Source organism: Rhinoraja longicauda, chromosome 13 (assembly GCF_053455715.1).
Source record: "Rhinoraja longicauda isolate Sanriku21f chromosome 13, sRhiLon1.1, whole genome shotgun sequence".
In the NCBI taxonomy this organism is placed as follows: Eukaryota; Metazoa; Chordata; class Chondrichthyes; order Rajiformes; family Arhynchobatidae; genus Rhinoraja; species Rhinoraja longicauda.
Genome location: NC_135965.1, coordinates 7,674,449 through 7,794,191, shown reverse-complemented (window position 1 = coordinate 7,794,191; position 119,743 = coordinate 7,674,449). Strand labels below are relative to the sequence as shown.

General features: G+C 43.4%; 1 protein-coding gene across 5 annotated transcripts; it reads right to left on the bottom strand.

Moving 5' to 3' along the window:
* Positions 1 to 2,557: 2,557 nt before the first annotated feature.
* vwa5b2 (von Willebrand factor A domain containing 5B2) lies at positions 2,558 to 71,318 on the bottom strand. 5 transcript variants are annotated; one of them, XM_078410272.1, is made up of 22 exons: positions 71,204 to 71,318; positions 65,993 to 66,209; positions 64,655 to 64,812; positions 58,341 to 58,472; positions 57,124 to 57,248; positions 55,255 to 55,431; positions 48,620 to 48,730; positions 48,024 to 48,226; positions 41,806 to 41,920; positions 39,228 to 39,413; positions 37,852 to 38,065; positions 36,393 to 36,688; positions 34,446 to 34,701; positions 32,244 to 32,579; positions 30,987 to 31,124; positions 29,132 to 29,257; positions 23,101 to 23,181; positions 16,735 to 16,863; positions 16,449 to 16,604; positions 7,347 to 7,416; positions 4,843 to 4,966; positions 2,558 to 3,571 (listed from the first exon to the last, which is right to left on the bottom strand). In XM_078410272.1, the coding sequence occupies exons 2-22, from the start codon at positions 66,130 to 66,132 to the stop codon at positions 2,816 to 2,818; spliced, it is 4,029 nt and encodes a 1,342-aa protein (XP_078266398.1). In that variant the 5' UTR covers positions 66,133 to 66,209; positions 71,204 to 71,318; the 3' UTR covers positions 2,558 to 2,815. The 5 variants fall into 5 exon arrangements, with proteins under 5 accessions (XP_078266398.1, XP_078266400.1, XP_078266399.1 ...); XM_078410274.1 differs by having other exon boundaries at positions 16,750 to 16,863; XM_078410273.1 differs by having other exon boundaries at positions 16,735 to 16,860.
* Positions 71,319 to 119,743: the final 48,425 nt, after the last annotated feature.

Genomic DNA, 119,743 nt, shown 5'->3' with positions numbered 1-119,743 from the left:
TCAGGAGTGACTAGAATTATTTGCAATGTCCTAAAAGGTCCAGTGCCCCATGAAGGTGTTGCATAATAGAACTGCATTAGAATTCTGTGGGATGTGTCGCTTTGTGTTAAATCCCCTATAAGAATGAACATGTGAAGAGTAGTCCAAGCTGAGATACAAAATACTGGTGTAACTCAGTCGGTCAGACAGCATCTCCAGAGAACATGGGTAGGTGATGTTTCCTGACCTGAGTTACTCCAGCATTTTGTGCCTTAGCTTAGACTAAACACTCTTCACAAGTTCATTCTTACAGTGGTCTCGTGTTCGTGCGCTGCCACACGGAAGACTGGCAGGAGGCCTGACTCGCCCGCTGTGGAGCCGGGTAGCTGCCGACGCCAGCCCTGACTCATCCCTGAGGACAAGAGAACCAGAGAGGAGGGGAGAGAGTCAAGATGGCGGTGGCAGACACAAAGAACAAAGGACCGGGAAGAAAAACTGGTGTCTAACCTGCTTCCTCAGGGTTGGCTGCAGGTGGCGCCCCCCGGGGCACAAAGGCTGAACTGGTTGAGCAATAAGGACAATGGTTCCCTGGTCGATGTGAGGATCTGGATTGAGATGATGGCTGGTGGCCCTGCAGCAGCCTGGGGCTCGACTGGATCAGCTGCTGCTCCAAGAGTCCGAGTATGCAGCCTGCAGTGGCACAGAGCAGTGGAGCAGCAGTGGAGGATGCCTACAACGTTGCTTGGCCAGGTTGACCCTGCAACGCCACCAGGACAACGGCCCTTTAAGAAGAGCTGCACTTCAGGCAACTTGGGACTTTGAAAATGGTGCCCGAACCTGGTAACTCATGGACGTATATTGCCTCAGTGAATTATTTCTATACACTTTGTACTTGATCTAAGATTGTGCTAATGTATAGTAATACTTTACTGAACTGTATGCAAAAAAAGGATTTCACTGTGCCTTGGGGCATGTGGCAATAAAGAACCATTGAGTTTTTTAAGTCTTTCCTTGGTAAACCAGTATCTGCAGTTCCTTGTTTTTACATTTCGTCTAAGCTCACTGTTTTATGTTGTGTGCACATTACAAATGCAGGTTTGATGATCTTATGAGGAGGAGATCAAATTATTCAAGTTGCCATCTGAAGAAGGGTCCCAACCTGTAACGTCACCAATCCACGTTCTCCAGAGATGCTGCCTGACCTGCTGAGTTACTCCAGCACTTGGTGTCCTTTCTTGTAAACCAGCGTCTGCAGTTCCTTGTTTCTACTTCACTCAAGTGAAGCTACTAGCCTTGTGTAATTCATAAATTTAACCTTTATTTATACTCGGGGAGACTAATTACTACTGTAAAATCATTTAATTTCCTTTACCTTAATGGGTAGATTCACCAAGTAGTTAAAAAAAGTTTTCTGTTTTTTAATTTCGCTTATAGCTCTGTTAGCTCAGTCAAATTTGTTCAAAATTCGTTTTTAAGACAATCATCTTTTAACTCTTAAATATATCAACAAATTTCTTTAAAGTGCACATATTTTTATTTTAAAATTCCAAAACGTGGCCTTGAAGATTTTTTTGCTGCATCGAGAACTAGAGCAAACCTATAGTCGGGTTTTAAGCTATTTGCACAACAGTGGAAGCTAATGACCAAATATATATAAAATACTCATGACAATAAACCTAAGACTGATTCCACATGTGGCCAAACTATAATAAATATGTGAGTGTTAGAGCCATCAACAAAATTGTCTCAGATCCCTGTTTACATAGACAATAGACAATAGGTGCAGGAGTAGGCCATTTGGCCCTTCGAGCCAGCACCACCATTCAATGTGATCATGGCTGATCATTCTCAATCAGTACCCTGTTCCTGCCTTCTCCCCATACCCCTTGACTCCACTATAATTAAGAGCTCTATTTAGCTCTCTCTTGAATGCATTCAGAGAATTGGCCTCCACTGCCTTCTGAGGGAGAGCATTCCACAGATCTACAACTCTCTGACTGATAAAGTTTTTCCTCATCTCCATTCTAAATGGCCTACCTCTTAATCTTAAACTGCGACCCCTGGTTCTGGATTCCCCCAACATTGGGAACATGTTTCCTGCCTCTAACGTGTCCAACCCCTTAATAATCTTATATGTTTCGATCAGTATTCTCACTGGTCCAACTGTGGGAAGAGGACCTTAATAGTCATAAGGTCATAAGTGATTGGAGCAGAATTAGGCCATTTGGCCCATCACGTCTACTCTGCCATTCAACCATGGCTGATCTATCTCTCCCTCCTAACCCCATTCTCCTGCCTTCACCTCATAATCCCTGATACAAGGATACTAACCAAGAATGGGGGTTTTCCTCTTGGAATAGGGGTGCGCTTTTCTGTTTTCATGAACTGGCCAAGGTGAAAGATAATTGTTCGAAATCAACAGAGCCGGATAGACGGATTGCAAGTGCAGTGTTCAATTGAAGAAAAGGATGTGCAATTATTGTGAAACCTCTCTTCTGAAAATTGCAACAAATGTTCCCATGAAAAGCAGAGTAAAATCAATATTGACATTTATTTCAAGATTATAAATCCAGGCCAGTCCTTGTACAGTTAATCATCATTTAAATTTCCTTTGGGGTATTTCATAGAAAGGAGGTAAAACATTTGAAATCTGCACCATAATTAATAGAATGCTATTGTCACAATGGTCACGAAATGGCAGAACAGTTGCCTCATATCAAAAGATGCAGCAGGATTTGATGTATTTGGGTTTTTTAATCAGGCACTATAATTTCCTGCACACCAATTTAAAATTATTATCAAGTATTTATATATTATATTCATTAAATATTTGTATTTACATATTATTGGGGTTATAACACAAGATGTTGAGCTTGATATTCTCATTCCAATGACGTAGTAGCAGGAAAAGCTGCCTAGTTGCTGCCTTCAGTCCCTTGACATTCATCTGTTCAGGAAGATGTTGGGAATGGAGCCACGTGTCAGCCTTGGCAGCAATCAGCTCCCATTCTGGAAAGTAACCTGCACATTGATGCTCAAGCCAACCCAGCCCCACTGCAGTCGCCCAGCTCATCCCTTCCAAGTCATCATACAGGGAGTTCAAATCATTTATTAACCTGTAAGAAGCTCCACTGCTCTCTGAGGTGACTGGTGAGTTTTCACACAGGTCGGTCTCAGAGCCCCTGCCACTGTCCACTAGCTGAACCATGGTGCTCTGACCATCAGTGCTGGCACTGAATGAGTTGCACCTACTTGCTGGAGACCTGCTATGATCCACAACACCCTCGAGATGCGGCCACGTCATTTTCTTTGAACCTTTTATGATCTCTTCAGCATTTTCCTGATTGCTTTCAGCCAGGCACTGGTCATTCCTATCAACACAAGGTTGAACCCCCCCTTCTCCATGGACGGACATCTTCCCTCTGAGTGGAGACTCAGTCTTGCTGGTCATTGTGCAGCGAGAAGATGGACTGAGACTTGCTCGATGGCAGAAGAAGGGTGAGGCCCTTCTCAGTCGATCTAAAGGAATCTGAACTGCTTCAGAGAAGGCTTCATTTAGAAGAAAAGCTCCAGATGCCAATTGCAATCGCACCTGCAACAATAAAGTTCCAGTTAAATGCGCGCTTATGCAGAAGGTTATTTTTCAGATAGCTCTATTATGTTATGGTTGATTACGGTTGCAGCAAATGCATACAAAATTGCTCATTTAAAAAAATTTAATCTTTGAGTTGCAACATTAAAAATAAATTTAAAACTACTTCATGGGAAAGATGGCAGAGTTACAAAATGCTCCCATGTCCATTTGTGTTATTACTACACTGAGATTATTCACATATTAAACGTAGAATAGCGTTAACCAAATCTATTAATGTTACATTAATGAATGATTTGAACTGGATTAATTATGATCTTTAAAAATGTTTGAAGTCCATTGGTCTGCACAATTACACAGTAATTTTGATGCCATAAGAATACATTTTAAATATCTTATAGAAGACCATCAGATCAGTAAACTGAAAATTTCATTCAAATATCTCTCGATATTTCTAGACTCTCTCTCCCCTGACTCTCAGTCTGAAGAGGGGTCGCGACCCAAAATGTCACCCATACATTCTCTCCGGAGATGCTGCCTGTCCTGTTGAGTTACTCCAGCATTTTGTGTCTATCTCAGGATTCAGGATTCAGGATTCAGGATATCTTTATTTGTCATCCAAAAAACAAGTCTTTTGGACGAGATTTCGTCAACCACAGTCCAACAATAAGAGCAATAAAATAAGCAAATTACACAACCCCAACCAACACAAAACACACAAAAAAAAGAAACATCCATCACAGTGAGTCTCCTCCAGTCCCCTCCTCACTGTGAGGGAAGGCCAGAATGTCTTTTCTCTTCCCCTGCCGTCTTCTCCCGCGGTCAGGCTGTTTTCGTTGCCACGTTCCAGGCCGTGCCGGACGGTGAAAGGTCCGCAGCGGGCCGACCCCAGCCCCGCGATCCGGGGCGGGCGAAGACGCTGCCGCTGCTGCTGCTGCTGCTGCACGTCAGGGCAGTCGTGGCTTTGGTGTAAACCAGCATCTGCAGTTGCCTCCTACACATTTCATTCTAATGACTTAATTGGTCAAGCAGAGTGTAATTGTGGATTTTTCTGACATTTTCTGTCTGGCAAATAAGAGGCAGCAAAATGTATGTTCTAACAAATTGTGTATGGAAAATTGTGGGTGTCTTCCTGCTTGCTCTTTCACTAACCAAAAGATAATTCTTGGTACGTTGTGAGCAGTGGTAAGGTCAGCAGTAGCAGATGTCTTAAGGGTTCAGCATGTTCATTCATAAACACTACTCAAAATAAAACATTATATTTATCTTACCAGTGGCATATAATCATGAATCTCTTCTTCAGGCAATGTGTCTGGTTTAGCAGAAAGACAGTTGGGCTTTGTCGGTATGTATTTTCCAGTCTGACTCGAGCTTCTGTACCTTCCCAGGCTAAGCCTTTTTGGGTAAGAAAAGGAAAAGTTAGTAACTTGCTAGATTCACACCAGACACCTAGACTATTTCAAAAAGTGGAGACAGGTTATATCTGCCTCAATGTTTCCTGTCGATCTATTATATTGGTAGAGCAATATTAATACTGATACTCAAGAAAAGCAAATGACATGCCTTAATGACTATTAACTCATGTCTGTTGTAATGAAGTGCTTCAAGGTGTTGGCTTGGTTATGATGCATATCAACTCCTGCCTTAGTATGGACCAGGACCCATGGCACAATGGCACAGTGGTGGAGTTGCTACCTTACAGCGCCAGAGACTCGGGTTCGATCCTGACTGCGGGTGCTGTCTGTACGGAGTTTGTACGTTCTCCCTGTGGCCTTGTGGGTTTTCTGCGGTGCTCCGGCTTCCTTCCACACTTCAAAGACGTACAGGTTTGTAGGTTAATTGGCTTGGTAAAATTGTAACTTGTCCCTGGTGTGTGTAGAATAGTGTTAATGTGCGGGGATCTCTGGTCGGCGCGGACTCAGTGGGCCGAAGGGCCTGTTTCCGCACTGTTTCTCTAAACAATACTAAACACTACAATTCACCTGCTGCCACAACAGATCAGCAGCAGATGCAATCTCACTGGCTCTCCACTCTGCAGTGGACCACTTCAACAACAACAAGACATACATCAGGCTGCTGTTCATTGACTACAGCTTGGCATCAGCACAGAGGCATCTCAAGGCTGCTCAGTGCCTACCCTACTCTCTGTACTGGGACTATAGCTGGACACAGATCCAATGCCATCCTTTACATTCATTACCATTGTTGGACAAACAACAAGTAACAATGAGTCCGAATACAGGAGGGGGATCGATAATCTGATTGATTGGTGCCAGAACATCATTGTCCCTGTTAACAATAACAAGCCTAAGGAGCTGATGGTTGATTTCAGGAAAAGAAAGCTGAAGTTCTCTGAACCTGTCTTTATCAGCAATATGGTGGCAAATAGACCCAATAGCTTCAGGTTTCTGGGCGTGCATATCTCCGAAGATCTGTCCTGGACCCAGCACATTGATGCAATCAGAAAGAAAGCTTATCAACTCCTCTGCTTCCAAAGAAGTTTGATGAGATTCAACATTTCACTGAACACTTTATTGAATTTCTACAGGTGTACATATCAGAAGGCACACTGACTGGTTGCATCAAGGCCTGGTTCGGTAACTCCAACGCCCATGAATGAAGGAGGGTCCAGAGAGTGGGGGACATTGCCCAGTCAATCACGGGTATTGACCTCCCCACCCTAGAGGGGAACTAGAGGAAGTGCTGCCTCAAGAATACAGCTAACATCATGACCCACATCACATCTGTACCATTAATGTGCTTGTAAAGCTGCAGCAAGTAGGAATTTCAATGTTCCACCGAGTACATTTGGCAATCAACGTTGGCGCAGCGGTAGAGTTGCTGCTTTACAGCGAATGCAGCGCCGGAGACTCAGGTTCGATCCTGACTACGGGCGCCGTCTGTACGGAGTTTGTACGTTCTCCCCGTGACCTGCGTGGGTTTTCTCCGAGATCTTCGGTTTCCTCCCACACTCCAAAGACGTACAGGTATGTAGGTTAATTGACTGGGTAAATGTGTAAAAAAAAAAGATTGTCCCTAGTGTGTGTAGGATAGTGTTAATGTGCGGGGATCGCTGGGCGGCGCGGACTCGGTGGGCCGATGGGCCTGTTTCCGCGCTGTATCTCTAAATCAAAAAAAATCAAACACTCTTAACTCAAAGGATAATGTTGAACATCTATTTTTTTGGTCTATTTACGGATGATTAGAAATACACTGATTGCCACAAAATAGTTACTGTATTTTAGCTAGTATTTAATGTACATGTGAAGTGTGTCCATCTCACAGAGTGATACAGTGTGGAAACAGGCCCTTCGACCCAACTTGCCCACACCGGCCAACATGTCCCAGCTACACTAGTCCATATCCCTCCAAACCTGTCCTATCCATGTACCTGTCAAACTGCTTCTTAAACGTTGAGATAGTCCCTGCCTCAACTACCTCCTCTGGCAGCTTGTTCCATACACCCACCACCCTTTGTGTGAAAAGGTTACCCGTCAGTTTCCTATTAAATCGTTTCCCCTTCATGTTAAACCTATGTCCTCTGGTCCTCGATTCACCTACTCTAGGCAAGAGACTCTAGGCAGGAAACCCGATCTATTCCTCTAATGATCTTATACACCTTTATAAGATCACCCCTCATCCTCCTTCAATTCTGCTTCAGTTATTTCAGAATTATCAGTAAATGCCACTCTGTCATTTTGTGCAAATAGACGAAATTCTGTATTCTACTATCCATAAGATAAGAAGCTAATTTAGAATCGATTTACCAGGTTACCTGGATGCAAAGAAATTTTCAAATGATTTCTGTGTTCGGATTGAGATTGCAGATGGACTCGGTACGTTGCCTGGAAAACAAAGAATACTGTGATATCGAAGAAAAATTGCAAATCAATTAAATGCTAGTGGTTAGGATTTCAATGCTTTGCATGTTTATCAAATATAATGCATAGAGAAGATACAAATTTAACTGACAATATGTTAACAAAGATAAGTCAAATGGTGCTGTGGTTTTAGTGCAACTATAAACTTTCAAATTTATTGGAATAATCTGTGAGCCTTCATCATGCTGCCCCTGCTCGCAAGTATACCTGACTTCCAAAATGAATGTCATGATCTGTATGACCAAACAGTTCAAATGTTTCCCAACTTTACAATAGACAATAGACAATAGGTGCAGGAGGAGGCCATTCGGCCCTTCGAGCCAGCACCGCCATTTAATGTGATCATGGCTGATCATTCTCAATCAATACCCCGTTCCTGCCTTCTCCCCATACCCCCTGACTCCGCTATCCTTAAGAGCTTTATCTAGCTCTCTCTTGAATGCATTCAGAGAATTGGCCTCCACTGCCTTCTGAGGCAGAGAATTCCATAGTCTTTTACAACACATGAAATTAATTCAATCTAGCACTGGCCTTGAACAGTTAATATTATTTATTGTCTGTTTCCAAATTGCTATACTTAATAAAGCACTAACACTAACATTTAACACAAAATAAAAAGCTTGACTGAAGCAATTTCTACGATTGTGTAGGATTTTTGGTTGAGGAACAAAGAGCTTAGATTTGGATTACTTGCAAAAAGCACCCAACAAGACTGAGTATGTTGAATGATGGGCATGTCTCAAGGAGCCCAAAAAAGACATGTAGCCACTGATAGAGATTGACAGAAGTATACTCTAACATTTTGTGAAGACTGGTGAGGCTTTAAAATGGTCCTGGTACCTTCAGCCTCAATTGAAACCAGGCTTATTTCTTCTGTTCATCCAGCATTAAGGAAAATGGCTGAGAAGTCTTTTGGTACCTGGAAAGACACAATCCATTCTGACATACCAAAGAACGTCTGTTCCTGCACGAGTCCCTACATCATCTGATCTAGGCGGTGCACAATGCAACTGTCCGAGCACCTCATGTTCCACAGTGTCAGCTGCCTGTCAACCTGGAAGCTCTCAGACTTCACGAGTAAATCCTTCTTCTTCTTTGGGAACATCTTCCCATAGAGGTTAAAGAACATAGCACACACGTGACCAGCGTGAACATCACACGATACAACAGAACTTATCTGCCTGCGCCTTCATGGAGAATTCTGTAGTTCAGCTACCTATCAGTAGGTGGAGTTGTTGGGCAGAAGTTGACAATTTCATTTGCCAAGATTACAATTGATTGTTATGCTATATAAAATCTGTTCAATAAATTACTTTGACGCGTAGTATATAAGTCTTGAAAACATACTTTATCAAAGTGCAGAATGCCAATATACCAATTTACAACCAGTTTCTTTCAATGCCCACTTACACTGAGTTCTTCATCCACATGCCCCCCAATAAGTGTTTAATCTGCTGTATTAATCGTAATAAACCATAATTTTTTGACATCTTGAAACATATCTATGTAATGACAAAACCTCATAACATTCTCCTGATTCCCTTGTATATAGTACCAATCACAAAGCAATACATAGAAGGAATGGGTGACGTTTCAGGTCGAGCCCCGTCTTCAGACTGAGTCAGGGGACTCTCAGTCTGAAGAAGGGTCTTGCCCCAAAACGTCACCCATTCCTTCTATCCAGATATGCTGCCTGTCCCGCTGAGTTACTCCAGCATTTTGTGTCTATCTTTAGTGTAAACCAGTGTGATATCTTGAGCTCAGACACAGAATAACAAGTTAACTCACTGCTGACCGGAACATGACTGCACAGCTGTACTGTGGTTTATTCAATCATTTACAATCCTCCAACCAAAGGTGGCGCTATTACAACTCCTTCCACCCTAATAAAAAAATTATTGCCTTGTGGACATTTTGTATTGAATATAACCAACGGTATGAAATTATTACAATCATGTCTGATAGTTTACTTTTATATAACCCGAATAAAATGAGGGCATCATGCATATATGTTGCATATACAATGATATGTGCATTTCAGGAAATAACTTCACAAATGTAACCCAACCACTGGGTTTCTCCTTCTTTCTGGATATCTTCCCTAACCAAAAGTTTCTGACTGTTTAGAACCACTTGGACTCATTGTTAATCCAGTTAAGCCTTCCTTATAGATTCCAGTCCATCAGTCAATTTTGTTTGACTGTCAACCCCACTTGAACCTCCATTTTCAGGCTGATTCAAACTCTCACTAACTTGTGTACCTTCTTGTACCATTTCTGGTTCATCTGGTACCTGTACTTGAGTGGTAACCCAATTATCTGACTCGTCTAATTGGTCTGATTTCAACCCTGTCTGTGCTTGCATAGGCATGACATGGTCAATGTGTACTTTTCTCACCTTTCCACTTCCAAACATCTTGACCAAGTATATCCGTGGTCCACACTTTCTCACTACTCTTCCAGGTAACCACTTCACCCACTTGTGATGATGGTTTTTCACCTTTACTTTCTGATTCAACTCAACACTCCTTTCCTTTACTCTACTTCCGTCATGATATGCTTTTTGTTTCCCCTGTTTCTCTTCTACTGTTTGAGCTAAGTTTGGTTTCAACAGTGAAAACCTTGTTCTGGGCTTTCTTTTCAAGAACAGTTCAGCTGGTGTTTGACCAGTAGTGGTGTGAGGTGTGTTTCGATATGTAATCAGGAAGTTAGCCAGTTTGTGAAACAAAGACAACTGTCTTTTCTTTGGATTTGGATCCAGCAGTTGTTTGACTAATGTTCGCTTCACAATTTGCACTGTGCGTTCTGCTGCTCCATTGGAAGTGGGATGGTATGGAGCTACTCCAGTGTGTTTTACAGCATTCCCTTTCATGAATTGTGCTAACTGTTGTGAACAGAATAGTGGTCCGTTATCAGACACAATTTCCTCTGAAAATCCATAGGACGCAAACAACCCTCGCAAAATGTCTATCGTTTTGCTGGATGTCGTTTTATTAATCGAAAACACCTCAACCCACTTGGAGTGACTATCAATCACAATGAACAATTGTTGTCCATCTAACTCTGCAAAGTCAATGTGTAATCTTTGCCACACTCTAACCGGCCATTTCCATGGCTGTAGCGGTACTATGGGTGGATTCTTTCCAACTGCTTGACATGTGCTACACTCTTTCACCCTTTGTTCTATGTCCTTATCTAGACCAGGCCACCATAGATAGCTTCTAGCTAGACTCTTTGTTAGACACATTCCCAAATGCTGATCATGAAGATCTTTTAGCAATTTTACTCCATATTTTTCAGGTATTACAACTCTCGCTCCCCACATGACACAACCTTGGTCTACTGAGAGTTCGTTCCTACGTACAAAGAATGGTTTCAGTTCTGCCTCTGAATTCGGCAATTTGTTTGGCCATCCATTTGTAATATAATCCTGCACTCTTTACAAAAATCTGTCAGTGCGAGTAGCCTTCCGAATGTCCCCATATGTGAGAGGTAACTCATCTACATGAGAGAAGTAAAACAAGTCCTCTCTGTTTGGGGTAACCTCTGATTCCAAAGGTAATCTACACATGGCATCAGCATTGCTGTGCTCTGCTGCCTTACGATACTGAATATCATACTGGTATGCAGACAATATCAATGCCCATCTTTGCATTCTGGCTGCTGCCAGAATTGGTATGTGCGCTTTTGGATTTAGGATCATTGTCAATGGCTGGTGATCTGTCTTGATTACAAACCTTCTACCATACAAGTATTTGTGAAACCTCCTAACGGCAAAAATCAATGCAAGAGCCTCTCGCTCTATTTGTGCATAATTTCTCTCACTGACATTGAGTGTTCTAGACGCAAATGCTATTGGCCTTTCCTCTCTATTTTCTAACACACGAGAGATCACAGCACCAACACCGTATGGTGAAGCATCACATGCTAACTTCATTGGCTTATTGACATCATAATGAACAAGCATCGAACTCTCTGCCAACTGAGCTTTACATGACTTGAAAGCTTGATCACATTTACGTGTCCACTTCCATGGTACATCTTTTCTCATAAGCTCATTCAAGGGATGTAAACAGGTGGACAGATTTGGCACAAACTTTCCATAATAATGCACTAATCCTAAAAAGGATCGGATCTCAGATATGTTTCAGGGAGTGGACACATTTTTGATCGCATCAACTTTGGTCCACACCCTTGGTGGGGTGTAGACCATCCTTGTCTATCTTATGACCCAAGTACTCTACCGAGTTCTGAAAGAACTCACACTTCTGTGCCTTTACTCTTACACTGTGTGTTTCAAGTCGTTTGAGTACCACCTCCAACCTTTCATCATGTGTCTGCCTGTCACGGGCTGAGATGAGGATGTCATCCAAGTAACACACCACACCTTCAATTCCCTCTAAAATTTGTGTCATTACCCCTTGAAAAATCCCTGGGGCTGATGATATACCAAATGGAAGCCTATTGAACTGAAACAATCTCAAATGCGAGTTAATAGTTAGCTTGGATTTAGATTCATCATCTACACCCAACTACAAGTAGCATTTGTCAAGTCCATTTTTGTGAAAACTTGGCCACCTGTGAGGGTGCTAAACAAACCCTCTTGCGTTGGTAGGGTATCTGGTATGCTATCTTCAAGTACCTGGTTTACGGCCACCTTATAATCCCCACAAAGTCTAACACTACCATCAGGTTTAGGTACAACTACAATGGGTGTTGCCCATTCACTACTTTCTACCTTACTGATAATGTTCTCAGCTTCAAGTCTTTTCAGTTCTTTCTCAACCTTGTCCTTAAGAGCATACGGCACAACCCGTGGTTTGCAATGCACTGGTGTCACGTCCTGCTTCACACGTACTTTTGCCTTGTACCCCTTAATTGGCTCTCCCTGGTCGCTAAACACCTTCGGATGTTGCTTGATTAAGTCCTCCGGACACTTGAATTCTTCACAAACGAGGAATATCTCGTTCCAGTTGAGCTTCAAGATCTGCAGCCAATTCCGACCAAGCAATGTCGGTTTATCTCCCTTTACAACTACGAGGGGCAACTCCGCCTGTTGCTCCTTATACCTACCTGGTACATGTACGCATCCTAACACTGGAATCTTCTCTCCAGAGTAACCACGTAGCTCGATTTTCTTCGCTTCCAATGGAATTTGACTCAGCTTCTCCCGATACACAAATTCTGGAATCACGCTCACAGATGCTACTGTGTCGACTTCCATGCTGACATGAGCTCCATTCAACTGGACTTGCACGGACACATTCTTTGTCTTCCGGTTTACTAGCTCATTGCTGCAGATGGTGTATATCTAGAGTAGCTCTTCCTCTGCCTGCAGTTGATCCACAGAATGCAGCTTACTTGTTGTTGCTTAGCCTTTCGACAAGCCTTCGCTAGGTGTTCCATCTTGTGACACGAGTAACACTCTGCCTTGAAGAACGGACAAGACTGTGCTAGATGTGAGCCCAAACAGCGATAGCATGACTTTGCCGTCGTCTTGCTACCGTCCCATGGATAATGATTCTCTGGTCTTTGTCGACTTATCCGTCTTTAGTTTGCTGGACTGCAGCTTGTTCAACTCTTCCGCTGGCTGTCTAGAAGTTGTCCTGACTTCACTAGAACCCCTTTCTGCCATATCCATTGACAAAGTAGTTTTACAAACTGTTTCAAAGGTCAGGTCATACACCGGCATCAGCTTACTTCGGATCCGCTCACTTCTCAGTCCACACACGAAACGCCCGGTCTTGGAAATTTCCAAAATTACAATGAATTGATAACCTCTTGAGCGTCACGATAAAATTACTAATACCCTCTTCTGGAAGTTGGCATCTCGTTCCAAAACAATAGCTTTCAGCTATTTCTAAGGGCTTCGGCTCATAATGTTCTGTTAACTTCTTCAGAATATCCTTCAAAGGCATGTCCTTTGGTTTGGCTGGAGCTAATAAATTCTTTACTGTATCATAAACATCGGGACCCATTTCAGTGAGAAAAATTGCTCTTTTCCTAGTTTGAGTTGCTTCATTCAACCGTCTTGATTCTGCATCAGAAGCTTCAACTTCAGTGATGTTATTTGCAGCAAAAAACATCTCTAAACGTTCGATGTACGCACTGAACATTTCCCGGCTTTGCTGGAACTCACCCAATCTTCCGATATATCCACTGGGCACCGCCATTTTAGTTTTTTTTTTTAAACAGTCTCACAGAATTCAACTTTGTGACCCGATTTCCAGCTTTCCTTGACACCACAAGTCATACAACCTTCTCCGTGCCTCTGTAGAATTCCTTATCTACACAGACAAGTAAAGCTGGGGAATCGACGATCCCATTCTCATCGCCAATTTGTGATATCTTGAGCTCAGACACATGAATAACAAGTTAACTCACTGCTGACTCTGGGAACATGACTGCACAGCTGTACTGTGGTTTATTCAATCATTTACAATCCTCCAACCAAAGGTGGCGCTATTACAACTAGCATCTGTAGTTCCTTCCTACACATAAAGCAATGCATATTGCTTCATACACGGACACTTCTATTCCTGAGCATAACAGGAAATATTCAGTAATTTATTATGTATTATTACTATAAGTGACTGTGATTGATCTTACTTCACTTAAATAGAGAAATGATGCTACCACTCAAGTTTTGATCGTTTTCTGCTTGCTGTAATTTGTAGAGTTGTTTTTTAAATAGACTACAGTCTGTTTGAGGTAGCCTTGTCTAAACAGTCACTGTTTTCTTGGGTAGATTATCTTTGTGGCATTATGCTTTGTGACACCTGCTGTAAATTACCCTGTGCCTCCATCTCATCGAGTGTGGGTTAATGGCCTGAGGAATCAAGGATGGGTTGGTGGAGGTGTAAAGGGACTTGAGAATGCTGGTGCAGGATTCCCAAAAAGTTAATTTTCAAGTCGAACTGGTAGTAAGGAAGGCAAACACAATGCTAGCATTTATTTCTAGATGACTAGAATATAAAAACAGGGATGTAATGCTGGTTCTTTATAAGACTGTATTTGGAGTATTGGGACCAGTTTTGGGCCCCATATCTGAGGAAGGATGTGCTGGTGTTGGAGAGAGTCCAGAGGAGGTTTACAAGAACGTTCCCAGGAATGATTGGGTTGACATATGATGAGCCTTTGATGGCACTGGGCCTGTACTTACTGGAGTTTAGGATGAGGGGGGACCTCAGTGAAACCTACCAAATAGTGAAAAACCTGGATAGAGTGGATGTGAAGAGGATGTTTCCACTAGTGAGAGTCCAGAACCAGAGGCCATAGCCTTAGAATAAAAGGACGTACCTTTAGAAAGGAGGAGGAATTTCTTTACTCAGAGGGTGGTGAATCTGTGGAATTCATTGCCACAGAAGGCTGTGGAGGCCGTCAATAGATATTTTTAAGGTAGAGCATGACAGATTCTTGATTAGTATGTGTGTCAGAGGTTATGGGGAGAAGGCAGGAGAATGGAATTAAGAGGGAAAGATAGATCAACCACGATTGAATGGCGGAGTAGACTTGATGGTCCGAATGGCCTACTTCTACTACTATAACTTATGAACTTATGAACTTAATAGTTGCTCTGAATGCATGCCCAAAGATCCAAGTTTAAGGCCAGTTGCGTACAACGTCAAGCAGTTTACGGTCAAAGCACCTGCAATAATATCAGCCAGTAACCTCAATTTTGATGGCAATTTATCAATACTCATGAATCAAGTTTGTAAATGAAAACTGACCAATTTGCAAGTTCAAAATTGTATCGTCTTTAGGTTTATCATCTGTTAGGGGGAAAAACATGGGGGAAAGCATTATTTTATCAAGCGCAAACTTTACTACACTGTTCTCATTGCGTACAACCATTTTCTATCCTAGTTCTGTTTAAAATATTCCTTCAAATTATTGTTGTTTCAATATTTTAAACTAATCGTTCTGCTTTTACTTAGAAATATGTCAAAACTAGCGAGTTATTCTTATTAGAAAAATGCCAATTTAATTTTTGAAATAAGTACGGAGTCTTGATGAATGAAACTGCTCAATTGTCCTGTCAAAGAATTGGTGATTGAGTGATAGAGGCCTCCTCCTATGTTTCTGTACACCTGACACTTCAATGACAAGTTCTATCCTCACTATCCTTTGAGTAAAAACTGACACTTTGCTTCTGGTTTTCAGATTATCTTTGACGTTTCTACGTCTTTTCAAAAAGGTGATTAGATATTTGACTGTCATTGTCTTGGCATCATCAGAAAGACAGACAAACTGTGCTTGGCACCTTGCTGGTTAACAATAATATCACCTGCTTCTTAATCACAAAGCAGCAGCCACTGTTGGGTCTGGTCACTTCCTGCCATCCAGTCCATCTTCACAGTGGACCTGCATCAGCAAGGCTGGAGGCATTGTCCAGAATGCATTTCACCTGGCAACTCCCATTCTCTCTTCTATCTTCTGGGAGAAGATACAAGAGCTTGAAAGCTTGGTTGTCCAGACTTAAGAACGGCTTCTTCACCGCTGCGATCTGACTCTGAAGCACCACCTCTTTCATTCCCCATTTCCAGAGGTGCTGCCATGTACTCTTACTCTCAACTCTACTTCAGTGCTTATTCCGTTATTGTACTTTAATATTCTTTTCCAATACTCAGTTTCTGCACAACAACATTGCACCATTCTGTTGTTTTGCATTTGTTGTATTTATTGTTATATGTATCATTATGTATGTATACTGTTTACCCTATGAGCTTCATGTGAACAAGGAACTTGATTGCACTCAGATGTACACGACAATAAACTAATCCGTAATCTGTTTGCTGTGCGTTGGTGTTTTAATTGTGAGAGGTCAGGGGACTGCATCGCTCAGACCAGCTCACGTTGTTTCCAGCAGCGAGATGTCAATGTGCATCGTCAGTGCTGTCACCAGGTGCAAACGTCAGGCCAAACCTCAGCTCATCAGCTGGAATCTTCCTTCGGCCACTACCTCGGCCCCATCCTGCACCGTGATCAGTGACTCACTCTGTGTCTCCCTCTCAAACTCATGCACTTCCCCTAAAGTGTCTGTGCCTGGGCCGATGCGTGGCTGAGGGCGCATGGTCGAAGCAGAGGGTGGAGTTGAATCTGATCCCTCTCCCAGGGAGACATCTGATTCCTCTCCCAGGGCATCGCTTTTCTCTGTTTAAGGAACAAATGTGAAGGAAGACATGGATATTATTCACAGTGTAGCAATGAGAACGCAGAAACAAGTCTGAACTTTACAAAAATTATTAATCACCAGCACAAGAGAGTACGGATCTGCACAAACCAGTAGCAGTGTCACCTCCATAAGCTTCAGTCTCCCAGTCAATGATCTTCGTGATGGGCCCCTCACTTTGTGTTGTAGGTGAGTCCCACCACCAGTCCCTGTGTACTGGTTCCTGGTCAAGGCCATCTTCTTTTGCAAAGGAAGAACAGTATGGATTACATGAGGACCTTCAGCAGAGAGATGGGGCTGCAGCAGTTTGTAGCAACAAAATGAATTACCTTGCCAGCTGTATTGTTAGAAAAGCAGAGTGGAGGAAAGCCAAGGTGAGCAACGAGTTGGACTGTCACCTCTCCTCCCTTGTCAACCGTGGGACTAAATATTGTTGGCTTAAACAGTAATGTACTCATGCAAGGAGTTGCAAACATTGTTTGAATCTAGTTTTTGGAAAGGATACTATTAATATGTGTGCATCCGATCATGTGCTGAAAGCAGAGAAGATAAGAGATAACAAAAATAGTTCAGAAATAACCAAGCAAGCTAGGAAAGATAACCATTACCGTGAAGCTGCAGAAGACTTCTGGTGAACTATTCTAAAGCAGGTCCTTTATTTAATGGTTGCCTTCTTGAGCCCTTTCTGAAATGTAAGCTTCCTTCATAGTACCCAGGGTGAGAGGAATATTAGCCTCTTATCTGGGTGTCCTTGCTCCTCCCATTGACTCCCAACAATCCCATCGTTCACAGCTGAATCCATGGATGATCACACTGACCATCCGTTGCCTCAGATGCAGAAACTGCAGACATTGTTCCATTTGCTCTAAGCTAAACTCTCTCACACAGACCAAGGCAATATATCTTTATACATAATCTACCATTTCCTCATTTCCCATAATTGTGGTCCCAGCCTTATTAACCCACCTAGGGGCATTTGTTCATTTTGACCTCTCTTTTATATGTACTTAAAGCAGCTCTTACTTTTCCCAGCTAACTAGTGGGAAGGCTTGGCCAAAGATAATAGAGCGGAGCAAGATAGACCGCTGTCGAAATCACCTATACTGAAGTGTAGTGTGCAAAGGAGCCATTTTAGTAGGCAAAACCCACCATCGTTATGCCTCTCGCAGTGTAATCAGTGTTTTGGGGAACAGTATGTGTGATGATACCATTAAAATGCAGAATATATCTCATCTATCAATTCGCAGATTTTTGTTATTTTTTTGTTTTCAAATGTTTCTGCAAGTTTCTGCTTACTAAAATGGCGCCGACATACTACAGTTTTTAGGGTCGAGTGGTCTATCTTGCTCCTCTAGTATCTTTGGGCTTGGCTCCCCTCAGTTACAGTTACAGATACACACCCCAACCTCGAAGCTGGGTCTCATCTTTAGGGTCGAGTGGTCTATCTTGCTCCTCTAGTATCTTTGGGCTTGGCTCCCCTCAGTTACAGTTACAGATACACACCCCAACCTCCAAGCTGGGTCTCATCTTTAGGGTCGAGTGGTCTATCTTGCTCCTCTAGTATCTTTGGGCTTGGCTCCCCTCAGTTACAGTTACAGATACACACCCCAACCTCCAAGCTGGGTCTCATCAAGCCAGCCTCTCACTGGAGGTTGATGGCTGTGGATTAACACAAGAACAGAAAGATGCTTCCCACAAGCTCATCCCATTGTTCACATATTAAACCTGCCTGCGGCCTCAAGCTTTCAAATATCACTTTGATTACAGAGCGAAAATCATTATGTGGATGGAATAAATTTACACCACTTCCATTAGTTGCTCCTGAGAAGGACACTAAACGAATTAAAATATTAGCAACAAATTCACGTGTTCATAGTGCTGCAGATCTGTTTATTCTCATGTGTAGTTTCAGCAGCCTGCATAAGGTGCAGGCCATATTCACACCAATGGGATATTATTGCCACAACACCTCCTGAATATGTTGCTTGCAAAATATGAAATAATTGGTCATTGATTGCCAAAATGGCCAGTTGGACTATTTGGACAATTTTAAACTGTGTGAGTTTAAAAGTTACCCTCTTGTTCTGGTGTTACCAGATTCACAGAAGCACCGACAACAAATGGAAAATACTCCAAAGGTTGGAGTCATATTCACACGCAGGTAAAGGGTTGTGGTTGTTGAGAGTTGACCAGCTCAAACCCAGGGCATCATTGCAGTGGAGAAGTATCATCACGAGCTGCTTCATCAATGACCTTCCTTTCATTATGAAGTCAGAAGTGGGGATGATCGTGCAATCTTTACAAAATGTAGTAGAGCCGACCTGCTTCCAAGATGGCTGCCAGCCCAGGTGACTATTTGCATGCTTGCCACAGAAGCAGATCTACAAACCCATATTACAATCGTTCCACGCTCCTAAATCTCTATTCCTCGAGCAGCATTAACCCTCGGACAATCCTTGATCAGTCTTTGCTGGCTTTACCTCGCACGGAATGTTATTCCCTTGGGTTGGAAATTACACTGTAAATGGATCGATTGTAATTATGTATTGTCTCTCTGCAGACTGGATAGTGCGCGACAAAAGATTTTCACTGTACCTCGGTACACATGACAATAAACTAAACTAAACCAAACATGCTGACATACTGCATGCAACAAGATGTAAATGATGTTCATGTATAGGCTTCTAAGTGGCAAAAAATGCTTATGTCAAGAAATGTCAGGCAATGATGATCTCCAACAAGGTCCATCCACCTCCACCTTGATCTTAAATGACAATACTATCACTGAGTTCCCATTTACCTCCTAGAGTCATCGTTGAGCAGAAACTCAACCACACCAGCCAAATAACATTGATTCAAGAGCAGGTCAGAGGTCAGGTTTCCTGTGGCAAGTCATTCAGCCCCTGGCATTTCAATGCCTTCCCACCATCTACAATGAATTGTCAGGATTGTAATGCAAGCCCTCCACTTGCCGAGACCTGCTGCTCCAACAACTCAGAAGAAACTTAACGCCATCCAAGACCATAGAGCTCTCTTGGTTGTCACTCCATCCATCGCCCGAATCGTTCATCAAATCTACCACTGGTGCACTGTGGTTGTGGTATGTACCATCCACAAAATGCACTACAGTAACTCACCTGGGCTACTTTAACAGCACCTCCCAAACACATCACCTGTACTACCAAGATGGATAAAGGAATGACACCACATGCAGATTCCCCTCCAAGAAACATACCATCCCGATTTCGAACTTCCGTAGTGATGGGTCCAAAACGCTGGAACTCCCTACCCAATACATGTGGAAATGTGTTCACAGATGGAATGCTGCAGTTTAGGGGAATAACTCATTCTTACCTGCTCAAGGGAAATTCAAGGCAGACCATGTAAGCCAGCCTTGTCAGCAATGCCCAAGCAGAAAAAGAAACGAAAGAAAAACGGATATCGAGCCACCTTCTTGAATTGCTGCATACTGTATTACACTTGAGCAGTGAAGGTTCACTGGTGAGGGTTCTCCCATTGTTTATAAGGGATGGATGAATCCTGCACATACACATATTTTAGTGCTAATCAGGTTGTTCTTCCGTCATTTGGGTTTCACATAATTCCACAAGCAATCAAGGGAAAAAATAGGTTGTCACTCGGAAAAATATTGGTTATGCACCACTGAAGAATCAATATAATCCTCATGAACATATAACTGATATACTTGCATTCATAGCTGTGTATATCACTATGATTTGCCAACAGGAAAAACATATTATTCCCATTCATTGCACAAGACTAAGAGGTAATGTCACCTTGGGTGTAAAATAAAAACACAAACAATCTGGACACCACCAAAGTCCAAGTATTTCTTTTCATTATCAAATTGCCTGACCATACTGTGAAGATAACAATGGAAAATAACAAGGGTCAGGACCCTTCTTCAGATGGCTCCAAAAATCTGAAGAAGGGTCCAGTTCTGAAATGCCACCTATCCATTCCTTCCACAAGTGTTGCCTGGCCCTGCCTAATCCAGCACTTTGTGTTCATCTCAGACATCGGTTTAATCTGTTTGAGGATGAAACAGCAGACATAGATCAAGAACGTAGGACATAAGCAGTTACACTAAATAAATCATTCTGAACTAGAACTCTGAAATAGAACTCATCAAGAAGGCTGGCTCCATCTTGGGGGTGGAGTTGGATTCATGGGAGGTGGTCTTGGAGGGGAGGATGCTTCTCAAACTGCGGAGCATCCTGGACAATACAGCTCCACCCCCTCCATTACACACTGGTCAACCTGAGGAGCACCTTCAGCAACAGACTGGTTCCACCAAGATGCAGCACAGAACGCCACAGGAGATCCTTCTTCCCTGTGGCTATCAAACTGTACAACTCCTCCCCGTTCTGTCGTGGGGTAGACTGACTCTCCCCCCCCCCCTCCCCCTCTCCCCCCCCCCCCCCCCCAATCTTTGCACATCCCCAATCCTTTCCACCCATCCATTTTAATTCATGTTTCATGTATTTTGTGCTTTATGACTGTTGGCAGATCAATTTCCCTTCTGGGATAAATAAAGTTCTATCGTATTGTATCGTATCGTATTGTAGATAAAATATAAACCAGAGCTGCTACCTTCCAAACCAAACCATCACCATCCAAACCCAACGTTAATGAACCCCAACATTTCATTGCAATATACATCCAAACTGAACCAAGACCAAGTCAAGCGACTACAGCATTGGATGAGGTGGGCAGAGCCTACTTTGAGACTGGCAGACAAACTTTGATCAAACCGAACAATATAGGAACTGAAACATTTGAGAGGTAGAAGTCACAACACCTGGACAGATGATATACATTTGCTATAGTTTAGATTATTAAAATCCATTTTTGACAAGGTTTCCAGCAGAGGGCAAGATCGATAAATATTGTGTAATCTAAATTATGGAGGAAGGAATTTTTGATTCTGTTTTACCATCCTGCTTTAAGATGACTGATCTTTTAGTTACTATTGAAGTCATCCTGTTCTGAAACACCAGACTGCCGTGCTAGGCCTAGCCAACGGGACCATTGGTAGTATAAGAAAATAACTGCAGATGCTGGTACAAATCGATTTATTCACAAAATGCTGGAGTAACTCAGCAGGTCAGGCAGCATCTAGGGAGAGAAGGAATGGGTGACGTTTCGGGTCGAGACCCTTCTTCAGACCGATGTCAGGGGGGCGGGACATAGGAAGGATATAGGTGGAGACAGGAAGATAGAGGGAGCATTGGTAGGTTCAATGTTCAAAGGCCAGACATTTGCACCACAGCAGAGACCAACCAGGCCACTGCAGCAATGTTGCCTCTTCCTTCAAACAGCCTAGAACAAATTCCACGGCCCCTCTCTCCCAATAATACTGGATCTTCCTCGCAAAGATGTACACGTAACAGGATAATGGGAATAACACCGCTTTTCTTCAGAATATCGCGATCGTTTCCATACATCTAAGAGAAAAGACAAGTTGTCTCATCTGAAGGAGATCACGTTCAACGGTCAGCACTCCTCTCTGCCTTTGTTGGGATCCATCAAAACGTATCCATTTCAAAGACATTCAATGCTAGCAAAATACTATTCAAATGTTCCAGTGTTTGTGTGCAAATGCACTCCTGGTTGCTGCACTGTAGAAGTGTGCAATACACTGCAGCTCGTGTGGAGATATACGGGACCTTCCACTGGGGTCTTCAGTGAGACTAGAGCCAGTTCCAGTCGGCTTGGTGCTGAGCAGATGGAAACCCTTCATATCTAATCCCTTAGCTGCACCCCTGCGATATCTGGCCCATCTTGTGCAGCCCCAGTCATTTGAATAGGATGCCTGATCTCAGCTAAAAGGAAGGTGGCTTCATTCTTTAACTTTTTTTAAAATCAAAATGAATGCTTTTATTAATTTATATTAAATAGGACTGAAGATTTTTATTTATTATTAACTATTTGTCATTAGAGACATGTTTTTCAACTGCTTCTGAATGTTGCTGATCAGAGATATTGAGAGAGCGTGGAAAGGCTTTGGAGAGCACAAGGTGTTAGTGGCTCACCGAGCAGTTCAAAGGTCCACAGCTTCCATTGCCTGTCACCCAGTCACCACCTGTGCATTGCCCCAGTGCATTGAATGCAATGGCCGCAGCAGCAGAGCTAATAAAACAGCTGCAGAAGGTAAGTGTGAGCACATAAATGCCAAGCGAGGTAATTATAAGTTGTGCCTGGCCTATTATGTTTTACTATGATAACCAGATAGAAAATCACTCTTAAAAACAATTCGGTTAAATGTTAGACACCAATAACAACCAAATATAATAAATAATTTTCCAGTGCATTAATTCAATTTCACCATATTTATAACAGTGCCACATTATAAATTCTTAACATGTGGCTCAATCATTAATAACTATGGAATGATCAGGTGGGAAGGACGTGATTTGTGATAAGGCAGTCATTGGACAGAAGAGGATTAGTTACCATCTGGGACACTCTGTCTTTCCCAACCGAGGGATGATGATGATCCCACGCTGGTTGGCGTAGTTGGAAGTTCATCCTTGCCTGTAAAGAGCAGAAGTACATCTTAGCCCTCGGGTCAGGGAGTCATACAACACCGTGTCAAGCCCTTCCTTCCGTTCACCAAATCTGCATGAACCATCTAGCACCCATTTGCACTAATTCTGCATTTCATTCTCTCCATATTCTCATAAACTACCCCTGCCCCCTCACCCCCACACTTCTCCACTGATTTTACCACTACCACCCATCTACACGCCACTGGTAATTTACAATGGCTGATTAGCTTGTCAAACTTCACATCTTAGGGATGCAGGAGAGAATTGGAGCACCTAGGAAGAATCTATGAGGCCACACAGAGAACATGCAAACTCCACATGGAGAGCTCCAGATGGTGGGATTGAATCTGGGTCGCTGGAGTTGTGAGGCCCCAGCTCTGCCCCAAATTGATTGATCCATTGAGGTGCCTACCAACCTTGGCATTTGTCTGACTTCAAGCCACAGGAGAAGACTGAGTACATTGTACAAGCACTTGTAGAAAAATGGTGCAGACAATACATGTGCACACACACACACACACATGCACACACGCACATTGCACAGTGTACATGATTGCACACAGGCATGTACTTGTGCAGTGCCTGTATATACCATGTACTGAACACACACATGTACTTTCATGCAACAGATGCGCACACACATAGAGCACAGGCATAAACAATGGGTAGGCTAAAGAAGGAAAACAATAGATTATGAGATGAAAAGTCAGAAACATAAAAGCAGATAGTAAGAATTTCTGTAGGTGTTTAAAAAAGAAACTAAACACAGCAGATGTTGGTCTGATAGAAACCGTCTCTGGGGAAGTAACAGTGCAAGAAAAGAATGGTAAAAGGATGAAACAAATATTTTGCATCAGTCTTCACCGTAGTGTTTACAAGTAACATCCCAGAAATTGTTCTAAATCGGAATTGGGAGAGAGAGAGCCTCTGGAAAATTGCAATCACCGGGGCAATGGAACTGTGCAGATAGTTCGAGCCATGGACTTATTGGTCTCAAGAACCTGATGGACTTTACCCTTGGGTTTAAGAGATAACAGATTGGCATGGATGGGAGATTTGCTGGGGAACAAGAAACAGGGAGATGTTAGCTATTTGGACTTGTGTAAGTTTTTTAATAAGGTTCCGCATGGTAGGCTCATTTTGAGAAGCCAACCAAAGCTAAGCAGAGGCACATCCTCCATTTCCCCACTGGCTCTGCCTCACACATCCTCCAATCCCCACTGGCTCTGCCTCACACATCTCAGTATCAGAGTCAGATCTGTTTTTGTGAGGGTAAACTCTTGGACAGCGGCCCGCATGGACGGCGTCTCTCGACGGGTTCTAAAATTGTGAGCGAATCAACTGGGCCACGGTCTTTGTCGACCTTCAACCATTCCCTTTAACAGTCGGCTATCCCCATCTGTTTCATGGAAACCTCCGCGATTCCTGTTCCAGTGAAAAATAAAATGATCTGTCCCAATGACTACCATTCAGTAGCTCCAGCATCCACCATAATGAAGTGCTTTGAAAGAATGGTAATGGCTCACGTCTGCACCAGTCTTCAGGACAACCGAGACTCCTTACAATTTACGTACAAGAAAACAGGTTGGAGAGGACAACAGATTTCTTGCCCTGCGTTCAGCTCTTCACAATAAGAATGCCTTTGTCGGGAGATATTCATTGACTACAACTCAGCCTTCAAAACTACAATACTGAATAAGTTCATCCCTAATCCTCTGGGCCTTGCCTTGAGGCCTCTATCTGTAACTGGTCTAAACTTCCTGACCTGCAGACATCAGTCGGTTAGAATCGATCACAACATTTCCTCCACCCTGACTCTGTTTAATGGTGTCCCTCAGGGACGTGTGCCCAGTCCCTTGCTCTGCTCCCTGTACACCCATGACTGAGTGGCCAAGTTCAAAGACCACTCAATCTTCCAGTTCACCGATGATACCACTGTCCCGGGAGATGATGTACAGGACAGAGACTGAGAACCCTTGTGTCCTGGTGTCAGGACAACAGCCTGGCCTTTAATGCCTGCAAGGCAGAAAAGTTGGTTGTTTACCTCAGGAAATGGGAGGGCGTAGTGGGTCTGGACGTGACAGGAATCAGGCCAGACGCCAGGTAAGTAGTAACAACAACTTTAATCCGTAATGAACATACACTCACCCCATCATTCCCACGAGTCAAAACAATAAACCCTTCCAGCAAACCCCATAGCACCAGACCACTCTGTCCCCAGGGGAATGACCCAGGGAGTGACCTAATCTCCCCTGTCCACTCAGTGCCGAGGGGAATGACCAAGGGAGTGGCCTAGCCCTCGGGCACCGCCACAAGGGCGATCACTACCCTCTCCGCATCAACAGAGCTGCTGTCGAAATGGTCAACAGCTTCACGTTTGTGGTGTGGCATGGGGAGCACACCGTCCGGACAATGCCTAGTCCAACACATTCATGGTAACGGTGATTTCATGTGAAAAGGTTTATTTGCAGAGATTGACTATGCTGATGAGAAGGTTCGGGTTCCAGTCCGTCTTGTGGGCACGTGAGGAGGTGCTGGCAGTCTTGAGCTTGACCCAACAGCTCATTCTTGCTCCAAGGGGAGGTGCTGGCGGTCTCAGTGAGGTCCTGGCAGCTCAGTCCTACTCTCCGTGAGGGGACACAGTCCCTTGTCATCTGTGGGCAGGTGAGAAGGTGCTGGCGGTCTTCGGCTTGACCGAGTAGCTCAGTCTTGCTCCAGAGGAGGCACCAGCATTCTCACTATAAAAAATGTAGAATTGTCCCTCGTGTGTGTCGGACAGTGTTAATGTGAGGGGGATCGCTGGTCGGTGCGGACCTGGGGAGCTGAAGGACCTGTTTCCACCCTGTATCTCTGAACTAAACTAAACTAAACACACAGCATGTAAGCACAAATATTGAGTAGACACCAATACTGTGAACACAAGGAGCATGTTTGTATGAAGAAATAAAGACATGCAAGAACACATAAAGCACACAAACACAAAAGTGCACACACATGCAGGCACACAAAACACATGCAGGCACACAAAACACATGCAGGCACACAAAACACATGCAGGCACACACAACACATGCAGGCACACAAAACACACACACTAATGGATCAAAGACAAGCATAATTGCATGCACACAACTCACATTTATGATGCACGCATTCACAATGACTCGTGAGGCACATTTGTTTCCACATCAAAGGTTAAAGTACACTACTGTACAAATCATGAAAAGACCTTGCTTGCAAATAGCAGGATTAATCTACTTTAAACTGAGCTAATGGTTATAATTAAATAAGAGCAGAATGTTTTTTGCATAATGTTGTACCGTCCTTTAAGAGGAGAATTTATTGCGTTCATAGTAAAATCATCAATACACTGAACCATCTCAGAAAGGGATCTGCTGGTATGAACTACTTCAGCATAATTACAGGCACACTTTAATTTCATTCAAAACGGGTTGATTATTGACTGCTCTGTACAGCTGGAAGATATCCAGTTTGATTTTATAGGAAAAGAATCAATGTCATTAGCTAAAGATGCCTTTGCAATTTTCTGAAACCTAACAAAGTGCAAGAAAGTTCATGATGTTCTATGAAGCTGTCTCTAACGGAAACAACAACTGGAAACAACAACTTTACCAGCCTCTCTTCAGGCAGTTCCCAGCCTTCAAGTGAGAACCTGATTCAGCCGTGTTGCTGACCGGCTGTATTCCGGCCTCCCACCCCATGCTGGAGTAGATTGGGTGCCACCCCATGCTGGAATAGATTGGGTGCCACCCCATGCTGGAGTAGATTGGGTGCCACCCCATGCTGGAGTAGATTGGGTGCCACCCCACTCTGTAGATTGGGTGCCACCCAATGCTGGAGTAGATTGGGTGCCACCCCATGCTGGAGTAGAGTGGGTGCCACCCCACACTGGAGTAGATTGGGTGCCACCCCATGCCAAAGCACGTGGGCATCCCCCGACAAATAAATCCCCCAATCCAGGAGTGGATCTGGATCACCACTTTCTGCCAGCTTCCAGCTGTTAAGTTTTGCCCGCAACAATAACCACAATGGGGTAAGTAATTTAACAGTATTTTACTAATTAACTTTGCACTTTAAACATCATCGTCACTTTCAAAAGATGGCTGTCGGCTCTCACACTGTGTCCCGGCCAAGTCCCACGCAAGTCCCACGTCACCGTCCTCTGATTGGACGGTGTTTACAATCTTCCGCCCACGTGTGCACCCATGATGTTCCAGGCCGGCAGCAATGCTGGTGTGCATGCGTGTTATCTGCCGCCGCACATGCGTGTAAGATGCCGGCACACATTCATGTAAGCTGCCGCCGCACATGCGTGTAAGATGCTGGGACACATGCATGTAAGCTGCTAGTGCACATGTGTGTAAGATGCTGGCACGCATGTGGGTAAGATGCCAGCACACACGTGTGTAATATGCCAGCGCACATGTGTGTAAGATGTTTGCACACATGCTTGTAAGGTGCCACACACATGTGTGTAAGAGGCCAGCACAGGTGTGTGTAAGATGCCAGCACAGGTGCATGTGAGGTGCCGGCGCACATGTGCGCAAAGTGTCGATGCACATGCGCATAAGATCCTGGCACGCATGTGTGTAAAATACAGATGTGCATGTGTGTAAGATGCCGGTGCACATGTGTGCATGTACGTACGATGACAGCGCTCAAGCATGTAAGATGCTGGTGCACATGCATGTAAGATGCCATTCCACATTTGTGTAAGATGCTGGTGCACATGCAAGATGCCGGTGCACATGCATGTAAGATGCTGGTGCACATGCATGTAAGATGCCGGTGCACATGCATGATGCCGGTGCACATACATGTAAGATGCTGGTGCACATGCATATAAGATGCTGGTGCACATGCATGTAAGATGCCAGTGCACATGAATGTAAGATGCCGATGCACATGCATGCAAGATGCTGGTGCATATGCATGTAAGATGCCGGTGCACATGCATATAAAATGCCAGTGCACATGTATGTAAGATGCCAGTGCACATGCATGTACGATGCCGATGCACATGCATGTAAGATGCCGGTGCACACACATGTAAGATGCCCGTTCTCATGCATGTAAGATGCTGGTGCACATGCGTGTAAGATGCTGGCACACATGCATGTAAGATGCCGGCATACATGCGTGTAAGGTGTTGGCATGCATATGTGGGGGTTACCATTCGGAACGGTACACCAGCATTTGGAAATTATGACGGAAAATGGCTCAGACACTAAAATAATTGTAATGTTACATGTTTCCTTGGAGACCAGTAGATCTCCCCTGCCTTTTTATGAATGATGCGTGTCATAGAATCAAGTTGAAGCTCATGAACAGACTGATGGGACTTTGGATCAGTGTCGGTTTGGATGAGGAACTTCTACGAGTTGGTCGACATAGTGGTGCAGCTGGTAGAGCTGCTGCCTCGCAGCGCCAGAGACCCCGGTTCCATCCTGACCTCGACTGTGTGAAGTTTGCACATTCTCCCTGTGACCTTGTGGGTTTCCTCCGGGTGCCCTTGCTTCCTCCCCTATCCCAAAGACATGCAGGTTTGTAGGTTAATTGGACACTGTAAAACTGCTCCTGGTGTGTAGGGAGTGGATGGGAAAGTGATCTAACATCGAGCTAGTGTGACCGTGTGATCAATGGTCGGCGTGGACTCGGTGGGCTGAAGGGCAAAATCTTTCAAAATGAAGACAGCATGTCCACCTAAATAAACTGGGTGCTGAATTAAAATATGCCAGGACCAGCAGAGGAACTCTGAGCAAAATGATCTTGTATGGACTAGCACAACCAACGGGGAAGTGTTACAAAAGGAGAACAAATCATGTGTAGATTCTGCACGAGAGTTTTCTTGGATACAGAGCAGCAAGGAGGAAAAACTAGGAAAAGACTCATCAACAAGATAACTGAACCACTACCTGGGGAACCAAACAAGTCATCTAGTTCCTCATAATTGTGGCTCGAACGCCTTTGTCCCAAACCGGTAGAATAACATCTCTGTCTCTTGCTTCCTGGGCGCGAGCTTCCAGTCTGGTTTATGACTCCTAGAACAAACCAAAACAATTTCCATGAAACTCAAGCAGTTAGACCGGTGTTGTAATTAGTCACGTGTAATTATATAAACACTGTGAAAGCACAAAACATTAGGTTAATGAAGAGGGTAGGAGCAATATCTTCAGGGAACAAACATCCTTCTTTTATCAGCACACAAAGTACCAACACGGATTGCAAAGTGCACCATTTCACTTGTAATGGTGGTAGAAAACATGTATTTGTTTTCTTAAGTAAAGAGGTTTTGCCAAAAAATACTTTATTTGAAGACAAATCTGCACTTGTGCAAACATTCCCAGTCAGTGCAATGAGATGCCAGGAATTTCTGCTTATCTTTAGTGAGGGTGTAACTTAAACTGGGCAGAGATTCTGTTAACAAAAGGAAATTGACCACTTGATTGCTGCTTTACTTCCTGCCCCAGTCATTTGAATGTAAGAATAAAATCGGCAACTTTGGTAAACACTCAGCAGATCAGGATAGTGAAAGTTAACATTTCAGGTTGAGGACCCTTCTTTAAACGCCTGCAATCTCAACGGTTAACGCTGTTCCTCTTTTCACAGAAAGTCTCCTGTATTTTCAGTCTTTATTTCGTATTTTCTGCATCTGGAATTTTGTGATATTTACTTGAACGCAGGAAGGAAGCTTCGCAACCTCTGCTTGGGAGTCCGGTGGAAATGGGCACTGAGATTTGCTTCAGAGAACCTTCATTTCTGGAATCTTAGATCACAGAAATCATGCCACATAAATAAGACCAGAGACTATCTCCCCAAATTGTTGAATGATGAATGCCTGGCCATAATGTGTAGTGTTTGTATCTTGCATTTCATAAGTTCATAAGTGATTGGGGCAGAGTTAGGCCATTTGGCTCATCAAGTCTATTCCGCCATTCAATCATGGCTGATCTATCTCTCCCTCCTAACCCAATTCTTCTGCCTTCTCCCCATAACCCCTGACACCTGCACTAATCAAGAATCTATCCATCTCTGCCTTAAAAATATCCATTAACTTGGCCTCCACAGTCTTCTGTGGCATTTTGATTGATTTTGTGGTATTTCACTGATGCAAATGCTTAAAAGTACACTCAAGACTTTCATTTCTGGGTTAAGTTCTTTCCATTTACATGCTGATATGTGCCCTCAGGGATTGGCATTTCAGGCGATAGCTTAATGAAGTGAGTGCACAGCCGAGCTTGGCCCCGACCACCACGACAAAACTGTGGAGGAGATGAAATATTTAGAGATACAGCATAGAAACAGACCCTTTGAACTCCCGAGACCTTGACGACCACACTAATTCACACGAGTTCTACGTTATCCCACTTTCTCATCCGCTCCCTGTACTTTAGGTGCAATTTACAGAGGCCGATTAACCTACAAACCTACACGTCTTTTGGATGTGGGAAGAAACCAGTGCACCCTGAGGAAACCCACGCAGTCGCAAGGAGATTGTGCAAGCTCCACACAAACAGCCAGGATCAAACCTGGGCCTCCAGAGCTGTGAGGCAGCAGCACTGGGCAGCCCGTAATGACAAATGCATGTGAATTGAAGAGAGACAGAATGCTGGGTGTAACACAGCTACAAATAGTGGGGGAGGTCAGGCAGCATTCCTGGAGACCAGGCAGTACAATTTGAATCGTCGCATGGTAATGTAGTTAATTTAAAGTTATTTTCATGGAGGATGGGCCAAGAATTGAAAAAGAAAGCTCGGACATTTACATTACCTGTGGTTCGTACTTCCACGTAGGAGGGTAATGGCTCTTGTGTGGCGGCATTCACAGGCACAATGGTTGTGTAAATGGACATGCTGTTACTTGCTCTGCTGGTCTGAATAGCTTTCAAGCGATATCTTCCAGCAGGGGCTCCAGAAAATAGAACAGAATGTTAGTTCAATCTTGACTCAACTCCTTCTATACCGCGCAATTAATTAGTAAATTAGAGATTCTGGGAGTTTAAATTCACATGATCAAATTTCTTAATTCATCATGTTCGGTCATTATATGAATAACCACCCACTTTGAGTATGATTTAGTTAAGTTGAAATTGCTATTGCATTTGAATAGTTTAGAGCTATAAATAACCTGGAATGATCAAGACTTTAATCTTTTCTTCAACATGCTGTTAAGAAGATAAGCTAGGTGTGAATATCATATCGTGATGCGTCCGCATAATAGACCTGCCAATATTCCCCTACAATTGGATAACGACAGGCGATCTATGTGCCTGATAACCCATGGGAGGTTGTACATCAGAGGTAAATAATCAGTTGGTCAGTCTGAAGGAGGGTCTCGGCCAGAAACGTCACCTATTCCTTTTCTCCAGAGATGCTGTCTGACCCACTGAGTTAGTCCAGCTTTTGTGTCTATCAATGCTGTTGGTTGGTTTCCACCCCCCACAGCCCCCCCCCCCACAGCCCCCCCCCCCACCCCCACAGCCACATGCAACCCAGTTTAGTTGATTTCAAGCGTCACACCTCTATAAATATTCCAACATTTTACTTTTCCACTGGCAAGCTCCCTAATAACCGTAATGCATATGGTTGAGGCCTTTAATTCCACCTCCTGTAATTTCTTGGCCCTACATTCAGGTTTAGTTTAGTTTAGAGATACAGCACGGAAACAGGTCCTTCGGCCCACAGAGTCGGCACAGACCAGCGATCCCCGCACATTAACACTACCCTGCACACACTTGGGATGATTTTACATTTACACCAAGCCAATTAACCTATGTCTTTGGAGTGTGGGAGGAAACCGAAGATTTTCGGAGAAAACCCATGCAGGTCACGGGGAGAACGTACAAACTCCATACACACAAGCACCCGTGGTCAGGATCGAACCCGGGTCTCTGGCGCTGTAAGCGCTGTAAGGCAGCAACTCTACCGCTGCGCCACCGTGCCGTACTTACTACAACATTAAAAAATAATGATATTGCAATAGAATTTCTAGCCTGCATCAACCTACTTGTACAAGAAACCCATTTACCATATTCAATGTTGTTAGTTTTCTCAGCCATGTTCTCAAAGTCTCTGATGACTGAATGCACCGTCAGCTGATGGAGGATCCCATCCCATGGAGTTTTAGTGGTGCCTGGCGGCTCCTGTTGCACTGGCGCTAGGTAGAGGGAGGAGAGGTTGGCCGTTGTCTCCCATGTGACTGACTTCCCACTGATCAAGCCATGAATCACTGATTTGCACTGCATCATGGGAGCGCCATTCATTTCCGTCAAGCTCGACTCATCCAAGGTCATCGGCAGGAGGAGATTCTCGGGATCAAAAAATGTGTCCCACTCTGGAGTCGCTGCCTGGAACAGAAGAGTATCTGTGGGGGGGAAAATGGACAAGCTCACCAAACAAGAATCCCAGCTTATTTAAAACAAGTCACACATTAGCACGATAATCTAGGTTACAATCCAGCACAGGATTGGGGAAATGTCCCACCCTCCAAACACGGGCAGGTGGGACTAGTGTGGATGGGTCATTTTGGTCAGCAATGGGCAAGTTGGGCCAAAGGGCCTGTTCCCATGCTGTATCACTCTGTGACTCTCCGTGGCCCTATGTGGGCCAATGTAGGTGGTATTGTCTTTCAGCTTAGATCTCAAACTGAAACCCTGTTTGCTCTCTCCAATGGGCATAAAAGATCCAGTGGCACCATACAGAGGAATGTCAGGGGAGAAATCCAGTGCCCTGGTTCGTAATAATCGCATAGCAAATATCTAAATAAACACAAATTGATCGCTGACAGAACAGTTTGTTCTGTTCAAATTGGCTGACATAAGTGGCGGGGCGGCACAGCAATGCAGCAAAAGCATTGTTGCTCTACAGCCCCGGATAGCTGGATTCGGACCTGACTTTGGGAGCTATCTGTATGGAGTTTGCACATTCTCCCTGTCACCATGTGGATTTTCTCCGGGAGCTCCAGTTTCCTCCCACATTCCAAAGATATGCAGTCCGGAGTCGCCTTCCAGAGGGAAGTGCTTCAAGGAGTTTGTGGTCAGGGTGAGAGGGGTCAGAGATGATCTTGCCCGATCGCTTCCTGGCCCTTGCAGTGTGCAGTTCGTCAATGGGGGGAAGGTTGCAGCCAACAGGTATGTAGGTTAATTGGCTGGATAAATGTAAAAATTGTCCCTAGTGGGTGTAGGATAGTGTTAATGTACGGGGATCACTGGGCGGCACGGACTTGGAGGGCCGAAAAGGCCTGTTTCCGGCTGTATATATATGATATGATATGATAACAACCTTCTCGGCTGATCGAACGATGCGCTGCAGCCTCCGGAGGTCGTGCTTGGTGGCTGAGCCAAACCAGACCATGATGGAGAAGGTGAGGACGGACTCAATGATAGCAGTATAGAATTGGACCATCATTGTCTGTGGCAGATTGTGTTTCTTCAGCTGCCGCAGGAAGTGCATCCTCTGTTGGGCCTTTTTGACTGTGGAGTCGATGGTGGCCCCCCATTTAAGGTCCCTGGAGATGATGGTTCCAAGGAACTTAAATGACTCCACAGATGTGACTGTGGTGATGTTGATGGTGAGTGGGGGGAGGGGTGGGGGAGCTCTCCTAAAGTCAACAATCAATTCCACAATTGCTTTCAAATAATATAAGGTTCTATATGATTATGTAATTATTTTGCTACCAAAAACAAATCACTTGTCCTCAGATTGGGGAAATTCTATTGCAATCCTCCGTGCCAAAGATGTGCTTGAAATAAAGGTTACTGAATCCATTGACATGGTGCTTTGCAATCTGCCTTCATTCATGTGTGAACAGAAATTAGAGTGGTACAGGTTTTGTAAATGTAAATCATTCTTGTTGAGTTTAATATTTCCTCATATTCGCACCTGCAAAGGTTATTTAATATGAAAACAAAGAGCAGAAGCTCAATCCATTCCTAATTGTCTTTGAGAACTCCATTAGATCCTGCATTCAAGATCATTCAGGAACTTAATGCAGAACTACTTGGACAGAGGCCATATACAACACAAACCTCTCAATCAAAATAATATGGACAAATTTCTACATGTTAATATTTCCCCCAAACTGACTATCTCAGGAATAACTCTGGAAGTCACCACTGGGGTATTTTGCGATGATTATGAGGAGGATTTGCTAAAGTTTCAAGAACAGCTGAAAAACCACCAAGCAAGCCTCTGAACTTCATAGAATTACCGATTATCTTTGAAAACTTACTGGAATCATTGAGGCTCTTCCTTGAGCAACTGTCAGCTTGAAATTGTTGCGATTCGTGTCCAATGTCATTCATTCTTCCTCCAACTGACCAATTGTAAGACTTTGCCGTGGAAACGTTTGCCAATGCCTTGCGCAGGTAATGCATGTCCAATTGGCCGTTTGGTGAAGAGAAACTCCGACCTGACAGGGCTGCTTGAGCTATTAGTTTTCTCTTTCTTCTTGCTTCATCTGAGACAGGCTCAGCTCCAGGGAAGCCCTGGAAATGAATGAGAGTTATCATTTCCTCCACTGTGGCAGTTGACTTGGATAAATAAAATGTTAGTACAGTTTCTCAACCCAGCGTGAAATGTAAATAAACCAACAGCAATTTCCCATTGATTATTCCCCTGTATAAAGTCATGTGATAGGAGCAGAATTCAGCCATTCGGCCCATCAAGTCTACTCCACCATTCAATCATGGCTGATCTATCTCTTCCTTCTAACCCCATTTTCCTGCCTTCTCCCCAAAACCCCTGACACTGTACTAATCAAGTACCATTCCAATCAAGTATCATTTCCGTCCGACTTAGATACCCTAACGGTCAATCTCGCATATGTTTGAACCAATTGAGGTAAGCATTCATCCGTATACTAATGGGGTTGAGCAGCTGTCATGGTCGAGCAGTCTGTACATGATTAATAGAAGGTGTCTTCTCATCCCAATCTTCCTATACTCGTGTACGATTATCTGATGAAGGGTCTTGACCTGAAATTTCACCTATCCATTCCAACCTCAGATGCTGCCCAATTTGCTGAGTTCCTCCAGCACTGTGTTTTGCTCAAGATTCCAGCATCTGCAGTTTCTTGTGCCTCCATCTTCCTTATACTCTAATTTCTCAATGATAGCTGTACGTTTTGAGTATCTACGATATTTGAAAGTTTGGACATAGACACAAAGTGCTGGAGTAACTCATCGGGTCAGGCAGCATCTCAGGAGAGAGGAAATGAGTGACATTTTGGGTCAAGACCCTTCTTCAGACTCAGACTGAGTTATTCCAACATTTTGTGTCTACCTTCGATTTTAACCAGCATCTGCAGTTTTTTTCCTACATATTTGAAAGTTTGTTGATGGATGTAATACTTCAAGTCCCTTTCTCAATGGATTTCTTTAGGAAATGGTCTCAACTCCACAGTTACAGAAATAATCAAGAAATAAATCTTACTCGAAGTCTGCAAAGCGGAACTCAACCGATTATAAACTCGAATATACACAGTTTTACATGTCAGGTTGGTGGGACTTTAAATTTCTGCCTTTGGGGACCAGTAGATTGACTTGATTCAGTCAACAATAGAGAGGGAACCTTATATTTTGAGTCAATTAATTGTTAAGGGCTGACTCCCTGGACTGATGAGTCCATCTTCACCTTCTCCCTCAATCTTTGACTATTCAGACTACTTCCTTATGCTTCAGTGCAATGGAAATTCTAATGCTTCCTTGTACAGAATCAGCCTTAAAGTTCTTTTTATTTGTAACCTGGCCTAACTCCTACAGGAGTCCATTGAAAATGGAAGGGGTGATTGTATTGATTCGGTAAATTGAGCATTGGCTGAATTTCAAAGATTCAGCCTCCATCATACTTCTCATTTATAAACCTGTTTCTCGATTATCAAGACAGAATAAAAGAGACTGCCCTTATTCATACAATGTACTAAGCAGGTAGACACAAAATGCTGGAGTAACTTGGCAGGTCAGGCAGCACCTCGGGAGAGGAGGAGGGTGATGTTTCGTCGAGACCCTTCGTCGAGACCCCTGAAGAAGGGTCTCGACCTGAAGCGTCACCCATTTCTTCTCTCCCGAGGTGCTGCCTGACCTGCTGAGTTACTCCAGCATTTTGTGCTTACCTTCGATTTACACCAGCATCTGCAGTTTTTTTCCCTATGTGCTCGGCAGTATGGCAATGCACTTACTTTACCATTGGAGGCTTCAACGTTAGACAATGTTTTCTTCGATGATTCCCAATGCACCAAACCTTTCTGTCCCTGATGGGCAATATCCTCCAAACCCTGTGGGAAGGATGCAACTTCCCTGCCAATATCTGGAGGTTCTGTAGAGTCACTACTATTTGAACCACAGGTCGACATACTTCGATCCCTAGTTCCCTTAAGATTGCTGAGAGAACAATGTGTCAACGTATACTGCTCCTGGATATACGAAGTGAGGGAGATACGCTTTCGCAAGTCATTGAATGAATCATTCTCCGCATCTGGAAATCCAAAAGAAATCATTAAAAAAACAAATAAGCATGAAGCCTGTTTTCATTTGTAAAAATGTTCCACTTTTTAAAAGTTAATTTGACCATGCCACTATTACCGGGTGGCACCATCAGCAATGGCAGCCTCGCTAACGGTCTATCTGTCTTTTTATCTTTTATGTTATTTTTAGTGTGTTTTAAAAAGTTTGTGTTAATGTTCTCTGGTTTGTTTTATGTGGGGGGTGGGGGGGGGGGGGGGGGGGTGGGGGTTGGGGGAATCTTTTTTTTGCAATCTCTTCCCTTGCCGGAGATGCGATTGTTTTCCGGATTGTATCTCCGGTCGCTCTGCGGCCTAACATCATGGAGCTGGCGGCCTTGCTCGAGACTGACTTTGAGCCCCACCGCGGGGCTGTGGATGTACCATCGGAACCTGCGATCCTTTGCCTGGGATCGACGCTCCAAATACGGCCTGCGGATTTTACCATCGAGGAGCTCGCAGTCTCGGGTAGAGACTGATGTCGGGAAGCTCCAAAGTCGCAGAAGGTTCGACCAGCCCCAACCCAGGGTCCGATCGCTGAGATCCCCCCAATGTGGGAGCTTGATCGCCCCGAGGAAGAGGGCTCAGTCGCCTACGGGAGCCAAGATCATCCCGACCGCGAGGCCCCCTACAAAGAAGGGAAGAGATTGAACTTTTTTTTCGCCTTCCATCACAGTGATTATGATTATGATTATGTGATTATGATTATGATTATGTCCAGTTACATTTGGCAGCCATTTTAGTTTAGTTTAGTTTAGTTTAGAGATACAGTGTGGAAACAGACATTTCGGCTCCACACATTAACACTGCCCTACACACACTTGGGACAGTTTTACATTTAACTTAACTAAGCCAATTAACCTGCAAACCTGCACAGCTTTGGAATGTGGGTATCACTGGTCAGTGCGGACCCAGTGGGCCAAAGAGCCTGTTTCCGCGCTGTACCTCTAAACTAAACTAAACATTGGAGCTTCACCATCTTGGCAGGTCAAACATCAGTGATGGTTGAGAAAACGGCCCAGACTATCTATCCTTTAGAACAAGATCACGATCAGGAAGTTTCTGTTGAAAGATTGGACAAGCAAAATAAGATAGATTGAAGGCAGATTTAAAAAAGTCTGAATTTCACATAACTTACCCTTAGATTTTTCACTTTCCTCCACATTAACTGCTGAAAACTCTGAAGAAATCTCCTGGGAAATCTCTTTTAATGCATCCTTAATGTCATTTTTTTCAGCAGAGAAAGAGAGGTTGATCCCGTCAGACATGGCTGAGGTAGAAGATTCACCTTGAGCCTGGAATACAGAGTTGGCTGACTCTTTTAACATCGTTTTAGAAATATGGTGTTTTACCTACAGCAGAAGAAATTGTCCATGTTTTCAGTTGTAATTTTTCACAATTAATTAAATATTGAAAATTAACCTTCATAATTGCTAATAGACTTCCCATGAAAGGTATGACTGTATGTAGCTAATCATTCCACACATATCAGCTGGGCAAGTGTACTGAAGAATGGTTAATGGTGTTTAATGCAGATAAGTGTGAGGTGTTGCATTTTGGTATTAAACCAGGGCAGGACCTGCACAGTGAATGGCAGGGCCCTGGGGAATGCTTTAGAGCAGTGGAATCCAGAAGTACAAGTATATAGTTCCTTGAAAGTGGCGTCAGACATAGATAGGGTGGTCAAGAAGCTTTTCAGCACATCGGCGATCATTAGTCAGAGTATTTAGTATAGAGGTTATGATGTTAGCTTACAGTTGTACAAGAGGTTGGTGTGGCCACATTTGGAGTATTGTGTTCAGATTGGCCACCCTGCCAAACGAAAGACGTTGTTAAGCTGGAAAGAGTGCAGAGAAGATTTACAAAGATGTTGCCAGGACTTGAAGACCTGAGGTAGAGGGAAAGGTTGGGCAGGCTTGGACTTTAATCCTCAACAAATGTTTCAGAGCAAATATAACCCATGCAGCAGCTAGATGAGTGAATGTAAAGGTCACGAGAGGCTTCTCTGGGTGCATACTCCTTCCCACGCCTTTGATCGCTAAGCCTTCCATTCTAATACATCCACTGTGGGCAACACCCAACCACGATTCCAATTTCACATGCGCACAAAATTATCACTCACACCAAACACCCCACCTCTCCACTTGCTGAACATTCAGTCTGAAGAAGGGTCTCGACCCAAAACGTCACCCATTCCTTCTCTCCAGAGATACTGCCTGTCCAGCCGAGTTACTCCAGCATTTTGTGTCCATCTCCGCTTTCTACCGTATGTTTCCCTTTCACTGACCTTCCCAATGCCGGTGTCAATACCTGTCCCCACCTCCACAACCCCTGGCACCCCTCAGCCATCAGCTGGCTTCGCGTTGACTCAGGTTTCAATACCTTCATGAACTGAACTTGCCTTCGTCAACATTTGCCTTTCCTGCTTGCTCAATATCCCATACATTGGTGTTGTCACTCCCTGCTGGCCCGAACGTGATCAGAAGATTCAGACATGGAACAGACCTGACTTACCACATTCTTCTTCCTTTGGAATCCAGAAAGGTCATAAATGACACCATAGCTGTTAAGATGATCCCCTGGGTATAAAGGTCCAATTTCCATTGGAGAAAGAAGAACTTCTAAAGTATCTGGGAGATACCATTCAACGGTGATGTCACTCATAACTGGCTCAATTGCTTTCTTCAACGATTTAATTAACTGATTGAAAAATAATACATTCATATTCAGGTACATTATCTTTGCTGATGAGAAAATGGCTCACTGTGTCCACCAGAAGAGAACTCAGTTCATTAAGTTCATTGTCATTTCATTCCATGAGGAGCTTTAGTGTTGCTCCGCCCCTTGTTTAAAAGCAGACACATTTAAGAGTAACAAATATTTCCCTCCCTCATGGATATTAATGGAGGTTAATTTAATAGCAATGGCAAATGTAAAGCCTCCGCTTAAACTGAGAACAATTCAGCAAAAATCAATGTATAATATCTTTATTATAATTTACTTTAAGCTCAAATCAAAACTGCAGCAATTTTATTTAAGAGCCACAAATGGTCAAATATGAGAATAACTGAGTGAGCATCAATTTTATTTTTAACTAGTGCTCGGAAATTGCGTTTAAATTATTAACTGACTCCTGTTCTTTGAATAGAAATTGCACAAGCCGAATTAACTGTCCAAGGCATAAATGAACAGTAATCAGACCTTTGAGAGAAGAACAAGGCGTTGCATATCCTATGCATACACTAATTTTCTGAATTATCATCTTCAATTCGAGTCAATTTAATTCAATTCACCTTTAGGAAGAATTTAAGTAATTCAGCTAACAACAGGAATTCTCATTTTGGTGGCAACATTGAATCAGACTACTACATGGAGAGGTGTGTCCTGTTAAATCAGAACCAGCAAGAAAATTGAGCATTTATCTTAAAGAGCAGGTTAAATCCACCTTTAACCGGTGGGGTGACATCTGTGACACCACTAGCTTTGTAGATCTAAAGCAAAACAATCAGCTATTTGATAATTAATTTTCAAATTTACCATCAATTACATGGATCATTGTATAAGGCCCATTATTTAAGTAGCACAACCCTTGTTAATTACAGACCTCCCAACATTTGATTTTACAAATTCATAATTTTGATGTCCAAACTTCAGAATTTTACATCAAAATTCATAATATGGCACGTAACACAACTTTTCAGCAAAAAAAAAGTATGCATGCCAAATGCGCATACTTGTGTGAAAAACGACTATTATTTCCAAAAGTCTGTAGTTCTTGGACTACATGTAAAATGTCAGGCCAATCATGAGTATATTCTGCTATTTATAGAAAGGTTATTGAACATAAATACTTTTTACAACACAAAGAAAAAATTGTTTTGTTTTGTTTTTTCTATTTTGCTTTTTCCTTACACATCCCAATTCTCTTGGTATTGAATAAAAGAACAATGGTCATAAAATGTATGACTAAGTTATGAAGAGTTTCATTTAAAACTGCACATACCTAATTTCATCGAAGACAGACTTGCTCCAGTGGTCTTCAACAGCAAATCACAATGATCCATGTCCCGCCCACCACCCCCTCCCTACCCCTACTCCCCCCACTACCCCCCCCCCCACCACCACCCCCTCCCCCCATTCCCCCCCACCCCCCTCCCCACCCCCCTCCCCTCCCCACCCCCACTCCCCCTCCTGCCGCCCACCACCCCCACTCCCCTCTCCCCGACCTCCACTCCTCCCCTCCCCCTCTGCTGCCCCCTTCCCCCCACCCCAACTCCCACCCCCATTCATCCACCCCATCCCCTCTCAACATCAACGAGCCTCACGCTACGAGGCCAGGCCAGGCGAGCAGTGAGGCGAAGCCAGGCGAGCAGTGAGGCGAAGCCAGGCGAGCGGTGAGGCGAGGTCAGGCGAGTGGCGAGGCCAGGCCAGGCCAGGCGAGCGGCGAGGTGAGGCCAGGCCAGGCCAGGCAAGCGGCGAGGCCAGGCCAGGCAAGCGGCGAGGCGAGGCCAGGCAAGCGGCGAGGCCAGGCCAGGCCAGGCGAGTGGCGAGGCCAGGCCAGGCCAGGCGAGCGGCGAGGCAAGGCCAGGCCAGGCCAGGCGAGCGGCGAGGTGAGGCAAGCAGCGAGGTGAGGCAAGCGGCAAGGTGAGGCGAGCGGCAAGGCGAAGCCAGGTTAGTGGCAAGGCCAGGCCAGGCGAGCAGCGAGGCAAGGCCAGGCCAGGCGAGTGGCGGGGCGGGGCGGGCAGCAGGGCGAGGCGAGGGGCAGGGCGAGCGGCGAGGCGTGTGTTTTGCCGAATGACGGAAATTAAATAAGAAAGCGGAAACTTTCCGCCAAATTCGGAAGGGTTGGGAGGTCTGTAATTAGATTGCATTGATCTAGAGATGTTTAGAACAACTAATTTGTTTCTAAAAGGTTAGATGCAGAGATGTTTAGAACAACTGATTCGTTTCTAATTAAGTCCTATTCATATGATATAGATTATAAATCAAAACTGAAGAGAAAGAACCATGATTGTTAATCAGCTGGATACATTTTGCCAGTTTTACATTATTCCCCAAATTCAGTGCAAACTCAATTGTTTTGGCCACGTACCTTTCGTTGCAACTGTTCACCTTCACTGAAAGATTCAAACAGTCCACCTGTGATCTTTGCAACTCTGCGCAGTAAGCGCTTGCAGGCATTAGGACCCAGCCCGTAACTGAAACATCTATTGAAAGCTTATGTTAAAATTGTGGCAATAGAAATACATACTTATTCTGCAACTTGTCATTGAATCTAGACAACAAGATAACTAGATTCCAGTAGAATTGTTTTTACTTAATCCCTGCACAGGTAATGTTGGTGACCCGAAACACTGCTATCAATTTAAGATGTGTAGAGTAATTGTACCAATTTTGCTAATGGCATTTTCCTTGAAATCAGCAGCTAAGTGGATGACCGTTAGACACCAGCACAATAAATATCCTAATGGCATGTCTTTGGTTGCTTTGTTGTTATAGGCTTTTGGTGAGCTAGTTAGATCTTCTTGACATTTCCCTTCCTTGTAACCAAATAACGTAGGCGCCATATCAACCATTACATTATTACTAAAAACTAATTGTATTCAGAATTCATGAGCCAAACTGCCACAAAGAAAGAGAAGAAAAACTAAAGTTGTTTTGATTTTTGATGAATGTTTGGTCATTCTGAAGCTTTTGCATCTCTGTAAGTGTTTTTAAACGTGACTAGTTTTTCCTCTTACTGTGATGTTCTTTTGCGGTGTTACAATCATGTCAAGAACTTGTTTACTGCCACTTCCAGTCACGTTATAGAGCCAGGTGGCAGAGGGTGAATTATTTTGTGTGAACCTCCAATTTCTACGGCTTCACATTTTCTAACGAGAGAGCATTCAAGCAATACTGAGCGTATAAAAATTGAACAGATGTTATCAATGGACCAACATAAGAAATTATTGCGTAGGGCGGAACTGCAAATGTTGATATACACTGAAGATGGACACAAAATGCTGGAATAACTCAGCAGGACAGGCAGCATCTCTAGATAGAAGGAATGGGTAATGTTTCAGGTCGAGACCTTCTTCAAACTGAGAGTCGAGGAGAGAGAGAGACACAGATATGGAAGGGTAAGGTGTGAAAACGAGACATCAAAGGGGACGTAGTTCAAGAATAAATGTAGAATTGTTAGCTTGGGGAAGATGACAACGAAGCATACAAAGATAAAATTTATTCAAGAAGAAAGGCTGGCCAGAGAACTAGGATGGGGTAGGAATAGAGAGAGAGGGAAAGGCAGGGTGACTTGATGTTAGAGAGGTCGATATTCATACCGGTGGATTGTAAGCTGCCAAAGCAAAATGAGACATCAGCTAAGGATATTTTGATTCCGAGTTATTTTTGGAGAAAGGCTTTGTCAAAGGTGCAATAAAAGAGGAAACTGCCACAATACCAGATTAGTTTAAAAATAAGATGGAGCAGGTACAAAGGGTTACTATACTTAAAGTAGGCAAATCACCTGGTCCAATGAGATGCTGAAGGAAATGATATGCTAAGGTACAATTCACAGTTATACATGAGCAGCTCCAATAAACTGGAAGATTACATGCGTTCAAAAATGAGATAGATATGTGTAGGAAGGAACTGCAGATGCTGGTTTAAACTGAAGATAGATGCAAAAAGCTGATGTAATTCAACGGGTCAGGCAGCATCTCTGGAGAAAAGGAATAGGTGACATTTCAGGTTGAGACCCTTCTTCAGACTGCGAGTCAGGGCATAGGGACATGAGAGATATAGAGAGATATATATTTTGCTTGGGAAGCTTACAGCCCAGGGGTATGAATATTGGTTTCTCTAACTTGCATCCCCTCTCTCTCCCCCATCCTAGTCGTTGGACTAAATTCACTGTCGTCCTGGTGAGTTTCATTGTCTATATAACTCATTAACACCTAGACCACAGCTAACAATGGACCGTTTCCTTGATCATCGTTACTTTTTTGCTTATCTTTCATTCATTTGTTCTATATCTCTCTGTATCACTGTCTATATCTCTTGTTTGCCTCTCCCCTGACTCTCAGTCTCTTGCCCAGAGTGGGGGAAGTGAGAACCAGAGGGCATAGGTTTACGGTGAAAGGGGAAAGATTTTATAGAAATCTGAGGGGTAACTTTTTTGCCCAAAGGGTGGTGGGTGTCTGGAATGGGTGTGGGTGTATGGAGATTGTTGAGGCAAGGTTTAAGAAGCAATCAGACAGGTACCTGGAAAGGATAGGTGTAGAGGGATTTGGGCCAAACACAGGCAAGTGATCTTAGGTTAAGTGATCTTAGATGTTCACCCTCCCCTTTCAGCAAGTTCATGGATAACTCTTTGAAGGATGTTGATGAAGCAAATAATAAAGCATAAATAATCCTTGTATTTATTAATAAATGCATAGAGCGCATAAAGGCAGCAAGTTAAGAGGTCCATGTAAAGCATTAATGCAGCTCCAGCTAGACTCTTGGGCTAAATCTTAACTCCCAGAAATGGATGGCTGTGGTCACATCTTGGTATAAGGGAGATGAGATCATGCGAAGAGAATTTAGGGATTTGGATAGTTGGTTAAAAAACAGGACCGTAATGTCAGGATTACTACCCATACCTCATATCCAGAATCTGTCTGCCCATACCTTCCTGTACATCATTTACCCACCTCCCCAACCACCAACACCAAATGTCCACAGTCCCCTCCTCACCCCTTCAACCCATGTAACCGAAACACCAACCTCCACCACCCCCACCTCCCCCCCTCCAACCTCCACCTCCCCGCCCCCCCTCCAACCCCCACCCCCCACCCCCACCAGCTACAAGCCAGAATCTACTATTATCTGTCACTTCCCTTATCTGTTCTTGACCTTATGAAGCAAGCTTGCTGCCTGCCAGTATCTTAGACTATTGGTCATGCTGCATGCAATCAGGAAACCCATTTAAAGGGATGCCGCAGTTAGATTCTGTGTTTGGGAATCTAACTGCAGCATAATTTGGGAAAACCATATCTCTGAGCTTCCCAGGCTTTCAACAAAGTTCCCGCTGCACAAGCAGCTCTCCAGGGGTCAGGTTCAGGCCACTGCGTCCAGTTCTGCCAATTACTCTTTGGGAAAGATGAGAAGCTCCGCTGAGGTTGTGAAAGAGATTTACTGGAATGATTCCAGATCTGAATGATCGTAGTTAAAGTGGATTGGCTGGTAATGCTAGTGTTGTTCCCTTTGGAACTGAAAGCTAAGAAGACACTAAATAGAAATAATTAAAACCATGCCTGGCATGAATCTCCTCAGTGGACATTGGATAAGAAATTTGTTATTGTATTTCCAATGTTCAAGCCACCAATGACCTTTATTTGTATGAAGATTTGAACACAGTATAATATCTTAAGGCACTGCACAGCCAACATTGCCAAACAAAATTTGACATCAAACATCAAATGATATTAAGACAGGTAGAATAATAGAGCTAAACAACATGGAAACAAACCCTTCAGCCTAACTTCATCAAGTTGCCTAAGGATGAGAGGAGATCTTATCGAAACGTATAAGATTATTAAGGGGTTGGACACGTTAGAGGCAGGAAACATGTTCCCAATGTTGGGGGAGTCCAGAACAAGGGGCCACAGTTTAAGAATAAGGGGTAGGCCATTTAGAACTGAGATGAGGAAAAACTTTTTCAGTCAGACTTGTGAATCTGTGGAATTCTCTACCTCAGAAGGCAGTGGAGGCCAATTCTCTGAATGCATTCAAGAGAGAGCTAGATAGAGCTCTTCAGGATAGCGGAGTCAGTTGGTATGGGGAGAAGGCAGGAACGGGGTACTGATTGAGAATGATCAGCCATGATCACATTGAATGGCGGTGCTGGCTCGAAGGGCCGAATGGCCTCCTCCTGCACCTATTGTCTATTGTCTATTGTCTATTGTCAAGCTAATCCCACTTGTCTGTGCCTAGCTCATATCTTTCCAGAACTTTCCTCTGCAGATGGAAACATTTTAAGTGGACTTGAGAAGTTGACAAGAGGCCCATTGGAACGGCCAGACCAGGCCAAGCATGGGAAAGCCAATGTTAGTGACGGAGTGATCTGGTGACCATTAACATGTCATCTTTACATATCACACTGTAAGAGGTAATTAACTGGAAACCATTTTGTGCTAACTGTGGCATACATTTTAAAGCTGAAAATGCTTTTTCAGCTGAATATGTTCCCGTTGGAAGTCTGTCTTCACAGTACCAGACACCTACAAGATAAGAAGTTGTTCTCAGTCTTTAGAAGTTGTTCACTTATGGTTTATCAAGGACTGGATGTTCCGATGCTCCGGGCCAGAATCCAATAGTGTTTCCTTATCACACAATGGTGGTCTCTTTGATCATCTTAGCTATGCGACACCCCTGTACTCCTGTTTGACTCCCTAACACAATTAAAGCAACTGTATTATGGGAACTCTACTATGTATCTGCTGAGACTGCTTTATGCTAGTGTAACCATGGAAATTACTGCATGTGCTTTGTGCTGCTTTTAACTGTATAAATACTGACTGTAATCAGTATATTCTTTGAGAGGACAGAAGCAGGTGCTTGAGTGAACAACAGTGCACTCAGGTCTCTGTGTCTTCTACCACCGGTGTTAAAGTAAAAAGTTTTAACTGAGTCTTGTGTTTTGCGTACTTATTTCAGAGATAAGTCGAGTCGACTTTCACAACACTGGTGTTGTAACCAGGTTCACTGGTGTTGTAAACAGGCAAACTTTTCACAGTTGCCAAAAAGAGGAGTGGAGTTGGCAACTCTGGAAATAGGAATGGAGTTGGTAATATTGTAAAGAGGAACAAAGTTGGTAATTTTGCTAATTGTGTCAGACATTGGGCAAGAATATATTGATGGATTGCTGGTGGTTCCATAAATACACAAGCTACCTGCAGAGAGCAGCATCTGGCCTTACACATCAAATACACTGAGGTGAGGCACTGGAGATATTTCATATCTGGTCCCCTTCCTCTTTAGCTACCGGCGAGCATGGCCCCACTCATTCACTTGGAAAGGTAAGTGGTTTGTTTGCTTTTATTTTAAGGTAATAATCATATTTTTAAGTAATTTACACACTAAATGGGTTTTATGTGAATTTATCATTTAAAAAAGAATAACCATTACTTTCAACTCTTTAAATACTTTTCATCTGATTCTGGCTATTTGGAGACATTTAGCAACAGCAGGAAAGATCCTGGATAGGACAAGGCACCAGAGGGCCATTCAGGGAGTTCCATGGGCAAAGATCTCATAGTCTGCAGCCTGGTCACCACTTGTAGCTCACTGCACTTCCCAGAATGACCACAGCAGTGATGCCGGCACTGCTTTGGGAGCCATAAGGAACAATGAGGGGTGGAGCAGGTCCAGCAAGGTCTGGTCTATTGGCTTCAGCCTTTCCAATGTTTGGTCAGAGGAAGTTTCTGCACAAACAGTAATGGACAGCAGATGTATCAGGATGTGGCCTAGAATGGTGGGCTATAGTTAGAAGGACAATAATCTGTTTGGACAGGAGCTAGGTTAGGAATGACATTGAAGGATATGAGCCTCATGCAGGCAAATGGGATGGGGGTAGATAGGCATCATGGTCAACATGACAAGATGGCTTGAAAGGGTCTGATTCTCTGCATTACAGTTACATTTCTATTTGTCTCTGGGAGATTCTGACAACTCAGTGGATCAGTGAAGTTCATGTTCATAGGTGATAGGAGCAGAATTAGGCCATTCGGCCCATCAAGTCTACTCCGCCATTCATTCGTGGCTGATCTATCTTTCTCTCAACCCCTGCTTTCTACCCATAACCCCTAACACCTGTACTAATCAAGAATCTGTCTATCTCTGATTTAAAAATATCCATTGACTTTGCCTCCACAACTTTCTGTGGCAATAAATTCCACAGATTCACCACCCTCTGACTAAAGATATTCATCCTCATCTCCTTCTTAAAGGGACGTCCTTTTATTCTGAGGCTATGACCTTTGTCCTTGACTCTCCCACTAGTGGAAACATCCTCTCTACATCCACTCTATCCAGGCATTGAGGTCCTCCCTCATCCTTCTAAACTCAAATGAAAAGAAGTGCTGGCGAGGAAGAGTTAGACCTCATTAATGCTCGTGTGGGAAATGACCTTAGGTTTCAGATGGTGCCTGCAAGGGGTGGCCAACATGAAAACAAAAAGCAGTGAAATTGTAACGCAGAATAAAAGTAAACAGAAATGGTTTTTACAATTCTCTTTTGCGATAAATATTTCCATTGATCAGAATCACGTAAGCATAAGAGAAGTACCTTGCTGAGCTTGCGTTTTTTCGTACCAACTCTATGATTTTCCCGGCTTGGCTCATAGAAGCATCAGTCAATATAAAGAGCTGCCGAGGATACCCACAATGGACTGGTTGTTTATAAATCCAGGATAAAGCACCAAGTATATTACTGCTGCCCATGTCAGCTCCCATCCTCTGAATATATTCATATGCCAAGGATAGGGTCTCCTTGAAACAAACAAATAGCTTAACTGGAGACAGTACAGAATATAGGTAAACATAGCATGAAATAATAATACAATCATAATTTGAGATCATAGATATTGCTTGTTTAGTGATATTTGAAAGTGACGAAGATTCGGGCAGTTATCAAATGACGAACATTTTCTTTTAACAAGGAGAGAAATGGGAGGCATGTTTGACCGTCACATCAGCAATGGTGGCTGCCTTCCAATGGTGTGGAAATATGGGAAGGCCAGAATCCAGCTCAAGTTGCTGCATAGAGGATGACAAAATGGCCGTCAAAGAGAGAGTGTGCAAAATGAATTGTTGTGCTATCCCGACTTAAACTGTAAATGATAAAAGGAATCAAATTATATTTTTTGAACTGAGAGAACTTACATCACTGCACACTCGACTGGAAGAGAAGAGAGTCCTCACATTTGAGCCTAACCCAATGATGTTCAGTAGTGTTCCAGGTGGTAAACTTTTAATGGCAACTAACATGGCTTCCTAGAAAACAAAGCAGTAAGATTGAAACTACAATTTTTGTTATACATATTACATGATGCCAGAACCTTATCCTTCATTTTCTCTCTTTTTGAAGCTTCTCTGTTCTGGCAGGATAGCTAAGAATGACCCCATCTTCCCTCGCCAACAGTACTCTCCAGTAACTTCACATGGCAGGGGATCGTAAGTATTCCTTATGATCTAATACCTTGGCAGCAAGTTCATTTCATGCTCTCACCTACTCTCTCTTTACTAACACCCACTTGGTTTCAATCAACCCCTGTGAGTTTTCCGAACACAAACTATGATATTGAACAAATCTGCAATTTATTCATCTGTCAGAACAGTTGCAATTTTTAACCCAATGGAACTCAAATGGTAAAAATGAAAACAACTTTAACGTAATAAATAACATAAGTGAGAACATCTGATTTGCCTAGGAAAGAACTGCAGATGCTGGTTTAAACCGAACATACACACAAAAAACTGGAGTAACTCAACGGGTCAGACAGCACTTCTGGAGAAAAGGAATAGGTGACATTTCGGGTCGAAACCTTTCTTCAGCATCTGAAAAAGGGTCTCGACCCGAAATGTCACCTATCAGCATCAATGTCAGCATCTTCAGCATCTGAAGAAGGGTCTCGACCCGAAATATCACCTATTCCTTTTCTCCAGAGAGGCTGTCTGACCCACTGTGTTACTCCAGCTTTTTGTGTCTAACATCTGACTTGCACCCGACCTCATCATGACCTGGCCATTGACACACTGGTGATATCAGCATTAAAAGCATACGTTCACCAAACACCATCCAACCCAAAAAATCAAAGGGAAATTGAAAGTTCTGATCATGTCTACATTAATGGCCTCCTCCTGCACCTATTGTCCATTGTCTATAATATTCATTAAAATATCTCAGATAGCCAAAAATAAAATGCTCAATATTTAATTTAAATGCCTTTACCTACTGACAGTTCTTGCTGTTGATCAGTAAATAACTAAAGATTAATATTAAAACAAAACGCCAGTTATCTCTCATAAGATAGCCCTTTTAAAAACTGATTATGGCGATCACAATGCAGTAACACAAATCATTTGAACAGAATTTCATGCAGCATCCAATCAGACACATCAAATGAAAGTTTAAAAATGATGTACTTTGCAATGAAACAAAGAAACAAGGTGCTGGAGTAACTCAGGGGTCAAGCAGCATCTTTGGAGAACATGGATAGGTGATGTTTGGAGCCGGGACCCTTCTTCAGCCTGATTGTGATGGGTGGGGGGGGAGGGCAAAGAGAGCTGGAAGAGAGGTGAGTTAAGATGAAACCGGGCAAGTGATAGTTGGATACAGGTTGGGGATGGGGGGGGTTGGCAGTTTGCTTGGCAGATGGTTGGACAAAGGTCAGAGATTACAAGACAAAAAATGTGAGTTAAGGGACAAGGATAGAAGAGGTGCTAATTGTGAAGCCAGAGGAAGAAATAAAGGTGGAAGGGGACAGGATTAGGTGGAAGAGGAGGAATAAGTCCAAATCCAGGTCATGCACAAGACGGGGGAAAAGAGTGGCGGAAGACAGAGGGAGGGGGTTGTTTATAAGTTAGTTACTTAAAATTGGAGAATTCAAAATTGAACTTTAAGTGATTTGGGTGCCAGGGGTTATGGGGAGAAGGCAGGAGAATGGGGTTAGGAGGGAGAGATAGATAAGCCATGATTGAATGGTAGAGTAGGCTTGCTAGGCCGAATAGCCTAATTCTGCTCCTATCACATGATCTTTAATTTTGCCAATTGAACAACAAATGTCATTGTAGAATATGCTGTTTTTAAAGTGTACATGTAGAATTTCTCCAGATGCAATGGGAATATTTAATTGTATAGTATATTTCCTTTGAAGGTTGATCCAGACCTCCTAACATTTGATTTTACTAATTCATAATTTTGATGTCCAAAATTCAGAAGTTTACATCTAAATTCATAATATGGCGCGTAATGCAACTTTTCAGCAAAAAAAAAGTATGCACGCCAAATGTGCATATGCGTTGTGCTACATTCATGTGTGAAAAATTACTATTATATCCAACAGTCTGTAGTTTTTGGACTACATGTACAATGTTAGGCCTATCATGAGTATATTCTGCTATTTACAGAAAGGATATTGAACAGAGATAATTTGTGCAACACAAAGAAAAAAATGTTTTGTTTTGCTTTTTCTATTTTGCTTTTTCCTTACACGTCCCCATTCTCTTGGTATTGAATAAAAGAACAATGGTCATAAAATGTATGACTAAGTTATGAAGAAAGAGTTGATATATGTGACTCGACTAAGCATACGGAAGTACTTGTTGAAGTAAATTTGCAAATTAATTGATAATCAGCCCAAAAAGGTGGTAATTGGCTTTTCTGCTGTGTTTTATATTTCAACCCCGTCTTAATTAATTAATATAGTTATATAATCTTGCACTTAAATTTAATATTTACTCATAACAGTTCCACCACTGATTTTCTGGCACTCTTGGTTCCAGAGCTTTGCTGGTTTATCCAGCAGGCCAAGGAAGTCGGCTATGGGGATTGACGTGCTGGCTCCAGCTGGGCTGGAGTTCCAGAGCCCCGGCTGCAGGTTGCAAATTCAACTCACCGATTGGGCATGGAAGTCTTGATGAGTTCGAGATTGGCTGCCTTGCCCAGCCTAGGAGCCACATTTTCGGGGAGACTTCCAGGGCAGGGGGATTTCTCGTGGAACCCCTAGCGAACCCTAGCGTCCGAATTGACAAATTGCAATTTCCGACTGTTTTGCGGAAAAATGTGAGGCGAAATCGGAATGGCGGGAATGTAATAATAAAGCGGAAACTTTCTGCCAAATTCGGGAGTGTTGGGATGGGTTTTGATCACTGAGAGTGGAATCTACATTGAACGTATTTATATCTTTGTGCATATTCCGTGATGATTTACTGTTACATCGTACCTCCAGTTGGCTGCTGGTAGGATTGAGTTTGGTCTCAGTGAAATGGATGCGGAATTTGACAGCAAATAATCTGGCTCTGCCAATATTAGAGTAGCAGAAGTTGTTTTCCTTTGGAATGGAAAGAATGGGAAATTTATGTTGCAGTCATAGTCATCTAGAAACTGTAATTGCACAGAGGGGTGGAATCGATGGGACATGCTCTGTTTGTGATGGACCTACAGATGGCAACTCCAGTTTGCTCAATGATCAGCTAATTGGAATCGAGGTTCATCACAGGTAGTTTGTTAACCATTGCATCTGGCGAGAGAATGCAATGAAGGAGTCAATGACCATGGTAAGGTAAGTCTGGATGTTGTCAATGGTTAGATGTCATCAAAGAAAAGCATTTAGATGTTAGCATACAAGATAAGAAATGACTGATGAAGCACTCCAGTAGTAATGAATGGAACTAAGAAGAGAAGACTTTGCTGCAGACAATTTGGTTATGGTTCGATACATAACAATGGAATCCACTAACAATAATAACCCATCTGAGTCAGAAAATGGAGGACAACGCCAAACGTCACAGGAAGATCAGGAAGATATAGAGGAATCTTGTATCATGGTCATGGTATCAGGAGATTGCATTTGTGACTTCGATTGGGTCTACTTCATTGCTGTCATGAAAACATGATTGGAAAGATTCCCAATACGACATGAGTAAGGTATGATTTGTTGTGTTTCCCTGTATCTAACGTGTAATGGAAATTCTATATGGAATAAGGAAAATCTTGTCACACAGTGAGAAGAACATTTTGTAGATTCAAAGTTGCAATGTTGTTTTAGATTTTAGATATTCTTGAGCTTCAATTGTTTGGTTTAGAAGATGTATGAGAGCTTTGTTTCCAGTACATATTTTCCTCCTAGCTGCCTTTTATTTTAACCACCACGTGTGTAGAAATATACATATTTCTCTGGTATGGTCCTAACACATTATTCTTTACTTACTGTAATAGCATGCTTTAATTCAAAGGGAAATTGATCAATTTTGATCCACCTTACAGTTAATATGTTCCCACAGCTAGAATCTATCCGATATCATTAGATAATCACATGACATGGCACAGGATGCTACTAGGATCGTTGTGGAGGCCTTACCAATCAGTCTTATTCCCCATCCTTTCAGTATGGTTTTGTAAATTATTTTTCTTCAATTATTTACTTAATTCCCATTTGAACACTGGGGATGTTGTTCTGGGATGTTTTTCTGTACTTCTATGAGTTACAATAGTTCTCCTCCACCTTTCCCATTTCCAATCAAAAATTCCTAATTTGCTCGTTCTGAGCCATTAGTTTCAATGGGATGAATTTCACCAGACTTTCTTCCACTAGGAAAGCGTCATTAACAATATGACACAATTCCTGCATAAGTTTCACAAAGGGGTGTGAGGAAGCTTGCGCATCAAGCCGGGATATATCGAATCCCAGCCATGTGAGTACTTTGGGAAGCACTCTTGTCATGAATTTTCAGCACAGATGTGTTATTTTCCATTAACAATTAAAAGCTTTTTTCTGGCATAAATATAGCTCACCCACTTCGTTGACCCCCAATAAGAAATTTTAGGTGAGTCAATGTTATGGGGAACAAGCAGGAAAGTGGAGTTGAGGCCATGATTTGGGAAGCTGTGGTTTTATTGAATAGCAGTACTGGCTCAAGAGATCTCATGGCCTTCTCCTGACCTCCATTTTTATTTCCTGATGATGTACTTCCTTTAATAACTGAAAATCAAGATATCTGATTTTTATTACGCATAAATGACTACTTTGGGACATAGAACTGTGCAGTGCAGGAACAAGCCCTTTGGCACACATCTATGCCAAACGTGATGCCAAGACCTGCACATAATCCACATTCTTACATTACCTGCATATCCACGTGTCTGTCCAAAAGCTTTTAAATGACAAAATCATATCTGCTTCCACCACCACTGCCAGCACCATGTTCCAAACACTCACCACCCTCTATGTAAAAAAACGCCCCTCACAACTCCTTTAACGTTTTCCCCTCTCACCTTGAAGCTATGTCTTCTAGTCTTTGACTTTTCCACCCTGGGACAAAGATTCTGACTGTCTACCTATTCTGTGCCTCGCATAATTTTATATACTTCTGAGCGGCCTAACCAAAGTCCTATAAAACTGCATCATGACTTCCTTACTCTTATACTCAATGCCCTGACCAATGAAAATAAATATACCATATGTCCTCTTTACCTGTCTATCTACTTGTGTTACTATTTTCAGGGAGATGCGGACTTGGACCATAAGATCACCCTGTATATCAATGCTGTTAACGGTCTTGCCATTAATTGTATATTTTCCCCTTACATTTGACGGCATTCTGCGAGGCTCAGTCATGGAGCTGTAGAGCATGGTAATAGGCCCTTTCAGCCTACCTTGTCTATGCTGACCAATATGACACACTAGGCTGGTCCCATCTCCCTGGAACACCCCTCACTTGTCAGAATTAAGTTCCATTTGCCAAACCTTGACCCACCTTCCCAATTGATCTAGATCCTGCTGCAAACTTGCCCTGCTTTGTTCCCTAAGAAGAGGTCCACTGTTGCATCCTCTCTAATCATCTAGCCTTCTTTATATTGATTATGGAGGTTTGCTTGGATATATTTAACAAACTCCTCCCCATCCAAGCCCTGAACACTATGAGAGGCCCAGTCAGTATTAAGTAGCAGAAATCACCCTCAAAATCGACCCTATTGTTTTTATAGCTATCTGCAATCTCCCTACACATCTGTTCCACTAGTTCATCCAACTCTCACGAGGCCCATGATACAGTCTTATCAAAGAGATAATTTCCTTCCTGTTTCTAAGCTCCAGTCATTTTGGTTGATCCCCCAAGAATATCCTCTCTGAGCACTGTTATAGACAATAGACAATAGGTGCAGGAGTAGGCCATTCGGCCCCTCGAGCCCGCACCACCATTCAATGTGATCATGGCTGATCATTCTCAATCAGTACCCCGTTCCTGCCTTCTCCCCATACCCCCTGACTCCGCTATCCTTAAGAGCTCTATCCAGCTCTCTCTTGAATGCTGTTACGTCCTCCCTGATCAAAATAGCAACCCCCCTCCCACTTTAACCTGCATCTCTAGCACGCCTGTAGCTTCCATACTCTGGAACACTGAGCTACCAGTCCTGTCCTTCTCTCAGCCATATTTCTGTTATGACTATTATACCTCAGACCATGAAATAAACCATTGGTCTTTCCACTCTCTTTGCCATGCATGGCCTGTCCTATCAGCTAATCTTGCTTACTTTGACTACGCTATTTGCCTCCAACTACTCATCTTTCACTCTGGGACCTGTCCCCCAATTTAGTTTAAACCCTTCCGAGCAACACCAGCAAATCCCCCCCAGAACTTTGGTTCCTCTTCAGTTCAGGTGCAACCCATTCCTCTAGAACAGGTCACCTCTGCCCCAGAAGTGGATAATAAATGTTGCTAGTTTTATTAACTTAGTACTCTACAATACCAAACCTATCTACACATTCAAAATTCATAGTTAGAGGTAAGAAACCCACTTTTATCTTCTCCATATTGATGCCACTCGTGCTCCTGCTTCTGTCGACAAGGAAGATAATTTCTCTGGTCACATTTCCAAAATCTGTTGGGATGTTATGGAGATCAGGGCAGAAGTTCAGCATCAGCACAGGATTGAATCTGATGTCTTTGTGAAAACGCTTCCGCACAAAATCAACCTGCAATGAGAAAGTAATTGTTGTGCCTGGTTTGCAACAGCTACAGTATCCTCCTTGCATGATCTTGCATGACCAGAATGCATAAAGTCAGCAATAGCAGTTAACTACTCATATAGCAAGCAACAAACTGCAAAGGAAGTGTAGCATTGTTATGTTGAAGCACATTGTATTGCAACAACCTCCCGCAGTCAGATAGTTGATCAGCTATACTTCAGCATTGTGAGTTGAATGTTGACTTGCTGCCTCATTATATCTCTAAATCTGTTGGTTATAATGTTTTGCCTCCTTGCATTTTGATCCCAAGCGAGAAATTATTGAATGCACGCAATACCATTTGAACCCTTTCAAATGGTGATGTTGCATTACAACTCACAAATGGCGATAGAGTCATAGAGTGATACAGCATGGGAACAGGCCCTTCAGCCCAACTTGCCCACACCGGCCAACATGTCCCAGCTACACTAGTCCCACTTGCCTGCATTTGGTCCTTATCCCTCCAAACCTGTCCTATCCATGTACCTGACTAGCTGTTTCTTAAATGTTGGGATAGTCCCTGCTTCAACTACGTCCTCCAGTAGCTTGTTTCATACACCCACCACCCTTCGTGTGAAAATGCTACCCCTCAGATTCCTATTAAATAATTTCCCCTTCACCTTAAACCTATGTCCTCTGGGCCTCGATTCACCTGCTCAGGGCAAGAGACTCTGTGCATCTACCCAATCTATTCCTCTCATTATTTTTATACACCTCTATAAGATCACCCCTCATCCTCCTGCGCTCCAAGGAATAGAGTCCCAGCCTAGAAACATAGAAACACAGAAACATAGAAAATAGGTGCCGGAGGAGGCCATTTGGCCCTTTGAGCCAGCACCGCCATTCATTGTGATCATGGCTGATCATCCACAATCAGTAACCTGTGCCCAACTTCTCCCCATATCCCTTGATTCCGCTAGCCCCTAGAGCTCTATCTCTCTCTTAAATTCATCCAGTGATTTGGCCTCCACTGCCCTCTGTGGCAGAGAATTCCACAAATTCACAACTCTGAGTGAAAAAGTTCCTTCTCACCTCAATTTTAAATGGCCTCCCCTTTATTCTTAGACTGTGGCCCCTGGTTTTGGACTCGCCCAACATTAGGAACATTTTTCCTGCATCTAGCTTGTCCAGTCTTTTTATAATTTTATATGTCTCTATAAGATCCCCTCTCATCCTTCTAAACTCCAATGAATACAAGCCTAGTCTTTTCAATCTTTCCTCATATGACAGTCTCTACTTAACCTCTCCCTTTCACTCTCATTATAGCTGGAGTATTCCTATAGCTCCCTAAATGGTGATGATTCAGGTATTAGAGGATTTATACTAATCTTGTATTTCATTGTTTTATGCAATATCTGTGGAAGGAAAGATATAGACAATACGCCTGGCAACATTAAGCTATCGCTGGATTTCCAGTCACGCTTGCTTCATTTTTATCTGTCAAAAGCTAATGGCTCTTTTTCCAAGGCATTAATAGGGTCGATAAAAGGTCTGGTACTTTGCAAAATTACTCTCATCGTAATATAGTGTCAAGTTTTTCAGGGAGATTTCTATTTATGCATTCCAGACAATGAGCCTGCAGCAGTTACATCTCTGCCATTAAATCAAAGTGCTCTCATTACTTTTTTGCATGCGTTACCTTAACAGACCGATTCTTACCCTTTTGTCTGCATTGGAGTTTTTCTTCATCAAGCGGATGAAATCCCGTCTATTTTTGACATGCCGTTCATACTCCTCGAAACTCATGCTGCCTTTCTCCAGCACAACGTGTGGGACATGGGGCTCTTGTGAAACAGAAAAGGTCATTAGGTGTACATTTGCAGTGCCTCTATAACAACATTCCCTCAAAAATCTGTTATGTTCAAGAATGTTCCTGTTAAAATCCCCCATTCTACAGATCCAAGTTCTGAAACATCATTCTCGGTGCAAAGTTCACAGTCACTTGCTGCATCTGCGAGAATTGTGGATACTGAGTGATTATTCCAAAGACAGTTTTGTTGCACGGTTAGGCCTAAAATAAACTGGAACAATATGAATTACCAGCCAAGCTTTGTTCAATACAAGAGTTCTCCTAAGACATCCCTTGTTAGAGATCTAGAAACGTTACGTATGGTAAGATGTTTGAGAAAAAATTAACTACAGTTGCTTTGGCCCATATGACGTTCTACTATGGAAATAGTATTTGATGTGACCCCTCCTTTCAATTTTTCCACCCTTTCAATGACAGGTTTATGCATGGAAATACAGAAATCTATTATAAATTAGAAGGAAGAAATGGTGGCACAGTGGTGCAGCTGGTAAAGCTGCTGCCTCACAGCGCCAAAGACCCCGGTTCGATTCAGACTACGGGTGCTATCTCTGTGGAGTTCTCCCTGTGACCGTGTGGGTTTTCTCCAGGTGCTCTGGTTTCCTCCCACATTCCAAAGACGTGCAGGTCCGTAGGCTTCTATAAATTGACCCTGGTGTGTAGGATATGAAAGTGGGAGTTTTGGTCTCCCTCATCCTAGAAACAAAGGTAGTTTCACTGGCTACTGCAAATTATCCTTTAGGCAATGGAATTAAAGGGGAACTCGAAGGACAGGTGAGAAAGAATAAATTACATGGGGAAAAACAAACAGGAATGAGACTCAAGGGATTGCCCTTGGTCAGAGACAGTAGGTATCCAAATTGGTGAATGGTCTCCTTCTATAAAGTAATACATAGGTAATCGGATAAGCTGAATCACTGGTACATAAAAACAATCTGGGTGTAAAACAAGGCTTCCACCAAAATGCACCTCAATCCCACCAGGCTGGTTAGTTTAAGATTATCCTTCCAGTCTCAGATTTGGCGTGGCCCACAATCCTCCATCTCACAGTACAATGGGAAAGGCTTACCGCTTGGATGCAATATAATCCGGAGGTCCCTGTCGTAGTGGTGTTTCTCAGCCAGTGTGATGTAGAGTGTGGAAGCAGACCTGGCGATGGGATCGGCTCCAGCCCGTAGTGCGTGCGTGGGACTCTCCACTCCTGCAAAGCAAGCGCAAGTTAAGTATAGGGGCCATTTAGGACTGAGATGAGGAAAAACTCTTTCACCCAGAGAGTTGTGAATCTGTGGAATTCTCTGCCACAGAGGCAGTGGAGGCCGATTCACTGGATGTTTTCAAGAGAGAGTTAGATAGGGTGAACGGAATCAAGGGATAGGGGGAGAAAGCAGGAATGGGGTATTGATTTTGGATGATCAGCCATGATCATATTGAATGGCGGTGCTGTCTCAAAGGGCCGAAAGGCCTACTCCTGCACCTATTTTCTATGGTTCTATGCAAGTAAACTTCAGGAAAGTGAGGTTGCAGAATGTTCTGCAGCTACCCACTGGCTGGGATGGGTGTTTAACGACACTCTTAAAAAGCAGGGATCAAACTATTGAATATCTTCACCATGCCTGCTCCTATTGCAACATTTCTTTCAGCCTAAGAGGACATACCCTTTGTGTGTGCGTTCCACATTTCAAACTCATATGCTGCCACAGTTGTAACATCTCTCCTTCAGGCGATTCCTTCCCTTCCTGAAGATGTCAGACAGTGCTATCCTGTGCTTGCTTGATAGCTGCCTCCATTTGCCTGGGTAATATCAAATCCCTGCTTGACACTCAGTTCAGTTTAGTATATTGTCACGTGTACCGAGGTACAGTGAAAAGCTTTTTGTTGCGTGCTAACCAGTCAGCCGAAAGACAATACATGATTACAATCAATCCATTTACAGTGTATAGATACATGATAAGGGAATAACATTTAGTGCAAGGTAAAACCAGCAAAGTCAGGCCAAGGATAGTCCGAAAGACATAGTAGGGACAGAGGTAGATAGTAGTTCAGCATTGCTCTCTGGTTGTGGTAAGGATGGTTCAGTTGCCTGATAACAGCTGGGAAGAAACTGTCCCTGAATCTGGTGATATGCGCTTTCACACTTCTATACCTTTTGCCTGATAGGAGAGGAGAAGAGGGAGTGGCCAGGGTGCGACTGGTCCTTGATTATGCTGCTGGCCTTGCCGAGGCAGCGCGAGGTATAAATGGAGTCCATAGAAGGGAGGTTGGTTTGTGTGATGGTCCGGGCTGCGTCCTCAATTCGCTGCCAATTCTTGTGGTCCTGGATGGAGCTGCTCCCAAACCAAGCTGTGGTACATCCTGATAATCCCTGTTTGACACCCAGTCCCACCCCTCTGAGTTACTGCCTTTTAGCAGGTACATCTTGGATTCGACAGGCTATGTCATCCAGCAAGATCTCCTGTAAACTTGTGCCATACTCACTGAGGGCAGCATCCCATCTTAAATCTGTGGCCAAATCCATGGGTGCTGATTAAACACACCATGGAACGAGAGGAGTGGGGCATTTGGCACCTATGTTGTTCAACTCGTTTATCAAAATCTTCAAACGTTTGTCTGGAGCCAGCAACGTGAATTTGCATGTATGAGATGGAAAGTGAAATGGACTTCTTTCCCCTCCTGGAACATCACTCTCAGCAGCAAACAATTCTCATCAATTCTAATTCAATCCATTTAATTGTGCAGGAGTCCGTGGCCTGACTGTAGTTAACTGGACTGTGCCAACACACACCTGGTGCAATTGCAAAAGACAGAGTAAAGGACATTGAACTCCACCTCAGTAATCCATGCTGCTCCACAACACAAGCAAACAAAACTACAAGTCTCATAGAAGCCGAGCCACACTCACTTCTGATAGTGACCCCATTGCTACTTATCAACACTGTTCAATGTACTTAAACACTGAACAAAAACAAGAGCCAACAATTCCAAGAAGATTCTTTTTACTTGTCCCCTTGTGCATTGGAGTGCATGGATCACAACATATGCTCTTTCCCCTTCCCATATTGGTAAAACCCAAACTAGGATTTCATTTTCACACGATGAGAACCGCATTCTGAGCTGGCTTGCTGGTTCCCATCTCCTTTCGTCTCCATAGTCGGCACGGTGGCGCAGCGGTAGAGTTGCTGCCCTACAGCGCTTGCAGGGCCAGGGATCCGGGTTCGATCCCGACTGTGGGTGCTGTCTGTACGGAATTTATACGTTCTCTCTGTGACCGCGTGGGCTTTCTCTGAGATCTTCGGCTTCCTCCCACACTCTAAAGACGTACAGGTTGGTAGGTAAATTGGCCTGGTATGAATGTAAATCGTCCCTAGCACGTGGCGGATAGTGTTACTATGCGGGGATCGCTGGTCGGCACGGACCCGGTGGGCCGAAGGGCCTGTTTCCGCGCTGTATCTCTAAAACTAAAAACTAAAATGAACGATTCTCTCTGAGCAGTTTTTGACTTCCAGTTTAGCGTCTCTTTCTCCCTGCTGAACCTACTTCCAACCCCCCACCCCTAACCCCATTAAAGTAATTGCATTTCACTGTAAGAGCGACATCTTGTATTCAATTAGATCTGCTTTCTTACAATCCAATACTTAAATTTATCGACAAAAAATAATGTGACCCTCATTATCATTCAGAGCCTCACCGCACTGTGCTTACACAAGGAGTGATTAACTGCATTAGGGCATGCGTTGTATGGAAACTCCTCAGACTCCCCCTGTCAGAAGTAATTGTGTTTAGCAGAGAAACTGCGGGAATCAATCTGGTGGATTGACTTAAACTATTGATTATTTCTACCTCTCTGTGCCTGTCCTGAATAATTCATAAAGATCATGAATAATTAGAAATTCTGGGGGAGAAGAAAAAAGGACATCTCCAGCTAAATTCAATTTCTTGCCACGTTTTATGGAGAAAGGCGTTTAACTATTTAACTTCCTCCCTTCCCCGTGAGCTTTTAATTAAAAGTGCTAAAATAATTGGATCAGGGCCAAGAACTGGAAGGAGATTAGCCTGTGAACCTTTGCTTTTACATCATTTGCCTGTCAAACGTAATGTTTACTGTAGTTAATTAAAAACATTGAAAATGCAGATATTCCAACCTGTGTTCAGGGAGAGCAACCCACACACTGGAAAAGACTACACGCAACTAGGTGTAGTCACAAGGTGTAGTTAAAACACAAGAGAAAATAAAATCACAGCAGCTAACTGCGTCATCAAATATTCCAAGGCGTGGTGAAAATAAGAGAGTAATGGGAATTTGACCTAATTGAATAGACGGTTGAAAAACTGTCTCACCTGCCTTCTTCTGACTTTTTTGGTTTTACTTAAGACAGGCTTCAGCAATGGCACAATGGTTCAATTACTGTCTAGTAACCAAGTAGTTAGAATGAACATGAGCTCATATCCCATTGTAGCAGCCATGGGGTATAAATACTGTTAATAGCAGAATAGCTGAGCTTGGTCATGGCAAGCACAAGGCTGCTTGACTGTGTCCTTTACAGTAGGAAATCCCGAGCCTTGCAGCAATGTAGTTGATATATAAAAGCCCCCTGAAATGGCCTATCAAGCTATCCATAAAGCAGTTGGAGGCGGGCAATAATAATGACCTTTGCAAAAGTGCTAACATCCTGTGAAAGGATTAAGTAAGAGAAATGGGTGAGGGATGGGTGACTAAGCCGGTTTCAGCTGGAGGTCTGCGTTTATCTTCACATAAGCCATTTTACTGAGCCCGAGGGATGCCTGCTGGGTAAAAAGAGGTGAAAAGGGCTGAGTAAGTGTGAGTCCAGCACTGCTTGTGAGCAAGTATCACACGAGTCTGAAGAAGGGTCTCGACCCGAAATGTCACCCATTCCTTCCCTCCAGAGATGCTGCCTGACCTGCTGAGATACTCCAGCTTTTTGTGATGCCTTCGATTTGTACTCAGCATCTGCAGTTATTTTCCTGCAGAAAGTATCACACAAATGTGATAACCGTGACTTACAAAGGTGGCAAAGTGCTTTCACACGTGCTCGGGAGGCTCTCCCCTTCTGCAGGAGCAGATGTGTTTTTCACATTGCACTTCCATCCAGATCCATAACCGGTAATTCCACCAACATATTCCAATAATTCACAATTACTCCCTGAAAACACAAGCTCCCTGTGCAATCTCTCTCCTCGGTAGGCATATCCCGGGGAGCCACGATGTGGTGGGAGTGTCCCGGGGAGCCATGCGTGGGGGGAGTGTCCCGGGGAGCCACGATGTGGGGGGAGTGTCCCGGGGAGCCGTGCGTGGGGGGGAGTGTCCCGGGGAGCCACACGTGGGGGGAGCGTCCCGGGGAGCCGCGCGTGCAGTAGGAGTGTCCCGGGGAGACGTGCGTGTGGCAGGAGTGTCCCGGGGAGCCACGCGGGCCCGATCCACCCGCCGAACAACTGCGGCGCCAATGACTATAAGGACAACCGAAGACCGGAATGCACCCCGGCAGGCTCGACTCGCCCCACAGCCCTCCCAGCGGGCTGTGGTGAAGCCTGGCAGCAAGGCCAGTCTAGGCCGAAGGAGCCTCAGCGGTGGTGGCGATGGGTGTCATGGCGGTGGCAGCGTGGGCCTCGGCGGCGGCGTGGGCCTTGGCGGCGGCGTGGGTCTCGGCGGCAGCGTAGGCCTCGGTGGCAGCGTGGGTCTCGGCGGCAGCGTAGGCCTCGGCGGCAGCGTGGGCCTCAGTGGCAGTGTGGGCCTCGGCGGCGGTGGATGAGCGTGAGGGAGGAGGGGAAGACAATGGGGACCCGGAGTGGGGGGGGACCATCGTGAGGGACGGTGGGAGAACAAAGGGGGACCTGGTGTGGGGGAGGGGGGTGCACTCTAGTTTAGAAACCTCTGTCCAGAGGCCAAGTCTGCGTCTGTTTGTTTGTTCATTTGTTCCGGTGAAGGCGATGTGCACACAACAGCCAGCCAACAAACAGTCACTCGTCTTTTTCTTGTTTTGACTTTTAATTTCATGTTTCTGTGTACCCTGTGTGTTGTGACTGTCGGCAGATCCATTTCCTTCCGAGGATGAGTAAAGTTTTATCGTATCGTATCGTACCGTATATACTTTCCCTTCATAAAACACATTCTATTATTTCAGATATGATCTCAACCCACTGAATATATCTTACTCCAAAACAAAGTAGCCATCTGAACAGCATCTTTCTCCACCCTATCCCAACTTCGTTGCTTCCTTCCCTTAAACACTTAGTAGGTAAACGAACAGTAAATGAACAGTTTGCTCAAGGGCATGCCACAACAGAAATCATGTGCAGAGGTACAACACTGTGCACTATTTGATAGGCCTACACTGAGAAGATTCAGACTGTATGAAGGAGCAAGGAGAGGGATGATGGTTAATGGGATGACTGGAATGGAGGCGATGGCTACAACGGGTCTTTGTGGCCAACTGCAGCTGGGAATGTAAAATGGTGCCAAAATGGCACCTCTTGCGTATGGACCCAGTGGGCTGTTGTGTACATTCTGTGAGGATTGTGCTTGTGTATGGCGATAGTCTTGCTGAGCTGTATGCAAAAAATGTATTTGACTGTAACTTGGTACACGTGACAATAAAGAAACCATTCATCAGGTCTGGATTGTGAAAATAGTGTGATGGTGTGGTGGCATTTATTGAAGGGATGCTTTGGATAGTCAGAGATCAGTGGACGATTGCTGGTGGAGCAGTAAAGAAATGATCACTGTAACAAAGCAGTGTAGTGTAGGTTTACTAGGTTAATTCCAGGAATGGCGGGACTGTCATATGTTGAAAGACAGGAGCAGCTAGGCTTGTATACACTGGAATTTAGAAGGATGAGAGGAGATCTTATCGAAACATATAAGATTATTAAGGGGTTGGACACGCTAGAGGCAGGAAACATGTTCCCAATGTTGGGGGAGTCCAGAACCAGGGGCCACAGTTTAAGAATAAGGGGTAGGCCATTTAGAACGGAGATGAGGAAAAACTTTTTCAGTCAGAGAGTTGCAAATCTGTGGAATTCTCTGCCTCAGAAGGCAGTGGAGGCCAATTCTCTGAATGCATTCAAGAGAGAGCTAGATAGAGCTCTTAAGGATAGCGGAGTCAGAGGGTATGGGGAGAAGGCGGGAACGGGGTACTGATTGAGAATGATCAGCCATGATCACATTGAAGGGCTTGAAGGGCCGAATGGCCTACTCCTGCACCTATTGTTCGAACAGACCAACACTAAAACCATTTCTCTGTTTTGTAAGGTTCTCTCAAGATGGACGTGGACCTTATCCAATGAATGCTTAATTAAATATTCCTCCTTTAAATGAGAAAGGTGAACATTGATCACAGAAGACATTTTAAGCTTTCAGACATTTCCTACCTGCCAGGAGACAGGGTCCACGCACCAGCATCTCAAAGCTGAACTCGTATGGTGCTGGGTTGAATACTTGTTCCGTGAGGATCTCTAGTAGGTTTTGGTGATCATTCAATTTCTCTACTCTCGTAACCCCCGCTCCAAAGCAATTGGCAGACCTAAAGCTGTAGTTTGGGGAAAGTAAAAGAACATGAAAGATTTAGGTAAAAATATAATTTAGAAAGAGTATAGCAGAGCAGAAACAGCCAACAAAATGGAGATTCCCCAACAACAGCAGCCTTCCGAACTTGGTTGCTGTTAATGGTTACAATTTCCGGTTAGGAGTCGGGTCAAATTTATTGTGACATGCAAAGGAAGGTTAAGTACGTGTACAATGATAGATTTGCTTGTATCAGCATCACGTGCATGTGCACTCAGCCAACACACAGTACATAAATTATACATAAAATGACACATGAATTATAAAAGGCATTGGAAAGAAAATAATGGTATTTGTGCTAAACACAAGTAGAAGAAGTGGGCGGCACGGTGGCGCAGCGGTAAAGTTGCTGCCTTACAGTGCTTTCAGCATCAGAGACCCAGGTTCCATCCTGACTGCAGGTGCTGTCTGTACGTTCTCCCCGTGACCTGCATGGTTTTTTTCTGAGATCTTCGGTTTCCCCCCAAACTCCAAAGACGTACAGGTTTGTAGGTTAATTGGTATAAAAATGTAACTTGTCCCTAGCGCGTGTAGGAGAGTGGTAGTGTGCGGGGATCGCTGGTTGGCGCAGACTCGGCGGTCTGAAGGGTCCGTGTCCATGCATGCTCAGATTCATATATCAACCTCATAGCATTTGCATTCAAGAGAGAGCTGGATAGACGTACTCCAAAGACGTACAGGTATGTAGGTTAATTGGCTGGGCAAATGTAAAAATTGTCCCTAGTGGGTGTAGGATAGTGTTAATGTGCGGGGATCGCTGGGCGGCGCGGACCCGGTGGGCCGAAGGGCATGTTTCTGCGCTGTATCTTTAAATCTAAAAATCTTAAGGATAGCGGAGTCAGGGGGTATGGGGAGAAGGCAGGAACGGGGTACTGATTGAGAATGATCAGCCATGATCACATTGAATGGCGGTGCTGGCTCGAAGGGCCGAATGGCCTCCTCCTGCACCTATTGTCTATTGTCTATTGCCTCAATATCTCATTAAATGCATCTGCGTCGCTTGTTTGTTTCTTATCTTTCTCTTGACCCCTTGGGTCATTTTGTTACGTCAAAGGCTCAATATAATCCAAATGTTTGGTATTGCGGTGGTAATATGAAATTTGGCCACAGGACTCCATGTGGAATCATCCCCTATCTGGACTCACCCTTCTTCATCTCTTCTTGTCGACTCCAGCTTCCCCTCATGGCTGCATACACGAGGCATTAACACAGGGGGGAACAACACCTGCACAGTGCCATTTGATTGTGTTTGCAGCACCTGTGTAGTACTGAGGAATATCGTCATGACTTCCCGTGGACCAATTAACCCAGTGCTCACAATGAAAGTCGTTCTATCCACGTCTTCATCCAATATCAGATGACCTGCGAACAATGAAGACTCAAGTTTAAGGTGCTCAAGTATTCATTTCCAAAGCTGCTTTGAAAGCACAGCTAGTAAAGAAAAATTAGTGACCTCCATTAAAAAAAAACTACCAACCACAAGGGCAGTGAGCTGGAACTCTTCTTTTGAGGAAAAGAAGAATAAATTGGCGCATTCAAATATGTGGAATGGGGTGGTGAGCAAGAATTGTTTTTATTGGTATTGGGCCCTTGATTTGTGTTGCTCAATAGGACAAGGGCCTTTATGTTCCAGTTACATTTACTCTCTCTAAGGAGGGTGAGGAAATGGTGAAATTAGCTGGAAAAATGGGACCTACTGAGGCGATTAAATACAGGATGTTGCAGGATGGGCTTGTGATCTATCTGTTCGACTTGGTCATTGCCCAGAGTTAAAATTCAGAATTCATTTATAGTTATATCAAGAATATGCAAATATAAAGGAGGATAGTAAAAGCTTCTTTAGGTACATGAAGAGGAAAAAAAATAGTTAAGACAAATGTGGGGTCCCTTGAAGACAGAAGCAGGTGAATTTATTATGGGGAACAAGGAAATGGCAGACATGTTGAACAGGTACTTTGGATCTGTCTTCACTAAGGAAGATACAAACAATCCCCCAGATATTCTAGTGACCAGAGGTCCTAGGGTGACAGAGGAACTGAAGGAAATTCACATTAGGCAGGAAATGGTGTTGGGTAGACTGATGGGACTGAAGGCTGATAAATCCCCAGGGTCTGATGGTCTGCATCCCAGGGTACTTAAGGAAGTGGCTCTAGAAATCGTGGACGCATTGGTGATCATTTTCCAATGTTCTATAGATTCAGGATCAGTTCCTGTGGATTGGAGGGTAGCTAATGTTAGCCCACTTTTTAAGAAAAGAGGGAGAGAGAAAATGGGAAATTATAGACTAGTTAGCCTGACATCAGTGGTGGGGAAGATGCTGGAGTCGATTATAAAAGAAGAAATTGCGGAACATTTGGATAGCAGTAAAAGGATCGTTCCGAGTCAACATGGATTTACGAAGGGGAAATCATGCTTGACTAATCTTCTGGAATTTTTTGAAGATGTATCTAGGAAAATGGACAAGGGAGAGCCAGTGGATGTAGTGTACCTGGACTTTCAGAAAGCCTTTGATAAGGTCCCACATAGGAGATTAGTGGGCAAGATTGGAGCACATGGTATTGGGGTTACGGTGCTGACATGGATCGAAAATTGGTTGGCAGACAGGAAACAAAGAGTAGAGTTTAATGGGTCCCTTTCAGAATGGCAGGCAGTGACTAGTGGGGTACCGCAAGGTTCGGTGCTGGGACCGCAGCTATTTACAATATACTTTAATGACTTAGATGAAAGGATTAAAAGTAGCATTAGCAAATTTGCGGATGACACAAAGCTGGGTGGCAGTGTGAGCTGTGAGGAGGATGCTATGAGGTTGCAGGGTGACTTGGACAGGTTGTGTGAGTGGGCGGATGCATGGCAGATGCAGTTTAATGTGGATAAATGTGAGGTTATCCACTTTGGTGGAAAGAACAGGAAGGCAGATTATTATCTGAATGGCGTCAAGTTAGGAAATGGGGAAGTACAAAGAGATCTGAGTCTGAAGAAGGGTCTCGACCCGAAACGTCACCCATTCCTTCTCTCCCGAGATGCTGCCTGACCTGCTGAGTTACTCCAGCATTTTGTGAATAAATCGATTTGTACCAGCATCTGCAGTTATTTTCTTATACTACTGAGTGTCCTTATTCATCAGTCACTTAAAGTTAGCATGCAGGTACAGCAAGCAGTGAAGAAAGCTAATGGCATGTTGGCCTTTATGACAATAGAAGTTAAGTATAGGAGCTAAGAGGTCCTTCTGCAGTTACTTAGTGAGACCGCACCTGGAGTGCTGTGTGCAGTTTTGGTCTCCAAATTTGAGGAAGGATATTCTTGCTATTGAGGGCGTGCAGCGTAGGTTCGCTAGGTTAATTCCCGGAATGGCGGGACTGTCGTATGTTGAAAGACTGGAGCGGCTAGGCTTGTATACGCTGGTATTTAGAAGGATGAGAGGGGATCTTATTGAAACATATAAGATTATTAAGGGATTGGACACATTAGAGGCAGGAAACATGTTCCCAATGTTGGGGGAGTCTAGAACCAGGGACCACAGTTTAAGAATAAGGGATAGGCCATTTAGAACAGAGATGAGGAAAAACTTTTTCACTCAGAGAGTTGTAAATCTGTGGAATTCTCTTCCTCAGAAGGCAGTGGAGGCCAATTCTCTGGATGCTTTCAAGAGAGAGCTAGATAGCTCTTAAAGATAGCGGAGTCAGGGGGTATGGGGAGAAGGCAGGAACGGGGTACTGATTGTGAATGATCAGCCATGATCACATTGAATGGCGGTGCTAGCTCAAAGGGCCGAACGGCCTACTCCTGCACCTATTGTTTGTTGTCTATTGTCTATATCATGTTTAGAGAAGTGTATGAAGTCACTGAAAGAAAGTAAAGTTTTATATAAGGTATGGCACGCGTTCACCAAATAATAGCAGGGTTAGGCAACCATGGCTTGAAGGGGCTGTTATCATTGGGGTAGATAACAACAAAATCTGATAGTTTTTAAATGTTTCCGTGTGAATAGAGGCAAGGTCATTCTTCCATTTGGGTAGCCATTAATGATGGAATCTTTTGTTTCAAAAGTGCCAAAAATGCCCACTTTGTTTGGAAAGCTGCATGCCAATTTCTTGAGGATACAACACTAAAATACCAATAATATGTCATAATCATCCTTTCTATTTAACGAACTGGTGTGGAATATGGAAATAGTGCAACGATGGTGAGCACAGTAATTTTTCAGAAAACTGAATAATGAATTATTCAAGATTATACAAGGCACAGATGTTAGCAATATCTTTACCGGATGCAAACTGCTTGTTTCTAATTGTTATATTTTTATTCCCAAAACAAATTCACGCATATTTTCTCAAACCATTTAATACTTCAGCTGTTGGGATAATATATATTTGAGGTTTTTTGGAAATATGATCAGTCTTAGTCCCTATCGAATGAGGATGCCTTCTGTGTTGCCGATTGGAAAACCTGCACTTCCCTCAGGTAGAAGGGTAATGTCCACATGTATCCATGCATTTCATAAGTTCATAAGTTATAGGAACAGAATTAGGCCATTCGGCCCATCAAGTCTACTCTGCCATTCAATCATGGCTGATCTATCTTTCCCTCTCAACCCCATTCTCCTGCCTTCTCCCCATAACCCCCGACATCCGTACTAATATCTATTTCCCCTGTCCTGTGCTTCTTGTGTTCTTTCTTCTGGGAAGTGCCTTCAGTTTAAGTACATGTTATGTTGTGTGAGATTCCTACAATAAGCCCATTATCATTACATTCAGGAGTTGTGATAACCTTAAGAGTATGTAAATATGCACAGATAGAAGTTTCCATATGAGTGAGAATTAAGTTGAGGAATAATGATCACTTTATACAAAAGCGTACACAAAACTCTAGATATTTCATGTTTAGAGAAGTGTGTAAAGTCATAGAAAGAATGTGACGTTTTATAGAAGGTATGGCAAATGATAGCAGGGTTAGGAAACCATTGCTTGAAGGGACTGTTATCATTGGAGTAGACAACAAGGAAATCTGATCATTTTAAAATGTTTTTCATGTGAATAGAGGCAAGGTCATTCTTCCATTGAGGTAGCCATTAATGATGGAGTATTTTGTGTGAAAGTGCCTAAAAAGACACTTGAGAGAGGGAAAGAGCTGATGTGTGCTGTGGTTTGTTGGAGTATGAGATTCTTGGCCACCTTGAACATTTGGAGCAGGTGACCTGCAGTGAATTATTTTAAATTATTTTAGAAAAGAGACAGTGCAGACACCACAGGTCAAGGACGACCTTCTCTACTGTTAGCAGGTATGATTCAATGTATCTAGTCGTTATATTGTCCTGGTTTATTTCCAGTATATGAAAATAATAAACACCTTGAATATCCCATTAATAAGAAATAATTTAATAAATATTGCTTCTTAAAACTAGTGTAGATCCATTTAATTCAGATCGTGGTTTGTTCAGATGAATCCTTTTTGTTAACGTACTGATTAATTATGTATTTTAGATTGGTGCAATGTATTTCTTTTCCTGTGCTGATGTGTAACTGACCCATTACTAGATTAGCACATGCAAATGCTTTAAGCAAAAGTCATGTATATGCAAAATTAATTGAGCAAGGGATTTTCATAAACTCAAAGCAATTGCTCTAATATTTTCATGGTTGAATTTTAAACTTTGACTTGTTGCAAATCAGCCTTTGAAATGGATGAAACAATTTTATACACATCCTTTGAAATATTTGCCGAAGAGAACAAGGTCAATAAGAAGAGTCTTTGTAAATGTTCTATTAAGAAACCCCAACCATAGAAGAGACTCAAGGTGCTGGAGTGACTCAGCAGGTCAGGCAGCATCTCTGGAGAACAAGGATAGGCAACGTTTCACAGAGTGCTGGAGTGACTCAGTGGGTCAGGCAGCATCTCTGGAGAACAAGGATAGGCAACGTTTCACAGAGTGCGGAGTGACTCAGTGGGTCAGGCAGCATCTCTGGAGAACAAGGATTGGCGACATTTCGGGTCAGCACCCTTCTTCAGACCCGAAACATCACCTATCCATGTTCTCCAGAGATGCTGCCTGACCCACTGAGTCACTCCAGCACTTTGCGTCTTTTTTTGCCAATCAGCATCTGCAGTTCTTTGCGTCTCCATAAACAAGAGACTTATTGGTTATGTCTTGAACTACTTCTTGGACAGTAAACGCTAGCTGTTATTAAGGAGGCAGCGTTAATAAAAAAATGCAAACACTACAATTCAGTTATCAGTACAATTCAACATTTGCGCACACATTAAACTAACTTTGAGATAATACAGTGGCTGCAGATTTATTTTTCTAAACACCATCAGTTGAGAGTAAGAGTGGAAAGTGTTCTGCAGCTTTCACTTACCATTGTTACATTGCAGAGCCTGGGTGGCACGGTTGTAACAATCAAAACAGCAATCTTCAGCTCTTGCCCGGCTCTTTACCTGGATGGTCACCAGTCTTCCTGCTGTCAAAGCTTCAAAGGCAACCACCACCTCTGACTCCTCCAGCAGGTAAACAAACACACCTTGAAAAAGAATCAAGACTTCCAAAAACACATTTTGGTTTCTAGTGCAATTACAATATTTTTGAATAGATAGTAACAAATTAATGTTAGTCGCCTTTCAGCTATTGTGGACCAGCAGTAAAAGAGGAACCGTGGTAAACATAGAAACATAGAAAATAGGTGCAGGAGGAGGCCATTTGGCCCTTCAAGCCAGCACCGCCATTCATTGTGATCATGGCCGATCATCTACAATTAGTAACCTGTGCCTGCCTTCTCCCCACATCCCATGATTCCACTAGCCCCTAGAGCTCTGTGACTGTGTAAAGAATGTTGCCACAACGATTTGGTAGATTCTGTTTCGTGGACTTCCTCTTTTCCAACCTCAGTTGATATTGGGATCTTTTACGCCTTGCGGCTACAGATTTGACAGATTAAACTGTTCAGACAATCAACTGCAGTACTTTCACAGGCAACCGAGACAAAATAAAAAACAAAATCAGTGATTTCTAAATGGTTCCATCCGCAAAGGCGGTAAGGGCAGAACTTGTTTGGAAGCATATTATCAGCAACAGCATCTCCAAAACTCTCACGTTTAACCATGCCAATGCAGGCATCAGGAGTAGCAATCAGCTTTATGTGGCAGTCACAGTTAACCGTTAAATTCTGAGTTAAATTCTGGTGTACTCTAATGGATATTAAAACGTCACACAGAAAAAAGAATACACATCAATTAATCTTAGTTCAATTTTGTTTATTAACAAAGGAATTGCTACCTCATTTTATTTATTAGCGCTATATGCAGCCCATGTTTTGTGATTCTTGTTAAAAGAAATAACACGTTATTTATACGTTATAACATAATACGTTACCCCTGTTTGTTTGGCCAATATTGGGAAGCTCGACAACAGGGAATGGATTTTCTTGCTCCGAAGAGAAAAATATATCCTCAGTTAATTCACTCTCAACAGATCTGATGTGAGAATTCCGAATGTAGGAATATGGGATGTACATATGTCTCTCCGAGCAAAAAAAATCTTCAAACGGTTGTAATTAGCTGATATATATTATCAATACCATCCGCCATGTTTGCACACATGGCGATAGGTAACAGGGCATTCTTTTTAAGGAGTGTTTATTCCCATGTTTTCCTGAAACTCATTTTGCACAACTGCATGGTCTCTCCCTTGGACCATTGCGACCAACTAATGCTCTGCAATCCAATGTAGAAAAGATCATTTGCTGCGTGAAATATTTCAAGAGCAGTGTTTTAATCTTCTTGATGAATGTTGGTAGCAATTGACTTATCACAAAAATGTTAGTACTTTGCTCAGATTTATCTAGGCTACCATGAATACAGCGATTTAAAATAAACAAAAGAGGTTTCAAAAACAACCATAGACAGCTGCAATTGGTGTGCAGCAATTTCTTGTAAATTGAAAAGAATAATTTTCAAATGTTTTTGAAGTGTGTCAATCAATGACACGGGTAAATTGTTTAATTCGTAGAGCTACAACATGGTCTTAACACTCAACTATAATTAATCTGAGCTGAGGAAATGCCATCTTTAGGAGATGGGCCAGCTTCTTGTGTGATATTTCTTGAAAGGCACAAAAGATTGTGGAAACTGGGTTTACACTGAATCTAATTGGCATTTAAAACCATGTTAAAATCACATTTGGGTGATAGGGGTGATGAGTGGTACTCTACACACCAATTGCCATTTAAAACCACAACTTATAACAAACAAGTCAAACCCAAAGGAAACCCTTGTTTTTGATATTTTCCAAGCACTTGCATTCCTTAATGCCAAATACATTTGTTTCTTCTGCCATTTGCATTGTATATTCAGTAGCTTACCTTCCACCGGTTCACTCTCTGGGTTGGTATAGGTAAGGCTCGTGGATATCCTGAGGGAGTAACCATTGGTGCAGGCTTTTATTGAGGATGCATTCAATGGGAGGGGTGCCCACGTCGATCGGTTTAACAAGCCAGGCATTGTGTTCAGCTGCAGCCTCCAGCCCTTTCTGACACCAATCCTAAAACACAGCACAGTACATACACTCTGATCACAGCGTCGAGTCACAAATATCTGTGGAAATACATTTAAAAGCAAAAATTCAACTGGCCTTTGGCATTTAATAATCAAATCTTGCTGTTAAGTAAATAATATTCTGAATGATTTTCAGGCATCCTACCGGTAAATGTCAAATACTACAACATTAGAAACATAGAAACATAGAAAATAAGTGCAGGAGTAGGCCCTTCGAGCCTGCACCGCCATTCAATATGATCATGGCTGATCATCCAACTCAGTATCCCGTACCTGCCTTCTCTCCATACCCCCTGATCCCTTTAGCCACAAGGGCCACATCTAACTCCCTCTTAAATATAGCCAATGAACTGGCCTCAACTACCTTCTGTGGCAAATTCCACAGAATCACCACTCTCTGTGTGAAAAAAAAACTTTCTCATCTCGGTCCTAAAAGACTTCCCCCTTATCCTTAAACTGTGACCCTTGGAGGTCATCATTCTGTGCCTATGTGAAATTTGAATCATGGAAACCATTATCTCATAGACACTTCAGTAATATTGCACTGTAGTATATCCCAGAGACTTTTGCCTGTTTTCATATCATATCATATCATATATATACAGCCAGAAACAGGCCTTTTCGGCCCACCAAGTCCGTGCCGCCCAGCGATCCCCGTACATTAACACTATCCTACACCCACTAGGGACAATATTTACATTTTACCCAGCCAATTAACCTACATACCTGTACGTCTTTGGAGTGTGGGAGGAAACCGAAGATCTCGGAGAAAACCCACGCAGGTCACGGGGAGAACGTACAAACTCCTTACAGTGCAGCACCCGTAGTCAGGATCGAACCTGAGTCTCCGGCGCTGCATTCGCTGTAAAGCAGCAACTCTACCGCTGCGCATTGAATGAGCTTTGAGATTTTAATTTATTTCTCCATTAGCCTCTAGTTTTAAAAGTATACACTTCAGAGCATGAGCTGTTTCAAATTTAGATTATAATGTAAATTCACATAACAAATAGAGATATTTCCAACTCTCAATCAAAGAATGACATCTGGAGAGGAACGGCATTGTTTACATATCTTTCAATAATTAACAGTAGTGCCAACATTTAATTTTATTTTACAGATAAATCTGCATGGCTATTACAATGTATTCTCATTCCGTTTATGAAACGTAATCCAGTTTTGAACATAATATTCCAATATATTCCAAGCTGCATCCTCTATATTATGCTGGTACGTCTGGTGTACAGGAGAAGGGTGTGATGGTTTTGTCCTTCATTTTGCTGGTGATTAAATGGTGCAATGGTTGGATTAAAGATCTCTGATGCAGGCTGGATGAATGGAAGGCAACATTCTCAAATAATTTTCAGCTCCCAGACACCAGGATCAAACATATTTTCACAACCTTCAAAATCTACCTCTTCCACTCAACCATGAAAATGAAAGGCATCCAGAGAAGCCCAGTTGAATGATCCATTTGTGCCCACTAACATGGAATCCAGGCTGGTAAGTTTCTAAAAGAAACACCCTCTAATTCAGCTGGAGATATGCAGATACTGTGAGAGCGGAAATTTTGTTTCAGCTGTATATATTACAAAGAGTTCTTTGTATTTGTGGAGATATCAGGCGATGGAGGGCAGCAATTGACTGAAAAATGCTCCAAAGAGCAAGAAATAACAAAATACAAGGAAACCTCCCCTAGCATTAGATCTAAGCTCAATGTGACTGTACATCTCAGGCAGTATGTGGGAAAGCTAAGAATGAACACATGTCAGGCAACATGGGAAAACAAAGAAATTTCCTCCATTGATTTCAATTGTATTCATATATTGGGACACAATTTAGGACCAGGAGTAGGCCACTTGATTCCTTGAGCCTGCCTCCACCATTACTAACATCATGGCTAGTCTGATTATCACCTCATCCCTTCAGTCCCATCTATCCATCAAAACTTTTCAATATCTTACTTATCAAGAATCTGCCTACTTTTGCCCAATAATTAAGGAGGAGAAATCCTCAGAGACAATGTTATGCCTCATCTATGTCTTAAATGGGCAATCTCAAAGCTGCCTTCATCCCAAGTCATTTAAATGAACCATAAAAAGTTAAGTCCCAGCACTGATCCCCAAGGCACACCACTCGTCACTCAGTATTCACACAGAAAAAAAGACCTATTTATGCCTACATAGTTTCTTGGTGGCCAGACACTCTCCAACCCACACCAATATATTACTTTGTACACCGCATGCTTTTATTTTCTACAATAAACTTTTGTTGTTGCATCTTATCAAATACCTCCTGGAAATGTAAATTTGGAAAATCCTCCAGTTAACTTTGAGACTCATTTCATACTACTTCTTCAAAGGCAGAATTGTAATGATCACATTTATGAACCATAGAATAATAATAATAATAATATATTTATTTTATATAGCGCCTTAACACATGCACAAAGCGCTTTACAAATACAATTAACATAGAAACAAACAGACAAACAGACAAACTATCCTGACGGAAAAGCGGCGAATAATCAACGCCAGCGTCCTCTCACGTCAGGGTCCGGCAGTAGACATTAAAGAACACAAGACACACAGATACAATTTTTTACACAAAACAGCCATCACAGTGATTGCTCTAGGCATACCCTCACTGTGATGGAAGGCAAAGTCTTATCTCCTCCTCGTTCTTCTCCCGTGGCGCCACGAGATGATAGAGTGTGGAAACAGGCCCTTCAGCCCAACTTGCCCACACCAGCAAACATGTCCCAGCTACACTGGTCCCACCTATGGAGTTTGGTCCATATCCCTCCAAACCTGTCCTATTGATGTACCGGGTCTAACTGTTTCTTAAATGTTGAGATATCAACTACCTCCTCTGGCAGCTTGTTCCATACACCCACCACCCTTTGTGTGAAAAAGCTACCCCTCAGATTCCGATTAAATCTTTTCCCCTTCACCTTAAACCTATGTCCTTTAGTCCTCGATTCACCTACTCCGGGCAAGAGACAATGTGCATTTACCCGTTCTATTCCTCAGACTTTCAATGCAGAGGCTTGAACTAATAATATAGAGAACATGCTTCAAATCCCACACAGTTGAAGAATTTGCATTGAGTTTTTAAAAAAATCTGTAACTTAACAACACCTGGCATCAGTAAACATGACCAAGATGCTATCAAGAAGGCATAGAAACCCCAAGATGCATGTCCTTGATGGAACAAAACAAGACATCTTTACCCAGCCTAGGACATGATGATTTATGTCGCATGATATTGTGTTGCAGAAACTAGCGTGAAGTACAAGAACAAAATCAGGGCACTTTACGGAACGCTCCAATCAGTTCCAATCCACTGCTCTCTCTCAATATTTCGCTTTTCAGGGTTTTATTTGTATTTGTTTTATTTCTTTGTTCTTTAATCTGGGTGTCACACGCACTTAATCTTCATCCTGAGCGACCAGTTTAGAACCAATCACACTGGTGGATCTGAGACATGTATAGGCCAAGAATTGTCATGACTGAAGACTTCCTTCCACACCAATCATTAGTGAACAGTCTGAGTTGCATAAATTGATGGTTTCATTACTGAGGCCAGATATTTAAAAACTTACAATTTATTAGCTTACTCGATTCCCCAACAGTCATGGTGGCTTTCCATGGTTTACTCTGGATCCAGAGGTCTGGCTGCCTGTCCACTAACCTATCCACTCTGCCATGCCAGTATTCCACACCCGTCCCTATCACCCAATTGTTATTTCTCTTTCAAAGTCCCTTTTCCATTTGCTGTCAGCCATGCAATCAGATCACAAATAATCTACTAGACACTGAAGCAAGGGCAGCAGATCCCTTTCTCTCTCCTTGCTCCCCCTCCATGATTCCTCCTGCTCTCCCTTTACTCTCAGTCGGAAGAAGGGTCTTAACCCGAAACGTCACCCATTCCTTCACCCATTACTCCAGCATTTTGTGCTATCTTTGGTGCAAACCAGCATCTGCAGTTCCTTCGTATACATTTTGTCTGCTCCACTGCGAAATCCCCTCAAGGTAAGCCTACTTTGAAGAGGTTCTGTTCCTCTCTCTGACGAGAATTCTGCAACACCATCTCTCGTTGCCCCCCCCATCCCCCTGCGATTCCTCCTGCTCTCCTACTAAACTCCCTCTCCCCTGACTCTCTGTCTGAAGAAGGGTCTCGACCCGAAACATCATCCATTCCTTCTCTCCAGAGATGCTGCCTGTCTCGCTGAATTACACCAGCATTTTGTGCCTTTCTCTTGCATGTTCTATTTCTTCAAGGGGAAAGTCCATCGGCAATTCATGATGTATTGGGCATCAATGATCATTGGCCATCTGTATGTTTCTTACACCTCTTAGCACTCGCAAGATACCAATGATACTGCCTCTGCTAAATCCTTCAAACTGACTTGCAACCAATGTCAGCACCCACAACCCCACAACATCCCCACAAGCAAGGCCCGAATTACACTCCATTGGGCAAGGCACAGTGATTGTATGTCTGATACAGAGTATGCTTGATACCACTGGGTGGCGCCACCAGCACTAGCTGCCTCACCAACAGTCTGTCTGTCCTTTCTACTGTTTTTATTTTTTAAGTATGTTAAAAGTATGTTTTAGTGTTTAATGGTTGTTTTACGTGGGGGGTGAGGGGGGGAATTGGGGGAAACTTTTTTTCAATCTCTTACCTCGACGGAGATGTGATTTTTCTCCGTAACGTATCTCCGTCCCCACTACGGCCTAACATCGAGGAGTTGGCGGCCATTCCTGGAGACTAGCCCGGCGCTTCAAATCGAGGGCGCGGCGTAGACTTTAATATCGTGGAGCTTGCGATCCTTTGCCAAGGATCGACTGTGGAGAGCTCTAACTGCGGGGCCTATGGACTTTAACGTCGTGAAGCGCGCGGTCTCTGGGAAGAAGAGGCCGACTCGGGAGCTCCATGCTGTAGAGTGTTTCAACCGTCCCGACCCAAGAGTTTCGATCATCTCGACGTGAGGGCTTCAGGCCGTCGACTGTGGCGACTGCGGACGGTTCAACAGCCCCGACATTGGGCGAACAAACAGGAAGGTGATTGAACTTTATTACCTTCCATCACAGTGAGGAATGTGGAATCCGCTGTGGTGGATGTTTATGTTAAATTTTATTTTATGTGGCTGTGTGTCTTGTTGCTTTTCACTTAGTATGGCTGTATGGTAACTCAAATTTCACTGTACCTTAATTGGTACATGTGACAATAAATTGATCTTGAGATCGTGACATCAAACTCCCAAAACAGATACTCTATCGCAAGCTCTGCCAGGGGAAGGGACTATCAGCAAGGCATTCGAAAAGATGTCCTCAAAGTATCCCTAAGGTGTTGCATCTCCATCCTGGGAAACCCTGACCCATGAAGCTCAAAGTGAAACATGAAAATTCAAGCTGGTGTATAGAACGTTGTGTCCACGTGTCAGGAGATCAGAGAAGCCCAATGGAGCTGGAGAAAGGATTACACCAAACTGCAACTCGCAAACTACCCGCCAATTCACCCCATCAACCAATTCCTGCCCTGCCTGTGGCAGAACGTGGGGTTCATGTGATGTGGTGTTGCAAGGGAACAGGTTCAAGGATCTGACTGGTAGAACAGAAAAAGGCTCACTCGTCCGTTTAGTTACAAATCAGATTTATTGGCAGGAGAGAGACAAAAACACTACATGTCTCAGTACGCGTGGGGTCCGTTTTACAGCAGAATACCTCCCTCTCTCCCTGCCTCTGTCCACAGTGCTGATCGCGACCCAGCCCGGCAGTGAACCCCTCTCGTACAAGAACTAGCTCATGGCTTACTGGCGCCTGCCTTTATACAGGCAGGATTCAGCCATTGGGTATAACCGCCCAATGGTTATTTGGCTAAGTCCTGGCCAACAGCGTCGCTTCCAAATTCAAACTGCAACCAATGGTAGAGGCCTGCATCTGAGTGAGGATTCCCCCCTCCTCCCTTTTGAAACAGTGCGCTACCAGCCGCAGACTTGCCATGCATGGCAATACACACTGCGCTACCGGTTTGGTGCGCAAGGCAATACACACTGCGCTACCGGTTTGGTGCGCAAGGCAATACACACTGCGCTACCAGCTTGCTGCGCAACGTTTTAAACAAAGCGCCGTTGGCTACAACACTATCAGCCATTGAACTCTATGCGATACAGTCTTTGCAGGAAGCAGGGTGGGAAGAACTGTAGTTGTGGGAGTCAGTGGGTTTATTATAGATGTCAGTCGATAGTCTCTTTCCTGTGATGGAGACTGTGAGATCAAAAAAGAGGAGGGAGGTGTTGGAGATGGTCCAAGTATTCTCCTTCCCATTCCTACACAGACCTTTCTGTCCAAGGTCTCCTCCATTGTCAGAATGTGGCTAAACGCAAATTGGAGGAACAGCATCACATATTTCGCTTGGGCAGCTTACAGCCCAGAGTTATGAATATTGATTTATCTAACTTCAAGCAACACTTGCCTTCCCTACCCACCCCCCCCCCCCCCCCGCCCCCCCCCCCCCCGCCCCCCCCCCCCCCCCGCCCCCCCCCCCCCCCCCGCCCCCCCCCCCCCCCCCAAGACACACGAGCTTCTCGATTTCACCCAACAGCTAACAATGGCCTGTTTCCTTTATCATCATTACTTTGCATATCTTTCTTTCATTGTTCTTTATCTCTCCACATCATTGTCTATATGTGTGGGGCGTGGCTGTGTTCTGCAGCTGCGGCTCACCGGCAGTCTCTCCGTTTTTTTTTGTGTTTTTTTTTGTCATTGTCGTTGTTAAATGTACGTTTTGTTTTATTTTTAATTCTGTGTATGTAGGGGGGTGGTGGGGGGGGGGTGGTGGGGGGGGGTGGGGGAAACCTTTTTTTCAATCTCCTCCTCAACGGAGATGCGACCTTTACCGTGTCGTATCTCCGTTCGCGCTACGGCCTAGCATCGTGGAGTCGGCGGCCTCCAGCTGGGATCGACCTCAAAGACTCCGGTCGCAGGGCCTGGACTTACCATCTCGGAGGCTTCGGCCGTTGGGCCCTGCAGACCGCAACATCGGGAGCTCGCAGGTCCCTGGCTGGCGACCGGCTTTTGGGAGCTCCAGCCGTAGCAGCTTCGACCGCCCCGAAGCGCAAGGTACGATCAACCCGCCCGCAGGCCCTTCATCGCCCTGCTCGGCTCGGCCGCGGCATTTTCCATCGCCCGGTGGGGGCCCAGGACTTTCATCGGCCTGCTCGGCTCGGCCCTGGGACTTTCCATCGCCCGGTGGGGGCTTCAAGGGGTTGGGAGCCTCGATCGCCTCGTGGCGCCACGGGAGAAGAATGAGGAGGAGATAAGACTTTGCCTTCCATCACAGTGAGGGTATGCCTGGAGCAATCACTGTGATGGCTGTTTTGTGTAAAAAATTGTATCTGTGTGTCTTGTGCTTTTTGATGTCTGCTGCCGGACCCTGACGTGAGAGGACGCTGGCGTTGAGTATTCGCCGCTTTTCCGTCACGATAGTTTGTCTGTTTGTTTCTATGTTAATTGTATTTGTAAAGCGCTTTGAGCATGTGATAAGGCGCTATATAAAATAAATATATTATTATTATTATTATTATTATATCTCTCGTTTCCTTCATCCCTAACCAGTCTGAAGAAGGGTCTCGACCCGAAACATCACCCATTCCTTTTCTCCAGAGATTCTGCCTGTCCCGCTGAGTTACTCCAGCTTTTTGTGTCTATCTTCGGTTTAAACCAGCATCTGCATTCCTTCCTACACAAGCTCATCAGGAAGGCTGGCTCCATCCTGGGGGTGGGGTTGGATTCATGGGAGGTGGTCATGGAGGGGAGGATGTTCCTCAAACTGCGGAGCATCTTGGACAATTTTGGTCTCCAAATTTGAGGAAGGATATTCTTGCTATTGAGGGCGTGCAGCGTAGGTTTACTAGGTTAATTCCCGGAATGGCGGGACTGTCATATGTTGAAAGACTGGAGCGACTAGGCTTGTATACACTGGAATTTAGAAGGATGAGAGGGGATCTTATCGAAACGTATAAGATTATTAAGGGGTTGGACACGTTAGAGGCAGGAAACATGTTCCCAATGTTGGGGGAGTCCAGAACCAGGGGCCACAGTTTAAGAATAAGGGGTAGGCCATTTGAAACTGAGATGAGGAACAACTTTTTCAGTCAGAGAGTTGTGAATCTGTGGAATTCTCTGCCTCAGAAGGCAGTGGAGGCCAATTCTCTGAATGCATTCAAGAGAGAGCTAGATAGAGCTCGTAAGGATAGCGGAGTCAGGGGGTATGGGGAGAAGGCAGGAATGGGGTACTGATTGAGAATGATCAGCCATGATCACATTGAATGGTGGTGCTGGCTTGAAGGGCCGAATGGCCTACTCCTGCACCTATTGTCTATTGTCTATTGGCAATACAGCTCACCTCCTCCACGACACACTGGTCAACCTGAGGAGTACCTTCAGAAACAGACTGGTTCCACCAAGGTGCAGTACAGATCCTTCTTCCCTGTGGCTATCAAACTGTACAACTCCTCCCCCTTCTGTGGTGGGGTAGACTGACTCCCCTTCTACCCTCCCCCCCCCCCCCCCCCCAAATCTTTGCGCATCCCCAATCCTTTCCAGTCATCACTTTAATTTCCTGTTTCATGTATTTTGTGGTTTATGACTACTGTTGGCAGATCAATTTCCCTCCTGGGATAAATAAAGTTCCATTGTATCGTATCGTATATATGAAGAAGGGTTCCCACCCAAAACGTCACCCATCCTTTTTCTCCAGAGATGCTGCCTAACCCGCTGAGTTACTCCAGCACTTTGTGTCTATCTTCGGTATAAACCAGCATCTGCAGTTCCTTTCGACACATTTCCCCTAAACCTTTCTTATCCCTGTAAATGTTATTATACCTGCCTCAACTACTTTCTAAGCAGCTCATTCAATATACCCACCTCACTCTATGTGAAAAAGTTGCCCTCAGGTTCCTATTAAATCTTTCCCCTCTCACCCTAAACCTATGCCCTCCAGTTCTTGATCAGTAAGAAGAGGACTAAAGTACTGCTGAAAATCATGTATTTAAAAGTGAGCATGAAGATTTAAAAAATACGTAGGGAAAATTATTGATTGAGAGTAAACAGTCCAAAATGGCCGACGTCCAATATTGCTGCCACTAAAAACTATGCATGAAAACAGGCTGAAACCAGTAGGACATTTCTCTCACCATACAGTTAGAACTTGGATTTGTTTGAAACCAAGTTTATGGCAGCTTTGTCGATACTTCAGAAAAGCTTCGCCAACGTTTTCAGAAAGTAATTTGAATTTGCATTTTAAAAATAGACCAGAAGAAGTGGCAGTCACACCAAAGAGTGGAGTAGGGTTTGCAGATTTTACCAGCAGCCTTTGCCCACAGCTACACAAAAAAAGGTGAAATGGACTTTAACTTCAATGAGCGACAACAACAAACCATATAATTCAGGTTAATTAGGTCATGAAAGGTTAACTGGATTTCTCTCTCCACAGATGTTCCCTATTCTGATATTTCCAACATTGTTTTTATTTCAGATTTCCAATATCTGCAGCTCTTTTACAATAGTAACAATAAACTTTGACCACTCGGTGTTTAAAAAAAAAACTATGACTGTACTGATTCCTATTGGACACTGACTTCCATCTTCCACCAGATTTTTTCATGTGTTCCACTAAAAGGTTGATTTACAACTACCATCTGTTGCTTGATCAAGGGTTCTCTCTTTTATCAGAGCAGATAAAGTGCAAACACCTGATATCTCTGCCAGGCTAAGTAAACCATCGGTAATATGAACCTGCCATTGTACATAATTGAAGTTATATGAAAGGTCATCCGTGATTACCATTCAGTTAGTTGCTCAGCCCTGAGGGTACTCTGCAGCATCAGTGTGTGTACCAGGCACAGTTAATCTCTTTTTTTTTCCAGCCTTCATCTTTTAAAGATAACAGTTGTGGACGTACAGCTGACCCAACTGCATTGCAAATGTAATTTGTTTGAAACCCCAAGCAAAGTAAAACATAAAGATGGCATCTGTTTGTTAATTAAAGTGAAAACTCTTTTTTAAATGACACATTATTAAATTTCCACTTTAAACTTCCAGTTATTTTTTAAATAGATAGTGAAAAGCAGATGATGGAACAGTAAAGGTTTTAGGGAAACCTGATGAGGGAACAGTAAACCAGATGAGGGAACAGTAAAGGTTTTAGGAAACAACTTACCTTATTGAGGACACTGGACTTTTCTCTGGAGCTGTTGAGCTACAATGCTGAGAACTATATTCTGCACTCTGTATCATTCTCCTCACTCTACCTTTTGCAATTGAGTTTGGCTTGTTTGTATTCATCTATAGTATTATCTCTGCTACATTGACAACTCTACCTCCTGCACCCATGCAGAACTCACTGACCGCATCACAACTAATTTCCATCCTGCACTCAAATTCACTTGGAACATCTCCGACATCTCCCTACCATTTCTAGATCTCACCGTCTCCATCACAGGAGACAGACTATTGACTGACGGCTATTACAAACCCACTGACTCCCATAACTATCTAGACTACACTTCTTCCCACCCTGCTTCCTGTAAAGACTCTATCCCCTACTCCCAATTCCTCTGTTTACGTCGCATCTGCGCCCACGATGAGGTGTTCCATACCAGGTCATCGGAGATGTCCTCATTCTTTGGGCAACAGGGGTCCCCCTCTTTCATTATAGATGAGGCTCTCACAAGGGTCTCCTCAGTATCCCGCAGCTCCACTCTTGCTCCCCCTCCCCCCATTCATAACTATGACAGTCCCCCTTGCCCTCACCTTCCACCCCATTAGCAGTCGCATAAAGCACATAATCCTCCGACATTTTCGCCACCTCCAACGGAATCCCACGAATACCCACATCTTCCCATCTCCATTCCTACCTGCTTTCTGCAGAGACCGTTCCCTCCGAAACTCCCTGGTCAGCTCGTCCTTTCCCACCCAAACCACGCCCTCCTCACCAGGTACTTTCCCCTGCAACCGCAGGAGATGCAACACCTGTCTCTGTACCTCCCCCCTCGACTCCAACCAAGGACCCAAACAGTCTTTTCAGGTGAGGCAGAGGTTCACTTGCACGTCATCCAACCTCATCTACTGTACCCGCTGTTCCAGGTGTAGACTCCTGTATATCGGCGAGACCAAGCGCAGGCTCGGCGATCGTTTCGCTGAACACCTCCGCTCGGTCCGCCTAAACCTACCTGATCTCCCGGTTGCCCAACCCTTTAACTCCCCCTCCCATTCCCACACTGACCTTTCTGACCTGGGCCTCTTCCGTTGTCAGATTGAGTGTAAATTGGAGGAACAGCACCTCATATTTTGTTTGGGTAGCTTACACCCCAGCGGTATGAACATTGACTTCTCTAACTTCAAGTAGCCCTTGCTTTCCCTCTCTCTCCATCCCATCCCCCTTCCCAGTTCTCCCACTAGTCTTACTGTCTCCGACTACATTCTATCACTGTCCCACCCACTCCCCTGACATCAGTCTGAGGAAGGGTCTCGACTCGAAATGTCACCCATTCCTTCTCTCTCTCTCTCTCTCTCGAGAGAGAGAGAGAGAGAGAGAGAGAGAGATGCTGCCTGTCCCGCTGAGATACTCCAGCTTTTTGTGCCTGTCTTCGGTTTAAAGCAGCACCTGCAGTTCCTTCCTACACAAATAGTATTATCTGATTTGATCAGCGAGCACACAAACAAAACCGTTTCACTGTGCCCCAGGATATGTGACAATAATATACCTAAACCTAAAATAAACAGCGCTCATTCTGACTGCCTTTGTGACGCTACAACTGTGTTACAAGCACTAATTCTGATATATAAAGATGGGCGTAAATGTGTCCAGGACAAAAATAAGTATTAAAACTTTCTGAACGGCATAATGACGAGACAACATAATCACTTTGATAATTAGAACATGCAAAGAGGAAAAGTAGACAATGGGGTCATTCTTGTGGCACATATTCAGTTTGCACTTCAGTTTAAATCAAATTGGAAAGCTGCATTCCCAGCTCAACAGCAAGCCGGCAGACAGGCAAATCAGTGCACACCCTCAAGTCACAGTACTTCGCTCTTCAAGCTACGAGTAGCACCTCAAGTTGGACCAGGTCACATCTCCAGCCCGATTAATCAAACTCTCTTAAACTCTGAGCAAGAGTCCATTCTCAGAGTTGGGTCCTCTCAGGGCTTCAAGGCCTGGCAAATGTCAACAAATGTTGGCATGCTCAGGGGTCAACAGTTTCCAAATTTCACCAACCTTTTACCTAGGCAAGGTTCTTGGCCACCGCCAAACTTAACCGGCTTTGCCCTGTATGCTCTCGTAATAACTACCAACAACATCTGTCAAATTCACCAAAAACACTTTTGAAGATTGTATTGTTTTACGATAAAATGCACTGCATTGGTTCAATTGGAGCCACACCAGGATTTTTAAACAACCGTGTTGATCCATGTAGTGGTAATAGTACGTTACGAGCAAAGAGTCATGTTTTGAGAACTTAATGGTAAATATGTTTTGAGAACTTGATGGTATCTCATGTGGCGAGTCTTTCATCTCTCACGTGTGAGTTTCAGATCCACAAGGAATAATGACCAGGAAAGTTTATTTTCCTGCCGCCAGCCGTTTATGATACTTCTTCAGAGACAAGAGATGAAGGAATCTTTCAATTTATGGAAAAAATAACTGGTACCATTAGCTGGGGATAATTGAGAATAGCCAACATGAAAAACACCAAGGGTTCGTGGAAATCTTTTGAAGTTGTGTGCATAGAGTTCACTATCTAATCAACATCTGCAATGTTGATGCTAAATGCCTGAAATGCTCACGTTTTCATTAAGCACTGGTAAACTTTTCAAAATGGTTGCATGATATCACTTAGCTAAAAGGTACATTTTATATTTTCAGCTTTTTCGATACTTTGAAGCATTTTACTTCTTTGAAAGAGGCTGCCTGATAAAAAAAATATCAATTTTTATACTTAGCCATCAGATATAATCCTTGACTTCAAGAGGTCCTTAAGAAACTATTCAGATCACAAGTTAGGGATCACATCAGCAGGTGAATTTAAACCAGCCTTCCTTTCTTGGATTCCTTTTCAAATTGAGACATTAGTAATCTGCTAATCAATTAATATTTAAACTCAAGGATAAGTGGGTTGTCGGAGCTTTACAAAGTCTGCAACCTACAAAGACAAGCATAAAGGGACAGACAGCACTACCTGCAGGTTCTACTCCCAATCCAGACTGACTCAGACATGCATCCCAGCTGCATTCTTCTCAGTGGCTCTAAATCCCTGATGTTCCTCACTACCAACTCAACGGAACGTTCCCTCACAAGAAGACCACCCACCATCGCCTTTTGAAGGACAATTAGGTGAGAACAACTGGGGATGGAAATAAATGAAAGTCTTGCCAGCAATGCCTATGTAATTCAGGATAAGGTTAGAAAAACGATCTACTTTTTTGTGAATATTGACAACAAAATACATTTAAAAAGAAAGCTGGGTAATGGTTAAATTTAGAGGCAGAGACTGCAGACACTGGAATCTGTGCAAGAAGAAAGACGCTCAGCTAAAGGTACGCAGTGGGTCAGGCAGCATCCGTGGAGTGAAATGGGCAAGGAAGCTGGACAAGGTGATGGATCGTGGCCCAAAAGGCCAACTGTCCATTTCCCCCACAGATGCTGCCTGACCCATTTAATTCCTCCAGCTGCTCTCCTTGTTTTTTTGCAGTGGTAACGTCTTTCTTGATCGAGCAGGAGGTGTTATTCTTCAAGCCTCTGGACTCAGACAAACCAACTCAATTTGAAGACAAATAGTCTATTTAGCTTCCACGTAAAAAATTCAGGAAGAGTTGTAGGCTAACGTGACAATCCTAAAGGCATTGATACATTATTTCTTAAGATCCTTAAATATCGAACTCATGTGAAGAGCAAAATAATATAGATATTGGAATGTGAAATACAACTAGAAAATGCTGGAAACTCTCAGTATGTTGGGCAACATAAAAGAGGACAGCTCAGGAACAGATCAAACATGATGCAAAGCAAAACTAATTTCCTCAGTCCGCACATGATCTTTATCACTCCATTCCCTGGTTTTACAAGTGCCTATCTAAAAGTTTCTTAGACACCACTATTGTATTTGCTTCCACCATTACCACTGGCAAAGCATTCACGATACCCACCACTCTGTGTAAAAATGTTGCCCCGCACTTTAACTTTAAACGTTTCCCCTCTCAATTTAAAACTATGCCCTCTAGTCTTTGACATTTCCACCCTGGGGAAAATATTTTGATTGCCCATCCTATCTATGGCGCTCAAAATTTTAAATGCTTCTGTCTCTCCTCAACCTCTGACACTCCAGAGAAAACAACCCAATAGGTAGACACAAAAGCTGCAGTAACTCAGCGGGATAGGCAGCATCTCTGGAGAGAAGGAATGGGTAAAGTTTCGGGTCGAGACCCTTCTTCAGACTGACCTGCCTGTATCCAGGCAGTATTCCGGTAAACCCCTTCTGCACACTCCCCATATCTTTTCTGTAATGGGGTGACCACGACTGCACAATACTCCATGAGGTAGAGATTCACTGCCTTGCCCAGCCTAGGTGCCACATTTTCGGGGAGACTTCCAGGGCGGGGAGATTTCTCGCGGAACCCCCAGCGACCTCTAGTGGCCGAATTGACAAATTGCAATTACCAACTGTTTTGCAGAAAAACGCGAGGCAAAATCAAAATGGCGGAAATGAAATAAGAAAGCGGAAACTTTCCGTCAAATTCGGAAGGGTTGGGAGGGGTGACCGTACCATTCATCTTCTTTACCATTCTAATTTCTTGTGTTAACACTTTCAGAGAGTCTTGGACTTGGAATCCAAGATCCTACTGTACGTCAATTCTGGTTGAAGGTCTTGCTATTCACTGTATGCTTTTCCCTTATATTTGACCAACGCTAATACTTGTTCAGATTAACTCCACCTGCATTTCTCTGCCCATATCTGTAACTGATTCTCAGCTTTAGTAGAGCGGCCAACAATGTTGGCATAATCAGTGTGCATATTTATTTTCAACTTCTGTCTTAAGCTATTGTATCTGGGAAGTTTGAAATTACTTTCTTGATTAGTACAGGTGTCTGGGGTTTTGGGGAGTAGGCAGGAGAATGGGGTTGAGAGGGAGTGATAGATCAGCCATTATTAAATGGCGGAGTAGACTTGATGGGCTGAATGGCCTAATCCTGTTTCTATCACTTATTCCCTTATAACCTTATGACTGGTATATGATCAGTTCTGATCCTTTTAATATATTCAATTTATGGCTTCATGGCAGATCTTTACCTGGTAATAATAAGCTGAATATCCTTACTCAGAGAATTATAATGTATTGACATGGTATCAATGATGATTTATCTACTATGGTTGTGTTTGTTGGTCTAAAGGTAGATGATTACAAATCTTGACTGCTGGGAATCCTTGTATATCTTCTTCTTAGGTAGTCTCTTGGTTCCAAGGATGACATACTTCCACTGTGAGTTAGTGAATGCTGTTTTAATAGATAAGGCCAATGTGGAAAGTGTAGACTCATCCGCAGATAGACCAGGACGTGTCTTATACTGTGAAGGGTGGGTAGTTTGTGAAGTGGTGCATACACCCTGCTGTTCACGCAAAGCTTCTGCATGAGGTTCTCTCCGCCATCTTGCACTATCACCACCTTCCCCACTTTGGGAGATCATGGACAACAGAATCTAAAAAGAGTCACAGAGTCATACAGCGTGGAAACAGTCCCCTCAACCCAACTTGCCCACACCAGCCAACATGTCCCATCTACACTAATCCCACCTGCCCACATTTGGCCAATATCCCTCCAAACCTGTCCTATCCATGTACCTGTCTAACTTTTTCTTAAACATTGGGATAGTCCCAGCCTCAACTAACTCATCGGGCTGCTCATTCCATACACCCACCACCCTTTGTGAGAAAAATTGGCCCTCAGATTCCTATTAAATCATTTCCCCTTCACCTTAAACCCATTTCCTCTGGTCCTCGGTTCACCTACTCTGAACGAGAGACTCTATGCATCTACCTGATCTATTCTCGTGATTTTTATACACCTCCATAAGATCACCCCTTATCCTCCTGCACTCCAAGAAATAGAGTCCCAGCCTACTCAACATCTTCCTATAGCTCAGACCCTCTAGTCCTGGCAACATCCTCGTAAATCTTCCCTGTCCCCTTCGTCAGTGAGGACATTGCATTTCCTCAAGGAGGCTTTATCCTTCAATGTCTTCCCACCAACAATATAACTCTTGCCTAACATGTTGAGCAGTCCAGACTCATAGTTGGAGAATAACCACTCAGGCAGGAAGTTCAGGAAATGAAGAATACTCCCCCTGCTGAAAGGCAACTTCTGAGAGAAATGGAGGAGGTGGAAGAAAAAAAATCATCGGGAAGGAGAAATGATGGAGGGCAATGGGAATAGTGGATGGGAAGGGGGGGGGAGGGATTTCCAATCAATATTACAGGACTTTGAAAAGAGAAGCAAGAAAAAGTGCAGATTATCAGTAGAAAGATCGCAGCAACAAGTTATTGGGAGAAGTGCTGGAATGATTCAACAGACAATAGACAATAGGTACAGGAGGAGGCCATTCGGCCCTTCAAGCCAGCACCGCCATTCAATGTGATCATGGCTGATCATTCTCAATCAGTACCCCGTTCCTGCTTTCTCCCCATACTCCCTGACTCCGCTATCCTTAAGAAGTCTATCTAGCTCTCTCTTGAATGCATTCAAAGAATTGGCCTCCACTGCCTTCTGAGGCAGAGAATTCCACAGATTCACAACTCTCTGACTGAAAATGTTTTTCCTCATCTCAGTTCTAAATGGCCTACCCCTTATTCTTAAAGTGTGGCCCCTTGTTCTGGACTCCCCCAACATTGGGAACATGTTTCCTGCCTCTAACGTGTCCAATCCCTTAATAATCTTATATGTTTCGATAAGATCTCCTCTTGTCCTTCTAAATTCCAGTGTATACAAGCCTAGTCACAATCTGGGCTCGGAGATGAAGAAAAGTGGATGTGTTGAGTTACCAAGGAGTATCTTAGTCCACAAAATGATATCAGAAGAGAGCGCAGGGAAAAGGAGGGGAAAGAGCAGGAAAAGAGGGAGGTCCTAATGCTTGATATTGGAGTCAGAAATGCAGCCACAATATGCGAATGGAATACTTGCCACAATAAATAGTTTAACGTTATGCATTATGCTCCAAGATAAATTGCTCTATTTTAGCTAAATGGGCTAATTTATCAACCCATTTTCCAGATAGGGGGAATAAATCGTTTTCATTGCTCCTCTCTGAAATGATATCAGCATGATTTTTGGGCGAAAGAAATAAAGCATCCGTTCAGAAGCTAAACCATTATATAGACGAATTGCAGTGTGCTCAAGAAAATCACAGATCCGGCAAAGGTCAGGATATCAATTTACTTAACACTGCGAAAGATGCAGTTAACTATAAGAAGGTCACCTTGCTGTGGAATAAAAATTACCTTCCTCTGGTGATTGGAAATTTTTCTTTTCAACAAGATCTGATCAACAAGTAGTTTCTCTTCTAGTGGGTGGGGGGGGGGGGGAAACAAAGGAAAGAAAGAGCTGGTTCTGCTCTGAGTTATGACTTGGTTATTGTTTAGGATTTCTGTCTCCAGATGAGGAAACGGCTGCGAATAAACCGCGAGTGGAAACATTGTGGGGGGTTTGTAAACAGGCGCTGTTTGAACCATTGAAACAATCCTCGGATTAAAGCGGCCATAAATGTTTTATTTGCCCCGGCGCTGACAACAAAAATCGTTCAACATCTTTAGCCGGGGAGAGAACCGTAAGCTAATCAATAAAACATACTTTAAAGTGTCAAACATCTCAAATAAAGGAGGCGGCTTCTGTTCAAGAGAAAGCAGAGTCCAGCAGAGTTGGACTTTAAGTGACTGGTGATGTTGGGTTGGGGAGACACTGTTGCCAGAATTATTTATTAGGATTTTTTTTTTAAATCCCAATTCATTGTCTTTCAATTGCAAAATGTGTTTTAAAAAAAAAATCAATTTGCGAACACTGTCTGTGGGTCTATCAGTTCAGCAGGAACATTCAACTAACGTCTGTGGGTCTATTAGTTCAGCAGGAACATTCAACTAAAGTCGCCCCCGGTGTGACAGGCGCCTTGCGGTGCTTTAACGGGGGGAAAGTTGCACAAATAACCGTGCACTTGGCAGAGTGTGCAGAGTGTGCAGAGCTTGAGGTTTACCTGAGTGCTGGTCCAGTGATCCTCCTCGATGTCTGCCTCTCACAGAGTTGTCCTCACCCGGTGAGTGTGCAGGAGGATAATGATGCTCCTGTTGCTACCGCCTGCATCCACTAACCTGCCTCTGCCTCTGCCTCTGCCTCTGGCTCGCTGCCCCACTCGCGTACATTTGCTGGCGGTCTGTGCCCATTTCAAGGACGTTTCCCAGGATCCTGGCGGCAGGGAGCTTGTTCTCTCTGTTTTGATCCGTGAGTGAGTGGCAGACAGGAGTGGATGGAGCTGCCCTTAAAGCGACAGCCCCTACACATAAAAACACCTTTGGGAAAATCCTTTCCCCCAGATATTTCCACTCGCCTACATACTAGGGTAAGTTGCAATGGCCAATGAACCTTCAAGTTGGTGAGGGTCGTTGAGGACATGCCGTGTCTATGGTAAATGGGAGGAAACTGGATTGGTGCCATGCCCACACTTCCTCAGCCCAGCCCCCTGCTCATTCCCACCACACCCAACTTCCCATTCTGCTTCCACTGCTCCCTGATGGTGAATCCATTTCCTTCAGCTGCTCCTGAAATTCCCACACCGTGTCCACCACCCCCTCAACCGCCGTCCCGCCAAATGACATGACCTTACCTCTGGTCAATGACTCCCCAGACTCAGTTTAGTTTATTGTCACGTGTACCGAGGTAGAGTGAAAAGCTTTTGTTGTGTGCTAACCAAAGACAAAACATGATTGCAATCAAGCCATTCACACTGCACAGATACACAAGGGAATAGCGTTTAGTGCAAGGTAAAGCCAGTAAAGTTTGATCATACATCGTCCAAGTGTCCCTGATGAAGCAGATAGTAGTTCAGGACTGCTCTCTGGTTGTGGTAGGATAGTCCAGTTGCCTGATAGCGGCTGGGAAGAAACTGTCCCTGGAACTGGAGGCGTGCGTTTTCACACTTCTGTACCTTTTGCCTGATGGGAGAGGGAGTTGCCAGGGTGCGACTCATCCTTGATTATGTAGCTGGCCTTGCCGAGGTAGCGTGAGGTATAAATGGAGTCAATGGAAGGGAGGTTGGTTTGTGTGATGGTTTCTCAATTTGCTGCAATTTCTTGCGGTCTTGGATGGAGCTGTTCCCACACAAGCTGTGATGCATCCCGATAAAATGCTTTCTACAGCACATCTGTAGAAGCTGGTGAGAGTTGTTGGGGACATGCTGTACTTCCTAAGATTCAAGAACAGTTTATTGCCAGCTGCTATCAGGCAACTGAGCCATCCTACCACCAACTAGAGAGCAGTCCTGACCTACCATCTACGTCATTGGAGACACGGACTATCTTTAATCAGAGTTTACTGGACTTTATCTTATAGACAATAGACAATAGGTGCAGGAGGAGGCCATTCGGCCCTTCGAGCCAGCACCGCCATTCAATGTGATCATGGCTGATCATTCTCAATCAGTACCCCGTTGTTGCCTTCTCCCCATACCCCCTGACTCCACTATCCTTAAGAGCTCTATCTAGCTCTCTCTTGAATGCATGCAGAGAATTGGCCTCCACTGCCTTCTGAGGCAGAGAATTCCACAGATTCACAACTCTCTGACTGAAAAAGTTTTTCCTCATCTCAGTTCTAAATGGCCTACCCCTTATTCTTAAACTGTGGCCCCTGGTTCTGGACTCCCCCAACATTGGGAACATGTTTCCTGCCTCTAACGTGTCCAACCCCTTAATAATCTTATACGTTTCGATAAGATCTCCTCTCATCCTTCTAAATTCCAGTGAATTAAATGTATTCCCTTTTTTTGGATTCTTGGATTAAATGTATTCCCTTTTTTTGTATCTACATGCTGTGGACAGCTTGATTGTAACCATGTACAGTCTTTCTGCTGACTGCAAAGCACGTAACAAAAAAGCTTTTCACTGTACCTCAGTGAATGTGATAATCCACTAAACTAAACAATACTCCAGTTTGCCAACTCCTTCAACCTGTCGCTGCTGCCTAGCGTTTTGCAACTTGATCAATACCTGGGTGCAGGAAGCAGCTGACTTCACTGCAGAGCAAAGTCTGTCTGGCTGTAAAGGGAACGGCCCATTCCCTACTAGGAGGGTATTGAGGTTCCCTTGATTCATCCAACCTAATTCCCACTAGCATCTTCCAAATCCTGCTCCTTTTCAAATCTTCCTTTTCTCACATGGGATTCATTCACGTCTCTGAAGAAGGGTCTCGACCTGAAACGTCACCCATTCTTTATCTCCAGAGATGGTGCTTGTCCTGCAGAGTTGCTCCAGCATTTTGTGTCTATCCCTTTTTTTAAAGATCACCTTGAACCCTCTGACCAGTTCATCTTCTGCCCTGGCTAATATCCAGAGGCCCCACTGGTCAAAGTTACAGCATTATAGTTTTTGTTATTCAACATGGAAACAGCCCACTGAAGCACCCATTTCCACTCATTCTACACCACTCCGATCTTATTCTACCCACCTTTCCCCCAGATATTTCCACTTGCCTACATACGTTGGGTAAGTTGCAATGGCCAATTAACCTTCAAGTTGGTGAGAGTTGTTGAGGACATGCCGTGTCTATGATAAATGGGAGGAAACTGGATCGCCTGGAGGTAACCTACACTCTCACAGCAAGAATGGTGCAGTGGTAGAGCTACTGCCTTATAGCCCCAGAGACCTGGGTTCGATCCTGACTCTAGGTGCTGTCTGTACGGAGTTTGTACGTTCTCCCCGTGACCTGCGTGGGTTTTCTCCGAGATCTTCGGTTTCCTCCCACACTCCAAAGACGTACAGGTTTATAAGTTAATTGACTTGGTATAATTGTAAATTGTCCCTCGTGTTTGTAGGGCAGTGTTAATGTGCGGGGATCGCTGGGCGATGCGGACTCGGTGATCCGAATAGCCTGTATCTATAAACTAAACTAAACTAAACTAAAGAATGTGCAAATTGTACTGAGCACTGGTGGACAGGTTTGTCGCCAGATCAGCGGAGGTGTGGGGCAGCAGCACAGCCAGCTGTGCAACTGTGCCCCCTCCATTCTGGCAACTAGGCCTGTCTGGTCTGATTAAACACCTCACTTAATGCAGCAAATATTCCAATTCCTCCAACTCCCCCCACCTCTTCAACTGTGCACTCTCCTGCTTTTGATCATTACTCCAGCTGGCGGGAGTAGGCCATTCGGCCATTCGAGCCAGCACCGCCATTCAATGTGATCATGGCTGATAATTCTCAATCAGTACCCCGTTCCTGCCTTCTCCCCATACCCCCTGACTCCGCTATCCTTAAGAGCTCCATCTAGCTCTCTCTTTAATGCATGCAGAGAATTGGCCTCCACTGCCTTCCGAGGCAGAGAATTCCACAGATTCACAACTCTCTGACTGAAAAAGTTGTTCCTCATCTCTGTTCTAAATGACCTACCCCTTATTCTTAAACTGTGGCCCCTGGATCTGGACTCCCCCAACATTGGGAACATGTTTCCTGCCTCTAACATGTCCAACCCCTTAATAATCTTATATGTTTCGATAAGATCCCCTCTCAGTGTATACAAGCCTAGTCGTTCCAGTCTTTCAACATATGACAGTCCCGCCATTCCGGGAATTAACCTAGTAAACCTACGCTGCACGCCTTCAATAGCAAGAATATCCTTCCTCAAATTTGGAGACCAAAACTGCACACAGTACTCCAGGTGCGGTCTCACTAGGGCCCTGTACAACTGCAGAAGGACCTCTTTGCTCCTATACTCAACTCCTCTTGTTATGAAGGCCAACATTCCATTGGCTTTCTTCACTGCCTGCTGTACCTGCATGCTTCCTTTCAGTGACTGATGCACTAGGACACCCAGATCTCATTGTACGTCCCCTTTTCCTAACTTGAGTTAACATTTCCCTAACAAAGTTAACATTTCACATCACAGGTCCTTCATCGGACTGTGGAAGAGAAGAAAGTAAGATTTTTAAGATGCATAGAAGGTGAGAAAGGGAGAAGTGGGACAAAGGGATTAACTCTGAGAGGGTGAGGCCAGGATTGCTGTCGGGATAAATTGAAGACTCCATCTGGTCAACAGGTTATTAAAGCAGTTAGAGATTAAATGGATTGGTTGTGATGAGATGTGGGCAGTTAGACCATGAAAACACAGACAAAAAATAAAGGACACTAGATTTATTTACACTTAACCACATCAGGTTCCATCATACGTTCATTAGCTTAACCCCCATGAAACTAGTTTCACTGTGGTCCTGGTGAGTTTCATTGTCTGTAACTCATTTTCACCAAACCCACAGCTAACAATGGCCCGTTTCCTTTATCAACGTTAGTTTTTTGCATATCTTTCATTCATTTGTTTTATACCTCTCTGTATTGTCTATATCTCTCGTTTCCCTTTCCCCTGACTCAATCTGGTCTCAACCCGAAACATCACCCATTCCTTTTCTCCAGAGATGCTGTCTGACCTGTTGAGTTACTCCAGGTTTTTGCTTCTATCTTCATAACAAATTATTGAATGTGTTATAGATGCTGAGTTACTCCAGCTGTTCATTTGGTTACCCACTATTCCTAGTTTAGGGCCTTGTCGAATGGAATGTGACCACATTTTTAAGGCTGTACAAAGCCATTGTTAGAGCTGGAAGGGCACCCTAGGTCTACAAAACTAATGTTATTTGTGGAGTCTATCTCCTTCAATTTTTTTTTCCTCTCAATCTTATTCTATTCTCTGTAACGCATTTTAAAAATCAGTTTAAAATAGGTTTTTTTTTACTTGCAGATTTCCTATCTGTAGGGAGTGGCATGGTGATGCAGTGGTAGAGTTGCTGCCTTACAGCGCCAGGGTTCGATCCTGACTGTGGGTTCTGTCTGCACGGAGTTTGTACGTTCTCCCTGTGACCACGTGGGTTTTCTCCGGGTGCTGCCGTTTCCTCTCACATTCCAAGGTAGTACAGGTTTGTAGGTAAATTGGCTTCAGTAAAAATTGTAAATTCTCCGTGGTCTGTAGGACAGTGCTAGTGGACTGGGGGATTGCTGATCGGCGCAGACTCGGTGGGCCAAAGGACCTGTTTCCACGCTGTATCTCGAAAGTCTAAAATGAAGTAAAGAGTTTTTTAATCTGACGGTGTGTCCAGTCAGTTTGGTGAGAGGTATCGGTGATTCCCAGAGATCTCCAACAAGGGTGCCAGCATGAAATTAACTTCACAAATGGGAACCCATGCCCCAGGGATCTGGCTGGATCGCTGTCTTGAAGGACAGTGCTAACTAGTGTCACTGACTGGAAGTTTTGGATTAATCTTCCAGTACTTGTAAACAATCAATACCATGACATAATATCATTGACAGCTTCATGAACTGCTGGCAGGTTTCCACATAGGCTTGAAAATTGATTGGAACATTTTGTCAGACAATAATATAAAGGAGGATAGTAAAAGCTTTTTTAGGTATGTAAAGAGGAAAAAAATAGTCAAGGCAAATGTGGGTCCCTTGAAGACAGAAGCGGGGGAATTTATTATGGGGAACAAGGAAATGGCAGACGAGTTGAACCGGTACTTTGGATCTGTTTTCACCAAGGGAGATACAAGCAATCTCCCAGATGTTCTAGTGGCCAGAGATCCTAGGGTTATGGAGGAACTGAAGGAAATCCACATTAGGCAAGAAATGGTGTTGGGTAGACTGATGGGACTGAAGGCTGATAAATCCCCAGGGCCTGACGGTCTGCATCCCAGAGTACTTAAGGAGGTGGCGCTAGAAATTGTGGACGCATTGGTGATCATTTTCCAATGTTCTATAGATTCAGGATCAGTTCCTGTGGATTGGAGGGTAGCTAATGTTGTCCCACTTTTTAAGAAAGGAGGGAGAGAGAAAACGGGAAATTATAGACCAGTTAGTCTGACAGCAGTGGTGGGGAAGATGCTGGAGTCAATTATAAAAGACGAAATTGCGGAGCACTTGGATAGTAGTAACAGGATTGTTCCGAGTCAGCATGGATTTACGAAGGGGAAATCATGCTTGACTAATCTTCTGGAATTCTTTGAGGATGTAACTAGGAAAATTGACAGGGGAGAGCCGGTGGATGTGGTTTACCTTGACTTTCAGAAAGCCTTTGACAAGGTTCCACATAGGAGATTAGTGCGCAAAATTAGAGCACATGGTATTGGAGGTAGGGTACTGACATGGATAGAAAATTGGTTGACAGACAGAAAGCAAAGAGTGGGGATAAATAGGTCCCTTTCAGAATGGCAGGCAGTGACTAGTGGGGTACCGCAAGGCTCGGTGCTGGGACTGCAGCTATTTACAATATACATTAATGACTTGGATGAAGGGATTAAAAGTACCATTAGCAAATTTGCAGATGATACAAAGCTGGATGGTAGTGTGAACTGTGAGGAAGATGCTATGAGGTTGCAGGGTGACTTGGACAGGTTGTGTGAGTGGGCGGATACATGGCAGATGCAGTTTAATGTGGATAAGTGTGAGGTTATCCACTTTGGTGGTAAGAATAGGAAGGCAGAGTATTATCTGAATGGTGTTAAGTTAGGAACAGAAGATGTACAACGAGATCTGGGTGTCCTAGTGCATCAGTCATTGAAAGGAAGCATGCAGGTACAGCAGGCAGTGAAGAAAGCCAATGGAATGTTGGCCTTCATAACAAGAGGAGTTGAGTATAGGAGTAAAGAGGTCCTTCTGTAGTTGTACAGGGCCCTAGTGAGACCGCACCTGGAGTACTGTGTGCAGTTTTGGTCTCCAAATTTGAGGAAGGATATTCTTGCAATTGAGGGCGTGAAGCGTAGGTTTACTAGGTTAATTCCCAGAATGGCGGGACTGTGATATGTTGAAAGACTGGAGCGACTAGGCTTGTATATACTGGAATTTTGAAGGATGAGAGGAGATCTTATCGATACATATAAGATTATTTAGGGGTTGGACACGTTAGAGGCAGGAAACATGTTCCCAACGTTGGGGGAGTCCAGAACAAGGGGCCACAGTTTAAGAATAAGGGGTAGGCCATTTAGAACTGAGATGAGGAAAAACTTTTTCAGTCAGAGAGTTGTGAATCTGTGGAATTCTCTGCCTCAGAAGGCAGTGGAGGCCAATTCTCTGAATGCATTCACGAGAGAGCTGGATAGAGCTCTTAAGGATAGCAGAGTCAGGGGGTATGGGGAAAAGGCAGGAATGGGGTACTGATTGAGAATGATCAGCCATGATCACATTGAATGGCGGTGCTGGCTCGAAGGGCCGAATGGCCTCCTCCTGCACCTATTGTCTATTGTCTATAATATTCACCATCGGTACTACAGGCTTTTAATATATTAAAAATCATTTGGTTCAGAATGTGCTACGAACTAGTTCATTGAAAATATTAGTTAACTCTGTCAACTGTAACACCTCCCATTTGTACTTCCCCCAGATGAGGTGTTTTGCAGAAAATATCACACACAGCAATAAGGTAAAACCTACCACTGTAAAAATGGCTCCATGCCGCCTTGTGCTATGGGACACTGGATTCCAATTTGCTGCCGATTTCTTGTGCAAATCAGGAGAGAGCACTTTTGGTGAGATTCCATACTGCAGCAAAATGATAAGAGCAGTAACATGTGTCAAAGGAGGTGGTTGATCGTTCAACCATATCCTTTGATGCCAGTACTGTTACGTTAGGCTGTGAAGACCCTGCTCTGTCCATGTGCTTATCACACAGTGGGAACCTATAATTTGCTTTAACAAGGAGCTACTGGAGGTGATCTGCTATCTACTCCAGCATAAAGCACAGATATAAACCCATGCTTTTCCAGCAGCTGCCAGCCCCCTCTTTAGATGAACACATCTAATGAGAAGGATCTCGATCCAAAACGTCTCCCATTCCTTCTCTCCAGAGATGCTGCCTGGCCCACTGAGTTACTCCAGTTTTTTGTGTCTATCTTTGGTTTAAACCAGCATCTGCAGTTCCTTCTTACACATGTTACATCTAATCCAACTCTCCTTTCCATTACATGCCTCATATTCTCTGTTCCTCATCACCTTAACATGCTTCGTTTAAAATGATAGAATTTCAGAACACACTACATCCATATTGTAAACGATATTTGTATCTCCCAACATGGCAAAATCCATAGGTCCATTTTCTTGAAGTCTTTTTTATATCCGTTGCCAGTTCAGGTGGGGAGGTTGCTCACCAGCTGTGGAGGTACTGATTCAAACTTTTTCTATTTTCCTCAACTTCACCAAGACAGGACCAAAATTGGAAGCTAATATCTTAATTTGGTCAAATGTCAAGCACTTGGATCCTCTGCTTTGTCGTGAATAGCCCTGCGAATAAAACTGAAGAATCCCTGTTTGTTTTGACTTATTAAAAACAATTTACAAGTATTACACTTACACTTACACAACCCTCAGAGCATCGCAAAGTCTCCCAGGTGCTTCAAAGGAATGTTATCAATGAAAATAATTTCAGTCCAAGTCACACAGAGAAATGTTAGGAGAGTTGATCAAAGACCCAGCTCAACTTCCAGTATAGTCCCTGGTGGACTCTTCGGAGGTGATGACTACAAGGTACAAGATACAAGATATCAATTTTAAGGACTGTTTTTAAGGAGGAAAGAGAGCTGGAAAGGAATGGAAGTGAACGTCAAGGCTACCAAATTAGTTTAGTTTAGTTTAGAGATACAGCGTGGAAACAGGCCCTTTCAGCCCACCGGGTCCATGCCGACCATCGATCCCCACACATTAACACACTATCCTCTACCCACTAGGGACAATTTTTTACATTTACCAAGCCATTTAACCTACAAACCTGTACGTCTTTGGAGTGTGGGTGGAATCCGAAGATCTCGGAGAAAACCTACGCAGGTCACGGGGAGAACGTACAAACTCCGTACAGACAGCACCCGTAGTCGGGATGGAACCCGGGTCTCTGGCGCTGCATTCACTGTAAAGCAGCAACTCTACCGCTGCACCACCGTGCCACCCAATTAACTCTGGACTGAATTAAATCTAAAGAAGAGTCCAGAATTAGAGGAGCACAGGTGCCCATGAGGTTCCACACTGGGACAAAGAACGACAAAGAGAGAAAAGGCCAAGAAAGGATTTGAAAAATATAGAGCTTGGTTTACCATGAACTAGTTTCAGTCAGCCAGCCAGCACAGGGGTGATGGATGAAAAGTGATTTAGTAAAAAGTTAGTAACTAGTTAGCAGGCTTTGGGTGTCATCATATTACTAAGTATTTTATGTTGGATTTGTAGTTACACAGGAGGAGCCATTCATCCCATACGGTCCAGGACTGTGCTGAGGGGCAGTGTTGGGAGCCCACTAGAATGGACAGGCCTGAAGCTGACAAATACATGAATGAGATGAAACAATGCCAGAGGGTTTTATTGAGAGGAAAAGAAGGACATTAGAGAAAGCACAAATTTGACGCCAAAAACTCAACTCAGGATCAAATATAGCATCAAAGTTGCACACTGTAGACTATTTTCCAAATAGGGAGAGGATTCAAAAATGAGACTTGCAAAGGGACTTGGGAATGCTGGTGCAGGATTCTCAAAAGGTTAATTTGCAAGTTGAATCAGTAGTAAGGAAGGCATATGCAATGTTAGCATTTATTTTGAGAGGGAAAGTTGGTCAGCAATGATGGAATGGCCGAGTAGACTCGATGGGCAGAATGGCCTCATTCTGCTGCCATGGCTTCTGAACTTATGAACTGTCTGGTTCTATTTTGAACAATTGCTATCAGGGTATAATATGCAAGGATTATTAACCAAAGTGCCAGCACAAATAAGTACATATAAAATAAGTAAAATACAATCATAAATGTATTAAAAAACAAATTGAAATACATTTTGATAACAGTTCAATTGCAGAAAAGCAAGTGCAATATTCCATTTTTTTGAATAACAGATTATTTGTTTTGAATAACAGATTAATTTGAGTCCTATAGACTAACAGGTTACTTACACGTAAAGTTGAGATGAACTAAGAGCACTACTCAGATGAAATACCAAACCATCCACCTTAAAGGAACACTAATGTTACTTTTTGTTTGGAGTAAATTCTGGTAGATCACGAGCTGCAACGAATATGAACATTGTCCTTCTGAAACCCTGCTAACAGTGTCTCATATGAGCACTGGAGATCAGTTTGTTCTGAAGCTTCACCTGACCTGACATGCATTAGGAATCATTATAAAGTGAATATTTATAAGGTTGATTTGAACCATGTATTCTTTGCGGTAAAATGGTGGCAGATTAATTCACATTTTAAAAATACTCAGCTAATAAGATTTTGCTTACAATTCTGACATTCTTCTTTTGTTGTTGAATTTATTAAATTCAAATTAGAATTTACAATTTGAATTAGATGCTCAGAAATTGTAGATTGTGAGCCATCAGCATTTTGAGAAATACTGTCAATCATTGTTTGTATGCAGGCCCTGTGTATATATTTATATATATTTATATAAATATATATTTGGCAGCATGCCGTGTCTATCACGACACTTTCTATAATTTTGTTCTTGGGAGACATATCCAAAATTAATTTCCTGATAGGGGTTTCAAATCTGTGGCATGGTAAATATTTCCATTTGCTGAACAGGGGTCTGATTTGATGCACATTAGAACTCCATGCAACCCTTACTAAAGTGCTTTAATTGTGAGTCTGAAGAAGGGTCTCCATCCAAAATGTCACCTATTCCTTTTCTCCAGTTGAGTTTCTCCTGCCTTGTGTGTCTATCTTTTGCTTCATTTGTGACCTCTGTGCATTTCTTTGTGTGGGTACAGGACTTCCACATCTCATACAGGGGACATTTTTACCTTGTTCCGGAGAAAGACTGCCTTCATTATTGTGCCATGCACATACGAAATTCAATAAAATCATCACTATTATTTTATCTCAATGCCACATCCCTGCACTAATCCTATATCCTTTGATTCTTTTAATATCCAAAAATCTTTCAGCTTCCGTGTCAAACTTACTCAGTGGCTGAGCCTCAACGGCCATCTTGGGAAGAACATTTCAAAGGTTCACACCTTCTCGATGAAGACATTCCTTGATGTCTCAGTCCAGCATGGCTGATCACTTATCTGCAAACTGTGATCGTGGTTTTCCCTCAGCCACGGAGAACATCTTTCCTGCATTTGCCTTGTCAAGCTCCGTAAGAATAGTTTATGCTTCAGTGAGATCATCTCCAAATGCCTCTGAACTCTTCCTAATCGTCCATCGTTGGACAACTCCCTCCACTAGCAATCAATCTGGGAAACCTTTCCTGAACTCCCAATACTGCAAGTATTTCTTCCTTGGGTAAAGAGACCAAATTGTACATGATTTTTATTATACTTCTTCATTTTTACTTCTTCAGTCTGAAGAAGGGTCTGGACCCGAAACGTCACCCATTCCCTCTCTCCTAGATGCTGCCTGACCTGCTGAGTTACTCCAGCATTTTGTGATACCTAGATTATACATGATAGTCCAGCTGTGGTCCTACCTGGGCCCCAAATAATTGTACAAAGACATCTTTACTATCTTTACTCTAGTACTCAAATACAGATAAAATAAAGATCCTTCCAAAAGCTTTCTGAGCATTTTGTGCTATTTCTCAATAATTCGCTAACAAAGACACCTACATTCCTCTGAACTCCCACTTTCCTACCTATTGTAGGAATACTATTTATCTACTTTTTCTACCAAAGCAGATGCTGTTGTGTTTTTTCCAATTAGACTAAATCTTCCATCTCCTTGCCCTTCACTTAGCCTAATCCTCTGGAGGCCTTTCTACACCCGCCTCACAACTCACACTGCCCCCAGGCTTTGGATAGAACTTGGACCTTTCATCCACATCATTCCCAAAGAGAGAACAATATTGGGTAAACACAGTGGCATGGCAGTAAATGCAGCTGGATCACATCTTGGTCATTCAAGTTGCACATCTGGTGTTCGTATGATCTCCCTGTGATCATGTGGTGTTTTCCACCATGCCCTGGGTTTCTCCCTCATCCTTAATCGACAAATTTCTCCTCCTACAGCTTCGGTAATCAGGGCAGTGCTCATCAAAGTCAAAGTCAAGTCAAAGTCAACTTTATTGTCAATTTCCAGTTAGTTTACACAGACAGAAAATCGAAATACCGTTTCCCACAATCCCGAGGAATAAAGTGCATTAAATTAAGTTAAAATTAAAAAGGCACAGCAAACAACAATCAATATAAAATATAGTCACTTCAATGAAAAAAAGATGAAGATGAATATATTACAATAAAAAAATAATGAACAGTAGTGCAAAGCCTGTCCATAGCAGCGTTAAAAAAAACGCTGGGGGAATAAATTACAGGGAATGGGATTGGTGGGATTCCTCTGAGAACAGTATAGATTTGATGGGCCAAATGGCCTTGCTCAAGACGTATAACGTATGGAATGAATATAATTTGTGAAAATCTGGCGCTCTAGAAAAATACTTCTGCCATCCTCTAATTACAATTCCCAGCGTGATAATTACCAGCTTACCTCTGCACTCTATATTTAACCCTCTCCGATCCATGCCGGTATTGTAGCCCCAACCCCATGGCTCCAACTTTGTTTAATTACCTCATGCAGACTATCACATTTTGGATGTTCCATTGCATCATGTGCACACGTTCCCCTTTATCTATTCTACAATTTCAAGCCTCAAAAACGCTGAACAGATTTGTCATACATGATTTCCCTTTAATAAATCTGTGCCGTCCGGTCATATTTTCTCAGATTTGTCCACTGAATATTGAAAGATGAAAAACAGTCCATCCATTATCTCCATAGCCATCTCTTTCAAAACCTGTCATGCAGATTATCAAACCCTGGAGATTTATTGTGCAAGAAGGAACTGCAGATTTTGGTATCATTCCATCACAAGAAATAGACTATTGACTGATGTCTATTCCAAACCCACTGACTCCCACAACTATCTCATCTGTTTGTTAATTAAAGTGAAAACTCTTTTTTAAATGACACATTATTAAATTTCCACTTTAAACTTCCAGTTATTTTTTAAATAGATAGTGAAATGCAGATGCTCTTTGAGGGAACAATAAAGGTTTTGGAGAACGGTCCCGACTCTCCAACTTACCTTATTGCAGACACTGGACTTTTCTCTGGAGCCGTTGAGCTACAATGCTGAGAACTATATTCTGCACTCTGTATCTTTCTCCTCACTCTTCCTTTTGCAATTGAGTTTGGCTTGTTTGTATTCATCTATAGTATTATCTCTCCTACATTGACAACTTCATCAGTACTACCTCCTGCACCCATGCAGAACTTACTGACTTCATCAACTTCACCACTAATTTCCATCCTGCACTCAAATTCACTTGGACTATCTCCGACATCTCCCTACCGTTTCTAGATCTCACCGTTTCTATCAAAGGAGACAGACTATTGACTAACATCTATTACAAACCCACTGACTCCCATCGTTATCCAGACTACACTTCTTGCCACTCTGCTTCCTGCAAAGACTCTATCCCCAACTCCCAATTCCTCCGTCTACGCCGCATCTGCGCCCAAGATGAGGTGTTCCATACCAGAACATCCGAGATGTCCTCATTCTTTGGGGATGTAGTCAGAGACAGGAAGACAGGTTGGAGAACTAGGAAGGGGGAGGGGATTGAGAGGGAAAGCATCCCCTCCCCCTTCCTCGTTCTCCCACCTGTCTTCTTGTCTCCGACTATATCCTATCTTTGTCCTGCCCCCTCCCAACACCAGTCTGAAGAAGGGCCTCGACCAAAAACGTCACTCATTCCTTCTCTCTTGAAATGCTGCCTGTCTGCTGAGTAACTTCAGCATTTTGTGTCTATCTTCGGTTTAAACCAGCATCTGGAGTTCCTTCCTAACCATTTATCCCACTTACGTGTTCATTTTCAATGTCTCAGTATTCCTTTTCTGAATACTAAAGTTTTCCCAACTCTGAGACACATTGCTTTTGTTTTGCATTATTTTAATCCTTGCTCGTTTGGTTGCTTTCTTTAACTTCTCTTGTTTGCCACCATCAACTCTTGTTCTGTCAGTAAACCTTTCTCAAAGAATATACTCAACAACTGATTGCTTTACATACTGTTTTTAAAAAATAATGGAAATAACAAGATATCTTTCTGTTCAACTTTTTTTAAGATTTGAGGGTGGACTAGGGTAGGTTGAAGCCCTGCAACCTTCACCATTGAGCCACCCAGATTTGCCAGCAGCAATCTAAATAGCATTTACCCAGCCTCGGCTATTCCTTTTCTCCAAAGATGCTGCCTGGCCCGCTGAGTTACTCCAGCTTTCTGTGTCTATCTTACCCAGTGATATCACTGCCTTCAGTCCTCCAGTAAAGACCTGCTTTTGGTGTTCCCATGGTTGCATGCTGAATTTTCAACCAAGATAAGATTGAAGCAGCATTGTAAATGACTTAGTGAAGTAAAGTGACAATCTAAAGCCAAACCAACCTTTCCCATGTCTCAGGGCATCCCTTCATAATGGATGGATTTAAAAACAATGACTCTCTCTGAAAATACAGTCAATCTACAGGAGACAGCAGGGGAGTGGACACCTCCCCATCCACATCGGTGATGCTGAGGTTGAAAGGGTCAGCAGCTTTAAGTTCCTCGGTGTGCTCATCACTGAGGACCTTTCCTGGACACTGCACACGGACACAATAACAAAGAAGGCCCACCAGCGGCTCTTTTTCCTGAGAAGACTGAGGGTGTTTGGAATGAACGCCAGCATCCTCACAAACTTCTACAGATGCACCATCGAGAACCTGCTGACGGGCTGCATTACAGTCTGGTACGGGAACTGTTCTGCCCACAGCCACAAATCACTACAGGGAGTGGTGAAGACGGCACAGCACATCACTGGCAACTGTCTCCCGGCCATTCAGGACATCTTCTACCGGCGGTGCCTGCGGAAGGCACGCACCATCATCAAGGACCACAGCCACCCGACATGCAGGCTGTTCTCCTTGTTACCGTCAGGCAGACGATACAGGAGTATGGCTGCGCGTACCACCAGACTTAAGAACAGTTTCTACCATCAGGCCATCAGGCTTCTGAACTCATAAACACATTTCAAATCATATATGTTGATTATTTTTAATATTGTCTTTTTACCTATTTTTAATATTGTCTTTTTACCTCATTCATGTCATTTTTTATCTTATTTATCCTTGGAATATTACTGCTGAGGTGACCTGTTGTCTTGTCAAATACATTTCATTGTACCGTTGACCCTGTGCCAACCTACATATGACAAATAACATTTATTTTAAAAACAGAAAAGAAAAAAAATCAAGCAAAAATCCATCAATATTCTAGAAATGCTATCTGTATTGTTGAAATAAACTCCCATTGATATTTTTATTTAAGGGCTGGTGTAAAATCATGGGAAATGGATTTGTGAGTAGCCCAACAGCATCTTAGGTCCACTATGCCATTTATTAAGAACTTGGCTGATCTGATATTGTCTGTTTGTCTGGAACCCACACTCTTCCAATCTCCTAAATCTCTCCGTCTTGCCTTGAACACTCGAAGATTATGGACTGCAATCACAATCATCAAAATTCCAGCGAGTTATCTATTTTCCAAATACAATTTTTTGTGTACTGGTAAATACTCACCAATAGAGACAACTAACTTTTTCATATCCTTGAGAATCAATGGTTATCCTTTCATAAAGTGGAATGAGTTCTCTGGTTTGGGAATATTATCCGGCCCCATATAATATTGGGATAAGTAACAATGGATTTTTGCGCAAGGCAACTTTTGAAATTAGACCAGTTTATCTGTTGGAAGAATTTCAAACCCCATTTTTTCCCCACCACCAGATGAGGCGTCACGGTGGCGCAGCGGTAGAGTTGCTGCCTTACAACGAATGCAGCGCCGGAGACCCGGGTTCCATCCCAAATATGAGTGCTGTCTGCACGGAGTTTGTACGTTTTCCCTGTGACCTGCATGGGTTTTCTTCGAGATATTCAGTTTCCTCCCACACTCCAAAGATGTACAGGTTTGTAGGTTAATTTGCTTAGTAAATGTAAAAATTGTTTAAATTGTCTCTAGTGAGTGTTGATGTGATGGGATTGCTGGTTGGCGCGGATCCGGTGGGCCGAAGGGCCTGATTCCATGCTGTATCTCTAAAATGTTTTTGTTTAAATGAGCTGCAGTGTCGGAGTCAGGGTAAGGGTTGGGATGGGAGCTGGTCGGTGGGGATGTGAGTAAATGAGCATCAAACTGCTCCAGGAAAGTGTCTTATTTAAGAATGTTGCTCTCATCTGTCCGATCCAGAGTATCTTTCCTGGCATACCTCACTCAGCATCCTCACAACTCCCTCCCTCAGCTCAGGAAGTTTGGCATGTCCCCAACAACACACACCATTGTCTCCAGATGCGTGGTAGAAAGCATTTTATCAGAATGCATCACAGCATGGTTTGGGAACAGCTCCATCCAAGACCGCAAGAAATTGCAGAGAGTTGTGAGCGTAGCCCAGACCACCATGCAACCCAACCTCCCTTCCATTGACTCCATCTACAATCCATGCTGCCTTGGCAAGGCCACCAGCATAATCAAGAACCAGTCTCACCTCCTCTCCCATCAGACAAGAGGTACATAAGTTTGACAACGCATCCCTCCAGATTCAGGGACAGTTTCTTCCCAGCTGTTATCAGGCAAATGAACCGTCCTCCCACCTGCTAAAATGCAGTCATAACCTCCCATCTACCTTACTGGAGACCTGTGAACTACCTTTAATCAGACTTTATCTTGCGGTAATCGTTTTTGTCCTTTATCTGCACACTGTGGACAGCTTGATTATAACCATGTATCGTCTTTTTTGACTGGATAGCACACATCAAAAAGCTGTTCACGGTACCTTGGTGCACGTGGCAATAATAAACTAAACTAAAATGAAACTCCTTTCTACCCCTTGGCCTCTTAAACAAAAGGTGCCCCCACACATGTAGGTCATAGATTAAAACGTGGGATAACATAGAACTAGTGTGCTTGGGTGACCGATGGCTGTTGTAGACTCAGTGGGTGGAAGAGCCTGTTTCCATGCTGTATCTCTTTAGCATAAAACGCAAACAAAACATAACATCACAGACCAAACGTAGACTGGGCGATTGTTTCACTGAACACCTTGCTCAGTCGCCTAGGCCTACGCGCTCTCCCGGTTGCTAAACACTTCAACTCCCCCTCCCATTCCCACACTGACCTTACTGTCCTGGGCCTTTTCCATTGTCAGAGTGAGGCCCAACACAAATTGGAGGAACAGCACCTCATATTTCGCTTGGGCAGCTTGCAACCCAGCAGTATGAATATTAACTTCTCTAACTTCAAATAACCCTTGCTTTGCCTCACTCTCTCTCTCTCCGTCCCTTCCCCACCCTAGTTCTCTGACTAGTTTCACTGTCCCCCTGATTACTTTTACTGTTTGTATGCCTCGTTGTCACCTTCCCCTCAGCCAACAATGAACCATTCCACATTTCCTTTGATCACCATCTGCTTTGTTGTGTCGTTTTCACACCTAACCCTTCCACATCTCAAGTCTCCCTCTCTCCTGACTTTCAGTCTGAAGAAGGGCCTCGACCCAAAACATCACCTATTCCTTCTCTCCAGAGATGCTGCCTTTCCCGCTGAGTCACTCCAGCGTTTCATGTCTATCTTCGGTGTAAACCAGCATCTGCAGTTCTTTCCTACACAAAGCTCAGCAGGACTCCTTTACTTTACATCACCCCTATCCAGATGCTCTCATCTTCCCTCCTCTTCGGGCAAACTTGCTAATTCACATCTGTGTGTTTTAGTTAAGGTTCATTGCAAGATTCCAATATATTTCTATAAGTTATTCCCAGTTTGGTTTGATGATTATTCTTAATATTTAAGTTTAAATTAATCATTACAATACCTTTCTTAAGGTTCGTCTGAGATGTTCATCCCTGAACGAGCAGAGGAAAAGTAATTGTATCACAAAATGCTAGAGTAACTCAGCAGGTCAGGCAGCATCTCAGAAAAGAAGGGTCTCGAACCGAAACGTCACCCATTCCTTCTCTCCTGAGATGCTGCCTGACCCGCTGAGTTACTCCAGCATTTTGTGACACCTTCGATTTGTACCAGCATCTGCAGTTATTTTCCTACACAAAAGTAATTGTAAATATTCTTCCCTGTTAAGACTTTTGTTGATTCAAAGCTGGCCCATGGAACACTGTCGTGATAGATGTCCAAATGTGAGACATGACTCTATTTACCAGCATCAATCAGCAAATAAACATTGATGTGTAAAAGGCTTCGTGAGAATCTTGTACCAGTTGAAACATTTTGACCCTGCATTTATGTAGTTACATTTGGCAGCAACCTTCCAAGAGACATGCAAAATGTTAGTATAAAGTTTGAGTTTAAAGAGATCAAGTGGAAATTTGGTTATGAATTCAGTATTTGATTAGCCTATTAGAGAGCAACCTGTTTCATTAATGGTGGATCCTGAGTTTTGCTTTTCATCACAGTTCCTATAGCAACAATATGTTGCCCTTCTCACTCTAAATAAAGGGCAGAAATTTACAAAGACCTGCTAATCCACAAATAAAGGAACCAATTTTCAGAGAAACTTTAACTTGAGGACAAGGCTTTGGCCTTTTATATTCTGATGCTAAAAATTAATTTCACACTCCTCCAGATGAAGCAACTGGTTATGGAAATTACTTGGAATCTCCACTCGACAAATTAATTCTTGTTTAAATATTTGAAAGGATAATTCCATTTTATTTAGCCCCGTGGTTGAGAAGGTCAAATTCTGAACGCATTTATTATTGGCAATGTCCTTGTGAACAAACGTTTGCTGTTTCCAAGTAATAGGTATTTCATCCATTTTATTTGATGATAAGGGGAAGATACTTCTTTCATTTTCAGAACTATATTCATCAGTCATTCCACTCAATTTCTCCCGACTGTCTTCAATTACATCCTCACATCATTCAGGAGTGATATTGGTTGTGACTCCATCCGTGATGTTCTGGGAGGTTCTGGTGCCACTGAGCTCCCACTATGTTTGCCTACTCTTGCTAACCTTTAACCTTTAAAGGACATTTGGACAGATACATGGATAGGAATGGTTTAGGGGGATATGGGCCAAACACAGGCAGGTGAGACTAGTGTAGATAGGATATCTTGGTCAGCTTGGGCAAGTTGGGCCGAAGGGCCTGTTTCCATACTGTATGACTTTATATAACTGTTAATCCCTCCACCTGCTCCTTGTCTACCACCTTCTTTTGGATACAGTGACCTGTGACAGATAATCCTTTGGAGAGTAAAGTTCTAATTTGGCTCAATTATTCCTATTTTCCTGCTGTAATCCTGCTAAACTCCAATCCATTATGGGTGGGGAATTCTGATCTGGATATCTAAAACGGGGAGACTTCCAGCCCTGGATAAAATCTTTGCCCCTCCCAATATTCGCACATCTGAAATTAATAGTATTTCAGTCCCCATTTATTGCCATTCCTTCTCTCCAGAGATGCTGCCTGTCCTGCTGAGTTACTCCAGCATTTTGTGCCTATCTCATTTATTGCCAGGCCCATAAGTAAACCGTCACAATCATTGGCACAATTTGGGGCGTAGAGGTGCTTTTATCGAACACATTTAAAATTAACATAACAAAGCTTTGACATCCAAAAAGCAGAAGAGCTTCAAATGATTTGTGATGATGTATCCTCCCAAAGGGCCGCTCCGATCCCTATCACCAGTAGAACCCCCCACCCTACCAACTGTACCTCTTTTCACAGGTTTGGAAGAAGCCTGAGACCACCATCACTTCCTCTTGAGGCCAGAGTGAGCTACTGGGACAAATCCAAGATCACCAGCCACCCCTCACTGATGACAAAGGACGGTTTCCTCACACGGACTCAATCTTCTTGTCACTATACGATACGATACGATACGATACGATACGATACGATACGATACGATAGAACATTATTTATCCCAAGACGGAAATTGGTCTGCCAACAGTCATAAAACACAATACACATGAAACATGAAATTAAAGTGCGAGGGGAAAGTCCAGGATTTGGGATGTGCAAAGATTGGGAAGGGGGAGGGGGAAGAGGGGTCAGTCTACCCCATGACAGAAAGGGGAGGAGTTGTACTGTCTGATAGCCACAGGGAAAAAGGATCTCCTGTGGCGTTCTGTGTTGCATCTTAGTGGAACCAGTCCATCTTTAGAAAGAAACCATATTGCGTGAGTTCGCCCCTCCGCTGTCACGCTGTGAAAACAGAGAGGATGAGATGGAGTTTCTTCCCACAGGCCATCAGGACTGTTAACTTTTATAACTCCAGGGACTAAATTTTGTCTTCTCTGTATTAACTTTATTTATATGCTGTAACTGTAATTCTTTTTTGTGCACAATCCGCAGGCATTGCTACTTTCATTTCACTGCACATCGTGTATGTGCATGTGACAAATAAACTTGACTTGACTTGACTTGACTTTACGAGGATGTTGCCTGGACTAGAGGGTGTGAGCTATAGGGAGAGGTTGAGTATGCTGGGTCTCTATTCCATGGAGCGCAGGAGGATGAGGGGTGATCTTACAGAGGTATACAAAATCATGAGAGGAATAGATCGGGTAGATGCACAGAGTCTTTTACCCAGAGTAGGGGAATCGAGGACCAGGGACATAGGTTCAAGGTGAAAGGGAAAAGATTTATTAGGAATCCGAGTGGTAACTTTTTCACACAGAGGGTGGTGGGCGTATAGAACAAGCTGTCAGAGGGGGTAGTTGAGGCTGGGACTATCCCATCGTTTAAGAAACAGTTGGACAGGTACATGGATAGGACAGATTTGGAGGGATATGGACCAAACGCAGGCAAGTGAGACTAGGGTAGCTGGGACATTGTTGGCTGATGTGAGCGGGTTGGGCCGAAGGGCCTGTTTCCACATTGTATCACTCTATGACTATGACAAGTGTCAGTGTAGTCATTGCCTACCCAGCATCATGACCGGTGCCACAGATTATATAGCACAAACATTCATGGTATAATGTGATCTCTGGTACTTAAAATTATAAATTCTCCACTATTTCTGCTTTTTTAAAAATTGGAATATTAAAAGCATGAGAAACTGTCGGGAAAATTACGAAGCAGTGATTATAATCCAATAGTTTCACTCCTGTATCATTATTAATCTCTTCAGTTTCTTTTATAGAATTATATTTTGGTAAAATTTCTTTCTGTATTGTATGTAACTGTACATACATGCATTCTGCTGCTCGTATCTATATGAGGTATGACTTGTGCAGAATAATAGAGGCTACGTAAACTTGAATTTTAGAAATGGGTTAGACTTTGTCGAGCTGCAGAGACCAGCCTCATAGATTTGAACTAACAGAGCTTTGTAAGACTGAGATTAGAAATTGATAGGTGGGGTCAACTATTACAATCCAAATTTAATATTCAATATTAAGTTCCTGATTCGGTGCAACACTTTACTCTCCTATGCTGTTCATAATTAGGTTTATTAAAACACTTAGACCTGAGATTGGGCAAGAGCTTGCTCTGTTCAGCGTCCCAAGGCTATGAGGATAACGTGCTCTAGAGCAGTCCTACACAACAATTTATCATTAAGGTTAGAGGCCGCAAATATCCTTTGATGTCGACACACAACATAGAAGAGTACAGCAATTGGACAGGCTCTGGCCCACAATGTTTGTGCTGAACATGATGCCAAGATCATCGCTTGTCTACCTGCATGTATCCCTCCATTCCCTGTATATCCATATGCTTATCCAAACGTCTCTTAAATTCCAACATATCTGCTTCAAGAGATATTTCCTTGGCCCATTGAAATCATCTGTTTATTACAAGCAGCTCAGTGTGGTCCATAATGAAGGTGAGCATTAATTGCCTTTTGCATTTGATCCAAATCACCAATAAATGCATAGAGCATGGAAACAGGCTTTTCAGCCCAACGTGTCCATGCCAACCAAGATGTCCCATCCAACCATGTCCCATTTGCCTACACGTGGCCAATATCCATCTAAGCCTTTCCTATGCATTAACATATCCAAATTTATTTTAAAAGTTGTTATTGCGCCTGCCCCAACTCCTTTGCCTTGCAGCTCATTCTATGTGCCCACTGCTCTCTGTGAGAAAAAGTTGCCCCTCAGGGTCCTTTAAATCTCTCCCTCTCACCTTAGTCCATGCTCTCTAGATGGTGAATCCTGTACCCGGGGGGGGGGGGGGGGGGGGTGGGGGGGGGGGGGGGGGGAGAAACTGCATTGCATTAAGTGCTTTGAATTTGGCATAGTGATTTTTGTGTGGGGATGGTAATCGTCTGAAACTTGTTAAAAACTTGGCTCGCAACTAAAAGCGGCTGTTTTTTTTGACATTTTACAAACCCATTTCTTCACAACAATCACCCATCCTTACATTCATTTTCTATTTGGCTGCATTCAAAAGAGAATCATAGAGTCATACAGTGTGGAAACAGGCCTTTCGGACGAACTTGCCCACACCAACCAACATGCCCCATCTGCACTGGTTCCACCTGCCTGCATTTGACCCATATCCCTCTAAACCTATCCTGTCCATGTGTCTGTTTAAATGTTTCTTATACATTGTGATAGTATCTGCCTCGACTACCTCATTCCATACACCCACCACCATTTGTGTAAAAGATGCTCAGGTTCCTATTAAATCATTAAATCTTTCCCCCCTCACCTTAAACCTATGTCCTCTGGTTCTCAATTCCCCCTCCTCTGGGTAAAAGACTGTGCATTTACCATATATATTCCTCTTGTGATCCTTCACAGAGAAAGAAATGAAAGAATGAACTGAGCCCAAAAACCAAGGAGAAAAGGAGAGAGTTATATAGCATTTCCTAGAAGGTGTGATTCAATCAGAACTTAATAGAACAGCCTGCATGGTTGCTGCTTTCACTGGTCTCATTTTCTAGGAACAGAATGTCAAATCTTTCAAGCTTTTAATTAATGGCTATGATTTTTTGGCAGCTTCAGGAGTCCAAGACTGTAGGCTGTAAGATTATTCACAGCCTTTATCTCCTCTCAAGAAATAATGTGAAACAATCTAAGTTGATGGAAGCTTGATTGGCTCAATGTCAAATCACAATACCTTCTAATAAAGCAGCTATCTCACAGTGTGATCTTTTGGGCAGGGATTAATGATTCTTGCCATAATATGAAACCTCTGTAAAATTACTTCCAATGAGAATGGTCTAAAACATTTCTCTCTCCTATTATATCCCTCATATCTGAGAATTTGCACAGATATGTTTTAAAATTGATTTGAATATAGTACAAGAGACTCCTTGAGGTTTATAATTCCTCATCTGTATAAATACACCAAAGTAATTCTGTTTAATCTCAAGAATAATGTGTGCAGAATTTTGCACAGAGAGCGTACTGTAATTGTAAACGCTCATGTATGATAAACCTGTCAGTGTGGTGAGTGATTTTGCTTTTACTGTAATTTATGAATTAATTATTGGCTCAGATGTGGTCTCTCGGCACCAGCATTAGATTCCAGTTGCAACTGGTTTTGTTGGCAGAGGTTGGAGTGGAACCATCTTTTATGCGCTCTATGAATGTTAATAGAAGTGCAGTAATCCCTTTACCTCCTATGTTAGATGCTGAACCTCCAACTCTAGGGAACAAAACGTACATATTCAAAGGGCCACATGGCAGAAAAATGAATTACTACACATGAAATATTGTTGGAGAGGCATTGAGGAATTATTTCAAAAATGCAGGATGACTTGCACTTGGGTGAGGTAAATGCGGAGGCAATTTCCTTCTGTGCGACTGGGATATTGTAGCCATTACAGTAACCTGGTTAAATGGAGGGCAGGACTGGCAGCTCAATGTTCCAGGGTCCAGATGTTTCAGGAGAGACAGAGGTGGGAGTAAAAGAGGAGGGGGTGTTGCATTATTGATTCCAGAGGATGTCACAGCAGTGGTGAGAGGAGATATGAATAACAGTTCGTCCAGTGAGGCTGTATGCCTGGAGCTGAGAAACAAGAAAGAGATGATCACCTTGTTGGGGGTGTACTACAGGCCCCCAAATACTCAATGGGAATTAGCAGAGCAATTATACCAGGAGATTGCAGGCAGCTGCAGGACTAATAAGGTTGTCGTAGTAAAGGATTTTAACTTTCCCAATATTGATTGGGAATGTCAGAGAGCAAAAATTTAGACAGGGCAGAATTTGCCAAATGTATTGAGGAAAGTTTCCTCTGGCAATATTTGGAGGGCTCTACACGGGAGAGGGAAACGCTTGATCTCGTCTTAGAAAATTGGGAGGGCCAAGTGGGTGAAGTGTTTGTGGTTGAGACTTTTGGGACCAGCGGCCACTGTTCTATTAGATTTAAGATAGTTATGGATAGAGACACAAGTTAAAATTCTAAATTGGGGCAAGGCTAACTTTGAAGATATTAGACAGCAACTCACTCAAGTTGATTAGAGCAGATTCTTTGAAGGAAAAGGAACACCAGGAAAGTGGAATGTTTTCAGACGTGTACTGGAAAGAGTCCAGGACATGCATGTTCTTGTTATAGTGTAGGGCAAGGCAGGTGAGCATAAGGAAGCTTGGATGACAAGGGAAATTGAGGCCCGTGTCAAGAGTAAGACGGAGGAGTGGGGCAGGTGTAGACAGCTGGGATCAAAAGTATCCCGAGAGCAGTTTCAGCAATGAGGAGCAAGCCACAAAATGAAATCAGGTGGGCAAAAAGGGGACAGGAGATAGCTCTGGCATATAATATTAAGGATAATCCCGAGAGATTTTAGAAGTATATGAAGGGAAAAAGGGGAACAAGGGAGAGAATGGGACCCCTCAGGGATCAAAGCAGTCAACTCTGTGTAGAGCCACAAGAGATGGGCAAGATCTTCAATGAGTATTTCTCCTCTGTTTTTACTGTGGGAAGGAAGATGTCATCAAAAAGGTTGATGAGTGCAGAGGTGTTGATGTTGTGTATATGTATTTCAGCAAGGCATTTAATGAGGTTCCGCATGGTAGGCGTTGCTAACTAGGGCTAACTAGTGCAGCACCTACACTGTGAATGGTCGGGCTCTGGGGAGTGTGGAGAGCATCTAGGTATATAGTTCCTTGAAAGTGGTATCACAGGGAGATAGGGTGATCAAAAAGCCTTTTGGCACATTGCACTTCACGAGTCAGGGGTGATCTTGTGGAAGTGTACAACATCATGAGAGGGATAGATCGAATTAATGCACAGAGTCTTTTGCGCAAAGTAGGGGAATTGAGAACCAGGGGCTATAGGTTTCAGGTGAGGGGGGAAAGATTTAATAGGAACCTGAGGGGTAACTTTTTCACACAAAGGGTGGTGGGGGTATGGAACAAGCTACCAGAAGAGGTAGTTGAGGCAGGTACTATCATAACATTAAGAAATATTCAGACAGGTCCATGAATAGGATAGGTTTAGAGGTTTATAGGCCAAGCGCAGGCAGGTTAGTGTAGATCGGGCATGTTAGCATGGGCAAGTTGGACCAAAGGGCCTGTTACCACGCTGTCGGACTCTATGACTCTATGACTCCATGAATGACTCTATGACTCAAATTTTGCGACTTCCCTGTTGCATTATACATATTGCACCACAAGAGTTGCCAGCAAATGGAACACATAAGGTGCCTTTAAAGCACAGCAAAGCTGTTTTAAACAAAAACACAATATGCTGTGAATTCTCAGCAGCTCAGGCAGGTTCTCCAGCTAGTTTACAGAGAGTGTCATTGTGCAAGGGACAGTCACAGCCTTAAATGTACAATCAGATATTATTACAGCTGCTAAAAGACATTCCATCTACATTCTACTGTCCTGAATTGATAAGGTCTCCAGATGGTATAAATGTCCATTCTTAGTCATGAGGCACGGTCATCTCTTATAATGCAAATAATCATGCCTCATCCTCAATGGCACTGGGCTCATTCATTGATTCAATTGCACAGAAAGAAGCCCTGAGTTGTAAATCTGTGGAATTCTCTGCCTCAGAAGGCAGTGGAGGCCAATTCTCTGGATGCTTTCAAGAGAGAGTTAGATAGAGCTCTTAATGATAGCGGAGTCAGGGGGTATGGGGAGAGGGCAGGAACGGGGTACTGATTGTGGATGATCAGCCATGATCACATTGAATGGCGGTGCTGGCTCGAAGCGCCCAATGGCCTACTCCTGCACCTATTGTCTATTGTCTATTGTCTATTATTTTTTGTAAATTGGCTTTGTAAAATTGTAAATTGTCCCTAATGTGCGTAGAATAGTGTTAGTCCAGGGATCGCTGGTCAGCGCGGATTCATTGGGCCGAAGGGCCGGTTTCTGCATTGTATCTCTAAAAACAATCTTCACAGCAAATATTTAATCTCATCCGAAAGCAGCAACTCTTAGTCTGTCGACACTCTCCTTACCTGCAATAGAATCACTGCCTGGCATTTAGTACTTGAGTCTTCAGGGTCAACCGTGAACCCTACTTACAGTCACTGAATATCAAAATGAACTCTCCAGAATAAAAGTATAAAATGCTGGAAACCCTCAGAGGGTCGGGTTGCATTTAAGGAAAGAGAAGCAGAGTTGGTGTTTCACTCCTGGCATATTAACAGTTTCTCTCTCCATGGTGCTGAGTGCTTCCAGCATTTTCTGTTTTTATTTTAGTGCTATCAGTGGAGTCAAATGCAACGATAACTACAAATGGATTTTTTCCATGCTAGATCATCGAGGGGAAGTCTCGTAACTTGCCTCAATCTAAACCAAAGATACTAGAAGAACAAGATAGACCACTCGACCCTAAAAACCGTAGTACGTCATGGCGCCATTTTAGGAGGCAGAAACTTGCAGAAACATTTTAAAAATATATATATATATATCTGTGAATTGATAGATGAGATATATTCTGCATTTTAATGGTATCATCACACATACTGTTCCCCCAAAACACTGATTACACTGCGAGAGGCATAGCGAACGGCGGGTTTTGCCTACTAAAATGGCGGACGTAACACTCCTTTGCGGACTACACTTCAGTATAGGTGCTTACAATGGAGTGGTCCATCTTGTTCCTCTAGTATCGTTGATCTAAACACTTACTGCTCATCTCTGACAGCCAGGCCTGCTGCTAGAACACCCTTGGCAGCACCAGTGTCCACAACTGGAGCAGTGGCAATTGTTTAATACTCTATAGGACAACATTAGTGAAGGTCTGGAAGCCACTTTGGGCATTTGAGGGTGAATTCTCTGTGCCACTAGGCCAGAGACTCCGGATGCAGGAGGCAGTATGGCAGCCCATCATTGAAAATCGGGATGCCGCCAGCATTCCTGTGGCCCTCAGGTAACACGTCTAGGGCCTGGGATGAGAGTCAGGAATGGCGGGACCAAGGATTGATGTTGGGTGGGGGGGAAGGAGGGAGGTAGGTGGGAGTGTTGGTGATGCAGGTTGGATTGGCATCCAGAGTCAGAAGGTTGTTGAATGTGAGGGAGAAGAGCTAATGGTTTAGGAATTGCCCATGCTTGGTGATGGCTTGGGGAGAATGTAGCTTGGATCCATGGGGAGGGATCAAGGATCAGGAGGGAAGTGGAGGGGTCTTGCCATGGAGTAGGATTCAGTAATTCTGGTTAATGCAGACTCCAGAGGAGCAAAGATAATTCTCCAATATGTTCAGGCAATTTACTGACCTTTTTCCAAGGCCCAGTAAATTCTGTTGCCTGCACTGATGTTGATACTGAACGCTTCAGTTATCTACTCTTGAGAGATTTAAAAAAATACTCTTAGCCCTGATAGAAAAATCATGTAACAGTTGGTGCAACGTTTTGCATTTGAGGAAATTGCTCAATGTTTGCATTGAGGTTAAGCTGAAGAAAATATTAAAAAGATAAACTATAGCTCTTTTTCAGTTTAGCGATACAGCGTGGAAACAGGCCCTTCGTCCCATCGGGTCCGTGCCAACCAGCGATCCCCGCGCATTAACACTATCCTACACACACTAGGGCCAATTTTTACATTTACCAAGCCAATTAACCTACATATCTGTACGTCTTTGGATTGTGTGAGGAAACCGAAGATCTCGGAGAAAACCCACGCTGTCACGGGGAGA

Excerpts from the sequence above, each read along its gene's own strand:
- vwa5b2 (XM_078410272.1), bottom strand. The coding sequence starts at position 66,132 with ATGACGATATTCCTCAGTACTACACAGGTGCTGCAAACACAATCAAAT. Across the intron at positions 41,921-48,023 it reads AAAAACGCAAGCTCAGCAAG|ATGTTTCAGTTACGGGCTGG; the intron begins GTACTTCTCTTA and ends AGCTTTCAATAG. Across the intron at positions 23,182-29,131 it reads TGACTTGTTTGGTTCCCCAG|GCAAGGATGAACTTCCAACT; the intron begins GTAGTGGTTCAG and ends TGCTCTTTACAG.